General features: G+C 40.8%; 1 protein-coding gene across 1 annotated transcript; it reads right to left on the reverse strand.

Moving 5' to 3' along the window:
• Window positions 1-26,206: 26,206 nt before the first annotated feature.
• On the reverse strand, window positions 26,207-106,550 carry TBX20 (T-box transcription factor 20). The gene is made up of 8 exons (XM_087713073.1): window positions 106,182-106,550; window positions 100,400-100,640; window positions 95,993-96,157; window positions 91,882-91,990; window positions 90,647-90,805; window positions 74,845-74,921; window positions 33,239-33,351; window positions 26,207-29,118 (listed from the first exon to the last, which is right to left on the reverse strand). Exons 1-8 carry the CDS (start codon window positions 106,306-106,308, stop codon window positions 28,781-28,783), a joined length of 1,329 nt encoding a protein of 442 aa, XP_087569199.1. The 5' UTR covers window positions 106,309-106,550; the 3' UTR covers window positions 26,207-28,780.
• Between the last annotated feature and the right edge of the window lie 37,629 nt (window positions 106,551-144,179).

Consider the following 144,179-nt stretch of genomic DNA (forward strand, 5'->3'; position numbering starts at 1 on the left):
ATCAACAGCAAGACGGATTCTATAGAAATCTTCATGCCAAATTAGTACAGTGGGACTATAGGTCTTGTATACTACTGGGTGACTGGAATGGGGTTATAGACACTAAGAGAGATAAGAAGATTTCTCACCAAAACATCAAGATGCGAGCAAAGCTACCTAAATCCTTTTTTGATATGATGGATGACTTTGAACTGAGAGATATTTGGCGAGAAAGAAACACAGAGGAATATGATTTCACTTTCTTTTCTGATAGACATCAATCCCTTTCTAGGATTGATTTCATACTAATCACTAATGATTTACTTTCTAGGGTGAAGAAGGCAAAGATTGCGGCTAGGGTCCTTTCGGATCATAACACAGTTTGGATGGAATTGGGAAGGGTGGTACAGGCAAGAAGGTCCTGGAGATTGAATGAAAACTTATTTAGATATGAAAAGTATATCAATGATTGCAAAAAATTGTTAACCGAATACTTTGTTTTTAATATGAATAAGGGTACATCTATGGAATTCGTATGGGATGCAAGCAAAGTGTATATGAGAGGAGTACTGATAAATATAAATAAATCACATACACATAAACAAGGGATAAAACAAACAGAATTGGAAGAGGAAATTAAGAGGAAAGAGCTGGAGTTAACAATGAATCCAGGCGATACAAAGGTTAAGGAAGCAATCACCATATTAAAATCTCAATTTGACATGTTGATCTCTGACCAGGTAGACACTAGCTTGTTCTCCTGCGCACTGCTTAGAGAGTCCAAGCTGTGGGTTATTTCAGTCTGGTTGCCCTGGAACTGAGGAAAAGACTTTTCCTTGGCCATGCCTCCAGGTGTGCCTAATCCCCAGAAATTTTCCTCAGTTTGGCCCGTTTGGAAGCTGTTTTGGGAGCTCCAGCTGAAATAACTTTTTGCTTGGACTCTCTGCTAGTCTTTCTGACTTTTCAACTGAGTATCTTTTCTTCTTAGGCAATCCTTGCCTTTTCTCTCTTCTAATCTAACAAATTCCTTTTCTACTAGCCTCCAGGAGGCTGGGGGAAGGGCCTCCCTCTCCGTTCTCCTCAGGGCGGTCTTGGAGGCTTTGCTGCATCTTTAAAACGGCGCAGAGAAGCGGCAGAAGGCTCCAGGAACCAGCGTTCCCCTCGTGGTCCCTGTTTATTGTTTTCTAGCGAGTTTTTTCGTTTTTTCAACACCCTTGCTTGTAGGATCTGCCGCGGAGGTGCGCGCGTTCGCCTGACAGCTGGGGCGATCGCCGCATGGCCTCCTAGTTCCCCTCACAGCGCGGTGGCCATTTTAAAGGCATTTTTGCACCGTTTAGGCTTAGCTGCAGGCCACGCAGCCACGCTACTGCTGGAATCGCTGAGAGGCACTCGGACAGCCTAGGGGGGTGCCCACTGGCCATCTGCCTCTCCCTTGCCAACGATTTTTCTTCACGGATCTCCTGGAAGCGGCGCTGGGGCCCTGGTCTACTCAAAGGCCTCCGCCCCGGCCTAGGGAGGCCTACCTTAATCCGAGCCTACTTCTAGGCCTAGGCCTCCCTCTATCCCTGCTGGGCCTGCCAGTCCCTGGCTATGTCCCTATAAAAACCTCCAGATAAGGCAACTAACTGAATCTCTCTGCATTCTATCATATTGTCATTGCATGCGAACTGTTTACTAAATCCTCTCTTTTTGTCTTTATTGCAGAGCAGCCTACAGTCACTGCAACTCTTCCTTCGGCCTGTGCCTGCTTGCTTGCTTGCTTGCAATCTGGTCATCGATGAATCGGGACCTCTGTCCAGTAGACCGGGACCCTCCCAGGGCCTGGATCAGGTTCCTTCTTTATCTTTGGGTGGGGGGGCTAGTGGAGACAGGGCTCCCTCCCAGACCACTCCCCTCAGAAATACATCTGCTGCTGAGGCCAGGGATACTGCACGGCGTCAACAGGCTTTTGACAAGCAATTTGAAAGGCCCATCGCCAGGCGGCTAAGGAGACTCCCTCCAGGGATTCCTTGTTCTGCCACTTCCCAGAAGGGATTTAACAGCCCTTATGACGGGAGACATTGACTCTCAAAACCTGTCTCCGGGTTGGTCCTTTTCTGAACCTCCTTCCCCAGCTAATTCTTGGTTCCTCGAACAAGAGCCAGCCCAGGAAGCTGTTCCCCCAGAGGTCCCACCTTTCCAAGGGGAGGAGCCCAGGGATGCTGAGGGTGACTTGGACCAATTTCCCGAGCTGTCCCCTAGGATGCAGGCAATAGTGGAACGTGCCATAACGAAGGGCATAGCTAATGCCATGCGGGCACGGGATAGGCAGGTGGCCCCTTCTGTTCCCCTGACTCAGGGTGGTCCCCCACCCGCCAAGCAGGTACGTCACCCTTCTTTGGAGTCCTCCTTTGTTAACGAGGCCTCAGCCTTGGAGGCAATGGACTTTATAGAGCAGGGCCTGTCCGAAGATGAAGACCTATCCCTGGACGCTCCCTCTTTTTCCGGCCTGTTCAAGCCCAGCCTGTTCAAGTCGGTCCTTCGCAAGGTGAAGGCCACTACCATGGTAGGCATTAAGCCAAAGCCCACTCCACTGCAGACTGATTCAGCTCCAATAAACCTGAATGCAGTCATGTTTGACGCCCCAACTTCCCAGCAAGAGTTGGTTCCGGTTCCGGAGTTGTTCCTGGACCTTATCCAGAGTCAGTGGGTGCAGCCAGCCACTTTGTCCTCTCCTAGCGGGGTGGACAAGAAACTGTACACAATGGAGCCTGTCCTGGAAGATCTCTTGGCTCTCCCGGCCATAGATCCTCCCATTACGGCCCTTACTTCTAATGCCTCCCTGCCTGCGGAGCTGCCTGAAGGCCTCAAGGCGGAGGACAGGAAGGCCGAGAAAGTCTATCACAAGACTCACCTGGCGGCGGCCTAGGCCATTAGGGCCTCGTCTTCCGCTTCCTTTTTCAGTAGGGCTACTGTAATCTGGTCACGTGACATCCTAAACAAGATTCCTGCAGGGGACGCCCGGCTTCATCAGAATGTGACCAAGCTCATCGCGGCGTCGCAATACGCTGCTGCGCGGCCCTCATCGCCACTAAATTCGCCTCTAGGGCTCTAGCCGCGAATGTCACCTCCCACCGTCTGCTCTGGCTCCGACATTGGCAAGCGGACCAGAAGCACAAGTGGAAATTGGCTTCTGCCCCTTTCAAGGGGTCCAAATTATTTGGTGAGGTGTTGGACTCTTTCCTTGTTGAGTCGAAGGATAAGAGGAAAGTCCTTCCCTCTACGTCTAAAAAACAGGACCGCAAGTCCTCGCCCTATGCGAGGCGGCAGTCCTTTCGCTCCTCTGATCCATCCACATCTACCTCCTCCTACCCCTCTAACAGAGCAGCGGGGCAGCAGGGGGAGAGGGCTCAGGACAGGTCTTCCTTTCGAGACCGTGGTAGGCAGCAGTTTGGCTTCCACAAATTCAATCGCGGAGGCGCCTCCAACAGGCCCTTCTGGAAGTCCAAGTGACTCCCCGAGTTCATCACCAATCGGGGGTCGACTGCAGCTGTTCGCCTCCCACTGGGCCCAGACAGCTCACCATGCCTGGGTTTTGCAGGTAGTTCGGGAGGGTCTATCCCTAGAATTCCTGTTCCCCCCCTCCCAGAACTTCATCAGGTGCCCTACTCCTTCGTGTCCCATCAAGAGGGAGCAGATGAACCAGGAGTTTCTCCATCTCCTGGAGATCAATGCCATCGAGCAGGTGCCCCCGAACCAGGAAGGGAGCGGTTCCTACTCCATTCTCTTCCTGGTCCCAAAGAACTCAGGGGGGTGGAGGGCCATCTTGAACCTCAAGAACCTCAACAGGCATATTGCCTATCAGAGGTTCAAGATGCAGTCCCTTCAGTCCATCTTGGCGGGGATCCGCCAGGGAGACCTCCTCACCTCCATAGATCTGCGGGCGGCTTACTTACACATCCCCATTCACCCCCGACATCGGAAGTTCCTGCACTTCTTTTATGCAGGCCGCCACCTCCAGTACAGGGCCCTTCCATTCGGCCTGTCCTCAGCCCCCAGGACTTTCACCAAGGTTCTGGCGGTAGTGTCGGCCCATCTCTACCACAGGCCCATAAGGCTCCAATGCTACCTGGACGACATCATCATCCAGTCGTCGTCCAGGCGGCAGGCCTTGCGGAATCTCCGGATAACAATGAGGACTTTCAGGCATCACGGGTTCTCCCTGAATCTCAAAAAAAGTCACCTTACCCCCACCACCAAGATCAACCACTTGGGGGCGGTGATAGACACCATGTCCTGCAGGGTGTTCCTCTCCCAAGACAGGTTAGAGGCCCTCAGGTCCATGACCGTCTCAGTACGGCAAGCAAGGCAGGTTCCGATTGTCCTCCTCTCACAGCTGTTGGGGAAGATGATCTCCTGTCTGTCAATCGTCCCTTGGGCACGTCTCCACTTCAGAGCCCTGCAGTGGCTGCTCCTACCTCATCAGAGGGCCAACAGGAGCAACCCACCAAGACTGATTCCAGTACCTCAGTCGGTCAAGAGGTCCCTCCGGTGGTAGACATCTCCAGCTCTGACCAAGGGACACCTGTTCAAGGAGCCCGACCAACTGGTCATCACCACCGACGCCAGTCTCGGGGAGCACACATGGATCATCTTGTGGTCCAAGGCAGGTGGTCCCCGGCAGAGTCGCATTGCAGCATCAACCTTCTAGAGCTGCGAGCTGCGAGGTTGGCCCTCCACCATTTCCACCATCACATCAACCGCCAGGGCGGCACCAAGTCCAAAAGACTGATGGCAGAGGCGGAAGCCTTGAAGCCCCTGGGCGGAGCGGCACCTGGAATCGATCCGCTCCGACCACATCTCCAGCGTGGACAACACCCAGGTGGACTGGCTGAGCAGGACCACCATCGACTCCGCGGAATGGTGGCTGGATCCTGCTCTGTTTCAACAACTGTCCCGCAGGTTTGGTCTTCCGCTGGTAGACCTGTTTGCGACGAAAGCCAACACGCACCTTCCGCGCTTCTTCTCCCGCTTCCATTCTCCGGGAGCGGAAGGAACAGATGCTCTTCGCTCCGCCCGTCGGATCTCGGAGCTGGCAGCTCTGTCTATGTGCCAGGACTTACACGTCGTCCATTCCGACAGGGTCGTTTTGCGGCTTGATCCGACCTTTCTCACCAAGGTCAACTCCTGGTACCACAGGGCGCAGGAGGTTGTGTTGCCGAACTTTTCCCCGCATCCTTCCCATCCGAGCGAGCGCAAGTGGCACAAACTTGACATGCGACGGGCACTGAAAATCTACGTCCATCGCACCTCCGATTTCCGGAAGTCTGAGGCTCTATTTATATCCTTCCAGCCCGGATCGCTGGGAAAGAAGGTCTCTTCGTCCACGATTAGCAGATGGCTCAGAGCCTGTTATTGCATCTGCGTACAAACTATAGTCGAGAGCGGTGCCCCTTCGAATAACGGCTCACTCGACCGCAGTATGGCGACTTCTGCAGCTTGGGCTACACAAGCTCCGATCGAGGAGATCTGCAGGGCAGCCGCGTGGTCTACACCGTCTCCGTTTATTAGACACTATAAGCTAGACACGTTTGCTTTGGCTGAGGCGACCTTTGGCAGGCGGGTGCTGCAGGCAGTGACTTCTTCTGTCGTACCCCGTGACTCTGATTCTGCCCGCCCAGATGGACGTTAACTTGGGTATGTCCCACAGCTTGGACTCTCCAAGCAGTGTGCAGGAGAACGACCATTGATCTTACCTGAAGGGTCCTTCTCTGCACACTGCGGGAGAGTCCAACCCACCCTGGTCTGTCCGGGGTTACGGATCGTCGTGTCAACATGGTTCCATTCTACGGTCGTCTTCAGCTGCATCTCCACAGCCAAAGTGTCTCAAATTTCTGGGGATTAGGCACGCCTGGGGGCGTGGCCAAGGAAAAGTCTTTTCCTCAGTTTCAGGGCAACCAGACTGAAATAACCCACACCTTGGACTCTCCCGCAGTGTGCAGAGAAGGACCCTTCAGGTAAGACCAATGGTCATTCTCAACCTGTGGGTCGCGACCCCTTTGGGGGTCGAACGACCCTTTCACAGGGGTCGCCTAAGACCATCCATCTCCACTGGTGTCGCCCATGCTCAGGAGTGCGTCCTGAAGTGGCAGCTGCATGAAGAGCGCCGGGTGGCGAAGCAGCCTCCTCCCAGCTCCGGACGCAACCCAGACACCGCCCGCCGGTCTCCATGCCAGGGAAAGGCTGAGGTGCTGAAAGGGGAGAAAGACGGCTTCTTCTGGGTGGCGGATCAGCCTCGGCTGCAACAGATGTCTGAAGCGAGCACAGTCGGTGGTGCCACTTCAGACCAGCTGCCTGCACAGGGGTTTTAAGGCGCCCAGAGAGCAGGAGACTGGTGGGGCAGCAGGCCACCTGCTTCAGCCAGCGGGATGAGCTCTCGCCCAAGCAGGCACATGCCAGGATTCAAGCTCCCTTGGTCCTGGACGCTTCCTTTGCCGCCCCCGCCACCGGCCCTGTCCTGCAGGCTAAACTGAGCTCATAGGCTTTTTGGGCCCTGGGAAGGGTTGGCAGGAGAGCCTGGAGGGGAGGACAGGCCCCGCCCACCCATTCCTTCCATCCCGAGGAATTCCACTCGGAATGGAAGCACAGTTCGATGTAGCTTAAGCCTCCATTTAAAATCCCATTTAAAAGGAAACTTCTTAATCTGCGTTAAAGAAAGAAAGAAAGAAAGAAAGAAAGAAAGAAAGAAAGAAAGAAAGAAAGAGGAGGGAGGAATGGAGAGAAAGAAAGAAAGAAAGAAGAAAAGAGGGAAGAATAGAAAGAAAGGAAAGAAAGAAAGAAAGAAAAGGGAGGGGGAATGGAAACAAATAAAGAAGAAAAGGGGAGGAATGGAAAGAAAGAAATAGAAAGAAAGAAGAAAGAAAACGGTGGTGGGGGGAACGGAATGTAAAAAAAGTAAAATTAATAAAGTGAAATTCATGTAAACCATGAACTGCTGGAGGCAGGGAGGTCGTTTTATCCTGGAAAATCCCAGCCTGGCTGATCTTCTCCCTTGACTTACTTGACTTAAGTCTTTAGCGTCGGTACGGCATCGCCAATCCCTTCGCTGTAGAGTCGCATGCATCCCGAATCAACGGGATCCATGATTCTAGGCTGAGTACTACTTGAGCTCGCCGGGCCCAAGAGTCGACAGAGCCCCTTCTGTTGGAAAACGGTGGGCACCTCGAGAAGGCAGGGGTTGTCTTGATAATGAGAGGCTATATTTTGCGCGTCAATTATCCTTGCCCACCTTCTTCTCCCAAACCAAGATTGGCAGATTAATCACTATGCTTTAATTATGTTCAATTTGTAATAATGAAAATACATCCTGCATATCAGATATTTACATTACGATTCATAGCCGTAGCAAAATTACAGTTTTGAAGTAGCAACGAAAATAATTTTATGGTTGGGGGGTCACCACAACATGAGGAACTGTATTAAAGGGTCACAGCATTGGGAAGGTTGAGAACCACTGCTATAAATGTTTAACAGAAGTGGAAAGAATACCAAGCTCTAGAGCACACCATAAGAGATCAGCCAGATGTTAGATCCCTATCATCACCAATGGAGAAAGAAGCCAAACCAATGCAAACTGCATTGCACTGCCCAGCCCCAAACCCCAGCCCAAAGGATGTTATTTCATCCAAAGGATAAGAATTAGTTGACAAAATGATGTAAATAGCAGTCCACTGTATTGAGAGGGCACTAGATTTGGAAAGCTGTAGAGAATTACTATAAGGATGCATTAATAAATCATATTAGCAAAATAATAAAATATTACCATTCCTCTTTTTTAACAAAGAGTAGAAATGTGGCAAAAATCACATTTTATGGAACAGCCTTCTTCCAAAAATTCATTTTGGAAGGGAAAAATGTTTTGTTAAAAATCCTTCTTTGTTGTTCTTAAGATAGAGGTTGGTATCTATGATTCTTCATTGTCTCATTATTGTTGCCTTTTTGCCTTATCCTTGTTACATTTTATTGTATATTTTCATACTTTATATGTGTTGTGAATGTATATGTATAATATATACAGAATGTGTACAGAATGATATATAAAATACGTTTTTCCACTTGTACTATCAAATATAAAATATATGTATGTGTCTATGTATGTATGTAATTCAGTTACACTGAAAATATCTAGCCGCCTCTACAGATTTATTAAATGACTGAAAATCATTTCAGTTTAATTTGTTACGGAGTAGCTGAATATATGCGCTCTGCTAAGAAACTATGTGATTGGGCTTGATAAATCAACACAATTTGAAAATTAAACTGTAATTACAATTGGCCTCTCCTCTTCCCTTCTCTCCTCAGGCTTGCCCCACAGAAGCCTCTCCTGCCCTAGCCCCTTCTTTCCCTCTGGCTTGCCCCAGAGTCCTCCTATCTTATCCCCTTCTCTCCCTCAAGCTCCTCTCCAAACTCCCAGTCCACAGGCCAGATGAGTTACGTGCTGTCCACACCGAAGTGGCAATTGGAACAGAATGATTTTCAGGTTGGGAGGGTGAGTAAAATATCTAACTCCTTAGCATTAGAGCATGTTAATAATAATATAAGTAATACTAATGATCTGATGGCCATTTTGAAAAATCATTTCTAAGTAGCACCTAGAAGCCAAGAGGAACATACATGCCAAATTGCAAGTTTGCAAGCTTTACTGTTCTGGAGATTTCGTGATTGCAGCGTGAGTAGGTTTAACATTTTTTCACTAAATAAACTTATTAATAGAATAACTTTATATTCAGTTGCTGAAGAATTGGGAAATCTTTTTGTTTTTAATGTTTATTTATACATTTTTCTTTAATATATATAAGTATATAGCAAGCAGTGTATTGTCTGGGTCATTTTACATATACATAATTGTTCTGACCCCCCTCCTCCGTCCAGGAATGAAAGCCGAGACAAATGTCCTCAACCTCCACGACAAATGGACGATGGGGATCAGGGTGCTTCAAGATCGGCTCCTTCATAAAAGCCTGCTTCAGGGCCACGAACGCTCGCTGCTCCGTGAGACCTCTTTTGCATGAGGCGAATGAGGGGCGCGGTCAAAAAAACAAAGCTAGGAATGAAGGTCCAGTAGTAGTTGGCAAACCCGAGAAGTCTCTGCACATCCTTCATACGTCAAGGAGGTTGCCAACTACGCAACGCCTCCACCTTGTTCGGCTCCATCGCAATTCCTTCAGGGGAGATACAGTGGTAATCTGCCAAAACTGACACTTCTCCAGCTTTACGAACAAATGATGTTCTCGGAGTCGTTGCAAGACCAGACGCAAATGACGTTGATGATCCTTCCGGGACGTCGAGTAGATCAAGATGTCGTCCAGGTAAATGACGACAAACTGATCCAATAGATCCCGGAAGATATCGTTCATAAAATGTTGGAAGACTGCTGGTGCATTGGTCAATCCGAACGGCATGACCGTGTGCCAAAGGCCATCTTCCATTCGTCCCCTGCCCTGACTTGAACCAGGTTGTAGGCGCCACGCAAATCCAACTTCGTGAATACCGTTGCCTCCCAGAGCTGCTCCAACAACTCCGGAATCAGGGGCAGCGGGTACCGGTTACATACCATGATGGCGTTCAGGCACTGGTAATCGCAACAAAGTCTCAGATCCCCGGTCTTCTTTTTCACGAACAAAACTGGGGCATACAAGGGTGAGGACGAAGGCCGGATAAACCCCCGGGCAAGGTTCTTATCAAGGAAGTCCCACAACGCGGCCAACTCTGGCTCAGACATGGAGTACAGATGGCCCATAGGGTACCAGGTCGATGGGACAGTCATAAGGCCAATGCTGTGGCAGTTGATCCGCCTCCTGTTTGCTGAAGACATCCGTGAAGTCCGCTAAACCCGGCGGCACGTCCACCTTGGGCGATCTGGGTACCTGGGCCGCACAGACCTGACGGATGTGGTGGATGCATTGCAGGGATGGGAACGTGATCAGATTTTGCGACCAGTAGATCTGAGGGTCATGCGTCCGCAGCCAAGCCAAGCCCAAGACCATGGGGAAATGCAGGCCCGAAGCCACGTAACATTGGATGGCCGCCTCGTGTTCCCCAAGGATCAAACACAAAGGTTGTGTGGCGGCCTTGATAGGCCCAGACAAAAGCAACCGGCCGTCAATAGTCTCAACCGGCATCGGTGGGTCCACAGGACACAGAGGGACGTCGTATGCTATAGCAAACACCGCATCCATAAAGTTCGTGGTAGCCCCAGAATCAACCAAGGCATGGACCGGAATTCCCTGCGGACTACCCGACAAGAGGATGTGTGCTGCTAAAACCATATGCCGTGGCGGCTCGCCAACCTCTGTTTCGGACTGTGCCCGACCCACAGTTTCCTTTGGATCGGGCCCCGCCCGAGTCCTGACACGTGGCTCTGGAGCTGAGGGGTTGATCTCAGACCTTGCAGCCTCCCTACTCTCCTTAGGGCAAGCTGTGGCGAAGTGTCCAAGGGCCCCACAAGAAAAACACAACCCCCCTGCGTGCCATCTGGCCATCACCATCCGTGCCACTCGGGGTGTAGCGGCATCCAACTCCATGGGCTTCCCCCTGGCAACTGCAGTCTCCTGAGGCACTGGTCTCCTGAGATGCATGGCGAGGCCTTCATCTCTGCAGCTGGGCATCTATCCGGAGGCAGAAGTGGACCAACGCGTCGAACAGCAGTGGCCTGTCCACCCTCATCAGCTCATCCTGCAAGTCATCGGACAGGCCATCCTGAAAAGTGTCCATGAGGGCTGGGTCATTCCAAGCTGAATCCTGACTAAGCAGCCGGAATTCTCTGACATAATCCTGCAAGGAGCCATTGCCCTGCTGCAGTGCCCTGAGTAGTCTGGTGGCTGTTTCTTCCTTAATGAGATCCTCAAACATCAGCCGGAGATGATTACAAAAACCCTGGAAATCATTCAGTAGAGGGCTAGGCTGAGACAGCAACGGCGTAGCCCAATGGGCAGCTGTGCCTGAGAGCAAGCTGATGATAAATCCCACCTTCGTCCGGTCAGTGGGAAAGTCCTCCGCTCTCAAGCTGATAAACAGCTGGCATTGACCCAGGAATGCTGCAAATATACCTTGATTGCCATCAAACTTATCTGGTGTAGCCACTGGGCACTTCCTCTATGGCTGGGGGGGGGGGGGGGGGTTAGCAAGTCCCAGAAGCTGAGAGACTTGACCACTCAGCAAAGCAAGCTGTTGAGCCAACTGGGCATTCTCAGCACGGAGTTGCTCCATTGTAGCTGAATGGAGGTTTGTCTTGGGCAGAAGTCAATCTATTCTGACCCCCCTCCTCTGCCCAGGAACAAAAGCCGAGACAAAAGTAAATGAGAATTTTTTTTAATAAGTCCAGACTCGTTGGCTGAAAGCCAAATCAACAAAGAGATAAGCACTTTGGCAGCATGTCCTACAAATCTTGGCAGCAATGCAAACAAACTCTGGCAGCAATCCAGCCTGACAAGTTTGTTTCTCGTTAGTTTTAGTTTAGTTTTTTAGTTTAGTTTTTAGTTTTATTAAACATTTATAGGCCGCCCTTTTCCCTGAGGGGACTCAGGGCGGCTTACAATAATAGGGGAGGGGAGTGCAGGACAAAACACAAAAAGAAAATGTGAGTAAAAATAATTAGCGGTAAAAACACAACATTCATTAAACATTCGGGAGGGGCGAGAGTAAAGTCTTATCCCCAGGCCTGACGGGATAGCCAGATCTTGAGAGCTGTGCGGAAGGCCTGGACGGTGGTGAGGGTGCGGATCTCCACGGGGAGATTGTTCCATAGCGTCGGAGCTGCAACTGCAACCCTAACATTGACTTCTGCAAGAAGGGCGTGGCACAAGCAGTCTCTTTTATAATCTGGAGAGGAGCTTAATGAGCATCAGCTGAGCCTAATTACCTCCTGTAATTACATAGTTGTTCTTGACGCCAAGTAGCCCTTTGACGGCGTGCATCCCGGAACAACTCACAGGTGGTTTCTGGATCACTCTCTCTTGTCTCCTCCCCACTGATCCAAGGCTCAGGGGCCACCTGGTGGCCAACCAGTCTCTCTGTGCCCTGCTCAGAGTCGGAACCCTGTCCAGGGTCCTCCACATCCTCCAGGGCCGACTCATAAAGCCCCTCGCTGTCAGAGTCTGGTGGCAGCTCCAACGGCTCCTGCCGGACCACAACACATAATAATAGTAGTAATAGTATTCTTTACTTGTATGTAATAGTATTCTTCCAATTTCTAATTTCTACCTTTATATAACCATTGATAAAACAATTTTCAAGTTAAAAAATATTCTGTTGTCTTTGTTCTTAAACTTTAATGACAACCTATCCATTTCCGCACAGTCTAAAAATTTTAAACTATATACTCATCTGTAGGAGTTCCTCATTTTTCCAGTGTTGTGCAAATACAATTCTCGCTGTTGTCAAAACATGTAATATTAAATATACATTCCCTTTGTCATATTTTTCTGTCAATATACCTCACAAAAATATTTCCAGCTTTAAATCCATGTGTTGCTTTATCTTTTTTTCTTAATCATGTTTTTTGCCTTTGGACATGTCCACCACATATAAGTAATACTAGCCCAGTATTTGATTGCATTTCCAATATTTGGCGGACATGTTTTTAAACATTTTTGCTAGCCTTGCCGGCAAAGGAAAATTGGGATTTCTTGATGATGCTATCCGTTCAATCATGTCTTATTCTCAGCAATTCTGTGGACCAACTCTTTCTACATTTTCCAGTCTTGTACATCCTCTTTCAGTTCTTTTATATTGTAACTTTTGTCAGCTTCAATGGTGTGTAGCCACCATGTATTTTGGCAGTCTCGTTAACCATGGGTAATTTTTTAATCAGAGAACTTAGAGATAGTGAAAAACAATGGGTTTCTTAAAAAAGAAAAGTGATTGTGTGTGTGTGTGTGTGTGTGTATATATACAAAAGCATAAAATATGGATACTTTAAAAACCCTCAGATCTGTACTTCTAAAATCCCAAACATAGTTCTAGTGGAAACTGAAGCTATAAAGAATGGATTGGTAAAGTTCAGGAACCAGAAAGTAGGCAGACTACAATTTTAGGAAGCCTATAACTGAAAACCAAATCAAATATTTAGTTGAGAGTTGAACACACCGCTATGGTGTAAGTGATGAAAAGGAAAACATGGATTTTCAAAGTCTGGGAAGGAGAGGGTATGAAAATAGCAATTAAAAAGAAGGCTCTGAAAGCTCCCCCCCCCCCAACCTTTCCCCTCCCTCCCCCCCCCATATCCAACATTTTTCATTACTAATGTCTTGCCATTTTGAATTATTGTCTACGTAATGATCAACTTTATATTTGCTATGCACTACACTCATGACTATTTTGGCTGCAGCACAAAAAGCTGCTGTTGCAAACATATCTGCCTGCATGATGACTGTCCTCGTATTATTTCAAAGTGCTTGTCACATTGGCTGCTTATTTAGACAGTTTGGCATCTTTTGAACCAGACTTCTCTTTAAGACAGATTTAAGATTTATAGTCTGTGTTGCACTAAAGGTCAATTATAAACTGGGGAATAGAGCCAGGTTGGGGAAACGTGTCATATCTTTGAACGATTGCTAAGTTCCAGTCTTAGGTCAACAAGATTTGGTGTGACCATAATTTCCTTGCTTTTATTTGGTATGAAAATGGCATCATTCTGACTACTGTATGAATTATAACTACTTGCTGCCATCACTATCATTCCCTTGAAGCAATACTTGAGATTGGAATGTGCTCAGTATCAGTTGCTACTCCCCATTTCATTCTGAAACTCTCCTTCATATCTCTGATCTGTCAGCTAGGCTATTTTTGATATTTCAAAAGAATGGTGGACCTTTGTTCAAAAATAATTTGATGTTGATGTTGATGTTTATTCTATTTGTATGCCGCCCTACCCTGAGAGACTCAGGGCGGCTAACAACCAAAGGGGAAGGGGGGATACAAACAGGAAAACAAAAGACAGACAAATTAAAACACAGCAACAGTAGCAACAATTCAAATGGGGCTGGAAATTCATCAGCCCCAGGCCTGCCGGAACAACCAGGTCTTAATGGCTTTGCGGAAAGCCGGAAGGGTGGTGAGGGTCTGGATCTCAACGGGGAGATCGTTCCAGAGGGCCGGAGCAGCCACAGAGAAGGCCCTCCCCCAGGGAGTTGCCAGTCGACACTGGCTGGCCGATGGAATTCGGAGGAGGCCTAATCTGTGGGATCTGATCGGTCGTAGGGAGGTAATTGGCAGGAGGCGGTCTCTCAAGTACCCAGTTCCAATACCATGCAGAAAGGTCACAAGTCTGGAGATTATTCAGTTCAAAACTTTCATTCAAGCCTCTATTCAAATGATTTTTTCGGCACTACAGAAATTATCTGCCACACATGATAGAATTGAGAGGAAACTGGATTATCTGGTGTTTCTAGCAACAAAATACGAGGAAAAAAATGAGAATGTTGAACATTTGAATGTTCTTCAAATACAAACTAAGGATGTCAGAGATAAAGATTCTCAATTTGCTGATATTCGGGGCAACTGGTTTACCTCTGAGGGAGAAAAAGATGGGATGTCTGAAGGGGGAGCAGCCACACAGAAGATTTACTTCGAAAGACAGGGCGCAGGAGGAGTGAGAAGCATTAAAGAATTTATACTTTATGAAATACCATCTGCAAAACTTTTGATACCACCACTGAGAATTAAAGACAAGCTGATAAAGGAAATAAAAGGAGGACGGCAGCATTATATGAGAGGCACCATAAGCAAAACGGTGCAAAGATTTCTTCATATGGACTTGCTCATAAACATGTTTGGAGAATTGGACCCACGAATGGCAACAGATTTAAGGCGGTTCTGTTACTGGAGAGACACAGGCTGATAGATGGAAGAGTATAATTTAAAACTAGCTAAACCTAGTTAAATTCATTTGTAATAGATATAGTTGAATAATAATTGATAGTAATGTATATAATGTTGAGTTGCTATGATAAATAATAATTGGATATGAGAAGGGAAGGTTAGAAATATCTTTGGACTATATATAAAGGTTATTAATCACAATATTAATTATTATAAAAAAGTTATTAATCACAATATTAATTATTATAAAAAATAAAATAAAACTATATACAGTTAAATCTTAACTAATATGGGGAAAATGCTATGATATACGATATAATTAAATAAAGAAAGGAGAATGATAATAAATTATATACATGGAGGATGAAATTTTTGGTATTAAATATTATGGATGTTTAGCTAAAACAGGATATGAGGATTTGATGTTAATGGAGGATTTTATAAACAAGTAAATGAAATGCCAGCATGTGGTTATGGATTAAATCTTTGGTATAGTTAAGGATGAAGGACGTTTAAACAACTGTAGTCAACTAAAAGTGGAGGTATGATGATATTAATATGGTAAACATTTGAGTTAAGATATTTGAATTAATATGGAATATTAATTAATTAATTGAATTAATTTTGAATTAATGGAAGAGATGCACAAACACTTGTAACCAGCTGATATACTTTTTTATAACATATACTTGTGTTCTTTTTTTCTGTTTTGTTTTTTGTTCTTTTTTGTTCTGACTTTTTTCCCCCCACTGTTGTGGGTATGTGTTGTTTATGTAACAAAAAAAATAAAAAAAATTATAAAAAAAAAACAACTTTCATTTGGCTAAGCCAATCATTCTAAGCACTTGCCCACAGATGCTAACCCTCATTTTACAAATTAAAAATAGTGATGATGGTCATTTCTCTTGCTCATAGGGAATATTCAAAAAGGGGAAGAAGTAAAATTAGAGGAATCTACCAATAGCTTTCAGTAATTTGAGCCAATTTAAAACAGTAAGGAGAGCACCACCTCTGACCTTGTTAATGAAACAGAAAAGGAATCAGCAATAAAGGCAGCATACTTTATGCTAACATATTTTTGTGCTTTTCATGGACTGGATGATAACATTTTAATGCAACTATCGAAGTATAGCCACTGATGAAAGATAATGGGTATTTCCTAAGGCCTGTAGAAGCCTAGTTTTGTTACACTTACCTACATATTGGTGAGGTGATCGACCAGGCAATCCGGGGGTGCGCTTTTGAACCGGAGGGGGGCTGCGTAAACACCCCCCCCAGGGGCCCTGAACGAACTGAATCTTCCCACCTATGCTTGCCTGCAGCAGAGACAGTGCGGAAGATCAGCTGTAGAGCGGCTTCAGACCAGCTGTAGAGAGGCTCTCTGAACGGAATTGGGAGGACGGAGGGACGGAGCCCCTGGACATTCAGAGGGAGAAGTTCCCCCCTTGGAGGTGACTGAGCTGGCTGTCCGGGGGTGTGTTTTTTGAGTGGAGGGGTGTGTGTAAACGCTCCCCAGGCGCCGAATTTTTCCATCTTATGCTGGCTTGTAACAAAGACGGCGTTGAAGATCAGCGGTAGACCGGCTTTAGACTAGCTGCAGTGCGGCTTTTTGCATTCAGCAATGGCGGCAAACTCCTGACTGTTAATCTTCGGAGGGAAGAGAGAGGGATTGGGGGAGCGCTGTAAGGGGGACTGCTTTAGCGGCCCCTGGACATTTTGAATGCTCCAGAGACCTGCCCACACCTCAGGCCAGCTATGGAAAATGGCGGCGGCGCTTTGAATATGGCGCGTTTCTAAACTAATCTCCGGTGGCAGCGATGATCTTGGGACGGCGAGATTCCAGCTTCTGGCTTTGAGGAGGAGGACCCCCCCTCTGTGACTAGCTGCAGCTGTCGCGCTTTGGTCTCAGCAGACTGGAGATCCGTCCTGGGGGGGGCCCTGACCCGGCTATTACTGCCCTGACTGCTACAACTGTTACCGTGCTGTTGCTGGAGGGGGCTAGGGTCAGGGTGAGGGCGAGGGTTAAGGCTAGAGTTAGGGTTAGGTTAGGGTTAGGATTTGGGTTAGGTTTAGGTTTAGTGGTAGGGCCAGGGTTAGGATAGGGGTAGGGTTGGGGTTGCTAGCCTGATGGACTGCTGGCTCGCTGATGCCACCTTGTGAACACTGTGGCTTGGCTGCTGGGAGGGGTGTCCTTCTCCCTCTTCTTCCCCCCTTCCATTGGGGGCACAGCCTTTTTCAGCTGGATCCAGATTGCCGGGGGAGCTGTGCTTTGGCTGCTACAACCCCTGGCCGTTCGAGCATGACCAGCCTTTCGGTTTTCGCTGCTGTACCTGAGACTAACCACGGCCTTTCTGCCTCCTGGTCATCCCCGCCCTCGCTTTCGTTCTCCAGACCATCACCTTGGAGCGAGCTGGGTCTTTTGAATCCATCCCCGGCCTCGCTGAGACTCCCACTTGAGCAGTGGATGAAGAGAACGCGGGCAGGGAGCTTGCTCCGCACCTTCCTCCAACTGACATTAGCTTCCCTATCGCTCCAGACTTTTTGGACTCTGCCCTCTCTATGGGACTTCGCAGAGGAGAAGCCCAGGAATATTAGGACTCCCTCTTCCATTTAGCATAAGCTTATACGAACTTCTTGCACCGCTGCGCAATTTTTAACTTGTATGGGGAGTGCATGTGATATGGGTGTTATTGTATGATTGCATGAATGAGCCCACTTTTTATTAATCCATTATTGTTGTATTTTTGTGTTTTTAACTGCTACGTGGGGATTGCTTGGGTGTATGGACGTGTTGTATGTCTAAGTAGGCTGGGACCACAACCGGGTAGCCTCTGCACTGAGTGCACTGCAGAAGTGTCAGAGGGGCCTAGGATTAATCCCAGCCTATGATGTTTGATTCGAAGGGCCTGCCGAAGAATGCGGTTGCCAGACGGAACGATGGGGGGACCATGGACCCAGGAGTGGGCCGAAACATTACGGTCATAACAGGGAGGGGCAGATATGGTGGGAACTTTAGGGCTAGCCATTACCAGGGAAGGAGGGTTCGCTACGTCTCAGAGATCCCTCCTTCCGGCCCTACTAGTTCCACTCCAAGGCCAGATGGCATGGGTACTCAGGGCCCTGGTTCTCAGGCTGCTGTTGCTAAATGACAGGTCTGTGGTTCACAAGGCGCCCCTCATCCGGGACCTAATTTTAGACGAGGGGGCAGACCTGGCATGTATTACTGAAACCTGGCTGGGCCCGGAGGGAGGTGTCCCCCTCACTGAGATGTGCCCAGAGGGTTTTCAGGTGCTTCATCAGGCGCGACCCCAGAGAAAGGGGTGGGGGAGTGGCCATTGTTATCCGAGGGTCTCTAGTTCCTCGCAGGATCCCTGCTCTGGAGCTTGTCGGATGTGAGTCCTTACTGGTGAAGTTGGACCTTGAGGGTCAAGTGGGCTTAACGTACCTGCCTCCCAACAGCATTGCAACAGCCCTCCCCTCGCTCCTCGAGTCAGTAGCCGAGCTGGCAGTTGAGTTCCCCAGGCTTATGGTGCTGGGGATTTCAATTTGCCTTCTCTCGGTGAACACTCTGATGGAGTGCAGGAGTTCATGGCTTCCATGACAGCCATGGGCTTGACCCAAGTAATTTGGGGCTCGACTCACTCAGCGGGTCACACGCTCGACCTCGTATTTCTCTCGGAGCAGTGGAGTTGTGATCGTGGTTTGAGGGGAATTGAGATCTTGCCCCTATCATGGTCAGACCACTTCCTGCTGAGGCTTGACTTTCGGAGACCAATCCCCCACTGTAGGAAGGAGGAACCGATTAGGTGGTTCCACCCCAGGCGCCTTATGGACCCTCCGGGCTTTCAGATGGCGCTGGTGTTATACCTGATACTCTCGTCCACAGTCTGGTGAGGCCTTGGTTGCTGCTTGGAACTCAGCGGCGTCGGAGGGTCTCAACCGGATTGCGCCTTTCCGAGGTAGCGGATCCAGGAGGGCTCCTTGGTTTACTGAGGAACTCTGGGAGATAAAATGCCAAAAGAGACGCCTAGAGCGCCACTGGAGGGCCAGTAAGTCCGAGTCAGACCGAGCACTGTTGAAAACCTGCATCAGAGCCTACCTCCTGGCAATTCGGACAACAAAAAACACATACTTTGCCGCTCTGATTGCTTCCGCTGAGTCGTGCCCAGCCGCCTTGTTCAGAATAACCCGCTCCCTCTTGAAAGGGAGGGATGCGGGCAACCCTTTACAAGGTAGAGCTGAGGAATTTGTCCAATTTCTCGTGGATAAAAGGCTTCGGGCAGACCTGGACTCCAATTGCTCAGAGCCAGCCGAGGTACTGGGGGAGGGTCTTGAGCAGAATTTATGGATTGACTTTCAACTTGTCACACCTGAGGAAGTGGACAAGGCCATGGGAGCTGTGAACGCCTCCACTTGCGTGCTGGACCCATGCCCCTCTTGGCTGGTTGCTAACAGCAGAGAGGTGACACAGGGCTGGATCCAGACGATAGTCACCGCCTCTCTTCGGGAGGGGACCTTCCCGCCCCTCTTAAAGGCAGTGGTGGTGAGACCCCTCCTGAAGAAGCCGTCCTTGGATCCAGCCATTCTAAGTAACTACTGTCCAGTCTCCAACCTCCCCTTTGTTGGGAAGGTTGTTGAGAAAGTGGTGGCCTCTCAGCTCCGGTGGTCCTTGGATGAAACCGATTATCTAGACCCCTTCCAGTCTGGATTCAGGCCTGGCTACAACACGGAAACTGCTTTGGTCGCACTGATCGATGATCTCTGGAGAGCCAGGGACAGGGGTTACGCCTCTGTCCTAGTGCTCCTTGACCTCTCAGCGGCCTTTGATACCATCGACCATGGTATCCTTCTGCGGCGGTTGCGGGAGGTGGGAGTGGGAGGCACCGTCCTTTGGTGGTTCTCCTCCTACCTCGGACAGGTCGCAGTCGGTGTTGGTTGGAGGGCAGAGATCGAACCCTAGGCCCCTTAAGTGTGGGGTGCCGCAGGGTTCGGTCCTATCCCCCCTCCTGTTTAACATCTACATGAAGCCACTGGGTGAGATTATTCGGCGACACGGGATAAAATACCACCAATATGTGGACAATACACAGTTGTATCTGCCCGCCCTGTGCCAACTCAGTGAAGCAGTTGACGTGATGTGTCAGTGCCTGGAGGCTGTTTGGGTCTGGACGGGTGTGAACAAGCTTGCGCTCAATCCCGACAAGACCGAGTGGCTTGTGTTTTTCCCTCCCAATAATTGGCCTTGTATTCCAACTCTCAGGCTGGGGGGTGAAATTATACACCCCTCAGACAGGGTTCGCAATTTGGGAATCCTCCTGGATCCCCCCTGGTCACAGCTGACTTTAGAGCATCATTTGTCAGCTGTGACCAGGGGGACATTTGCCCAGGTTCGCCTGGTGCACCAATTGCATCCCTACCTGAACTGGGAGGCACTCAGAACAGTCACTCACGCCCTTGTGACCTCAAGACTGGACTACTGTAATGCGCTCTACATGGGGCAGCCCTTGAAGAGCATTCGGAGACTGCAGCTTGTCCAGAATGCAGCCGCGCGAGCGATTGTGGGTGCACCTCGGTACACCCACGTCACACCTATCCTCCACGAGCTGCACTGGCTGCCTATTGGACTCCAGATGCGCTTCAAGGTGCTAGTCATTACTTTTAAAGCCCTACATGGTATCGGACCCGGGTACTTGAGAGACCACCTTTTGCCAATTACCTCCTCACAACCGATTAGATCCCACAGATTAGGCCTCCTCCGGATTTCATCAACTAGCCAGCGTCAACCCCCCCCCGGGGGAGGGCCTTCTCTGTGGCTGCTCCGGCCCTCTGGAACGATCTCCCCGTGGAGATCCGGACCCTCGCCACCCTTCAGGCTTTCCGCAAAGCCGTTAAAACCTGGCTGTTCCGGCAGGCCTGGGGCTGATGAGTTCCCAGCCCCACTCGAATTGTTGCGGCTGTTGATGAGTTTTTAATCTGTTTGTATTTGTCTGTCTTTTTGTTTTTTGTATTTCCCCTTTCCCCTATTTAGTTTGTTAGCTGCCCTGAGTCCCCTCGGGGAATAGGGCAGCATACAAGTTCAATAAAACTAAACTAAACTAATATTTCCTTAGGTTCATCACTATATAGACATAGAATTCTGAATTAGCAAAACTTATGATTCAAGATAGTCACTATGCCTTTGCATTTTATTGAATGTCCTTTCATTTTAATGAAGTTGCTTATATTAAGTGGTTGAAGTCTATACCCTCAAACGTAGCTATACAATTTCAGTGGAATAGTAATGCCACCTTGTGGCTAATTTTAATAAAAGCTGCTGATTAAAGAGCAACAATAAAATAATTTTGTTTTCATCTTTAAAGGCTAAATAAAATGTGTGACTGAGAGCCCATTACATTTAAGAGCTAAACGAGAGAGAGAAAGCAGTATTTTTGCTTGCCAGTATTTTTGAACAGTTACATAGATAGGCACACACGCACACATGCATATACACACACACTACTTTAAAACCTTTAAATTCCCCACATATTGCCACATATTGACAATATCAGTTTTCATAGTTGTGGGTTTATATACAAAACATTTTTCTTACTTGTCTCCACCAAAATAAATTAACCAATTTTTTTTAAATCAAATATTTCTTAACTTTTGTATGTACATTAACAAATCATATCTTGTTTTATGTTTTTCAAATAAATGTCTTTTATTTATTGAGGAAAACATTTACCCCATTTTTATTCCATGTTATGCATTTAAAATCCGTGTTTATGCTGTGAATTTAGCAAAGTCTATAGTTGTAATACCCAATGTAGTAGTCTCTTCCTGATCACTGCACTTATTGCATGTAGATTACCATGCATCCTCTAATGCCTCCTTAAATCTTTCAAAAAAGTTCTTTGCCTTTTGGATTCTGTTAAGTCAGAACCTCTGTTATTCAAAAGTTAAAATCTCTCCTTCCATCAGTTAAACAAGAACCTCACTGATCATGACTTCTGACTTCCTGCCAGCTTCTCGATTGACTTTGCTTTGGGAAGTCAGCAGGGAACATTGGAATTCTGCACATCTTAATGTTGGTGAAGTTCACAATATTGCTGAAAGGAGTGTTAATGAAATTGTGTAATTTACTGAATGATTTTACCCATTGACCTTTCTTGAATTCTCTATTTAAATAGCTTTAAAAGAAAATTATAAATGTCAGTGAATCATGATACTAGCTCATGAAACAAATCTTTCTTTCTTATTCCATTGAGGTTTTTTTCCCCATCCCGTAGAATGTGGGCACTATGTGTAGTGAACCCTCTAATCATTTTTAATTACAACTCCCCCACCAAAAACAATATACCATAGACATCAACTGTCCATGGGTATACAGAAGGTGTGAATATTCAGGAATATGAAGAACTAGTTGGTTGGATGCCCATGATTCGCTAGGGAACTGGAACAGGAGTAGGTAGCATTCTTCGCCATCACGCTCCATTATCCTGTAGCTGTAAAAGGCAACAGCAGATACGGTCTTCTTGAGAGGAACCTTGGTGTTTGGGTCGCACTGAGGTATATTGATGTAATAGCCATCTTCTCCATGGCAGAACATCAGAGGGTATTGGAGAGTGTCACGTGTCTCACTGATTCATAACAACCTGTTGTCTCTGCTGTGGAGAACGATGTCTCTCTTCTCAAAATCCTGGCCGACAATGAGAACAACCACTTCTGTAGTTGTGTGGGCATTGAAACGACCTCAGTGCTCTCCAGAAGGCTTCACCACTTGGAAGTCCTTGTGGCCCTTAGGAACAGAATCAACAACAGCCTTAAGTTCCAAAATATATTTGTTCTGTTCATGCAGCAACTTCTGCAGTTGGCTAACCAGTTGTGGATTAACACCTGGGTAGATTCCACAATGGATGTCCTTATCATCATCATCACCAACAAAATATATCTGGAGAAATGAAGGCTGCTGCTGAGACCCCTTCATGATACTCCCTATTCGGTAGTAGACCTGCCCCTGCACTTTGAATGTTGGCATAAAATTTCCTTCCTCCACCTCTGTGGTTCCAAAAGATGACATTTGGAAGCATCAGTCATACTTCCGGACAGCAGAAGAAAATGCTTTGCCATTGGATGCTGGTAGGTGAGAAGGCTGTGTGTAAGCATTCAGAGTAGGGCTGAAGAGGAGGGAGGTGGACTTTACCACTACTGCAGCACATCCCGGGATTCTCATCCTGCCACTTAGGAACATGGCACCAGGCAGAGGATAACCAGGGTCTGAGATTTAACAACCTTGTCCCTGGAATAATCAATCTGAGGTTCATATTTAAAACCAGACAAATACTGACTGGGGGCTGAGTTTGATGATACTTGTGTGCAGCTTCCCTTACTTGTGTTTTCCTAATCGCATCTGTAAATCTTTTTCTGCATTTTTTGCCTCTTTTCCCTTTAACTGTGTTACAGTAGAAGGAACAGATTCGTCTGAACTGAGGAGGAAAATAAGGAAAAAATTCTGCCTCTGCATACTAGCATCTGCCTAGTATTTATCTGCCTAGTGTCGTGTCAGTGGGTGAGAGAGTTGAGGGGTGTTTGGAAACTCAAACAGTATTTGCTGTGAGCAAGGAGGAGAGAGGAAGGAGCCTGGGTGTGGCTTAGCTCAACTGTTCTGTAGTAAAGTTGCTTCCTGCTGTGAAAGTAAAATTGAAACTGAATCTCCTCTCCTCTGCTTGTGTTTTGCATTTGGAACAGATTTCTTTTCAGGTTGAGAGTAGAACTCCTTAGCATCAGAGCGTGTTAATAATAATATAGGAAATACTAATGCTCTGATGGTCATTTCGAAAAATCCTTTCTTAGTGAGCACCTAGAAGGCAAAAGGAATATACATGGCAAATTTCACGTTTGTAGGCTTTACGGTTCTGGAGATTTTGTGATAATGCGTGAATGGTATTTCGCTTTTATAGATAGATAGATAGATGATAGATAGATAGATAGATAGATAGATAGATAGATAGATAGATAGATAGATAGATAGATAGATAGATAGATAGATGATAGATAGATAGATAGATAGATAGATAGATAGATAGATAGATAGATAGATAGATAGATAGATAGATAGATATAAGCTCACTAGCAAAACAACCAAGTCAAGAACTGAATTTTTAGTAGCCTGCAGGGCCTCAGTTTGTAAAGTTTCTGGAAATGCTTTTGAAGGTTTGGAGGGAAATTAAATATGTATTTAAATCTGTTTGGATTCAACTATTTTTTCTTAACTTACAACAAAATACAAAAGTTATAGCTTCTAGGAAAGTATTGCAAAAAAGTGACAGGAGAGACACAAGTCTTATATCTTGCAAATGATTTAAACCCCAAACATGAAGTACAAAGTTTAAATAAAAAATACATGTTATATTTTAAAATCCCAATATTTTAATGAAAGAAAATGAACATCCACACATTTGCACATGTACAATTTTATGATATATAATTATTTTATGCTGTTTATAAATTGTTTTTAGGTGTTTACAAACCACTTTAGTAATTCCAGTAACAGATAGTGTTGACATATTTTGACAGAAATAAATATATTGCACTTAAAAATAAATGTTTTTGTTGGGTGTTGCTTTCTAATTTATGGCTATTACCTTCAATATACATATGGACACATTTTATATGGTGAATATGCTCACACAATTAATTAAAACAATTTAACACAGCAATAAAGAGACTGATTGTATATTCTGCTAAGAGAAACCATCTCCAGTTTCCATACACAAAGTCTTTCCTCATATTTCTGGTGCTATAATAAGAAACTAGATGCTAATTTAAAATATGTCAGAGATAAAATACAGCAATGTGTATTTTGTGCCTAAATTCCTTTAAAAGAAGTTATGAATAAACACATTTATTGATTTAAGTCATTGCTTAGTATAAAAAAGCCAAACTCTGACAATTTTAACCAAACCTGAAAATAATTTTATTACTATTAAAATACATATATTCCCCATTAGGACATGGGAAAATATCAAAATTATATTTCCTGCTACAAATGAATAACAAAAACCAAAAAATCTGATTTCACTATAAAAGCAAACTGCAATTTAAGCAATTTTTTAAAAAACCTATTAATCTTAATTCAACATTTTCAGTGTCTATACAGATCCTGGTTCAGCGATGGATTCTAACTGGGATTTGGGAAAATATTCAGCTCACACAGTATGAGGAAAACACATAGATCATTATGAAACAAAAAGGCAGTTCATCTCTATATTCCAAAACTGCAAAATTGCCTAAAATGAATTTGAACAATATTTAATTTTTATCTAGTCTAAAATTAGCATAAATTAAGTACAATACCATTTCCACAGATTTCCAAACACCATAAACACAGTAGCAAAACCATTTAATCCACCACCTTTTACAGCAGCCAGAGAGCAATAATGGAATAGTTGGACAAAATTTTTGTAAGAATGGAGTCAATCTATGAGATGCTGATCTTAATCAGTCAAAACTCAAACCTTTTTAAAATTAATTATTCTTCCAAAGATAAGGAGGAAAGCATTTACAAAATTATGAGTAGTGTAATTGGAATTGAAACTTATTCCAAAGCCAGTAACTCTGCATGGACAAGATGGCTAAAAGTCATAAGATGCATATTACATCACTGAAGAGATGAGAAAAATTTTGGACTTGTTATTTTGAAGGAGTTTAATTAAATAGGGAGAAGTTAAATCTAACATAAATTTCACTTTTTGTCACCAGACAATTGTGCTGGCATGAATCAGTGTTTTGTATGTGAATTTCAGAGGCATTATCTTTGCACTCTCAAAATGGAGCTTGAAGCATGCATGGGTGGCCCATTTTTCCTATAAAACATGTAATAGGAGTCAGGAATTCCATTCCTATCAGTTTGAGTTCCCACCAATACTCTGTTTTTTGGGCTACAAGATTGGAAAGGGAAAAAAATGGAACATCAACGTCTGATGGGAAGAAAGCTTTCATTTAAGAGACTGTTGGCCTTTGATACTCTTCAATTTAAAACATTAGAATTCTGATGTAAAGAAATATAAAGGAAACCTACCAATTATCTCAACTTTGTGCTTTCTATAAAACCATTGTTTAGAAATATCTAGCAGTGTGAAAGAGACCTACTATTCTATTAAATTGGCAATAATGGGTCTAATTGGGGATTATCTTTTGTGAGCTTTAATCTTTGTTTTTCTAATTGGTAGGGCTCTTTCATTCTTACCTTAATACTCTGCATTTTAAACAAATCCAGAATTGCAGTTGGATGCTAACAATCTTTTTTCAGAATATAGTATCAAAATTAGCAGGTGACTTCTCACTTAAAATTAGAGCTGGCCTCAAAGGGTGCTTCAAAATTTCTATCTAAATTTGTGGGCAAGGAAATTGGGTGGACAATTTCTTTACAAGAAGGAGAAATGTTTGAACCACTTTCTAAGATGTAGATTTGTCACATCTCAAACTTGTTGGGTTGGATAGCTGACACTAAAAGAGAACAAACATGTCATCTGATTTTGGCTGCCACTTCTATGAGATGAGTTTATACTTTATCTGTTGAGAGGCATGGTGGTAAGTCTGACTTCCAGCCAAAGATCAAAGAAATGAAACAATAATGTAAAAGAATGTTCCTCCCAAAATGAAGGGAAAACTTCTTTCAGAGTACTTGAAGTTTGGGGCTATTTGTTATGACTTGATTCCAGATAATAGGCAATGACATCAGGTACAGGCTATTTTGCACCAGAAATAATAGCCCTCATTTATAATAACCCTCAGGAGCACTACTGTTGCAAAAGCCCAATGGAAGAAATTCTTCCGGATAGCTTCCTTTATGCTTTAATTAAAGACTGAGAAGTGAGGAAGACTGCAGACCGTCAAAAAGATGATACAGTATGAAGTCAATATATTCCTACATTTTCCATTTGTTTATAACTAATATAAATTCACAAGTTGCTTATATCTAATTGATTGATTGTTCCCTGGCTTTCCATCAATGAAGGGACACCATGTTTGCAGAGACTGGGCTATGGATGTCTGCTTTTTATCCCCTTTTTACTAATCTCTGTGCCATTATTTTCCTCGCCAGATATTTATAGACATGAATGTCTTCATTTACACTTCCCACATCATCTCTTGTTTGATATTGAATTTCCTCTTTTTTCCCTTGTTCTATTTTAGTCTGATACTACAATAATCAAAGCAAAAGGAACAAGATTTTCTTTTGTTCATATATTCCTCTGTAGGTCAATGGAAACTTTGCTAATTGTTCATTTTACAAAAAAATATATATTCTTACATTGCAACTTTAAGATGTTACAAAATAAGCAAAGGAAAACTTTGCAAGGATTGTAAAGCAAGGAGAACAGAAATCAAAAGGGATGAAAGTTGAATGGAATATGACTAAGATTCAGAACGGCTCATTCCTTTATCAGGCCATTATTGGATCAATTGTAAGATTATTTTTTTTAAAAAAGTAGAGAACGTAACAGCTCAGCAAAAAACTGCTGATCAGGTAAGTGACTAGATGCTAGATGAGGAGGGAACATGCCAGGCACTGCACCCAATTGAAGTTGGGTGTGCTACTGGAATGGAATGAAGCATTGAAGACCATCCTTCTGAAGAGCTTAAGTCAAATCAGAAAACAGCAGTTTGAATCAAAGCTGGAAAAAGTTTGGTGCAGAGTATATTTGTAATGGGTTGAGAGTGAAAATACTATATATTCTGCACTCAGAAAGCAATGATTGCCCATACTGGTGATAACAAGTGCAGATCTGCTCTAAGTAACTACAAGAACTACCCATGAGAGTTTCTGTGTATTTTTATTTTTGAAAAAAACTTTGGGGAGTTCATTGAACCAAATGAGTGCAGTATGGGTAAAAAAAAAATCAGAACTGTAAGATTAATCTGGTGTACACCAGTTAAAATATTCAGTTAAAGTCTTACTTTTGGGTTCCCCTGTCCCATTTTACAATTTCTTTGCATTGCTATAATTTTCTGATTAAAAATTTAACTATGTAATGTTTCAATTTGCTAGATAAGTGAAAAGATTCATAATAAGATACAAAGTTATTTTATGTTCACATTTTATTTAAGAGATTTAAATCTTGTTCCATTCAAATTGCTTCATTTCAAGATTTCCCAATAAATGTTTCTCAGCTAAGTATTTTATGTACATATGTATGTACAGTATTTATGTTGATGCGCTTCAGCAATGCTGAATTTAAACTAAAATAATATTTAACTTTATGATTTTTGTTTTAGCTTTATCACTGAATTATATTTAGTGTCTGGAGTACTGATCGTACATAATCCACTGGAAAAAAATTATGTACAAATCTTTCAATTCTAAAAAGAATAATGCTTGCATGAATGCATGCTCTACTTTCACAAAAGTGTGTGCTGACTTGCACAACTTTAATTCACTGCACTCAATGAAACTGAAAGAAAAGATATTTCAGTGGTTTGTGGCTTCCATCTAATTAGGGATTGATATTTTAAGGAATTAAAAGGAAGGGAGGATAATGTTGAATAAAATTTCCTTCTGTTTTTTTCTAGAGAGAACTGCAATGGCTAAATATGTTCATTCACTCCCAATGAAATCACTACACCAATATTGCCTCTTTTGCCTTTGTTGAGAAGGAAATCTAGAAACAGCATTGCTATATACTATTGCATGAACATAGTGTTTTATCTAGTGGTTATGATGACCTTCACATAATCTGTCAATTGGAAACCTTACTACATTCAAAACCCATTTGGCAACATTACGTTTAGATTTCCCAGCCACTCTGATTAGCACATTTTTCATGTAACTTTGATTCCTTCATCATCTCATGCAAGCTAGTTTTCCTCTTCAATTCTTATAATGTTTCTTCTCAGTTCTTTACAATATGTTCCTCATTCTTTCTGTGCCTAACCTTGCCTTTCCTTGGCTGTGGGTCAATCATACAAAAGGTGTCATCACTGTAGAAGAATGGCGTAGTCCCTGAATTGCTGCATAAGGCCCTTGCTGAAAATAATGATGATATCTGGGCATATGGAAAGATGGGAATGTGGGGCCACTTCCTTGCATTGAGCTAGCAATGGCAGAAGGTGTCAAAGGCATTCCCAGGTGGCTAAATGGTGGTAGTGATCCTTGAATTGGATGAGGAATTGGAGTGGCTATTGAGGCACTGCTGGAACCAAAAGTAGTCAAGGTCTGTGGATGTTGAAATCCAGGAAAATTTGAAGAGGATGAGACCCAGGAATTGAGGGATAAATTATCAGATGTAAAAGCTGATGCTGTAAACAAGGAGAATCAATATAAATCTTTAGGAAATTTGAAGAAGTTGTGTGATGTTTATAACACAGCTACAATAGCATTCTAAGTAAGCTTTGTGAGCAAAAGAAAAACATTGCAAGATGCCAGCATACAGAGCTGTTCCTGAAGTAGTCATTGCATATCAGGAAGATCACAAAAGGTAACTATAATATAATAGCATAATCAGTAACCTCAGGAGATTAATCCACAGGTCTATTTTTAACTATACAGAATCAAAGCCAATGCAACTAATCTATATAACGCTCATTTGAACAGGTACCAAAGAATCTGTTTAATATTACCAATAGCCACATTTAAAAGTGTTTGGAAGTATAAATTATCTGATTTTGGGGGGGAGGGTATCATTTGAGAATTCTAGGTACTATTGTGTCCTTGTGCACCCTTATATAACAGCACCCAAAGATTTATCTGCAACACATACATCCCAGTAGAGTATGTGTAGAAAATGGAAAATATGATGCTGCTATGTTAGAAGAGGCTCTAAACATGAATGATGCATACATATATGGCATTTTAGAACCCATATTGCCCCCAGCAATTCTAGAGATATATAGTCATTTTTCCCAGAATGCTTCCAGGCATAACTGAAAATAAGATTTGACTATGCTGGGGAATCAGGATTATATTTAGGAAAGCATATGGAAATCCAAAAAAAGCAAATAGACTTGTGAATAAGTTCAGACAAAGAGATCTGTTTCCTCTGTAGCTAGAAATCAAATATATTTTTACAGATCTCTGTCCTTTTCTGCAACCTTCAATAAAGCTAGCACATATTTTGGCTTTCTAATAACTATTTTGGGCTTGCTTACCAGGCAAATACATTTACTAACAATATAATGGATTAACCAAAAACAAATTAAGAGGAGGGTGGGAGAGAGAAAGGAAGGAAGGATAGGTTAAAAAGACAACATTTACAATACATTGTTAAATATACTCAACATTATGATAGGCAGTTAAAGTTTAGCAAGGGAAAAATAATCTATTTTTTTCTATAAAAAATAAGCTATTCTACAAACTACTTCAGAAAAGTCAAGCACCTCAAACATTGCTGCTGATTCAGACAGAGAAAAATGGGCAGAAATTTATTTAGTCATCCATGGAGAGAGATTATTAAATAGCTACAAGCTTCTCTGCAAAATCAGAACAGATTCTCCTAGAATAAGGAATCTTTTTGAATCTACCATTGATCTGCAGGTGGTAGAATGCCATAGATATAGTATTACAAAGCATAGAATGCCATAGGCAAAATATTACAAAGATTCTGCAGTATTGTAAGTACAATCAGATGGGGAAATATTGCAGCAACTTATACTCCAATTCCTCATATCCAAGAAGATTAAAGTTAGACCATACCTTTTGGACTAAATTGTAAATTATAAATATTAAAAATGGTAATCCGTGTTCCTTGGTTGGGACAAGACATTGGGACATTTGGGACATTTGGAACAGCTTCCTCTAAAATTCATATTTAAGAATCTTAAATATATAAAAATCAATGCCTAACCTTAATTGAACCTTTCTGAGGCACTCTACTTTTGAGCATTTGTCTCAAACAGGTTAATAGCTGCTGGAAAATATTTAGATCCTCTTAACTGTACAAAGTTAGTTAAACAATATATTCCTTGCAGTTTGGAGGAAGCATAAGATGAAAAGGGAAATATTTATTTAAATATTTAAAACACATCATCTATTGATATTTGAAACACAGTGTTGATGTGTTTCAAATAGCTGCATCTATCTATGAACCAAACTTGTGTGTTTGTTTGTTTTTTTACCTTTGTGCAAACATAAGTGTGAATATCAGGGGTGGGCTTCAAAAATTTCAGCAACGGGTTCTCTGCCTGGTTGTTAGGTGAGCGTGGCCATGGTGGGAATGGCGTAGTCTGTCTCCTGCACCATGTCAGGGGGCGGTTCGCCTTCCCCAGGCTTCAGAGCTTTTCCTTGAGCCTCTGGGAGGGCAAAAACTGCTTCCTTCAGGTTCTGGAGGCCCTCTGGAGTCCAGAAATGGGCCCGTTTCTGATCTTCCAGAACTTCCGGGAGGTCTGTTTTTCCTCCTCCTCGAGCTTCTGCATGGGCCCTGCACTTATCTCACATCCAAAATGGGCCATGTGGAGACTCTTGGGAGGGGTGGGGTGGGAGGGGAGGGGTCAGCCAGAGGTGGGATTTGGAGGTTCTGTGAACCAGCCATAATGTTAGCTACTGGTTCTCCCAAACCCGGGCGAACCCATAGCAGCCCACCCCTGGTCAATATCCATTTTATTAAAGTTAAGGTGCAGTAATAAAGGCTTACAAAAGACCTTCATCATCTTCATCTTCTAAATCAGTGGTTCTCAACCTGCGGGTCGCGACCCCTTTGGGGGTCAAACAACCCTTTCACAGGGGTCGCCTAAGACCATTGGAAAAGACATATTTTCGATGGTCTTAGGAACTGAGACACCTGCATGCCAGTGTCTGGAGCCAGGGGAGTGGTGACGGCGGGTGCTGCCTTGCAAAAGGGTGGGCTACCTGACAGGAGTGGCAGCGCAAGGACAACCGGGGCCCAGCCAATTATGACACAAGAGGCACCGATGGGCAGCTCAGATAGCTGCGCTTGACAAGGGGAGGGGAGGGGGAGAATTGAGCACCGGCAAGCCAGCACCCTGAGAGGTGGACAGGCTGAGTTCAGTCTCCCAGCAGCGAGGGGAAGGGATGCCAGGAAGAAGGAGCTGAGAACTGAGGCGGGAAGGATGGTGACAATGTCCCTTCCACCTCCTCGGAGACTTGGAAGTTCACATGGGTGCTCTGCAGCAATTGGCTCCAGACGTTTGGGTTTTCCCTTTTCTGTAAAAACTTCTGTCCATTCACAAGGAGACCAGCCTTAGTTTCCTTCCGCGATATCTATGAATGAATGAGTGGTTGGAAAACTTGGGAGCAAGAGGATTCCAGGAGTTTAGGGGCGGAGGGGAAAAAAGGTAGCCATCACAAAACATCTTCAGCAGTCGCTTTGGAAAAAAATAAAGTACTACATCTTTTTAAGTTTTAAGTTTTAAGCTTCCATGCTTAGAATAGAATGGAATGGAATAGGAAAATGGAATGGAATGGAATGAGAATGGGAATAGGAAAATGGAAATGGAATGAGAATAGGAATAGAATAGGAATAAATAGAATAGAATAGAATAGAATAGAATGAAGTAGGAATAGAATGAAATTGAAATGTTTATTGGTGAAGTGTGATAAGACACACAAGGAATTTGTCTCCAGTGCACCAAATCACAGTGTACATATAAACAGCAAGTCATAGGTCATAGGTCATAATAATAGTTACAATCATTAGTTATAAACAACAATTGATAAATCATAAAGAACCAGTAGAACAAGATGAAAAATAGGAGGGGATATCCAACCTAGTACTGTATTTCTCTTTGACCCATTTTTTTTTACTGTCTTCTCTGTTTTATTTTTATTTTGTTACCAACTGAAATGTTTCATGGACTTTTTGTAACAAGGTTAGAAGTTTTGTGTGTGTGTGTGTGTGTGTTTGTGTGTGTATAATTTTCATTAGCAAACCATTTCACAATATATAATAAAATATTCTTTTTGTGATTAATCACTATACTTTAATTATGTTCAATTTGTAATAATGAAAATACATCCTGCATATCAGATATTTACATTATGATTCATAACAGTAGCAAAATTATAGTTTGGAAGAAGCAACGAAAATAATTTTATGTTTGGGGGTCCCCACAACATGAGGAACTGTATTAAAGGGTTGGGAAGGTTGAAAACCACTATTCTAAATTGTGTCATCTGCCTGTATGAGAATTGCTATGCATTATTTGATAGCTTATAGGTGTAATGTTTGACTGTCTAAATAGTAGACTATTGAATTGCTATAGAAATTAAATAGTGGTAGAACATGAATGTAAATAAATGACTACGTTACATTACATTCAAAGAGATGCAACATTGCTGAGTGGAGGTGGAGATGTGCGTCTCTTTTCCAAATGCAGCTTCTTCACATTCTGAATTAGCCTATCTGAGGCTGAGTCCCATAGACTGCCCTTCTTTGAAGAGTACTTCAGGCTTACTTCCTCTTACCTCGGTTTTGTGTTGTTTGGTTATCATCTCCCAGAATTTCATCTTCTCCTCCATAGGTTCTGATGGGGGATCGAGCATAGGAATGCTTTTGTATAAGACTCTCTACACTTTCTCTGTAAAAAACAAAATAGCATGCTATACACCAACTGAAAATTTACCTTTGAACTTAACCAGTTACTGCTCAAATAGTCATGTTATTGGAATCCAACTGTGTACTGCATATATGTAATTAACATGACAAAATTAAAGAACATTATTCTATATTCCTATTAAGGGCACTTTTAAAATATCTTTCTGAATTTACTATTTTGTCATTTCACCAAGCTATACTAAATTTTTCATAATGACTATTCTTCTTATCTAGGAAAACAATGCATGAAGTTTTTACATGTGATCAGTATCTCAAAGCAAAGACCATATTTTGCTGAAGTTGTCTGTGCCTGCTAGTCAAAGGTTTTTTTTCCATTATTTTTTAAAATATTAGTCATTGTGGTTGCAAAACAAAAATATGTGCAATGTGGAACAAACACCAGTCTTTTGGTTGGAACTAACAGTCTGTGGGGGAGGCACGGTGCTGACTTGGAAGGATCAACATATAACTAGCTTCCAAGGAATCTTTTCCATTCATGTTCTTCTAATGCCCAGCCATTACAATTTAATAGCTGCAGTAATGGCCATGAAACATAGTTTTGAACCTGAAATTTAAATATTTTTTTAAAAAGTTTTTTATTTTTTTATTTTTCTACATACACATCATTGTGTGAACAGTGTGGAACCAGAGTTACATTTTAGTACAAATAAAAAGGATGTTGGTACTTACCTGATACGCCTCTTCTAATAGAGTGGACATAGCATCAATGCATGGGTTGACATTGTCCGCTTTCTGATTGGACTGAGTCTGATTAAAGATAGTTAAAACACGCCCCTTTTTGCTAGCCTTACCCAGCTTTTCAGTGAAGAAGAACTTAGACAGACTCAACATGTCCTTGAACAAACAGTTTAGTAAACAATAATTGATCAGTCAAGAAACATTAGCAAACAGTATTTTACAACAATTCCCTGAATGCAGAACCCTGCATGCAATCAAGAAATTTACAGGTCAAAACTGGCTCATGTTGTGAACTGTATGTCCTGGCTATGCAACTGCAGATCCACCTGCCGATGGTGGAGACAGACACCTTCCTACCTAGGGTCATGGGCTGGAACGATACAAACAATATTTCCGACCTCCTAAAGTCAGAATTGTGATTGATGTAGACCTTAAGGGCCTGTCGCATATCCAGCTTGTGCAACTGTCTCTCCAAGGGATGATTAGGTGAGGGGTAGAAGTTGGGCAAAATGACCTCCTGCACCCTGTGGAACCAGGAGGAAACTTTGGGTGTAAAGGAAAGGTCTACCCGTAGCACCACTCTGTTGGTGTGGAAAGTACAAAGATCCTCCATCACTGACAGAGCCTGCAGTTCCGAGATCCTCCTGGCAGAGGTGATGGCCACCAGGAAGGCCACCTTCCACATAAGTAACTGTAGTTCCACAGAGCATAAGGGTTCAAGGAGGGCTCCCATTAGAGCCAATAAAACTTTAGAAAAATCCCACGTGGGGTAGCAGTGAACCACCAGAGGTCTCAAGTTGACCGCCCCTTTTAGGAACCTCCTCACAGTCAGGTGGTAGGATAAAGGTTGCCCCCCAAGTCAGAATTGTGGCCAGAGCTGCTACCTGCTGTCTCAGCGTATTGGGTGATAACCCTTTCTCCAGCCCATCTTGGAGAAATTCCAATACCTGGGGTACAGCAGCCATTGTAGGGTGGATGGTCTTGGTGTCATACCATTTGCAGAAATTATGCCATGTATATGCGGACCATGGAAGGCCTCCTGGAGGCCTGTTTCATGCCTATGACACTGGAGGAAAAATTATCCGCCCTCAGAGAGTCCAGCTCAGGCGCCATGTGGACACCTGGAGCCACCGAGGGTCCGGATGCTCCAGTGACCCTGGCTGTGGGCACCCTTGGTCTGAGGGATCCTCCAGGGTCTGGCCACCAACAAGCTCTGTAGGTCAGTGAACCATGGCTGTTGTGACCTATGAGGGGCCACCAGGATCACCTCTGATTTTTTTGGTGATCACCTTGTGCAACACCTGAGGAACCAGAGGCAGTGGGGGAAATGCATAAAGAAGTCTGGGGGGCCATTGACACCGGAGAGCGTCCATCCCTTCCAACCTCTGCATCCGAAATCTCACATAGAAGTGGGGGAGCTGTGTGTTGTCTGGGGTGGCAAACAGGTCCACAACTGGTGAGCCAAAGCAAACCGAGATCTGTTGAAATAGATGAGGGTGGAGGCACCATTCTGCATGGTTCACCCTTGCTTGGCTAAGCCAGTTGGCCCGAACATTCACCACCCCCGAAATGTATTCCACTGTCAACAAAGCAAGTGCCTCTCCACACAGAGACCCAGTTCCTCGGTTTCCTTCCTGAGAATCTTGGACTTTGTGCCACCTTGATGGTTCACTTGGGCTTTGGTGGCCACATTGTCTGTCAAGACTAACACATGCTGGCCAACAATGGTGCCAAGAAGTCTCTGGAGGGTCAAGTGGATGGTTCTGAGTTCCAACCAGTTTATGTTGTGAGTCCTGTCCACCTGGTCCCATTGTCCCTGGGCCATCTGCACCTGCAGATGAGCCCCCCAGTCGTAAAGGCTGGCGTGGATGGTGACCGTCACCCTGTGAACAACCCTGAAGTGGCAGCCTCTGGAGATGGCTGTCGGCCTCCACCAATGGAGAGAGCAGAGGACGTCCGCAGGAACAGTGACCTTCAACAGTAACATACTCCTGCGTGCCTTCTGAAAGGGTAAGAGAAACCACTGTAGGTCCCTAGTGTGTAGGCGTGCCCAAGGCATGATGTTGATAGCCGACACTAGTTTCCCCAGCAAGCGGGACAAGGTGGCCAGGGAGATTCTTGCTGACTCAATATCTCCCTAACCAGTTGTTTAATACTTGCTTGCCTATCTTGTGACAGGAAAACCTGCCCTGAGACGGAATCAATCCACACCCCTAGGTGTAAGATCCAGGTGGTGGGTTCGAGATGACTTTTATCTCTGTTTATAGAGAACCTTTGAACCTACAAGGTGCATATTGTTATGTCAAGGTCCTGCCTTGCTCCAGATAGTGACCTGGATTGTAGCAATATATCATCAAGGTAGCATTTGACAAGCACGGGCAAGGTCCTTAGATGTGCTGCCAATTCTGCCAGCACCATGGTGAACACCCGGGGGGTGGGGGTGGGAAGAAAGGCCGAATGGCAGAGACTTGTACCGATAGTGCTGTTATGCCCCCATAACAGAACCTCAGAAATTTGCAGTGTTCACGCAGAATAGGGATGTGTAGATAAGCCTCCGTTAACTTGATGGACGTAAGAAGATCACCTTCCTGCACCCCTGCCAGAATAGAATGTAGTGAATGCATTTTAAATCTGCGATATTTTAAGTGGCGGTTGAGCCATTTTAGGTCTAGAATTGTTTTTCAACCAACCCAAGGTTTTGGTAATAACGAAAAGAATAGCATAAAACCCAGATGTAATTGGTCATCCGGAACCAGTTGGACAGCCCTTATGTCCAGGAGGTGTTTATTGCCGAATTCATTAGGGTCTGTCTGTCCAGATTGCAGGACACTGGGCGATGAATAAAGAAACTCAGGGGTATGGGGAGGAATTCCAGAGCTAAGCCTGACCTAATGGTACACCGTATCCACTCGTCGGAGGTAATCTCGTCCCACTGATCTGCAAAAAATGCTAAATGCCCCCCGATGGGAATGGGATTCTGGCAGGACCTAAGATTTGCAGAATCCATGACCTCCACCACCCCCAAAAGGGCTTCTTGGCCTGGTTTCCCTGCTGGTATCTATAGGACTGCTGTCGCTGCCTCTGGTGATACCCCACTTGGGCCCTGAAACCTGAGGAACCATAATCGTGGCCTTGAAAGGAGGTACCGTAGTCTGGGGCCTGAAAGGGCTGCCTCCTGGTGTAAGGTGTTGAACGGGTGCCCCCTTTTCAGGAGACTGAGGGCAAAACCTTTCATTTATCCTTATTTTCAATCAGCAGTGGCTCTAGAGCATCCCCAAACAAGGACCCTCCTTTGTAAGGTGAAGAGGCCAGATGCCACTTATGCCTCATGTCCACCTGCCACTGATGGAGCCATAGCAGATGACATGAAGCCACAGCAGAAGCCATGGCACAAGAAGAGAAATGTGCGGTGTTGAGCGTGGCATCGGCCGTAAACTGCACCGCAGCCACGATCTTGTTCAGATCTTGATGGGCTCTCAAATCCATGGCCAGAATTCGCTGCTGCAGCTGTTGGAGCTAGAAGAGGCACGGACATGAGAGGAAAGATGCTGACATGGAAACACGTACCACCTGATGACCTTGTTTCATTGTAAAGTCAGCTCTCCTGTCCTCCAGTTTGAGGACATCCTCCTGTGACCCTGGCATGGTGGTTGCCATGTAGAGGGCCGCCACTGGGGTGTCAACAGTTGGCATCTGGAGTAACTGTCCCAAGTCATTGGCCACATTGTAGAATTTTTTTGTCAGCCGACAAAGGCATAAGGCCTGATGTTGGTGACGCCCACTGCCTTTGCACAACATCGAAGAATGGCTTTGGAGTAGGAACTGTGTCCATCTCAACAGTTTGTTCCATGAAGAAGGAATCCCAGAGGCAGGATTCGCCGCAGGTGCTGCTATTTGCACCCCAAAATTGGCCGAAACTTTGGCCTTGGTCAGAAGGGTCTTGAAATGGTTTGGCTGGAACAGACCTAAGAAAGCTGCCTTCTCTGGAAGATCTCCTCGTCCCCAGAGAATTCAGCATCATGGTCTCTCCATCCTCTGACACCAGAGACTGACTACACTGAGAGCAAGGTGGGCATTGGAACTACACTTGGCTGGACCATGGGAACCACCCGAGGGACTACTCCTAACCCTTGCTGAATCCCTGCTGTGATGCCCTGGCTAATGGCTGATGCTATAATGTCCTGAATACTGGGCAGGGCTAGAGGGGTCAGCTGTGTGTCCAAGCAAAGCCCCACAGCTGTAGGGGTGAATGTAGCTTCAGCAGGCCTGGTACTCTCAGTCCCTCTCTGTTCATTTGCCAGAATCTGCCCTGGGAGATCAGAGTCTGACCTCCATAGGCCTGTAGTGTTAATAGGAAAGTGTGAGCTAAAAGACCCAGGGTCCTGGCCCAGTCCAATAGGAGACAGCAGGAATGATCTACTGCTAGCATGGGATGCTTAGTCTCCTTTGGAGGATGATGAGCAAGACCTGCGAGATGCAGTAGTAGAGCCCTGCCCATTGGTTGCCTTGCCCTGCTTTTTTTCTGATTTGGAAGCCAATTTTGAGGCCTTTTTTTATTTGGAGTGGCCAGCTGATTTATCTGACATCTGGTGCCCCCTGGACTCTGCCCCAGCTTGGGGTGTGGATGGTTCCACTATCATAAGAAGACCTGGGGCAACTGGCACCGCTTTTGGACTAAGTATCCCCTCACGGTTAATAGGGGCCTTAGTAGGTAATGAAGAGGAAGCCTCAGCCATCTTGTAGTCACTTGCAGAAACCAAAATGGTGCTTCGTGCCTTTTCTAACAGCCTGCTAACTGACAAAAAGTCTTTCTTTGTGCTTCGGAACTGCCTCGATGGCCAGGGAATGCAGACTAGATCCCAATGCTGCCACTCACCTGCTGCTGTCAATCTGCCCAGGCAATTAAGCTCCAGAGCTGCTCGCTTCTCACACCACCTCCTAAATGCCGTCAACAAGAGCCCAGACCATGAGGGATCAAAGGGCTGGCTTCAGAGACTGCGCGGCTGCTGGTAAAAGCCGTGCTTCGCAAGGACTGGCATTAGAGACTGTATGGCTGCTCATAAAAGTCACACTTTGCAAGCGGCACAGAGGGGCACTTTGCGGAGCCTTCTGCTTCTCCCTGTGGCCCCAGAAGCAAACTGGAGACTGTGAAGTGCTATGAGTGCACTGTAGCTGCAATCACCTCAGCCGCAGCATTTCTGAGACCCAACGAGACTCTGAGGTAACAGGGCAGCCTCTGTGGCTTGCAGGGTGCAAATTTAGCTGGCCTGGAGAGAAGTGGGGATCTGTTCTAGCCTTTTTGGGAGGCTCAGACAAAGAGCACTAAGCTCTTTCCCACTTATCAGATGTCAATGGGCAGCAAAGAGGTTAGAGGTTAGAGGTTTATTCAACTTTATGCCGCCCTATTCACGAGGGACTCAGGGCGGCTAACAAACCTGGAGGGAGGGGACATCATACAAAAGGGAAAGAACAAAGACAAACAACAATACAAAAACAGTTTTAAAAGGTCTCAACTAGCACTCCAATTCGAGGGGGGATGGAACTCAGCAGCCCCAGGCCTGCTGGAACAGCCAGATCTTAACGGCAATACGGAAAGCCTGAAGGGTAGTGAGGGTCCGAATCTCCATGGGGAGATCATTCCAGAGGGCCGGAGCAGCCACAGAGAAGGCCCTCCTCCGGGTGGTTGACAGCCGGCATTGGCCGGCCGATGGAATTCGGAGGAGGCCTAGTCTGTGGGATCTAATAGGTCTTTGGGAGGTAATTGGCAGAAGGCGGTCTCTTAAGTACCCAGGTCCAATACCATGTAGGGCTTTATAAGTGACGATTAACACCTTGAAGCGTATCTGGAGACCAATAGGTAGCCAGTGCAGCTCGCGGAGGATAGGTGTAACGTGGGTGTACCGAGGTGCAGCCACAATTGCTCGCACGGCTGCATTCTGGACAAGCTGAAGTCTCCGAACACTCCTCAAGGGCTGCACCATGTAGAGCGCATTGCAGTAGTCCAGTCTTGAGGTCACAAGGGCGTGAGTGACTGTTGTGAGAGCCTTCCGGTTCAGGTAGGGACGCAATTGGTGCACCAGGCGAACCTGGGCAAATGTCCCCCTGGTCACAGCCGACAAATGGTGGTCTAAAGTCAGCTGTGGGTCCAGGAGGACTCCCAAATTGCAAACCCTGTCTGAGGGACGTATAATTTCACCCCCCAGCCTGAGAGTTGGAATACATGGCCAATTCTTGGGAGGGAAAAACACAAGCCACTCAGTCTTGTCAGGATTGAGAGCAAGTTTGTTTACCCCCATCCAGACCCTGACAGCCTCCAGGCACTGACACATCATGTCAACCGCTTCACTGAGTTAGCACAGGGCGGACAGATACAACTGAGAATCATCCACGTACTGATGATATTTTATCCCATGCCGTCAGATGATCTCACCCAGCAGCTTCATGTAGATGTTAAACAGGAGGGGGGACAGGACTGAACCCTGTGGCACCCCATACTTAAGGGGCCCAGGGGACAACCTCTGCCCTCCAACTAACACCGACTGTGACCTGTCCGAGAGGTAGGAGGAGAACCACTGAAAAACGGTGCCTCCCACTCCCACCTCTCGCAACCATTGCAGAAGGATACCATGGTTGATGGTATCGAAGGCCGCTGAGAGGTCAAGGAGCACTAGGACGGGGGGATGGCCCCCATCTCTGGCTCTCCAGAGATCATCGGTCAGAGCGACCAAAGCAGTTTCCGTGCTGCAGCTAGGCCTGAATCCAGACTGAAAGGAGTCTAGATAATCGGTTTCATCCAAGGACCGCTGGAGCTGGGAGGCCACCACTTTCTCAACAACCTTCCCAACAAAGGGGAGGTTGGAGACTGGACGATAGTTATTTAAAATGGCTGGATCCAAAGACGGCCTTTTCAGGAGGGGTCTCACCACTGCCGCCTTTAGGGGGGGAAGAACCCCTCCTGGAGGGAGGCGGTAACTATCGCCTGGATTTAGCCCCACGTCATCTCCTTGCTGTTTGCGACCAGCCAGGAGGGGCACGGGTCCAGTATACACGTGGAGGCACTCACTGCTCCAATGGCCTTGTCCACTTCCTCAGGAGTAACAGTCTGAAAGTCAATCCAAAGATGCCGTTCAAGACCTTCCCCCGGTACCTCGGCTGGCTCTGCGCAATTGGAGTCCAGGTTTGTCCAAAGCCGAGCAACTTTATCCACGAGAAATTGGGCAAACTCCTCAGTCCTGCCTTGTAAAGGGTTGCCCGTATCCCTCCCTTTCAGGAGGGAGCGAGTTATCCTAAACAAGGCGGCTGGGCGCGACTCAGCAGATGCAATCAGAGCGGCAATGTATGTATTTTTTGAAGCCCGAATTGCCAGAAGGTAGGCTCTGATGCAGGATTTTAACAGTGCTCGGTCTGACTCGGACTTACTGGACCTCCAGCGGCGCTCTAGGCGTCTCTTTTGGTGCTTCATCTCCCGGAGTTCCTCAGTGAACCAAGGAGCCCTCCTGGATCCGCTGCTTCGGATAGGCCGTAAAGGCACAATCCAGTTGAGGGCCTCTGCCGCCGCCGAGTTCCAAGCAGCGACCAAGGCCTCAGCCGGATTGTGGATGAGAGTATCAGGTATAACACCAAGCGCCGTCTGAAAGCCCAAAGGGTCCATAAGGCGTCTGGGGTGGAACCACCTAATCGGTTCCTCCTCCCTACAGTGGGGGATTGGTCTCCGAAAGTCAAGCCTCAGTAGGCAGTGGTCCGACCATGACAGGGGCAAGATCTCAATTCCCCTCAAACCAAGATCACAACTCCACTGCTCCAAGAGAAATACGAGGTCGAGCGTGTGACCCGCTGAGTGAGTCGAGCCCCAAATTACTTGAGTCAAGCCCATGGCTGTCATGGAAGCCATGAACTCCTGCGCTCCATCAGAGTGCTCGCCCAGCGAAGGCAGGTTGAAATCTCCCAGCACCATAAGTTTGGGAAACTCAACCGCTAGCTCGGCTACTGACTCGAGGAGTGAGGGGAGGGTTGTTGCAATGCTGTTGGGAGTCAGGTACGTTAACAACAAGCCCACTTGACCCCCAAAGTCCAACTTCACCAATAAGGACTCACACCTGACAAGCTCCGGAGCAGGGGTCCTACAAGGAACCAGAGACCCTCAGATAACAATGGCCACTCCCCCACCCCTTTCTCTGGGGTCGTGGCTGATGAAGCACCTGAAAACCCTCTGGGCACATCTCAGTGAGGGCGACTCCTCCTTCTGGGCCCAGCCAGGTTTCAGTAATACATGCCAGGTCTGCCCCCTCATCTAAAATTAAGTCCCAGACGAGGGGCGCCACAGACCTGGCATTTAGCAACAGCAGCCTGAGACCAGGGCCCTGATTACTCATGCCATCTGGCCTTGGAGTGGGACTAATAGGGCCGGAAGGGGGGATCTCTGTAACGTAGCGAACCCTCCTTCCCCGGTAATGGCCAGCCAGCCCTAAAGTCCCTGCCATATCTGCCCCTCCCAGTTAGGACCGTAATGCTCCAGCCCACTCCCATGCCCATGGGCCCCCCACCCTCCCCCATAGCCGCCATGTTCCCCAGCAGGCCCTTTGAGTCATACATACTAAGGACGGGATTCAACCTGAGCCCCCCTAACACTTCTGCAAAGCACTCAGTGTAGGAGGTACCCAGTTACAGTCCCAGCCTTCGCAGCCATACACAGTCAGACAATCAGGCAATCCCCACAACAATTTAAAAACACAAATACAACAATATGAAGATAAAAGTGGGTACATTCATTCAACCACACTCATACCATACACTCATCATACATTAAAATTCGCGGAGCACTGCACTAGTGCGATATAAAAACAATGATGTGAAGATGGAGGGCGAGCTGCTCCACTCTGCTCCCCTCCTCTATGCCCCAGAAAGACATCCAAGGCCACAGGTCCAAAAGTCAATGATGTACAGGATGGCTGCAAATGAAGGGGGCGAGGAATAGGCGTCCGATATTAACAAGCAGCAGCTTTCCAGTCTTACACCCTCCAAATCCAAAAGAAGATTAGTGGACCACGTGCAGGAAAGTAGTTCTTCTCCCTCTGCTAAGGTTATACAAGGTCCAAAGTCTGGGGGGGCAAAGTCTGGGGGGGCAACGTCTGGGACTGGCCCGAGCCGCTCAGGAAGGCGGGATAAAGGGCGCCGATTTCCACAAAGCCAAGTCCTCACCCCTACGGCTGCCATCATCTATCGCTCCTAGCCCTGATCCAACCCCAGCCCTAGTCCTAACTCTAACCCTTAAGCCTAACCTAACACTAGCCCAACCTAACCTCACCCAATCTTAACCCTACACCAATCCTAATCCTAATCCTAACCCGGGCATAGCCTAGCTTTAACCCCAACCCTAACTCTACCACCAAACCTAGCCCCAATCCCAACTCTGACCTCTATCAGCCCTGCCCAGAGGCCGAATGCACCCACAGATGGCGCTGCCCCAATACCTATACCTAAACTATACCTAAACTATAAATCTAATTAAACTATCTATATCTATCTATGTCTAAACCTAAACCTATACCTATCTCTACCTAAGTCTACCTAACTATGTGCGGTGGTGGCAGGCAGCAGACGGTCAAGGGGAGTACAGGTGTTATGGGCCAGAGTAGATGATCACAGGCCAAGGTGGAGGAGAGTCAGTGCTGGGTAGGGAGATGGTAAGGCTCGCCGACAGCTGGGGGGGGCAAAGGAGTAATATCAGAAGAAGGCTGCAATGGTAAGAGGCCAGCACGATGGAAGAAAAAGGGGGGGACCAGGCCTCTCTTCTCCCCAGACTCAGAAATGAATGATGTTAATGCTGCTATCAGCAGCACGGTGCCGCCATCTTCTTCTCTGCTCCGAGCAGCGCAACCAGACAGCTGAGCAACCAATTCTGGTAGATGGAGCTTCTTTCTTTTTTAACCCAGGACCGCAGGAGCCCACAAAGGGCGAAGAGGAGAGACAATGAAAGGGCGAGCAGAGTAGCGGAAGGGGGGGCGCCAGGATGACTATGGTGGCGGCAAACACAGCCAGCAGCCGAATCCGCTGATCCCGAATATCTCCGCCAAATCCCCCACCGTTCTAGATGGTACTAGCGAATAAATCCCCTGGCTCACTGCTCACCACCCAGATGAAATCGGTCAAAAAGGGAGGGCAGACACCAGAGATTGGCAAAAACGCTGCGTTCAGCAGCGTGGTGCCACCATCTTCTCCACGCCACGCAAACAGTTCCAGCTCTAGGCCACTACAGTTCCGCAGCTGGGAAAACGACCGGAGGCGGCTGTTATTCAAATGCCAATCCTCACACACACTGTGGATTTCAGCCCTTCCAGGACCTTTTGTTTGAAGTTGTAATAGACTCCGGAGGCTCTCCTAGATCTTCCTTCTCCTCACCGGCTTCTATAGAGCGAGAAGCCAGGCAGCCATCCGGGTCCCGCACATGTGCAGCCCTGTCAAAGCCTCCACCAGGCGAGCAATGGGCCAGGTCCTTCAGCTCCAGCCCGCCTGACAGCCACGGGAATATTTGGCTTACTTCCAATCACTCCAGGCCGCAGAAGAAAGTCAAGAAAGTGGAAATTGATCTCCAATTCAGTCTAGTAATATTAACTAAACCAGGAGCTAACGATGACACTGTCCTCTTTTTGAAGTGGACTGAGTTGAAAAGCTGGGTAAGGCTAGCAACAAAGGGCATGTCTTAACCATCTTTAATCAGACTTAGTCCAATCAGAAGGCTGACAATGTCAACCCATGCATGGATGCTATCTCCACCTCTATTGAGTACAATACTCTTCATATTCAACACAATTAACAATCTTATAGAGTTTTAGTACTAATACACATATTTTGTTGACTTATAATTTTTCCTTAATTATTCAATATTTCAATATATTGATTTTTTTTCCAATCTCCATATTCTTGATATCACTCCTTTTACTACAGATAGAATACCAATAATCATATTTGTTATGTTTAACAAATTTATATAATTCTAATAGTAATACACTGATTTATACTGAATTATAATATTCCATTGTTCTCCTTTCTAATTTTTAATTATTGTATTTTTCGGAGTATAAGATGCACCGGAGCATAAGACGCACCGGAGCATAAAACGCACCAAGGTTTTGAAGAGGTATTTTTTTAAAAGTACGTAGGTAGATAGAGGGAGAGAGAGGGAGAGAGAGAGAATACAGTAGGTAGGTAGGGAGAGAGAGAAGTAGGTAGGTAGGTAGGTAGGTAGGTAGGTAGGTAAAGTGATAGAGAGAGAGAAATACAGTAGGTAGGTTGGGAGAGAGAGAGAGTAGGTAAGTAGATAGAGTGATAGAGAGAGAAATACAGTAGGGAGGGAGAGAGAGTAGGTAGGTAGGTAGGTAGAGAGAGAGAGAGAGAGAGAAATACAGTAGGTAGGGAGAGAGAGAGTAGGTAGGTAGAGAGAGAAAGAGTAGGTAGGTAGGTAGGTAGGTAGGTAGGTAGGTAGGTAGGTAGGTAGATAGATAGATAGATAGATAGATAGATAGATAGATAGATAGATAGATAGATAGATAGATAGATAGATAGATAGATAGATAGAAAAATACAGTAGGTAGGTAGGGAGAGAGAGAAGTAGGTAGGTAGGTAAAGGGATAGAGAGAGAGAAATACAGTAGGGAGGTAGGGAGGTAGAGGGATAGAAAGAGAGAGAAATACAGTAGGTAGGTAGGAAGAGAGAGTAGGTAGGTAGAGGGATAGAGAGAGAAAGAAATACAGGAGGGAGGGAGGGAGGGAGAGTAGGTAGGTAGGTAGGTAGGTAGAGGGAAAGAGAGAGAAATACAGTAGGTAGGTAGGGAGAGAGAGTAGGTAGGTAGGTAGATAGGTAGGTAGGTAGAGAAATACAGTAGGTAAAAATACAGGTAAAGAGAGTAGGTAGGTAAATAGATAGAGGATATATATATAGAGAAAACTACAGTAGGTAGGTAGGGAGAGAGAGAGAGAGTAGGTAGGTAGGTAAAGGGAGAGAGAGAAAAATACAGTAAATAGATAGGGAGGGAGAGTAGGTAGGGAGAGAGAGAGAAATACAGTAGGTAGGTAGGGAGAGAGTGAGTAGGTAGGTAGATAGATAGAGGATATATATATAGAGAAAACTACAGTAGGTAGGGAGAGAGAGAGTGAGTAGGTAGGTAGGTAGATAGGTAGAGGGAGAGAGAGAGAGGGAGAGAAAAATACAGTAAATAGATAGGGAGGGAGAGTAGGTAGAGAGAGAGAGAGAAATACAGTAGGTAGGTAGGGAGAGAGAGTAGGTAAGTAGGTAGAGAGAGGGAGGGAGAGAGAGAGAAATACAGTAGGTAGGGAGAGAGGGTAGATAGGTAGGTAGTGGGTAGAGGGATATATAGAGAGAGATACAGTAGATAGGTAAGGAGAGAGAGAGTAGGTAGGTAGGTAGGTAGGTAGGTAGGTAGGTAGGTAGGTAGGTAGGTAGGTAGGTGGATAGAGAGAGAGAGAGAGAGAGAGAGAGAGAAATACAGTAGGTAGGTAGGGAGAGAGAGAGAGTAGATAGGTAGGTAGGTAGATGTTTCCAGGTGAATTTATCCATGTGCTGGAGAAGGAAATCGCTGACAACCTGCAGGACCTAAGACTTCTTTCTGCTGGCACAGCACTTGATCAATGTAATTCTCATCAACCACTCTAACTAAAGAGCTTTCCGAAAGGGGAAAAAAAGTTTTTGCACTCTGCAAACCTCCCCAAAACGGCCCATTTTTCGTGAAAACAGCCCTTTTTTTTTTCAAATAAAAGGCATGAATAGCTTGCGGGGGGGGGGGCTTGCAGAGTGCTCCTGGGGAGGTGGAAGGGCAAAAATGAGCAAAAACCAGCATTTTTTTTTGCAAAAAAGGGCCCATTTTTGTCAAAAAAATTGTATGCATAGCTTTATGGAGGCTTATAGAGTGCTGCTGGGGGCTGGTGAAGCAACAAATAGCCCATTTTGTGCTCATTTCTGCCCTCCCCAGCCCCCAGGAGCTCTCTGAAAGTCTCCATAAGGGTATGGAGGGCCATTTTTGTGAAGGGGGTGGGGATTCGGGAGGCAAAAAAATTCTGTATTTGATGTATAAGATGCACTCAGATTTTCAGCCTCTTTTTGGAGGAAAAAAAGTATGTCATATAATCTGAAAAATACGGTATGCCATTGTTATAGTTTTAAAAATGTCCCCTTTCTAATCCCATTTTAAAACAACTAAAATAATGTTCATCTTAGTTATATTTGACAAGTTATATAATTCTAATAATAGTAATAATACACCTGTTTTGCTGAATTATAATCTTTCATTATTATCTTATTCAATATGTCCTTTTCATACCAATCAACTTCTACATATTATTATTCCTTTTACTATAAATAAAATGTTGATAGTCATGAAGTTTAAATCTAACTACTGCCACAAACTCACTAATCAGCCATTGTCAATTCTTCTTTGTCTCTGTCTCTATATGTCTCTCTCATTCTTTTTACCTCATTCTCTCTAATACAGGATTATAATGAAGACATACAGAACCCTCTGATTTATTATATGAAACTCTCTGAATACCTAACAGTTCTAGTACAACTATAAAATATTATAATTGCTTTATTTCTCTGCTTTTTCTGCTTTGTTAAGATGAAATCATCAATTATACTGTTGGTTCATGAATTTTACATTATATGATTTTATATTGAGTATTCACTCATCAAAAAGCTTTTCTTTTTAAAATGATTATTTAAAGAAAGTCTTTATTAAAACACGCTGATGCTTTATTTAAACTAAATTTGTATATCAGTGATTGCATGATCTCTTTGTATGTCATATGCTAAATAAAAATAAAGAAATATAATAGCTCAGAAAATAGCATCATATGAATCAATAACTTGATGTTACGCCTTAAGTTTACATCAACATGTGATACTAAATCTTCCTGAAAAAGTACTGTATTTGTGCTATATAAAACCAGACAGCTATTAGTTGAGAGCAAGAAATACAATATAAAGATTTACACCATCAAAAGTTCACATCTAAACTTTCATCAGGGAATGGCAGCAAAATGTTAGTTACGTGTTGTGGCCCAGCAGGATCCGGTTGAGCTGCTGATGGACTCGGATAGCAAGGAACCATATGAGTCTGCCATGGAAGATGTGGAGCACCCTGGGCAGGATTCAGACTCGGAGCAGGAACCAGAGAGCCTGGTTAGCCACCAGAAGGTGCCTGAGGCATGGAGCAGTGGAGAGGATCTGAGGCAGTTTGTCCCTGATGCTAGAGTCCGTCGAGCTGAGAAACGGAAGCAGCAACTCTGTAGGCAGTCCCATAGATGATAATTACACACAGGTGGTTGTGCCTGGGCCCCTCCCAAGAGGGTTTATAAGGAAGGGCATTGGGAGGGGACATTTGCAGGAAACAACCATTCAAACTCTTATTGAAGAAATCTGTATTCTAGTCATGTCTTGTGGAATTATCTGAGTTGCTTTCTTGGAGCTTCAGGGTTGCTGCCAACCGATTATCTTGATCATGAGTTTGTCTGGGCCTTCAGCCAAAGGATTGGTTATCACATTCATTAAATAGTGGAAAACAGCCAAACCTGTGGTCTGGTTTATTCACGGGCCGGGTATGTGTGTGTGTGTGTGTGTGTCAGAACAGTTACCTAAGGTATTATTAGCATCAACTTTCTGTGGGGAGGAATAGTAAAGGGATTTTACTGTTTAATTAATCTATATATATAAAAGCGAAAACCACTCACGCCAGATCATGAAATCTCCAGAACCATAAAGCCTACAAACTTGAAATGTGGCACGTATGTTCCTCTTGGCTTTTAGGTGCTCGCTTAGAAAGGATTTTTCAAAATGCCCATCAGATCATTACTAGTGGTTATATTATTATTAAGACACTCTGATGCTAAGGATTTCTTCTCCCTCCTCCCCATCTGAAAATATATCTGTTCAAACTGCCACTTGGGCTGTAATGGCTCCTCTCCTAACTTGAGAAAGTAAAGACTCTTGAAATGGTTTATTTCAAAAGGAACCTTTAATCAGTCAGGATGGAAACCATTAGAGGCAAAACAGCATCTGAAACCCTTTAGGCAATGCAAGTGGGATTAAACTGATAATGACTCCTCCCCTTTGTTCGAATGCAGATTCTGACCATTACACAAGTGTGAAGATGTTTCCTTAACTCTTCTGCCCTGAGAGTCAATAAAACACACGTTCCCAGGGCTATCTCTAGTTAAACATTAAAATAAGTTATCCCAAATGGCTATCATAAACATCTCTCCAGAGATGCTGAGACCTTCAGTTTTCTGGTGACAGGAAACCAGTTGTAAAGTTGTAAAACTCAGCTAGTGATTTAACTCCAAGGCCCCCCTCCCAATTGAATGGCAGTATCACTTTTAGGGATCTGACATGCTGCCGTTCTTTAGAAAAAGGAGAGATCCACCTGTGAAAAAAATAGGAAAAGAAATTGCATCATAGTATTTTAACAAGGTTTGTCAGGATATTGAAAGTGAAATTTTTTTCAATAGGGCAGGGGCCCTAATGTGATGTTTCTCTACCCATTCATTTGGGATGAAGGTAAATGTTTCCAAGCAACTAAGTATTGGGTTTTCCCCCTGTGGGTCCTAGACTCCAGGATTTCCTTAATTTCAAAATGTTGTTCGCCTTCTATCATGATAGGAACAGGAGGTCTATGTACAGGTGGTCTGAGTTGTGAGATTACTTCTCGTTTGAGTAAACTAATGTGAAACACTGGATGAACTTTCCTGAGTGTCTTTGGCAGGAGTAATTCTACTGTTACTAGGTTGATAACTCTGGTGATCGAGAAAGATCCGATGAAATTTGCCCCTAATTTCTTTGATGGTTGCAATGACTTCAGGAATTTTGTCGATAAGTATACTCTATCTCCAACATGGAAAGGTTTGGGATCTACTCGTTTTTTGTCAGCTTGAGTTTTAAAAGCCTCTCTAGCTTCCTGTAATGCTAATCTAACCACTGACCATGTGTTTCGTAAGTTGTCTATCCATTCTTTTAGTGAGGGAATAGTGGGTTCTTTTGTGGGTAGTTCATGCATGGGGTTGAAATCCTGGCCTGTTGCTACTCTAAAAGGGGTGAACCCAGTGCTTGAGTGCACAGCATTATTGAAGGCCACTTCTGCAAAACATAAAAGATCAACCCAGTTATCCTGTTGAAAATTAATAAAACATCTTAGGTATTGTTCTAGAACTATGTTCCGATTTTCAGTTTGACCATTGTTGCACGGATGGTGACTGAAGCTCAGTCCTTGGGTGGTGCCCAGTAAGTTTAAGAATGCCCCCTAAAATTTTGAGGTGAATTGGACCTCTCTGTCAGAGATGATTCTCTGTGGGGCTCCATGAAGGCGATAAATGTGTATCAGGAATAACTTGGCTAGACTTTTGGCAGTTGGGATCGTTTGGCAGGGTATAAAATGTGTCTGTTTTTTGAACAAGTCTGTTACAAATGACAGTATAGCAATAGTAATAGCAGTTAGACTTATATACCACTTCATAGGGCTTTCAGCTCTCTCTAAGCGGTTTACAGACTCAGCATATCGCCCCCAACAACAATCCGGATCCTCATTTTACCCACCTCGGAAGGATGGAAGGCTGAGTCAACCCTGAGCCGGTGAGATTTGAACAGCTGAACTGCAGAACTGCAGTCAGCTGAAGTAGCCTGCAGTGCTGCATTTAACCACTGCGCCACCTCGGCTCTATTCCCTGCGCTTTCTGGTAGCTCAACAATAAAATCCATAGCAATCTCCTTTCAGGGCGCTGAAGGCTCAGCTACCTTCTGTAACAGTCCTGGCATTTTGCCTTGGCATTTTTTAGCTGCTGCACAAATTGGACAGCTGGCTACATAGCTCTCTATGTCCTGTTTTAGTGATGGCCACCAAAATTGCCTTTTAATTAGATGTAAAGTTTTTACAAAAAAGTGTCCTGCTAGTTTGGAGTCGTGGCTCCTTTCCATTAAGTACAGTCTTTGGCTGGCTGGAACATACAACTTCCCTCCCACCCAAGCTCGTTTATCTTTCATCAGGCAGCTGTCTTTGTGGCTCAAAAACCATTCATCGGTGGTTAAGCTTGTTTAAAAGTTTGGGTGGTGTCATTGTCCTCCAAAGTGTCTCGTTTTCCCTGGAATCTGGTGGTTACTTTAGCGGCTAGTTGATTGTCTTGTATCATGGGTTTGATTACATTTGGCTTCATACTATTATATTGTGGTTTCCTGGATAGTGCATCTGCCAGAAAAACTCCCCCCCCCAGAGGTATCTGAGCGTAAATTCAAACCGTTTAAAGTACTGAACCCATTGTACTTGTTTTGGAGAGAGTTTCCTTGGGGTCTTTAGGGCTTCTAAATTTTTATGATCCGTCCAGACTTCAAAAGGGATCTTACTCCCCTCTAGGAAATGTCTCCAGGTTAAAAGAGCCCATCGAACTGCATAAGTCTCTTTCTCCCAAATTGCCCACCTTTGCTCAGATTCATTCAATTTTTTGGATTTTTTAGCGCATGGTTGTAATTGGTCTTCCTCATTTTTCTGAAGCAGGAGCGCTCCTATCGCCACATCGCTAGCATCTGCTTGTATGATGAAGGGCTTCTCTGTGTCCAGGTGCTTTAGGATTGGTTCTGCTGAAAACAGCTATTTAAGTTTTTCAAATGCCACTTGGCATTCCATTGTCCAGTTCAAAGGCTACTTCGGTTTCGGATTACCCTCCCCCTTCGTTTTTAAGAGCTTGGTGATGGAAAGAGCAATTTGGGCAAAAGCGGGGATAAACTGCCAGTAAAAGTTGGGGAATCCCAGGAAGCTTTGCAACTGTTTGCATGTTCTGGGTGGTTCCCAGTCAAGTACCAATTGCACTTTCGAAGGATCCATTTCTATGCCCTGGTGTGAAATGCGGTATCCTAAGTAATCAATTTTTTCTTGGTGGAATTCGCATTTGGAAAATTTAGCATTAAGTTTTGCAGAGCTAAGTTTGTTCAGAACCGCCCGGACTAGTTTTACATGTTCTGCCTTGGTCTCAGAATATAATAAAATGTCATAAATATAGACTATGCAACCCTTATATAAATGCTCATGCAACACTTCATTTATTAATTGCATAAATACTGCAGGGGCCCCTTGTAGCCCAAATGGTAGCACTTTAAATTGATAGCATCCAAGAGGGGTGTTAAATGCCGTTTTTCATTCATCTCCCTCCTTAATTCTGATACGGTAGTAAGCCTCCCTTAAATCCAGCTTTCAAAAAATTCTGCCTTTAGCTAAGTGTGCTAGCAAATCCTTCATGAGTGGGAGGAGATATATATTTTTCATACTGATCGAATTCAAATTTCAAAAATCAACGCATAGGTGTTTAGAGCCATCTTTTTTCTCTCTAAACAACACTGTGGCTGCAACTTTTGGCCAGGCTGGTTCAATGAAACCCCTTGCTAGGTTTTTTTCAATGAATGCCCTCAGTTCTTCCAGCTCCCTTGGAGACATACTATACATCTTGGGTTTTGGGAATTTGGCTCCAGGTAGGATTTCTATCGCACAGTCAATGGAGCAGTGGGGGGTGGGGGAAAGCTCATCAGATGCTTTTTCGCTAAAACCTCAGCCAAGTCCTTATATTCTTTGGGTATGCCCTGGGTTGGCATAGTGTAAGCAGGCATTGCTGTTTCTAGGTGCTCTGCCCCCTCAGTTTCTTTGTCTGGATTCTCAGCGAAAGTCACGTGCATCTGGACTCTTATGGTGCCTTGCTTCCAATTAATTTTGGGATTCCATTTTTTCAGCCATGCAAGACCCAGAACTAGTGACCATTCCATGCCAGGAGCCACTATAAATGTAAGCATTTCCTCATGGCTTCCAATGCCTATCGGTAGAGGCTCAGTGGCAAATGAAGCTGGCTCCCCCACTGCTATTGACCCATCTAGTTGGCAAAAAGCTATGGGGCTTTTCAGTTTCCTTACATTAATCCTCAACTTTCTTATCAGGGTTGGGCTGATCAAACAACGGGTGCACCCTGAGTCCACTAAAGCTGAGATTTTCATCCCCCTCTCCCAGTTGGGGACAAACAGTCTTAGGGGCGAAGTAAGTGGTTTAATTGGTTTGCTTACCAGTGGTTCATCCTCTGGTTCACTTCCAGATAGTATGGTTCCTCCTGCTGTGAAGCCGGGGTTTCCTCCTCAAATAAGGGAGGGGGTGGAAATTCTACGGTGTCCCTGCTCCTCAGGGCCATCTCCTTTCCCCACTGGCCAGGTTTCATAGGTTTTCCCCCCAATGGGCGGTCTGGTTTCTTAGCCAGTGCCTGAGAATGGCATTCTGCAATTCGGTGCCCCTCGTTTCCACACTTAAAACAGGCTAAGGATTTCGGAGAAGGTGTCATTTGCGGTTTAAATGGTTCTTGTTTCCATTGGGGTGGGGATTTGTCCTGCTTGGTACTGATTCCTGGCCATGTCAATCTCAGCCTTTTCAGCCATGAGATACCACTCATGTAGGTGGTTTGGGGCACCTCGGGCCACACAAGCATTGTAGAGGTCATCACTTAGCCCATCCTTGAACCAGCTTACCAGGATATCGTCTGGCCAGTTCACATGATATGCCAGGTCTCGGAATTCTTCGGTATCCTCTGCCACTGGCCGGCGTCCCTGCTTCACAACTTGAATGCAGTCACGGGTTTTGCTGTCTGCGAGGGGGTCCTCAAATCATCATCGCAGGCCCGTCATGAAACGGTCAAAGTCCCGCAGTTCTGGTGCATCGGCATTATGTAAAGTCACCATCCATCGGGAGGCTGCTCCTTCCAGGGCTAGAGTGACCAATCGCACTCGAGCTCCTTGTATTCGAAAATCACACCCATATTCTTGCATGTAGGTGAGTACATGTGCCATAAAGAATCCCATTTTTTTAGGGTTCCCATCAAATTTTACCGTCAGGGAAGGAGTTTTCCTTTCTAACTGCAGGTTCCAGGGTTGATTAGGAGTGGCCCCCAACCCATGCATCAATTGGGGGGGGGAGAGTTTTCTGGGTTACTAGCTGTTGCTGCTGTGCCGTCAGCTTGATCAGCAGGGACCAGAGGGGGGGGGGTAGTTCCCTGGCATCATCCCCATTTGCTGCCCTTCTTTTTTTTTCTGGCCATAAAAAGTTTTATTTTCCATTTTCATAGCATATAATCACATGTATACTATTACATAGTCAATATCAAGTTGTATTATTAAGTACTTACATCAATTCATCTTACCATCAACTGCCAAGGAAGGAAAAAAAAAGAAAGAAAAAACCCAGTTATTGGCTCTTCTGCTCTCCATACACCATATTTATACCTTATATGACACTTTCTTCCCCTTCTCTCCTCCCCCTTTCTACATTCTTTCTTCCTTCCATCATTTTCTACTCTACTTCCCTTCCTTTCTCCTTTTACTCTCTCCCCTTACCACTCCTCCTTATACACCTCATCTTCCCCCTTCACCCACTCTCCTATCCCTCTCTTCCTATCTTTTTTCTCTCCTCTACTTCCCACTCTTACTCTAATTCACTTGGTGTATTTCAGCTTCTGAGCAAAATCCCTTTTGTGTTCATGGTATTTATAATTCCATTTCAATATACATAAAAAAGAAAAAATAACAGTATACATGTACAACCATCCAACATCCCTCCTCCAACTTAGTAAACTCCACTCCCTCCCACCCTCCCCCCACCCTTCCCCCACCCTGACTTCCCAGAACCAATACAAGGTATAAACCTTTAACAAAAACAGTTTAAGATATACTTAAGAGAAAACGTAGAAAGTTAATAACATCTTTGAATTGAGCTTAGCTCCTCCTTGCTAGGCTAACTATAAACAATTTGTATCATTTCTGATCTTACTCATAAACTATCTGAAATTTCCTAGACCCAAATTTATTTTGAATATAGTCAATCCATTTTTCCCAGTCTCGTTTATATCTCTCATTTGAATTATCCTTGAGATATGCAAATATTTTAGCCATCTCTGCTAAGTTTGTGATTTTCAATGTCCATTCCTAGATAGTAAACAAATCTTCCTTCTTCCAGTATTGCGCCATCAACAATCTAGCTGCAGTTATCAAATGCAAAGTCAAGTTAATCTCTACTGCTGTACAATCAGTAATTATACATAACAAAGAATAGGTGGGGTTTTTTTTAGAACATTTTACATAATCTATCATATTTTTATCCAGAATACCTTAACCTTTTTATAAATCTACCATGTCATTTAATTAATATTGATGTTTTTTTTCCAAATCCGCAGTAAGGCATTCCACAGAGCATGACCTTTAAAATTCTCATCCATCTCTTTATTATACAGCAAACAAGCAGCCATATACCAAATCATACCCTTCAATACTGAGCACTCCATTTCCTGCTAAATTAATCCAATCGCTTAACATTCCGTATTAGAGATTTAGTTACCATCATTAGCCCCCTGAAACTTTTTAATAGCCATCTGAACATCTTGGAATTTAACCTTTGGCCTAGCTCCTCCCACTGTTTCTGATGTAACACCTGTATGCTCCTGAACGGTGGCTTGTGTACGTTGCTTTCTTAATTCCTGTTCCATTCGTCTGGTAACGACGCGGTCTTGTCTTTGTTCTTTAGCCTCTTGTACCTCTGAAAGAACAAGTTGATCCTCCCTTGTTAAAACTTGAGTGGTTTGCTTTCCATCATATCCTTCTTGTTCTCTTTGTCTAGATCTAGAGGAAGAGGGTTGTCCACCCTTCAGTACGTTGGTGTAGAAATCTTGTGCCTTCCACACTGTATTGAGGCGATGTCTTTTTCCAAGGTAGCTAAATGCGATGCCAGTTGGTGCGTTCCATCTAAACTGTATCTGGCGATTTTTGAGCTCTTCCATTAGAAAGGCATAGTCTTTCCTAGATCTCAGCATTTTAGGTGGTATCTCCTTCAAGACAGTCACCTCCCGACCCCCGATTTGAAGTTTATTTTTGTAGGATTCCTGTAATATTGTATTTCTCACATCTCTAGTGGCGAAGTAGACCACTATATCTCTTGGTAATTGTTTTTGTTTTGCCAGCGAGGAATTAACGCGATAAACCTTTTCGATTTGCCAGTCAAGATTCCCTCCTGACCTTCCTGCCATCAGGTCGAAGGCTTCAGAGAGCGTCTGTTTCAGGTTCTCTTGTGTATTTTCAGGGAGGCCCCTTATCCTTAAAGCAAATTCCATTTGCTTATATTGTAGCATTATGATTTCATTTTCTGCATTGCTAACCTTTTGCTGGACCGCCTCCATTTTCATTGCCAAGTTCATATTAGAGTCACTAAGATCTTCTAATTTTTCTTCAAGGGCCTGTGCATAACCAACTAGTGAATTCAGAGCCGTCAAAAAGTCCCCTCTAATCATTTGGTTACATGTCTTAAGTTCTTCAGACATCTGTTTGTTAGAAGCAGCTATCCCTTCCTTAAGTTTTCTTTCCATCGTAACAGCATTATTTTTTAACGCATCGATTAATTCCTTCTGCAGAATTTCCCTTATCAGGGGGTCCCCTGCAGATGTAGAAGGGAGTGATGATTGTATTTTAGCAGAAGGCGCTGGTGAATTTCCAGCACTTTTCGATGCGGGGGGGGGGAGGAGGAGGGGGGAATTTTTGCCTAGAAGCCATCTCAAACTTAATCTTCTTTAGACAGTTAAAAAGTCCAGGCAGTCCAATTATACAGCAATTGCTATTTGTTTTGATAATAAATTGCTTCTTGGTAATAGATCACTTTTAGGCTTCGCAAAAGCTCTATCCGAGACACGCCCCTCCTACACAGCTCGGCGCCATCTTTATAGAACTTTCAACAAGTAATCAGCAGAAGGAATTCTTTGCAATGGAGCTAAGGATTTATACATACAATTAAGATGCTCACAAGTATTGGTTCAGCTCGGCTTGAAGTTCATAATAAATCATTGTGCTGAGGATGAGCGAAAACCTTCATTCTGCAATAAAAGGCAGAATAAATCCTGGCACGGAGCTGCCATGCTACAGCCAGTGCTTTCCCCCTTTCCTCCCAGCGTTTAGACTGAAAGAGCTAGTTGGAGAGCTTCCGATGCATAGCTTCTCATCACTCTCTTCTAAGCCCAAAGGGAGGATAAATAAACTGCCAAACAGCTTGATAGATTGCTGTTTAGACAGATTAATGACGCCAAGATTCCAGAGCTGTTAAAGATAACAACCCTCTGTCAGGCCCCGCCGACCGGAAGTCCTGCCCTGCCCACTGGAAGTCCTGTTTGCTGCCCTTCCAATGCTTCTCGATTGCCAGTCTTGCTCCACCCGGATGTTGATATTTTCCAAAATTTCCATCACCAACTGGGTTACATGCCTCTTCAGAGGATCCTCTCTCAGCGGGGCTTCATTTATCTCCTCCTGGTCAGAGGGGGCTTCTAACTCCAATTTCCCACCCTGGTTTTCGGCTCCCTCGGGTAAGAGTGACTCCCCTGGTCCTCTCTTCCCAGCGATCTTTTGTCCCGATTCCAATTGACCAACAGGGCTTTTTGGGGTCCTCCAAGCTCACCTCATTCTCTCTGCCATGGTACAAGGAACAGGTCTCTGGTTGTGGAGGGGTTTCCATCTCCCTCCAGCAGTCAGTTCCTCCTTGTTCACTGTTATGTTCAGACATGGTTTGCTGGGTTCCCTCGGTAGAGTAAAATGTTGTCTGTCCTGGTTGATCACTTTGCAGAGAGATGCTGCTTTATGTAATGGCTCCTCTCCTAACTTGAGAAAGTAAAGACTCTTGAAATGGATTATTTCAAAAGTAACCTTTAATCAGTCATGATGGAAACCATTAGAGGCAAAGCAGCATCTGAAACCCTTTAGGCAATGCAAATGGGATTAAGCTGATAATGACCCCTCCCCTTTGTCCGAATGCAGATTCTAACCAATACACAAGTGTGAAGATATTTCCTTAACTCTTCTGCCTTGAGAGTCAAATAAAACACACATTCCCATGGCTATCTCTAGTTAGACATTAAAGTAAGTTATCCCAAATGGCTATCATAAACATTCTTCCAGAGATGCTGGGGCCTTCAGACTTCCAGTAAGAGGAAACCACTTGTAAAGTTGTAAAACTCAGTTGTTACAGATATGCTAGTGATTTTACTCCGAGGCTCTGCTCCTCCCAATTGAATGGCAGTATTACTTTTAGGGATCTGACATGGGCATGGCCAGCACCTTACTCATCTAGTCTGCTGTCTGGGAGATTGAAGAGGAGCCTGAGGCAGAGAAGGAGATAAGATGGGAGAGGTTTCTGTGGGGCAAGCTTGAGGGAGAGAAGAGGATAGGATAGGATAGGATAGGATAGGCTTCTGTGGGGCAAGCCTGAGGGAGAGAAGGGGAGAGAACAGGCTTCTGCAGGGCAAGCCTGAGGGAGAGAAGGGGATAGGATAGGGCAGTTTTCTGTGAGGCAAGGCTGAGGGAGAGAAGGCGATAGGATAAGGGAGGATTCTGTGGAGCAAGCCTGAGGGAGAGAAGGGGATAGGAGAGATTTCTGTGCAGCAAGGCTGAGTGAGAGAAGGAAGATAGGATAGGAGATGTTTCTGTGGGGCAAGGCTGAGGGAAAGAAGGGGATAGGATAGGAGAGGTGTCCGTGCAACAAGGCTGAGGGAGAGGAGGAAATAGGATAGGGGAGGCTTCTGTTGGGCAAGCCTGAGGGAGAGAAGGGGAGAGGAGAGGCCGATCATAACTATTCATTAACTTTCAAGCTATAAGTCAATTTATCAAGCCCAATCACATAGTTGCATAGCATATTCAGCTACCGTGTTTCGCTGAAAATATGACATCTCTTGAAAATAAGGCCAAGCCACAATTTTCGGGTGGGCAAAAATATAAGCCTTCCCCCCAAAATAAGCCCCCTGGACAACCCCCTCCGGCCAGGCAGAGCGCCGCTCACTGACTTCTGCATGGCTGGAGAGGGGGGTTGCGCGAGCAGCTTTTCCACTCCCCGCTTGCGCGCCTCCCAGCCTCACAATGCCTAATTCTCCTTGCAGAGCCAGGGCACCTCCGCTGCTGCCCGTTGCCACAATCCCAGCACGGCTTTTTCTGTGGTTTCCAAACCACGGAGGTAGGATGCCAAGTATTCCAGCAGTGGCTGCTCTGGGAGTATGCTCTATGGTTGTATGTTCTGCTGGCAGCTGGCCCACAACCATAGAGCATACTCCCAGAGTGGCCACTTCTGGAAGACTCAGCATCCTACCGCTGTGGTTTGGAAGCCACAGAAAAAGCCATGCTAGGGCAGTGATGCTGGCAGTGGGTGGCACCAGAGCTGCCCTGGCTCTGCAGTGAGAGTTGGCCAAGGGCATCATGAGGCTGGGAGGCGCGTGAGCAGGGAGCGGAAAATCCACTCGCGCAACCCTCCTCTCCAGCCATGCAGAGCCCCATTCACTATCTTAGGGGCAATCCGAAGGCACCAAGCCACGGGAGCTGGGGGCGGGGAACAGGCACTCCCGTGGCTTGGTGATACCCCTAAGTCAGTGAATGGTGCTGTGCCCAGCTGGAAAGGGGTTTTTCCAGGTGGCATCTCTTGAGCATGGTCACTTCATGGCTGCTGTGTGGCATTGTTGCGACAGTGCAAAACAGCCATTCAACCCTGAGGCTGTGCCCAGCTCTTCGGGAGTCCTCTCACAAGAAAGCAGCCGACTGGCAACCCCAAAATAATAAACCCTCCCCTGATAATAAGGCCAAAGCCATATTTTGTGGGCCAAAAGAAAATAAGACCCTGTCTTATTTTTGGAAAAACATGGTAGTTAATTTATAAACACATTTCTAGGATCAACTGACTCCAAAATAAATATTGGTGGCCTACAGTGGGACAGATCTACATCTAAAAAGACCATGCTGACTTAGAGGAACAACAAAAACAAAAACCATCTTTCCCATGCTATGTCTAATCTAAAAGGCCCAGCAATTATCCTGGCGCAGCACCTGGGAGGAACACCACATTTTTAAGACTCATTTATGGGCTTCCGGTTTGAGTTTGCTTGCTGACGGGAGCGGATTTTTTCGGTTCTCAAATCTTGGACACGTTAATTGCCAGATGAGCCATCCATCAGCTATCTGACAGTTTGTTTACCTTTTTCTTCGGGCTAAGAAGATAATGGTGAGCTTTCTACCAGGCATCATGCCAACTTACTTTCACAGATTATATCTGGGAGGGGGGGGGGAGGCCAGCCAACGGCAGAATTGCCTCTGTGCCAGGAATTTCTGCTGCATTTGCAGTACAAAGCAACACTCAAATCCTCAGAACAAAACTTGATTTATTGATCCCAAGGCGAGCAGAACCCGTACATGTGGACTTTCAATTGCTTGTATCAATTTTTAGCTTCAGTTTTTGTTTTTACAAGAACTCCTTCTGATATCTTGATTTCTAAAGAGATACTCAAAATGGCGCCGAGCAGCTTCGTAACACTGTTTGAGTTTTGAATTTCTACAGAGTTTAAAACCTCAAAGGGAAGGAGTGATTTAATACTAAAATTATCAGTTACAGCTGCACAATTGACTAACACAGATTTATTAATTGGTTGAAGAAGATTAAGACTTGGAATGGCTTTCAAGCAAATCCCCCCCCCCCCTGGCTTCAGAAGCTCGTTTGTCCCTGACACGAAGCCACAGCCTGCACCTCCTCCCTCCACAGGCGAGATACTGACTAAAGAATTTTTTCAGAAGAAGCTGGCCGAGGCTTTTGAAAACTTTGCAGCTACGTTGGAATTAAAAATTAAGGAGGAGATAGTGGTTGCGTATAAAGATCTGTCTGATTAACTTGAGACTCAGATTCAGAAGATGAGGGATGACATGCTGGGGATTGTTAATTTGTTAACAGAATATCTCTCGGAAATTGAAGACAGATTAGAAGATCTTAATGATGCCAAGACTAATATGGTATCGAAAATAGACGTGGTGCAACAAAAAGTTGGAAATGCTGAAAAAGAAATCATTATGCTACAGTATAGTCAAATGGAGCTTGCTTTAAGAATAAGAGGTTTGCATGAAAACAGTCAGGAGAACCTGAAACAGATTCTTTCAGAAGCCTTTGATAATCTGTTGGGAAGGCCAGGGGGAAATTATGATTGGCAAATTGATAAGGTTTACCGTTCTAACTCTTGGCTGGCAAAACAGAAGCAGCTTCCAAGGGACATTGTGATTTATTTTACTACAAGGGATATGAGGAATATGATCTTGCAAGAGTCCTACAAAACTAAGCTTCAAATTGGGGGTCAGGAGGTGATTGTTCTGAAAGAGATACCACCTCAAATGCTAAGATCCAGGAAAGACTATGTTCTGAAAGAGATACCACCTCAAATGCTAAGATCCAGGAAAGACTATGTTTTTTTAGTTGAAGAGCTTAAAAATCATCAGCTACAGTTCAGATGGGAGGCACCAGTTGGACTATCATTCATCTTTGAGGGGCAAAGATACCATCTTAGATCAGTAGGGGAAGCTCAAGACTTTTACCATAATATCTTGAAGGCCGGACATCCTGCCCCACCTGGGCCTAGAGAAAGAGAACAAGAAGGACAAGATAGACAGAAAACTACACAACTATCAACAAGGATGGATCATCTCTCTCCCTCAGAAGTACAAGGCGCCAAGGAACAAAGTCAATACCGTGTGATTACCAGACGAATGGGTCAACAACTAAAAATACAACAATCAACTAATTACCAATGATTTGTTTTCTAGGGTGAAGAAGATAAAGATATGTGCCAGAGCTTTATCAGTTCATAATCCAGTTTGGAGTTGGGAGGGGTGACGCAATCAAGAAGGGGTTGGGAGACTGAATGAAAATTTATTCAGACATGTGAAATATATTAATGAATGTAAAAATTGTTAGCAGAATACTTTGTTTTTAATATGAATAAGGGTACATCTATGGACTGAATGTACAGCTGTGGAGATTGACTTGACTTTGCACTTAATGACTGTAGTTGGGTTGTCGGTGGTGCAATGCTGGAGGAGGGAGGACTTGCCTATAACCCAAGAGGGGACACTGGAGGTCACAGATTTAGCCGAGATGGCTAAAATACCTACATATCATAAGCACCAATTAAACGAGAGAAATAAATGAGACTAGGTAAAATGGATTGATTATATACAAAATAAATATGGATAAACGAGATGGGGAAAAATGGATTGATTATATTTAAAATAAATACAGGACTAAGAAATTCCAGATAGCTTATGATTAACACCAGGACTGATATAAACTGTTTAAAGTTAGTTTAGCAAGGAGGAGCTAAGCTTGAAGTTGTCAATTTTTCTATTCTTTTTTTCCCCCCAATATATTTTAGACTGTTTTTGTTAAAGATTTATACCATGTATGGGTTCTGGGAAGTCGGGGGAGGGAAGGTTGGAGGGGTTGGGGGGGAGGGTAGGAGGGATGGAGGTCTGATGAGGGGTGTTAAATTCTAAGGTAATATGATTGCATATGTATACTGTTTTTCCTTATGTTTTCTTTAAAACTACGATTTGTTAAGTATATTGTTATGGAAGTACAAAAACTATCAACATAGATTGGAGTTGGCTCAGAAGCAGAAATACACCAATGAGAGGAAGAATGGGAAACAGGGGAGATGGGAAGAGAGGGAGAGGAGAGGGTAAGGCGGGAAGATGAGGAGGATAAGGAGGAGTGGAATGTAGAAAGATGGGATAGGAGAGAGGGTAAGGGGGGGAGGATGAGGAGGGTGATAAGGAGGAGTGGAATGTGGAGAGAGGAGAAGGAGAAGGGGAGGGAAAGAGCAGGAAAGGATGAGGGAGGGAAGATAGGAAGTAGGAGAGAGGTAGAGGAAAGAGGTGTATGGAGAGCAGAAGAGCTAACAATGGGCTTTGTCTTTCTTCCTTTTGGGGGGGGGGATGATTTATTACTATATGATACTGGCTATGTATAGTATACATGTGATTGTATGTTATGAAAATGGAAATAAAAATATGTTTAAATAAAATAAAAGACTCATTTATGGCAGGCAGAGTTAGAACAGTTCAAATCTCCACATAGATGATGTTCTAGAGTGCTGCAGTAGAGAAGGCATATTTCCAAGACCTTAGTAGGTGACCTGTTTAATTGATGAGATCCACCATATAGCAATTTCGTCAGATTATATAAAATGGACAAAAACCAATGGAAGTGGACAATTACAGATACAACTAGACTATATGCCCTCTAGGGCTTTATAAGTGATAAGCAGAACTTTGAATTTGTTCCTGGAAACCTCATGATGATCACAGCAGCTTATAAAACGGGGCTATACATATATATCAGTGGTGGGATTCAAAAATTTTTGCTACCAGTTCTGTGAGTGTGGCTTGGTGGGCATGGCATGGCTTGGTGCGGCGTGGCTTGGTAGGTATGGCAGGGGAAGGATACTGTAAAATCTCTATTCCCTCCCTACTCCAGGAGAAAGTTACTGCAAAATCCCCATTTCTTCCCTATCAGCTGGAACTCGGGAGGCAGAAAATAGATGAGGGTGGGGCCAGTCAGATGTCGTATTTACCTGTTTTCTGAACTTCTCAAAATTTTTGCTATTGCTTCTCCAGAACTGGTCAGAACCTGATGAGTACCACCTCTGATATATATAAATATGCTCATAATTACATGCGTCACAGTTGTGGTATTTGGTATCCTTGTTTTATTGGACTTAGATAACTGCAAATTGAATTGGACCTGAAAGTATTGTATTTAATTTAAGTATTGCCTTAAATATCTCTCATAATTTGCGACAACCTAAAATCTTCTGAATGTGTGACAGTGTACAAAGTAAAATGATTGTATTGGAATATTGTTTGTCTGAACACAATATAGCTGACCATTTTACTAAAGCACAGGGTGATGTAAAACACAAGAAATGTTGTGATGACTATGGATTGCAAATGTGAAGTTGTGTGTAAATACATTGACAACCCAAGAGGGGAGAATGTTAGGGATGTAACCCTAGTCTTGGCTTGGCAATGTATGTGTATAAGCATAAGCCATGATTGTAACAAATGTATCTGTTACTTTAAATGTTAGAGAGATGTAATTGGATGCTAGTGCTTTAAGCAGCCATAAAAGGAGGAAAGAACTATTACGGTTTCTCCTGATGCTCCTGATTCTCCTGATTGTAAATAGACTGTTTATATACTACAAGACTGCTTATAGTCGATTTTGAAGACTATCTATTCTATTTTTGTTATGCAAGTAAAGCTATTCTTTATTTTACCTTCGGTGGCTGTGAGTGATTATTCAGCTACTAATCTGTTACTAATCTTCTGCTGCAGAACTCTAGTCTCCTAACGGGGATAGATTTAACATTTATTTAAAACCAGATTATGTTCATATAAACCTCAGCAGCAATAACAAACATTTCAACTTCAAGCACTAAAATATAAAATATGCAGCCCAGGTCTTCAACAATTTTATAAAAAGACAAGTCAAAGGAAAATAAATGCCATGGAAAATAAATTAATTTTGAATTCATTCAAGAATTTCTTCCTTCAAGGATTGGCTTCAATAATCAGTGCCTCGAAGAAACTAAGTTTGCAGGAAAGGCTTTCACCCCTTTATAATCTGCATCTGGATGTCTTTAGTAATTCAAAATAATAAACATAAATTATAAATACCTTAAAAATAAATATAATTCTAAATAACCAAAACTAACACTTATCTGGTTTTTGAGGACAGTAACAAAGCTACCAGAGAAGCAGGGGTGGGTTTCAGCTGGTATGCACTGGTACAGGTGTACTGGTTGGTAAAATTTAGCATGCCTTCCCATACCTGATCGTCTGGAGGTACCAGAATGCTTCCTCCCCTGGCCTGCCCCCCCTGCTCACTTTCCCTGCCCCCCACTCGCCGGTCACTTGCTTGCCCCATCCGTCCACGCCATGCTTGTCCCACATACCCATTTCCTTGGCTTACCCAGCCAAGGCTCCGAGGCTTCAGGTGGCCAGGGAGATGGGGGGGGGGGAATGCTGCCCATCTGCCTGCCCCTCCAAAAGCAACCAGGTGGGCCCTGGGACAGTCAGCAGCCCACACGCCACTGCCATGTGACTGCTCTGGGCATGCAGCCAGGAAGGATCGCTGGAGAATGCCAACTGCAGCCAGGAGTGTCCCCAGGTCGGTGCGGTGATGGGGAGATTGCACGGGGCTGGACTGGAGGTGGCAGGAAGCAGGGGTAGAGGCTACACCCCTGTACCGGTGAAAAAAAGATTGTCCCTCTGTCCCAGAACTGCACCGCGAGATAAGGGAAGCAGGTCTTGGGAGAGACCTTCCCTTCCCCTTTACAGAGCCTGTGTGGGGAGAGTGAGGAGGCAGCCTGCTTTGAACATGGGTGGGAAGGTGGCAGTGCCTCCTTTGCTTATTTGGGCAGGCAGAGAAAGAAAGGAGGTATGCGATAGCCAAGGGCGAAGGAGCTATCCTTAGCCCTTGGTGGCAGGAATGCTTTATCACATGCCCTCTTTCTCCGCCTGCCTGAATGAGCGAAGGAGGAGCCAGCCCCAAACAGCCTGCTCACCCTCATTCAAACTAGCCCACCTCCCTCTTGTCTCCCGGCACAATCCCGGGAAGTCTGGCATCACGGCGCTGGCAAGATGCACTCAATGATGGCTGCTGCACTAGATTCAGCAAAAGCAGCTTCAGCAGCAATGGGACATGTTTGGGGAAGTGAGAGCCGGAACTGACTGCCCAAAATTGTGCTTCAACCACCGCTGTGAAAATGTCTGTTTTGCCAGCTGGGAGACTGACAAAGAAGCCTCCATTTCCCTGTCACCACTGAATATTCGGTGCCCGCCCCCTACGGATTGACACTGCAGGAGGGAAGGAAAGAAGCTGGTGTTGGAAAGAAACTTCCCTCCTGCTCCAGAGAGCCCATGACGGGAGACAAGAGAGAGGCAGGAAGGTTTGAATGCGGGTAAGTGGGCAGTTTGGGGCTGGGTTATTTTTCTAAAGGGTTAGGGGGTACAAGGATCTTGTAACTTGACAGCTTTAAGACTTGTGTGCTTCAAAGGCCAGAGTTCCTGAGCCAACATTTTGGTTGCTAAGCAAAAGAATTGTTAAGTGAGTTTCACCACATTTTACAAGTTGGCCTGCCCACCCGGTCACATGACTGCCAAGCCATTCCCACCCGGTCACATGACCACCGAACCACTCTCACAAAACAGGCCACACCTATAGAATTAGTTCTAAAAAGTTTTGAAACCACTAGATAGCAGCAAAGACAGAAAACTAGCTAAAAACTTTTCAATCCTAGGTCAAATCGCTATGGATTCTAGACTTCCTGTAATGTTAAACTCCCATGAATTTAAATGTTCCTTGACTTCAGGTAAGTACAGTATAATGTAAATAAACTGCTTAAGGTGACTTTTCATTCACCAGATAAAACAGGCTCTAATGGGCAAAAGTATTTCTGAAACTATTAATACCTGAGAGTCAAGGAAATAAATCCAACAGAATAATGATAATTATTATTATTTATTTGTCAGTGCACAACATAAGGTATGTACAGTGAGATTGGTTAAGCTCCTTAATGAGTCTTCTCTTAAGGCTGGGAGGAAAACGGAACTTATTATGACAAGTTTTAAGAAGCAGGAAGAAGAAGCAACTCATTATTTAGTGAATTGATCTGTTTATGAACAAAACTATTTTAGCTAAGATAACCTGAGCTGATGCACAATGATCTATTTGTACCATCCTAGATAATCCAGTTAATCAATGCTATTTAAACCTGGAGTTCAGCAGATATCTCTATTGCTCATGCCCATTGATAACTCAGTATGGCACAAAAATAGTGTATTCTGTATTATGTTCAGCATAAAAAAAGAAGTACAATATATCAATACAATGATACCCCTCCTCTGTTCCTAATTAAAGCACAAAATTGTTTTGTTCTTGCAATATTGCTAATATTTTATGTGCAGTCTTTGTAGAAAAAATGTGAGTAAAGAATGGAGGGAGAATCTTATTGAAGTAATTTATTTGCAGGGACTAGAACTGAACACAAAGGCAATGGCAGTTGCTACTCAGAGGATACTATAATTGAATTATTGCCTTTTTAAGTGATTAAAGACAGTGGCTATATTGGAATTATCTCCAGAAGATCTTATTGTAGAAAGAAAAAGAGAAAAACTGCATTGGTTACATCATGGGTATGAATTATTGTTTGTATTGTGTCTAGTAAAGGAAACAAGTAAAAGAAATAAGCAGTTTTAGAAAATGAATTGTTAAATATACATTGGCCAAGAATTTACAGTTCATCAATTTTAGCAGTTTACATTCCTTACTTCAGATACATTGGCTGCTTTCATGCAACGTTCTCAACATAGTTATTACATTTTCCACCAACCAAGCAACTGAATTTGATTCATATCTTCTTTTGACCCATGAAGCACTAAACAAAAGTTAATACTAACCAAGGATATTGACAACTGCTGCTGCTAAGACTTTGCATCACCTAGTTAGACATGACATGTGAACTATATACAGATATCATAGAATCATATCAAGTATTTTATCAACAATTTATAGCCCACCTCCTTGAGTAAGATGGTCTGAGCAATGAATAAACTTTGTGACAGTAGGATAAAATCATGAATATACATGCAAAATGAATGAATATATATTATACACTTGTAGAACTATAAACACTGTTTTAAATATAGTATTTAAATAATATATTTAAATATAGTACCTTGGTGCACAACTTTAAAATCAATTATTTACAAATGGGAACCAATTCCCTCCAATCTCTACAGTTTCTTGCAAATATTTAATGATGAAATCATCACTGATCTGCTATCAGTTTTCATGAAACAAGGTTTCTTTGTTTATATAGGACTTAAAATTACACAATCCTCCTGTAACAGACACTACTACAATGGTATCTTTTATAAATAAATACAGAAAAATATAAATTACAATCATGTAAATATATTTGCGGTTATAATTCTATGCCCTAAAATATGTCATTGGCACATTCTTCAAAAGGGATGCATTATTGAGTCATTCTCATTGTTAATGATTATACAATACTACTTCAATCTCAGAAAATCGTTAATCTGCAGAATGAAGATACAATGTGTACCAAAATTCTGATTTCATTCCCTGCCAGGTGTTCATATGATTCCTTGGCTGGATTTGGCTTGGAAGAAGAAACCCAGCTTTTGATATGAGTTTCGGGGCTAGACTAGAAAAGGGTGGGCAGTTTATAAAGCTTCTCTGAGCTTTCCAGGTATCATTGCAGCAAAAAATTAATTCGAACTTAGTTTTATAGTCACAGATATGGAGAATCAGAAATTAACATCTTTATTTCAGATTAGCAATAATAAAGTGATAAAAGATAAGACTTGGGGAAAAAAATTTATTCTGAAAATCATGAATTGGTGAATCAAACTGTTCGATTCCTAGCCTAATGGACCTCTTTAATTCATTTCTGATTGTCAGTATAAGATAGATAAACATAGAAAATTATTATATTGAATAAATATCTCAAAGCTGCTTTTCAAAAGGCACCTGGACTTTCTTAGTTTTTTCCTTGAAAACATTTTGCTTCTCATCTTCAGTTCTGACTTCAAAGATGCTTTTGAAAAGCAACTTGGGGACAAACATGGCCTGGATGCTTGAGAATTTCCATAAACATACTGACCAAATGTTTTTCTACCTGCTATATGTATTTTCATACTAATTTGAATATTTTGAACATAATTCTCCAACTTGAAAAACTATTTCAACTATGAGGGTGCTGAGCTACAAATATTCTCTTTTATGTTTCAACTATGTCTTTGTAGTTTAAATATCTGTAAGCCTTTCAATTTAGTAAACTGTATTTATCTGAAAGATGTGTTAAAGGCATATCAATTTAATCCAATTTTTAATGTAAAAGAGGATAAATAATTTGAATTCCTATCCCTATACAGGAGTAAAACAGGGCCATTCTATAATATCATTTATTATTTATCATTTATTTGACTATGAAACTTTGGTGCAAATCATGGTTTAAATGAAACAATAAAGAGGGGAAGGCTGTTGTTTCAAGCTAAAGAAATTTGGTTGAATTTGTATTGTGAATAATATGATGTTTATTTACTATCAAATCCATTGAAAACAGAATTCTGAAAATATTAATTATTAGAATTTGATGAGATAGCAATATTAAAATATATTTTCCTCAATCTGGATTTATGATTTATAACTTCCCCTTCAAAATCAGCAGGTCTTTGATGCACGAATATTCACCTTTAGATATTCCAATAGTAAAGAATTACACAAGACTACTTCAGACAAGTTGATTCTGGTTTGTTTGGTTTGGTATAAAAATATAGCTTAATGGGAGGAAATTAGTTCTAACTCGAAAAGGCAAAATAACTATCATAAAAAGGGTATTACTTTTCTGTTCTGACCCCCCCCCCTTTCACTCGTTCACAAATGACAGTCAGACAGAACTTCAAAGGAAATATCTTTATCAGTCCTGGCTCAAGCTGGCTGCAAGCCCAAAAATAAATGTAGATAAAGTCTCTGGCAAAAGGGTACACAGCAAAAGCACAAACAAAAAGCTCTTACAGCAAAACCAGGTTTACAGAAAGAAAGCAAATCACTTATCCAAGTGCCTCTTTGAATCAGGATTACAGAAAGCGAATCACTTATCCAAGTGCCTCTCACGAACAACAAACTACGACCGATGAACGACGAACCACGAATGTTGATTTCTGCAACTAAGGCATGGCACCATCTGTCTTTTATCTGCAGAAGATGACCCTAACGAGCAACAGCTGCTCATTATTCCTGCATCCCGACGCAACCCACAGCAAGCTGCTGCTGAGTCCCAACACTTTTCTATGCATTATCATGTTGAATAGTTGAAAAACAATATTCAGATGGCAAAGAAAAATGGAAAAATTTCTACTTCAGAAAGTTTATTTATTCCCATATGTTGACAGGATATAGAGGATACCAAATGTGAAGTTTTTCCATGAAGCACATCTGTCACAATGTTTAATTTAATTAAATAAATAAGAAATATACAAGTCATGGACACAAATAAAGAATTATAAGGTTAATAATTAATTTGAATATAATATGTTTAGTGAGAATGGAATATACAATATTACAGAAGTTATAAAAATAGAAGTAATAAATAATGTTTCTTGCCCTTTGATTCTCTTTTCTTTGTTTATTGTTATTATTTACTATTGTGAGTTTTTATTTTGGATCAAATTCATAAATTAAATAATTTCTTTAAATAAAATTTGCAGTCATTATCATAAATCCTAAGTATTCTTTAAGCATTTTCATGAAGTAATTTTGCTGAAAACCCAGTGAGACAAGCACCACCTGAACTAGCAAAATGCTACCTAGCACTAAACTGTGTTTTATCTAACCTTCCAGATTTTTAAAAAAATCTATATTGTGTATTGTGAGCAGATCCCTCTGGTACCTATCCTATGGGATCTTATCTTAATCTGTTAAATATACAGTATTCAGTAATAAAGAGGAAGGTTTCTGGGGATATTGAAGAGCACTTTCTTTTTTTAATCATTATTTGAAGTAGTCCATAATTAAGCCCTGATATTGACAATATGGCTCAAAAATTCCAAAGTGGAGTTACTTTAAATTAAGATATTAATGAGACTGTAAATTTGAAATGAAACAGTTGAAATTGTTAAAGTCATGTATTTATAAAACCATATTCAATTAAGCTGGAAAAGTGCAATGTCTGTCATCATGTCATAAAAAGATGTGTTTTTCTCTCAAATTTGTTGTAAGGAAGCCCAGCCCATATTGCTGCAGATGGAAGCTGTTTTCAATCAGTTACAAGGAGCAATCCAATTACTGGATGGTTTAGTGCAGTAACTGACTCCAGCCTAATTTAATTTATTTGGGTCTCTAAAGATCATTTGATCTGATTTGCTTCCCTCCCTAAAGACTAGTTAGGGAGGGGACAAGCAGACTTAAATATCTGGAAATTAAATACAAAATTTTGTCCCACATTCACACTATTTAGCTCAACCCAAAGTCTCAATGTCCATGATGAATAAGAGTGGTTTTGCATAACAAAGTAAGCAAGGTAATGTCTCCCAAAAATGGTAATATAAAAGTGTGTTTACCTTAGAAAACCTATTTATAAAATGAGGTTTTTTTTCATTACAAAGGCAACTTAAACATCTACTTTTCAAGGTGGAAAGTCAATCTGCTAGCAATCCTTACCAAATCATATAAATGAAATTGATAATATTGCTTGTTTTCAAAAATAGCATTTGAGACCATATTAACTCTGCAAGTTGTCCTCAAGGTCCATCATTCAAGGAATGTATTGAAGTTGTAATCCATTGCTTTTAATATATGCATAGAAAAGACCTCTACTTTAGCTGAAATTTAAAATTAAATAAGATAAACTCCACTCATCACAGGGAGATTGAAGTATTAAATAATAAATACCTGGATGTTTTGAAGCCAATAGCATTTTTATTTATAGCTTTAGCTTATAGAAACCATTTGATACTTTCAGTGAAAATTTAACTTTATAAGGTTTCTTCCTTTTACTTATCTACTGTACATGTATTAATGGCAAGCAATATTTTAAATTCTTGGACTGTAAATAAAATTTAAAAACTATGTTAATTTATTTCAAAGTAGTTACTGGGAATTTATTCTACATTTATTCTACATACAGTCTACATTTAAAGGAAATCTTACGCTACTGCTGCCTCTAAAATTATATACTCATTGAAGATTTTGGAAAAAATAGCAGAGGCTTCTAAGCTAGTAATTTATCTTCATTAGAAGCTGAAGGAGGTAGATGAAATCAGTTCTATTTGTGTAATTACTGAAATAAAGTTCTTATCTCCAACTATGCCGGCATGACTTCCTCTGGGAGGGAAAGAATAAATTTCATTCCTACTTCCAGAGACAGTAGTAAGGGATGTCCTGTTTAAGGTCTTGGAAAAAATATTTAAAAAACCATTATGTGAAAATTCCAATCTGGCTATCAACGATGGAGGCAATGACATATCCAAATACTATAGATCTTAGCAAAATGGTAGGTTATGCAGAACTCTTAGATGAAAAAGGAGAACTAAAGTCAGTACAAGATCTGAAAATACAAGGAATAAATATGGAATGGTGGCCCTATTTACAAATTAAAAGAAGATTAAAAAAAGATCGGGAATAATATGGAATACACGAGAAACAAATCAAATTAGATAAAATATTATTAGGAATGGGAGGAAAAATGATTACTAGATTGTATAATTTTCTTTTAAGATATAAAATGGAGGAAGAGATGGTAAAGGAGACAATGATTAGCTGGGGAAGAAGTTTTGGCCATAATATAGAATTAGAAAAATGGGATATATTATGGGAAAGAAATTATAAATTTACAACGGCAGTAGCTTACAAAGAAAGCCTCTATAAAATGTTTTATAGATGACATTTGCCTCCAGCGAGATTTGCCAAAATATGCCCAAATTTATCCCCCAAATGTTAGAGATGTAGCCACAAGTCTGGAACTTTTTACCATATGGGATGGATGTGCCCCTTCACAAGGAAATACTGATGCAAAATTCAAAAATGGTTGGAAGAAATTACAGAGCGAAAAATAGCACTGAAACCAGAAGCATTCTTATTAGGACTAGACCAAAAAATGGATAAACACTCTCAATACATAATCATACACATACTCACTGCAGCCAGGATTGCTTTCGCACAAAACTGGGGGGGGGGGTCAATACATCCACAGATGAAATAATAATTAGCAAAGTACTCAAATATGCAGAGATGGACAAAATGACAATAGAAGTAAAAGAAAGAGAAGAATTGGATTTTTATAAAATATGGAATAAAATTTATAAATGGCTAGAAAACAGAAGCCAAAACAGAAAATAGAGAATGCAAATATATGGTGATATAAATAATAAATATTATTATAAGTGTTAGCCCTACTGTTGCTATATTATAGGACAAGGTTAAAGCAATAGGAAGGAAATGCAGAATGGAGAATTATAAAAGCTAAACAGGAAAGCTGATACAGAAGGCTGTATAATTACTTTATATTGTTATCTATGTTTTGTGTTTTGTTTGTTTTTGTGGTGTTTTTCTTTCCGTTTTTAAAGATTAAAACATTCAATAAAAAAAGAAATAAAGATCTTGGCTGTTCTATTTCTATAAAGCAGTAACAAGTATTTGAAAGAATCTGAAACTACTATCTGATGATCCAAAAATATGGTTAATAAAAAGATTATATTTTAAATATATTATAGATTTTAAAGAATGCTCATATACAGTTCTGTGATATCTTTGGATGCAACTGAGAACATTACCTTATAAAATTTGGGTTTGTCATGTTTTAGTCTAAAATCTATACAATAAAAACCACTGTTTCTTAGCTAATTCTGGAATCAATTAAGACATCAAGAATTATGAACTTTTTATAAATGGGCATACTGCAGAAAGATTCAACACTTTTTAAAAAGTTTATCTAAACACATATTCAAAGCTGCTGCATGAATTCACCTCTGTTATTCTTAAAGAAAACTACTGTATTGTCTTCAAGACAGCTTCTGGAAGTACAGTAGCTTAATATTTTGGGATATGTGCTATGCATATAAAGCATCTTCTTCCAATGCCTCTAATGTTACCCAAAAAAGCTTTTACATGAGTACAATACATGTGTGGAAGAATGGAAGCCTCTTCCAGCTCTTGAAGTGACTAGAAGATATAAAATACCAAACTGACCTGTTGACTTCCTACTTCAGGAAAACTGTTTTCTCAATGACATCAAACACTTGAATCAAAACAGGGGTGGGTTGCTGCCAGTTCTAACCTCTTCTATAGAAGAGGTTCCACAAATCTACAGTGCCATTTAGAACTGGTTCCAGCTCCCTCCCCCTACCCGTCCGCACATCATCAAGATGAAGAGCAAGAGGAGGAATTCTGGGAGTTGAAGTCCACAAGTCTTAAAGCTATCAAGTTTGAACATCCCTGGGTTTTTTTTTTCTAAAGGGTTAGGGGTGCAAGGATCTTGTAACTTGACAGCTTTAAGACTTGTGTGTTTCAAATACCAGAGTTCCTGAGCCAACATGACTGGAGGAGGAATTCTGGGAGTTGAAGTCCACAAGTCTTAAAGCTATCAAGTTTGAACACCCCTGGGGTTTTTTTTCTAAAAGGTTAGGGGTGCAAGGGTCTTGTAACTTCACAGCTTTAAGACTTGTGTGCTTCAAATACCAGAGTTCTGAGCCAACATTTTGGTTACTAAGCAAGAGCGTTATTAAGTGGGTTTCACCACATTTTACGAGTTGGCCATGCCCACCCAGTCACATGGCCAGCAAGCCACTCCCACCCGGTCACATGACTGGCAAGCCACTCCTACCCGGTCACATGGCTGGCAAGCCACTATCACAAAGCAGGCGAAACCTACAGAAGAGGTTCTAAAAAATTTTGAAACCCACCACTGAATCAAAGCCAAGTACTTTCTTACATAGTATCACAAATTGGCAATCATGTCACTTAAAATATATTGATTAGCTTGCCCTCACTTGTCCTTTATTCATACATACAGATAAACAGATTACATAAAAATAGCTAAGATGCATCAGTGAACACATTCTTATTGCTTAACCATGGAGAATCCATTTACAGAGAACACTTTGCTGCTCAGCTACTTAGAAGTAACTTTCTATCACAACTTATTGAGCGTATTCATGATGTGTCACTTCTTTGAAAATGTTTCCTGGGAAAACTTGGAAGATTTATAGCGAAGGCCAGAAATGATAGATGGGGACAATTTAGAATTCCCTATAGAATCTATCCATATATACAATAGATCCTCATTACCTCTCAATATCTGTGAGTCTGGAAGAATCCCTGAATCCTTTAGCAAATGGGTTGCTGTCAATTTTCAGCTTGGTTATCTAAAAACAGAAAGAGATGAGAAAATCTTACAGCATATAGCAATGTTACTTAAACAAATCCATCTGTGGTTGAATTGTAGCATTTTTCATCACAGAAACTGATTAGCAAATTATGTCTTGATGCTAGAATTGTAAGGAAACTTGCTCATTTTATTCACCATGTTGTAGCTAGAATAGTTGTATAGAATAGAGATACAGTTTAGTCTTATTTAATCTTGCAAAGAGTTAACCCCTTGAAACAATAAAGATTATTCATCCTGATTAAAGCAATCTATATTTCAGTGAGTCTATTTCTAAATCATTCAGGAAGACACTACAAACTGCTTGGTTCTTTAAGCCTTTGGAAAATAGCAGGCTGTTGCCAAGAATATTGATTAGAAGTTGATTATTTTCTGCTGGAGTTCTTTTGATTTTATTGTTTTTTTAGGAATCAGAATTGAATTGTTTTGTAGTTTTGTTCTGTTTTACTTGTTTTTATCAGTTTTTATTATTGTTAATCTCTTGGAATCTTATGGAATGGGGTAATGTATAGTATATGCAATAAATGCAATTTTTAAAGCACATTTTGAAACAAGTATTAAAGATGCATTCCAAATATGGAAATGTGGTTGTGCATAGTTGACAATTAACTGAAATATGTGCTCTGGATTTTCCATGAGTTCAACTCCACTCTGCTATTATTAAAACTCAGTACAATACACACTGTGCTATCTTCGCACGTGTTTGAAAGATTTTCCTTTAAATTATTTTAAAGAATTACTAGCATTATGAAAAGTATTTTAATGAAATGTTACATGTGCTTAAACTATCCAAATTTCTTTTACTCAAACCAAACATAAAAAACAGCCTTTGTTTAGGAAAAACATTCAAGCTATTTTACAGAAACCATAAAGTTTCATAAATTTAGCCCTCCCCAAATTTTAGCAAGGCATTGTGAAAAGGTTTAGCATATTTTTGCTCCATTTATAAATCAGTGTAATATAACTGAAACTCAGAACAGTTATTCTTTGGATCCAGCCATTCTAAGTAACTACCGTCCAGTCTCCAACCTCCCCTTTGTTGGGAAGGTTGTTGAGAAAGTGGTGGCCTCTCAGCTCCGGCGGTCCTTGGATGAAACCGATTATCTAGACTCCTTTCAGTCTGGATTCAGGCCTGGCTACAGCATGGAAACTGCTTTGGTCGCACTGATCGATGATCTCTGGAGAGCCAGGGACAGGGGTCATGCCTCCGTCCTAGTGCTCTTTGACCTCTCAGCGGCCTTCGATACCATCGACCATGGTATCCTTCTGTGACAGTTGCGAGAGGTGGGGGTGGGAGGCACCGTTCTTCAGTGGTTCTCCTCCTACCTCTTGGACAGGTCGCAGTCGGTGTTGGTTGGAGGGCAGAGGTCGACCCCTAGGCCCCTTAAGTATGGGGTGCCTCAGGGTTCGGTCCTGTCCCCCCTCCTGTTTAACATCTACATGAAGCCACTGGGTGAGATCATTCAGCGGCATGGGATAAAATACCACCAATATGCGGACGATACCCAGTTGTATCTGTCCACCCTGTGCCAACTCAATGAAGCGGTTGATGTGATGTGTCAGTGCCTGGAGGCTGTCAGGGTCTGGATGGGTGTAAACAAGCTTGCACTCAATCCTGACAAGACCGAGTGGCTTGTGTTTTTCCCTCCCAATAATTGGCCTTGTATTCCAACTCTCAGGCTGGGGGGTGAAATTATAAGCCCCTCAGACAGGGTTTGCAATTTGGGAGTCCTCCTGGATCCACAGCTGACTTTAGAACACCATTTGTCGGCTGTGACCAGGGGGACATTTGCCCAGGTTTGCCTGGTGCACCAATTGCGTCCCTACCTGAACCGGGAGGCACTCAGAACAGTCACTCACGCCCTTGTGACCTCAAGACTGGACTACTGTAATACGCTCTACATGGGGCAACCCTTGAAGAGCATTCAGAGACTTCAGCTTGTCCAGAATGCAGCCGCACGAGCGATTGTGGGTGCACCCCGGTACACCCACGTCACACCTATCCTCCGCGAGCTGCACTGGCTGCCTATTGGACTCCGGACGTGCTTCAAGGTGCTAGTCGTTATTTTAAAGCCCTACATGGTATCGGACCTGGGTACTTGAGAGACCGCCTCCTGCCAATTACCTCCCTATGACCAATTAGATCCCACAGATTAGGCCTCCTCCGGATTCCATCTGCTAGCCAATGTCGACTGTCGACCACCCGGAGGAGGGCCTTCTCTGTGGCTGCTCCGGCCCTCTGGAACAATCTCCCCATGGAGATTCGGACCCTCACCACCCTTCTGGCTTTCCGCAAAGCCGTTAAGACCTGACTTAATCCGTTTTCTGAATTTTGTTTTTTGTCTTGTTTTGTTTTCTTTGTATTGTCCCCATTCCCTTTTGGTTTGTTAGCCGCCCTCTGGGAATAGGGCGGCATACAAGTTTAATAAACTGAAACTGAACTGAAACTGATTCAATGCTAAAATGCACCAGAAAACAGATCAGGTTAATTGATCCAACCAACTATACTCTTCCATGTAGAGAATGTCTACAAAGTGGTGAATTGAAACATTAAACAAAAACAGAATTGAATTACCGGTACCTGGAATATAATGTACTTTAAGACCACTATAGTAAAGGTAAAGGTTCCCCTCACACATATGTGCTAGTCGTTCCTGACTCTGGGTGGTGGTGGTGCTCATCTCTATTTCAAAGCCGAAACACTGTCTGAAGACTTCTCCATGGTCATGTGGCCAGCATGACTAAACACTGAAGGTGCATGGAACCCTTTTACCTTCCCACTAAACTGGTCCCTATTTTTTTCTACTTGCATTTTTACATACTTTCAAACTGCTAGGTTGGCAGAAGCTGGGACAAGTAATGGGACCTCCCCCTGTTACACGGAGCTAGGGATTTGCACTGCCAAACTGCCGACCTTTCGGATCGACAAGCTCAGCATCTTAGCCAATGAGCCACTGTGTCCCTTCAAGACCACTATACGGAGAAGTAATTTCTCAGCTCCTTGGGGATAAAGAGGTAATTTTCCAAACATAGTATCTGGCCATATAAATGCACATAATTTCCCATGTTGTGTGTTCAAAAAACCACACAGAGGTGGGAATAATATAAAAAATGGTGTTGCATTATCATTATCAGTATTTAATTAATTATTAGTTATTCATTATTTGACAATTGCTTTATAAATAAAGACTTTTCTATAAAAGAGATGATAAATAAGCTATTGCTGAATAGAATTTCCTGTTCACTTACTAGGGAAAATTAACAGTTTATCTTATAGTAAAATTCAATTTGCATTTAGAAAAGGAAGCAGTTTGGTTAATGCTGTTAGATAAAAGATCACTGGCAGGAATAGTCAACACCCCAGAAGACAAGCTCAGAATTTAAAAAGATCTTGACAAACTTGAACAATGGGACCTATCCAACAAATGAATTTTAATGTGGAGAAAAGCAAAGTTTTACATTTAGGCAGGGAAAAAATCAAAGATATAAGTACAGATTAGACGAGACCTGGCTCAAAAACAGTAGCTGTAGGTGGGACCTTGGAGTCCTAGTGAATGATCACTTAAATATGAGCCACTAGTGTGCAGCAGCAGCCAAACAAGCTAATGCAATCCTGGGTTGTATACACAGAGACATAGAATTAAAATCACATGAAGTACTAGTACCACTTTATAAAACCCTTGTAAGACCACACCTGGTATACTGCAACCAATTTTGGTTACCATACTACAAAACAGATGTTGAGACTTTGGAAAAATTTCAGAGAAGAGAAACTAAGAGGATCAAAGGCCTGGAGACTAAAACATACGAAGAATGGCTGCAAGCTAGTCTAAAGAAAAGAAGAACTAGGGGTCATATGATAGCAGTATTCCAGTATTTGAAGGGCTGCTACAAAGAAGAGGGGATCAAGTTATTGACCAAAGCACCAGAGAGAGAGCAGGACCAGAAACAATGGTTGGAAATTAATCAAAGAGAGAAGCAAGCTATAATTAGGGAGAAACTTCCTAATGAAGAACTATGAGGACAGTTAACCAGTGGAAGAGCTTGCCTGAAGAAATCGTGGGCACTCCATCACTGGATGTTTTTAAGAAGGGGGCTGGACTAGAAGACCTCCAAGGTCTCTTCCAGATCATTCTAGTCTATAATATACAGACATTTTTTATGAAGCCACACTTAAAAGGGAAAGGGAAAAAAAATCAGTTCCTATATAAATGAAGATAGCATTTCCAGGAACGTTTGTCAAAATGAAAGTTGACCTACAATTCAACTCTCTTACTGTATAGTGGCTTGACTGTTTAAACAAATGTCTGACCTTTAAATCTTAAATGTGAGATAGTTTGTTGAAAGTGTAATGTATTTAGCTCTTATCTAATAACCTGAATAAATGTAATCATCCTCTTTAAAACCAGCACTGAAAGAAATGGTTAAAAAAAATAAGAGAGGTTCCATCTTCATTAGTCATAGATACTATGACAGAATCAATCTCCAATATTTTCCCAATTTCCATTGGGAAATTCAACAGTATTTATGTTATGTGCTTCAGAATAAAAATAACACTTCTAAAAACTGCTATGTCGATGTACAAGCCTAGTGTTCTACAGAACCTGTACATGCAACAGCAGTGGCTGACTAGACTTTAAAAATAAATAAATAAATACTAAATAAATAAATAAATAAATAAATAAAGTGTGTGTGTGTGTATGTGTGTGTGTGTATGTGTGTGTGTATGTATGTATGTGTATATATATATGTATGTATGTATGTATGTATGTATATATATACACACATACATACATATTTATATATATATAAAACCTAATCCACCAAGATAATCCAGATGTAGAAACCGTATTAATTTACGCTGCCCAGAATGACCATATAAATTTGAGTAAACAGACAGACTTCAGAACTGAATTAGACTCCAAAATGCTATAGTAGCAGATGTTCAGGACTACCTTTCTTATTCTCCCACTTTTCAGGCATATTAATATTATAATTCCCAGAATTTCAAGCCATAGCGTGAGCAGTAGACTTCTGGGATTTAAACTCCCATCACTTGTAAACGACAGCAGTTTGTAAAAAAAGTTCCATTGTAAACCTTCATTAGGAAAGGACAGCGTACATCAGGAAAGAACTTTTCCCCCCAGTATTTAATTCATTAACGTTGTGGGTTTCCTAGGAGGAAGAATAAATGGATTTTAGTGTTTCTTTTTGTTGTGGTATTAAAAAGATATGTTTAACTTTGGATAGCTGAACTGGAGGCAAAAGCATTATATTTGCTTTGCCTCAAATATGAAAACTTAATCTGAACATAGCTAGAAACTTGAACTTAAATACTTACATAATGGTGTAGCCTTGTGACATAAGAAAGAGCATAAAGTGCATATTTACTCACTTTATTGCTCACTTGTTACTCATAGTAACAACTATGGTTTCAAGCAGAGCCTGCTCCAAGTTAAATATGGGGCAACTTACTCCTGAGTATATATGCATAATGAAGCCCTATTTGTATATTGACTAGGAGGTGAGTCTAGACTTTGCTGAATTACAGTGCCTCTCATTCTTGCATTTTCCAGGCTACTGAGATTTTGAGTGGAGTGACATTTGAAGAAACATGATTTTCCATCTGCCCTGAGTTACACTAAAAGTTTCCTATTATTTAGGCAGTACCTTTATTTAAAATCTGTGAATTTTCTATAACACTTGTAAGAAGAAACAATAAATCAAGCATCAACTTAGAAAATGCACCTTTAATTTCTAATATTTATACTTAGGCTACAAAACCCAACAAATTGAAATAATATATCTGCATCATGGAAACCTGGATGAAACTCAGTTCAATAACAAATACTTCAATCCCAAACTGCTAAAACAAGAAAAATTCAAAGAAAAATTAATGCCATGGAAAAGAAAATAATTTTGAAGGTCTTCCTAAAAACCATAAATGACAACAAGGATTGATCTTGAAAGACACAACTTGCAGGAAAGTTTCCCTCCCTATTGTAGTTCACATTGTGAAACAAATTCAAAAAAGCAGAAATTATATAAGTACTTAATAAAAAAGAGATCAAATTGTGAATAAACAGAATAAAAGTCAATGATATTTTAAGAATAACGGGTGGAAATAGAAATGAATTCTAATTTAGGATTATGTCTGCCTTTGGATTTCATAGGACTCTTGAAACTTGGATAGGACAATGTTCCTGGTCACTAGCAGGATTACCAGATGTGGTGCATGGGTTTTATTTCCAAGAACAGATATTGTCAGTCTTCCAATAAATCAAAGAAGAAACATGACCAGATGAGCCAATTCTATTGTATTGGTCAGGATACTTTAACAGAATCTTGCAAGTCTAAAAGTCTACCTGGCCCATTGGAGGGGAGGGGCCTGTTTGTTTTATACCATTAGGCAACTGTGGATTCCCTCCCTGTTCAATTGTTTCCTATTGCTTGCCAGGTAGCATCTTCTTTCCTCTTCATTCAGTATCTGTTCTTGGAAACAAAACTAGTGCTATAAACTAGTATGTTACTTTACTGTATGCTAACTTCTTTATATTATTTAAATGATAATATATTTAAATATACTTAAAATACAATGTGGAAGGAGAGGATATAATTGCCCAAGGACAAATAATAGTCAGGTTGCTATCCCTACCTTAGAGATCAGAGATGCTCAGTTAAACCTTTAGGTTTAATCATTAAGATTTGGTTTTTAATCCCACGAGCATCCTTATGCTCTTCTTTGAACAAGTTTATCTAAATCTTTTTAAAAAAAATATGAATTCTATAACTAATATCAATGTGAGTTCTGGCCAATGGAGAAAAGAGAGAGACTACTTCTTTTAATGACTTGGAAACAGACTCTCTATTGATATAGTAGACATTACATATGCATTTGTAATAGCCATGTCTAATTACTATCTCATATTAGTTTGTGGGATCAACTACAGTTTCAGGAACATGATGTAGTGAAATCAATGGCTAAAAGGAAGAAGGCCTGGGGTTGGGTGGGGAGTTAAAATATATTGCAGTTTGGATGCTATAAGTGGAAGGAACCATAGGAGGTCAAACATTGAACTCTCTATCTAGCTTTCTAAGGAGAAAGCAGGCAGTCTTGCAAGTTTCTTGTGTACAGTTAAGTCAACAATAAAGAAACCTCTTCAACTGAGCTACCGTATTTTTTGGAGTATAAGATGCACCTTTTTCCCTCAAAAAAGAGGCAGAAAATCTGGGTGCTTCTTATACACTGAATACAGCATTTTTGCCTCCTGAAACCCCGCCCCTTCACCAAAATGGCCATGCATAGCCTTTAGGAGCCTTGCAGAGTTCTCCTGGGGGTTGGGGAGGGCAGAAATGAGTAGAAAATGGGCCAGTTTTTTTGCTCACTTTTGCCCCCCTCCCAGCCCCTAGGAGCACTCTATAAGCCTCCTAAAGCCCATTCATGGCATTTTTTGAAGAAAAAAAAAACAGGCCCATTTTCACGAAAAAGGGCCATTTTTGGGAGGTCTGCAGAGTGCAAATTTTTTTTATTTTAATCTGCCTTTTCAAAACCTTGGTGTGTCTTATACTCTGTGCATCTTATAGTCCAAAAATATGGTATTTTGATTGTTTGCATCTTACAATATTCACAAACAGTATTCCCAAATCTTGTATCTCCATCCTATATTTGGGCATCTGATTTCTTTTTGCTAAGAATTTAGGCATTTCAGTCTGGAAAATTTGATAGATATTCCTTTTGAGATATTAATGAAAATATTAATGATTTCCAGATCTAGAATATAGAACGGCTCCAGAACAGCTGCCCACTTCCTCTAAAGTCTCACTAATGCTATGTATGTGAATGAATAAGCCAAGCTTTAGTCTGGAGTAATACAGGGTACCATTTCCTCCTTCATCTATATTGTGTATGCTGCCTCTCTTTGTAATAAAAAACCTCAGACTTGTCTATATTAACAAGGTCCTGGAAAAGTCTGCCTCTTTTAGCTATAAGCAGTGGTCTTCTGATTCTCTAAAAACACCTCCACAAATGACTAGGATGCATGTACACCTTCAGTATCCAAGAAAGTCAGGCATGCTCCTTCAGTATCCAAGAAAGAAAAACCCCAACTCTGCTTGAATCACAAATAGTGCATCCATGTCTGGGTGTTTCAAAACAGGTTCAGCTGCAAACAGTCACTTCAACTTCTAGAAAGCTGATTGACATTCCATAGTCCAGTTCAGATGCTTACCAGGCCTAGGTTTAGCCTCTCCTTTTGATTTCAGGAGATTCATTGGCAGTGCAAATGAGGGGATAAATTGATGGTAGAAATTAGCAAACCCCCAAAAACTTTGTAGTTGCTTGCAGGTGCGAGGAGCTGTCCACTCAGTAACAGCTCAGACTTTCCCTGGGTCCATCTCAAAGCCTTCATGGGAAATATGATAACCCAAATAATCAATTATCTCCTGATGAAATTCACACTTAGACAATTTAGCATAAAGTTCAGCGGCTGGAAGTTTTTTGAGGACCGAGCGCATCAAAGTCACATATTCTTCACATGTTTCCTTGTAGATAAGGATGTCGTCAAGGTAAGCCAATACCCGGGTGTACAAGTGTTCATGCAACACTTCATTTATTAATTGCATGAAGACCGCTGGCGCCCCCTGAAGTCCAAATGGGAGTACTCTAAACTGGAAATATCCCAAAGGCAGTTTACCACTCATCTTCCCGCTTTATTCTGACTCTGTAGTAGGCTTCTCTTAAGTCTAACTTCATGAAAATTTTCCCTTTATGCAAATGGGCTAACATGTCCTTCATGAGGGGTAGATGGTACATGTTTTCCACTCAAATGGCATTCAGGTTCTTATAGTTGACACATAGCTGAAAGGAGCCATCTTTTTTCTCTCTGAATAAGATGGGTGCGGCCACCCGTGGTCTGGTGGGTTGTATGAACCCCCTTTTTAAATTTTTGTCAATGAAATTTTGTAATTCCTCCATCTCACATGGGGTTATTGAGTAAATCTGAGGGTTAGGGAGTTTTTCCCCTGGGAGGATCTCACTGCTGCAATCAGTGGAACAGTGAGGAGGTAATTTTTCAGAAGCCCTTTTGCTGAAAACCTCTCTGAGATCCCCATATTCTTTGGGGATTTTTTCCTCTCCCACAATTTTCTCATGCATGACAACTGCTAAGTCTGTTGCAGCTATGGCTAGGTGGGAAGTCTTTCTCTTCCCCTCTGTTCGTTTAGCTGAATGGATGCGTAATCACCCTTTCCACCAGTTCACGTGAGGGTTCCATTTCCACAGCCAAGGTAATCCCAGTACGAGGAGCCATTCCATCCCTGGTGCCACGATGAAACTCAGGATTTCTTGGTGGTCCCCAATCCACATCTCCACTGGTTCAGTTACAAAATGGGCCGCCCGCCCAGCAATTGTCCCATCCACTGGCAAAAGACAATGGTTTCATAGTTCTCAGTCTTAGACCCATTTTCTCTACCATCTCCAGGTTGATTACACATCAGGTGCATCCAGAGTCTAAAAGGGCCAGCATCTTCCCCTGGGCTCCAGTTGAGGGTACTTTTAATTCTATTGGGATGGTCATGGGACCCAATCAGGGACTTACCAAATGGTCATCATCTGAGTCAGTTTCATTTTCTCCCACAGAAAAGGAGGGTTCCTTCTTCTCCTGGTCTGGTGGAAGGACATCGGCATCTCCCAGGCCTTCCAGGGCAGTTTCACAGCATCTCCCTAGCTGCCAGCCAGGTTCCTTCCCACCAGCTGGGGTCAGTTTTGGCCATGTCTAGTGTAGCAGTTGGGCTCCTGATGCTCCTCCTTTCCTGCTCTTGGTGCCTCCACAGACCACCCCTGCATATGCACAGGCAGTTCATGAAACTCCTGTGTGTACTCAGCCACAGGCTTCCCCTCCTGGATTAAGGATTTCCTCCTGCTCCTTGTCTTTTGATTTAGGAGAGGATCATCAAAGCATTTCCTCAGGGCTGTCATAAATCCCTTGTAATCCCTCAGCAGGAGGGAATCATCATTATGCAAAGCTACCATCCAGGCAGCCTCTTTGCTTTCCAAAGCCATAGTAACACTTCTCACTTTGGCAACTTCTGATGGGAAATCCTCACCATACTTTTGCATGTAATCCCAAACTTGGACTTAAAAAAACCCCAGTTCTTTGGGATCTCCTCTGTATTTCCCTCCAAGAGGAGGAACATTTGTAATTCATTGCCTTGGGCAGTTTACCTCCCTTCTTGGGGGAGTTTGAACTGGGGCCCCTCCCCATTGCCCAGCTCCGGTAGCCATTCCCAGGGATGTTTCAGAGCTAGCCAGGTCTTCATCTCCCCCCTCTGCCTGGTCGGCTAATCCACTCTCCCTTGCAGTAAGACTCACATGGAAGCATCATTGTTCCCAAGCCTCCTGAAGAAGGTGTAAAGCATGGGTGATCATGAAATCCTCTCCTTCAGCTGCCCGCCAGTCATCCTCTTGTTTTCGGCTGGTTGTGACCCTTGCCATCATCTTCTCCTGTTCGCTGCAGGGGTTAGACATTTGGGTGCTCCCCCCATGGAAGCTTTTAACTCTGGGATGGGTGCAAGCTGAGATCTTGCTTAATGTCAGGCATGCCTCCTTCAGTATCCAAGAAAGAAAAACCTCAATTCCATTTGAATAGAGATAAAGTACTTTTACTAGATATGAACTGAAAGCAGTGAAAAGAAAAGCAAGATATGAGCCAAAAAGGTGTGAACAATACATATCAAATGATTACCCAGCCCCCACTCCAATTGCCCCAGCCCAGTGTCCAAGCACCAACTCCCTAAGGTTTCATGTGGGGTGCATCTTCAAAAGGCCTCATCAGGTTGGTATGCAAGGCAGTTGACCTTGACCAAGACCAAACATCAGCCATTAGCATGCATAGAAGATGGTGAGAACAAAACTCCTTTCTACATACTCCTCCAGTACCATATAATTCCCTTCCCAAATACTATGCCCCACCCTCCCCGATTCTATGGCAGCCGATAGCAAACAAGCAAAGCAGAGGCTGACACCCAGGATCAGAGAAGATTATTCTGACATAGCTTACGATGTATGTCAAAAACTATTTGGGGAGTTTTCAAATTAGGAGGGAGAAGGAGAAAAACATCCTTGATTCCAAATCTGCCTTTGGAGTGTTTCAGTTAAATTAGCTCAAAAGAAGGCATTCACTATATCCATTGATAAAACCCTTCCTGGGCCATTCTAGAAAATTGCTTGAAATATTAAAGAAGACAAAAAGAATTCTAAATATGTTTATCAAAATGAAGAATTCAGCAATTCTATAATCTCCAGTCTAGCGAAGGTCCATAGATTTTAATTTTATGAGGAATTCATTAAATTATTATACCTCAGGCCACCTCCCTTTCAGTTTCACCATAATCTCTATGGCATTAATAGGCTAGATCAGGATGTCAAATTTAATTTCATTGAGGGCCACATCAGAGTTTTGTTTGACCTTTGGGGGGAGAGTGGTCAGGATGGGCATGGCCAACTTGACCTCGTGTCAGGGTGCAATAGCAATAGCAATAGCAGTAGACTTATATACCGCTTCATAGGCCTTTCAGGCCTCTCTAAGCGGTTTACAGAGAGTCAGCATATTGCCCCCAACAATCTGGGTCCTCATTTTACCCACCTCGGAAGGATGGAAGGCTGAGTCAACCCTGAGCCGGTGAGATTTGAACCGGTGACCTGCTGATCTAGCAGTAGCCTGCAGTGCTGCATTTAACCACTGCGCCACCTTGGCTCTTAGTGCCTGTGGTGACCCAAGGACTCTGCCAGCGAAAATAGAGTATGGCCCTCCTGAGCTCTGTTTTCACTGGCCAAGGTCTACAGGAGGCTGTTGCAGCAGAAAATGGAGCTCGGGAGGGCCACATGTAGCATTCCCAAGCTCCATTTTTACACTATGGGCTGGTCCTTTGCTGTTTCTTGGGTTGCCCCATGGGCCAGTTCTAAGCACCCCATGGGCCGCATCCAGGATGCAGGCCTTGAGTTTGACACCCCTGGGCTAGATGGATAGCATTTGTGCTGGTTTAGAAACAACCACAGTCAATGCAAATATATAGTATAAGGTAGTTTTGAAAGCTGGATTGATTTTTCTTGCTGCAATGTAGCTTTTTGAAGCCAGAGTAGAACTGATGATTTCTTTCCAGTGCCCTAATTTGGTTGAGTTTCTGGGTGGTGTATTTTTTCATTGGACTCAAGAAACTCAAATCAGCCTCCTTCTCTCTGTAGAAAAACACAATTCAACTATTGCAGCTTCATAGTAAACTATGCAAATCTAGCAGATGGATAGATTAGATTGAACACATGGAAGAAACATTTCAATATTCTTATTCTCAATGACTACCGATCAGTTTCATTATTCTATTTAGAGAGGAAGAGATAAAACAACTGCAGTGTGGAATCAACCTCAGAGATGGTGAGTTACATCAAATAAACTTGTGGTTTATTTGATGGGTGCCTGGAGAATCTCCAAAACAGCAATAGGAATAACACTTAGACTTATATACTGTTTCACAGTGCTTTACATCCCTCTTTAAATGGTTTACAGAGTCAGCATATTACCCACAACAATCTGGGTCCCCATTTTATTGACCTCAGAAGGATGGAAGGCTGTCAACCTTGAGCTGGTGAGACTCGAACTGCCAAACTGCTGGCAGACAGCCTGGAGTAGTGCATTCTAACCACTGCGTCACTGTGCACATAATTCTACCATTTGTTCCTTAGGCTGGTCTTCTGAGGAGCATAATGATGAATGTGGACTGGTAGTTATCCTTAGATACTGTTAACTGTTATTTGAAACAAAATAAACTATATGTTACATGCATTTCAACATTGTGTTCTGTAGTATCCATCAACAAATGGGCAATGTCCAAATGTGTAAGGACTGTAACTTTTCAATTTTCCTACCAGCTACTTAAGAGTCCTGAAGGTTCAGACCCAAAATCTCATTGAGGAAATGTGCTTCTCTGAGGAACTGATATATTTAAAAAATTCAGATTTCAGATAACAATTAGAGGCACATTCTTCAATCTAGTATCTAAAAAAAATAGTTGTAACTAATGTATAGCAACTTATGAGACAAGGTAAGTGTTAATAAGAATTGCATTATAACAAAATTAAGACGACTACAAATTTCCATCTCTCTGTTAATACATGTTAAAAAAATTTTTAGCAGACTTTATCTACAGTAGCGTGTTCCTAAAGGAGTTACTAATCTGATATGTCTCATTTATTTTATTTAATGAATGGCAACTGCAGAGGTCATGCAATCACTGTTATAATAATGTAGTTTAAATAAAGCATCAAAGCAAATATATATCAACATATTATATATGTGTGCTCATATGTATATACAATATGTGGAAAATAAAGTATAGCATGCATATACTTTGTATTAAAGCAAGATAAAATCATCATAAAATATGGACCCACAGAATTGCAATGGGATACATATTTTAATTTGATATCTAAGGAAGCTAATCATCTAACTGCTTCTGGTGTGGCTGGGGTGAGATCATCTCATCTGCCTTGAAATTTCCTGAGGAGATATTCTCGAGCTATATATTTTATCATTTGTTCCAGTGCATCACAGTCACATTGCAGACTCTTGACCATTCCCCATTTAAAGAGCTTTGCCCTAGTTCTGGCATAGCCTGTCTTGATTCTATTCAGGTGGCTCCACATTTTCCAGGGCAACTGCATTCCTGGAAGTGGTTTTATTGGATATGTATGATCTGTTTGATTGTGGTTATTAAAAGTAATCCATCTCAACTGCTATTCACCATCTAGATTGTAAGACTGTGATGTTATTCAAAATCAGTTTCCTAAATTTAAACCTGGTGAGAGATGGCCTAATATTTTATGTATTGGAAGATATCTAAGAGTCAATGGGATGTTTATCTTATTCTGCTCTCGAACGGTCTCTTGTTTGTCATCTGAAATCAGGAGGGGGCAATGTTAGAAAGACCATGCAGCCATGAGAGTGGTGCAGATTTAATGGCTCCAGACATCATTCTCATTGTGTCATTAAAATGAACATCAATCTTGTTGTATGATAACTTCTTCCCCACACAGTTGCACAATATTCAGCAATACAGCATACTAATGATTGCACCATTATACATAATGTTTTGGCTTGTACTCCCTCAGTTTGTTTCTGCAATTTTCCTAATCAAGTTGTTCCTAGTTTTCAGTTTTTGTCCAATTAATTGAGCAATCAGATATGTCTCCTGACTGAAAGAGAATAATTTAAAAGGAATCCAGGAATATTACAGCAGACATCTTTGAAAGTGAATAATTATGGCATATAATTAGATGTGACTTTTCCAGTCAACTCGATATCATACTGGTTTTTATAAACCAGTTCAGGCAGAAATAGTGTGGTTAGCATGAGCATAAGTGTGTGCATGCATACTTCAGACCAAAAATGTTAGGAACTCTGAGGACTGAAACATATAACCTTCTGAGGATGAGCTTACATTATGTTTCTCAACTGGCTTTGTTATGATCAATGTTTAGTTAATTACAATAGCAGACTGAAGAAGGATCTCAATTTTAATTCTGAAGAAAAAACACCTGCATACCCAAATTTGATACATGTTCCAAATTTGTATAAGATCTATCTCAGTTGTCTAGGCAAAGATCTGTGCCCAAATATTACTGAAAATATAGAGGAGAGCGGGTTTTTTTAAATATAAGAAATTGATATGTATTCTGATTGAAAAGTAGCATATTCTGAGATAAGGCCTTGCCAATAATTTTTTAAAAAAAACATTAATACTGTCAGTTCTGACCCTGCACTGGCCAAGTATTTTTATGTGTTGTTTTTGTCAGGTATAACATGAAGGACCAATAAGAGAAGGAATTAAGCTAGAAGAACTCTTAAATTAGGCTGTAGGCCTTTTTAAAAATTAAAGGCCTACAGCCTTTTTAAGATGTTCTGCTGATATGTAATTAAAGGAAAATAGATCATTTTGTTCTTTCTAGCTCACTCTGAGAATGTTTGTATCATTCAGCCCCAATGTTTACAAACCATTGACAATAGTGTAAAATGACCAGACGTCCTGCTTTTGGTGGGACAGTCACGATTTTTCAAAATTTGTCCCGTGTTCCGCGGCGTGTTCAAAAACTCGCAATTTTTCAAAAGAAAGAAAAGACGCCGAATCATCAATTTTAAAAAGGACGCCCTTAAAAAAAAAGTTTTTATTTCTCTGAAGTGTCGTTCCCGATGTGGCCTTTAGAGGGCAGTGGTTTCCCTCCCTCCACTCGGCTCGCTCGAAGCACCTGATGAGGGGCGAGGCTCCCTACCCTGCTGCATGTGCGTATGCCGACGCGTGATGTTTTTGAGACAGCGAGGAGGAGGCTCGGTCCCGGGCTAAGCGGCTCAGCCATCAGAAGTTTTGTTTTGCCCGCTTCTCTTGGGCGCCGCTCTCCCTGCAACCATGCAGTGCAAGCCGCCATCAGCAACCTGATCCGGGTGAGCCAAGGGGAAGCAGGCGGAATCCAGTTGGGAGAGGCTGGCGATGGGGGTGGCTTTTGAAAGGGTTGGGAGGCGTTGGGGGAAGGCAATCGTGGGAAGGCTTTTTTTTATAGCTCAGGTGCTCCAAGCCCCCCCCCATCAATGGTGCCCCACTTTACCCATCTTAAAATCTGGTCACTTTACAATAGTTAGTGAATTGGGTGAAAATACTCACCAGTTGGTTTTGGTAGGCAGTGACAGCTGTAAACACTGTCTCTGGGAATATAAATGTCCTGAATTCTTCAGATTTCAAATTAAGCAAGGAGGCTGTGTGATCCTTCTTTTTGATGATATGCACTCTAGGTTGATATTTGTGCATTGAATTCAAAATTATCTAGAGAGAATAAAAGGAGAGAAAACACAATAAGAATAATTTTCAGTCAGCAAATTGTATTGTCTTATCCATAAAAACTGTTATACGTAAAGAGGACAAAAAAGATATGCCAGATTCTTGGCTAGTATCAGAAGAAACAATAAATCATTTTGGTCCTGGTCTTAGTTCTAGTCTCACTTCTAATGTACACCAATTGCCACAAATTAATTCCACTTTATGAGATTTAGTAAGAGGAAGGATGCTAAAGGTTTTAAAATGAAGGCAGATAAAAGCCAACATCATTTTCTTCCTTAGTTTTTGTCACTCAATCAGATTCCCAGGAGGGTTTTGGAAATCTCAAAGGTACTGGTGCCAGATAACTTCAAAACAAAGGGTAATATTATTTATACTTAAATTCACATTTAAATAAATAACAAGGCAATTTACATTTCTTCACATTCAGTCTTTATATAGCCAGACATACAGTATTTATCCTAAATTTAAATATTTGATATTTTACATCAGGGATGCAAAAGGTTTTTGGCTATGTGACATATGGCATGCTGAGAAACTTGCTCTAATATATGGCAGAATTGAAGACAACTATGGTGTAGTTTCATTAAACTGATATTATATTATTATGTAATATTATGATGTAACAATATCCCTAGACATCTAATACTTTCCTGCTTTGGTCACCCAAAAGAGTGGACTAAATGCAGGTTACATTATCAGGTTTTGCATAATTGCAGATTCCAACATTTAGACTTGTTTTATTGCTCTTCAAAACACATCAGACAAAAAGAAGGTAGGGAAAATTTTTCAGGACAGAAATTCTTAAATAATTAACAGTTAGCTGTTACAGATGACTAAAAATGGGTTTTCAGAACAGAAGAATAAATGCTAAAATATCATCTGTGATAAAGATATTGTTACATGCCCCATCTCCTCCTCTCCATGAAATTTCACAGTTTTTAAAGTTTACTTAATAATCATAGAAACAACTATTGTTGTTTTTTTGGCATTTTCAACAGGTACAGGAGAAAGAACCTGAGGGTGGAGTATTGTTTTCCCTTCTCACAGGACCAAGTACTCACATGACCATGCTGATCCAGCTCATTGTTTGTGAGTTTCACTTTTTCAAAGGATATCATCTGCTTCAGCAATTGTTCCCCAGTAAATGGAGAATCTGGATGCACATATAGCCTGGAAAGTCAAACAACAAAGTTCATCAAGGCCCAGCAAGCAGAAAGAGAGACAGAGAGAGACAGGCAGGCAGACAGATAATAGATAGATAGATAGATAGATAGATAGATAGATAGATAGATAGATAGATAGATAGATAGATAGACAGACAGACAGACAGACAGACAGACAGACAGACAGACAGACAGACAGACAGACAGACGCTTTCCATAAAACATGAGCACTTAAACTAGTAGGCATCATTCTCAAAACTTTAATTCAGTTTGGCGAACTATTTTTAGACACTTCTCTTAAACCCACATAAAAGGAGAAAAAATAGCCAAAGAACAGATATAAATCTAAATGATACTTAGTTTTAGATGAAAAACTTGTTAGAAGTAGAGAAAAAGATTCAGTCATAAAATTTTGCAAGATATTTCCACCAAACAATTTTTTATTATTATTAGAAACTTAGTTTTCTGAAAAATAATTATTTGGGTTTTTCCATTCTGAATATTATTTTTTCTTATTCTTTTCCATGGCGACACATCTTCCCTAGTCCTTTAACAATATCAAGTGACGGTTTGTCTAAACTGGATAGGAAATACTAGTTTCATACTTGGAATTGCAGCAGGAGGGGGGTGAATGGAGATTCAAAAAGATAAATCTTAAATAACAGTATGCTGATATTATAGTTTAGAAAGTGGAGAAGTTACCTGTGTTTGATGAAATCAAAGATATTTCCCTCCAACATATTTCCAATCAGGATTACAACCATCTCTCAGTATTAAAGCACATTCTTTTTATGCTCAAGATGCCAAAGATGACTTCAGGAAACTCAGTAAAACTCCAGGAAAGATTTCCATTATAAATCTGGAAATCTAGCAATCTACATAAATCTACCACTAAACTCTAGCAATCAGTTATCTGACTGTGTTATGATCCTACTTTATTTTCCACATTAATTTGATTATTAAGACATAGATTTTCCGGCCTTTCATACAGTATATCAATCTCATAAAATGATAGTAGGATAAGTTCATATTAAATAATCCAAGAAGACTTCTTTTACCAACAATCTGAGCAGTGATTGATATACCAGATTCACAATGGACTTTTGGCACTTTGCATTTAAAAATATTGATTAAAAGCCTACATAAAGTAAAACATCTACAGTAAAACATCAATGCATTTTATTCATAAAAATATTATGAAGCCAAATACCACTGTTTTTTATGATCCTGATTTAAAAATGGCTTTTCTGGCATAAAGCATTTTTTTCAGTCAGAAGAAATAATATAAATTGCAATAGGGTTCATGAAGTAAAAGAATATAATATTTCATACTTGCATAGTTTTGATCTCTTAAGGTATATTTGCTCTGGAAAAATTCTATATCCATATCCCTATATGAATAAGGACACAGCATGACTTATTTACAAGCACATTGTTGATGAAACCAAACTGCAGAACAGCAACCTCCAGTGGATTCCACTGAAATCAACAGGAAATTCTAAATAAATATGACCAACATAAAGCAGACCCACCAAATACTTCATCTATTGGTCTCATCACAAATAAATGTTTCTATTTAAGGCTATTATTCTCTGGGCCTTTAGAAAGGCTCAGACATATTTTTATCTCTTCGAGAATGCTTAATGTTTCTGTATATGAAGTGTGGTCTCTGCTATCTTTTTGTCCAAGTAGACTACACTGTTTCTCTGTCCCTGAAGCTATTCTAATCAGAGCTTGAAATAACAACACATAGGTCAAATAAGCATTTTCCATTTGAGGTGCAGTGGCCTTCTCCAGATGCCTTCCAATTATGAACTATAGTCACCCTTGGAAAAATAGGTTGAAGAAGCATGAGTGAAGCATTGGAAAAAGGCAAAACTTAGCCTATAACATTTATTTTTGCTCCAGTCCATATAGGTTTTTATGAAGATCAAATTGGGCTTAACCATGATTGTGGTCTTGCATTTATTGGAAGAAAAGCTAGATATAAATGGCAGGGTGGGTGTTGAGCTAGCAAGAACCATAGGCAATACAGGTAGTTCTCTTACAATCATTCATTTAATGACCATTCAAGTTACAACAGCACTGAAAAAAGTGACCTATGACCACTCTTTACATTTATGACTCTTGCAGCATTCCCACGGTCATGTTATCAAATTCTAGCTCTTGGTAACCACCATGTATTTACAAAATTGCAGCATCTCAAGGTCCTGGAACTATCATTTGCAACATTCTTAGGGAGCTTCTGACAAGCAAAGTCAATGGGGGGAGCTAGATTTGCTTAACAACCGCATGATTCACTTAACTTCAGTTATTCACATAATAACCATGGCAAAAAAGTTGTAAAATGAGGCACAACTTACTTAAAAATTGACTTGCTTAGCAATGGAAATTTTGGACTCAATTGTTGTAAGTCAGGACTACCTGTATAGTCAGTACATAAACAAGAAGTAGAGTAAGGTATAGTGACTGTTCTCCTCCCCACCCACTCCCATTGACTAGTAATTGTTTGTTAGAACAATTACACAATTTGTACAGCACTTTTATCATGGATTGAAAAGAGCAAAGGATTGTTTTCTTCATTCAAGGAAAAAGTAAACACTCTGAACTTACATTCACGCTATAACACAAAAACTCAGAAAAGATAGAAGAGATATCAGCAAGCTAGAACTCATGATACCTCTTTCAGACTTTTGGTTGGGTTAGTAGAGCTATTTAAACAATGACTCACAATAGATGTGTTTTCCCTGAAGGAATTTTAACCTCCTGCCTGCACAGCATACTGTACCTACAAAGTTGTTTCACATGTTGACAGCAGGAAAAGAAGGATTTAATTGTCATCTGTGATGAAGCATTATGAATGAGAATGCTTTCAAATGATGCTGGATAATCCTTATCCATTACAAAGTTTGCAATTGTAGTTCTGAAAGTTATTTCTGTGTAGATGTTGCAGAGAATGCTCAAGGGTATGAATGTCACCAAAGCGTACCTACATTGGTGACTTTTTCTTTCTTTCTGAGTGCCCATTATAGAAGAAATGAATATATAAGTCCTCCCGACATCAACCAATGAATTTAATTTCACCAACTTGAAAACCACAATCACTACTGTTTCAAAAAAACATTTGGAAGTAAGAGCTTTAGAACCAAAGTTTCAGAACACAGATGATGATCATGAACAGGCAAATTCAAAACTGCCAAGTCTTAATACTAGAGTCTAACTTATTCTTTCAATTTACGCCATTGAGATTTTTAGTTTAATCTGCAATAAGCTCAAATTTGAAAACGGACAAACACATCACACTAAAAATGATCAAGGCTAATGCAATCAGAGGATAATCCAAAAGCATTATGTCAAAGATTTTTTTCTCCCAAAGCATACATATGAGAAAAAAAACTTTCTGAAATGGTTACGATGGAACCTATAATAAATGCAACTTCTAAGACTGGAAGTTAACAGTTTCTTAAGATTTCAATATTTGTGAAATACATTTTGTTCCTTGCAATTTTCTTCACAATGGAACCTGCCTTGTTCAATAAAGGTTATTCTATAATAAATGGATATAAACTGATATACCTCTCAGTTGTGCTTATCAGTTGAGTCTAAAAAATAACAGAAAAGGATAAATAAAATGTGTGATCTGAAAGATATCTAAAAAAAGAACAGCATTATTTTTCTTCCTGAAAAATAAGTCACTTATTTTAATACAACAAAAATATTAAGAAAAGGACCGAATAGTTTAAAAAAAAGTTACATGACTTTGCATATTAGACATAGGCCTTTTGTTACTAATTAATTTATGCCTAGAAATTGTAAGCATTTAAATGAAGAGTACAGAAAATATATACTGCTTCTGAGTCAGTAGAAAGAAAGTTTGTATCCATAAGCACTCTTTTTTTGCTTATTCAGCTCCTGATGTAATTTTTTTGAAACCAACTAAATATTAACAGAATTGTGTATGTGTGCACAAGTGGCTGCTTGCAAGTACATTATTTTCAGGTGAACTAACCTTGCAGGCAGAGGGGGGTCTGCTTTGCCAGCAACCAGCCAGGAAGATCTATGGTAGGCATATCTGTATCTCTTATTGTCCACTGGAACTATATCCATGAGCACAATGAACTTGGCTTCTGGATCCACACCAGAAAAGGAAACCCTAATGGTTGGAAACATTCTTCTGAAACAGAAAGAAGGAAATGAGAAAAACAATTTGTAAAGAGAATAATCCCTCACAACTGATTTAAGAAAAAAAATGGCATTGCAGCATGAGAAGGAAAAAGGGAGAGGGAGGGAGAGAGGGAGAGGGAGGGAGGGAGGGAGGGAAGGAGAGAGAGAGAATGTAATCTTTGTGCACTGGGGATTTTTAAAATAAGCCATTTCACCTTATTCATTATAAGGACAACGGGCTCAGACTGTGTTATAATTAACACATAAGTCTGCCTTTCTCCCTTCTAGCCCTACCTGGCATACTAATTTCACAAAAGGAAGGGAGGCAGGTAAGTATCTCAGAAGGCAATGGAGATTCTCAAGAATTACACCCATTTTCTAAAGAGGAATAATATACTGTAGTAATCAACTGAATAGAGACTGTGGAAACACAACATTGAAACATTTTTAAAATGCCTATTGCAAGTTTGTTGACTCTCCTCCACTTCTTGAAAAATTTCCTTTTATTTCTGAAGATAATTAGTTACTGGCACCAGAGAGGCAGCTTATGGGCATAGAAGCTAACACTGCCATCAGATGCATTTTCCTACACATCTAATTTTTCAATATAGAAATATTTGTAACTCTTGACCTTGGATAAATTGCAGAAGTATTAGCCATTTAAGCTTCTATAATATCTGAAGCAAATAATTATTTTCTGTGTACTGCACATATATGAGAAATAATCTGGTGCCAGTAACTCATTATCTTCAGAAATAAAAGGAAAATTTTCAAGAGGTGGAGGAGAGTCAACAAACTTGCAATAGGCATTTTAAAAATGTTTCAGTGTTGAAGAAAATTATACATTTAATATGCCTGAACAGCTGAATTCAAACAGGAAAGTGGAAGCAAAATAAGTTTTTATTGATCTGATTAACTGGTTTTGATTTATATTTTGCTAATTTTCCAATAATTACAGAGGGGAAGCTCCTTCTCGGTGTGTATTTTGGTCTGCTATTTTTTAAAATATTCCAGCATTTGCTGAATGTTTTGAATTGCTGAAAAAGTGCCATATTCCAACTTTAGAGATGCAAATTTTGAAAAAAATTGTCTGAATTTCATACATCTATTGTGCAACAATTCAGTTACCAATTACCAGTTACTGGTAATTATCAGCTCCTGCCACCTAACAGTTTTAAAACATGCACATAACATAAAATGCCAATAGATTAATAAGTACCATTTTAGTGGGAAGGTAACAGCATTCTGTACAGCCAGGCTAGCCACGTGATCATGGAAAATGTCTTCAGACAACACGGGCTGCCTTGATCAAGAAATGGAGATGAGCACCATGCCCTAGAGTTGGACATGACTGGACAAGGAATCCTTTATCTTTACCTAACTACCTATGTCTGCAATGGTTTCATTTTATTTACGTCCAACTTGATGTCACTAAATATACTTCTCTATTCCACACACTGCATCACTCAGGGCATTGATGAAGTAGAATCCAAACTATTAAAGCTTATGTCATAACAATCATCCAATTATGTTAATGATTCAATATACCCCATTTCTTTATCTTCCTTTTCATTAATTTTTAGGCTTCCTTGAGTTCTTACATCTATTATGAATTATGCCTTTATACTGGCAGTGCCAACTACAACTCTTGCAGTCCAAAAGAAAAATGTCTGCCAAACATTTCTGTGAAGAAGATTGATAATTAGTATCTAAAAATTGGTGCATTTTTCTCAAACAACTTGCGACCAAGGTTACGTTTGAATATAATATTTTACAAGAAAAGTTCAAATGTCTCCCAGGTTTTTTTTAAACAAGTAAATATTTTCCATCTGCATCTAATTTATACCTTCAATTTGGTGTGGCTTAATAACCAGTATAAATGTTTTTTAAAACAGTTTTCAATAGTTTTTCCCTACCAGTATTAAACATCAGGAAACTGTCTTATAAAAGGATCATTGTGAGAATAAAATGACAAGGAAATAATTAATTATTATTAAATTATTATTCTAAACCCATGGAGTTCCCATAATGGAGTATTAATAAGATCAGGTAAAATACTTCAATAGCCTTTCTTTGGTCAGTATCATTGATTTGCAAGGATGACTGCACCGTAAATCAGCATGAAAATAACAGAGCCAAGATTCAAAATATTCTCCCATACCACCCTCTAATTTAGACAGGGTTGTTTGATTGGTTTTTCTCGAAGGTCACTATACTGTAATAGTTTTTACCATCATATTTAAGACCATGAGTAGTATTTAATTACTCAGCAGGGTTACAGAGTAAGCTGAGGCAGACAATCCAGTGAGAAATAAACAAATACTTTAAACTGCCCAGCAAATTTATTTTAGCTTCGGATGGGACTCCTATATGAAGCAGATGCTAACAGCAAAAATAAGAAAATAATCTAACAAAATGAACATTTGATCATTCCCTTTATAATTTATACATTTTGGCCTAAACAATGTCATAACTCTTCCATGTATGTGCAGATTGGAGTGTAGGTGGGGGGAATAACAAAAATAATGGCATAGTAGAAATAATGTTGAGAGTCTCTGGTATGCACCAATATTTAATGAACATTTTGGATATGATTCTGTGCAGTGTAGAAAAGCTTCTAGACTCTGATGAATTAATTTTTCCAAAGGGTAATACTGGCTTTACTTTCCTAGTTGTAAATACAGTGTGTATTGAATTCCTATCATTCACAGATAACATATTTATTTAATCTATAAGCAACAGGTTGTTACTATCAACTCACCAGTTGGGGCTAAGTGAACTGGTTTATATATCTAAGGTCTGGGATGGCTGTTTTGATCTTCAAAATTGTCTCAATTCTCTTTGTTGTTTTGATTGCAAGAAACTAAAAATAGTTACTTTTCTGGAAATTGCTTCTGGTAGAATTCTCTTTATATCACCTTCCTCATTTTACAAGGGTTCAATCTAATTCATAAATTAGATTTGTTCCATTAAAATTATGGCTTGTTTTACAAAGATTTCCACTTTAATCCAATGGTGGGTTTCTATTATTTTTACTACTGGCTTACTTGTGGATGTGTGCATACATATGCAAAAGCATCTGGGTGGGTGGGTGGAGTCTCCCGCTGCTGCTACAACAGGTTCGCCCGATCTGGGCTAAACCGGCAGCAACCCACCTCTGCATTAGTCACTCTAATGCTTTCACTGAAACATACTTTTCTAGTTCAAATGTCTTATTTTTATTTTACCCCAAATAAAAATTCATCTGAAGATTTCTAATACATATTAATGTGGTATATCTCCTCAAATTGAAACATAGTAATGGAAGACAATATCTGATGGATTACATCATACATTAATGAGAGATAGTAACTTTTCAGAGTCTGCTGTGGGTTATAAGGGCAAATGTCCAATGTATATTTATCGCTGTGAGTTTGACATCAACTATTAGTGCTTGTGTGAAACAGCCATCACAGATCAAAAACAGACCCCAAAAAACCCCCACCATGTTATCTGACACTTCATATGCAACACTTTTCTGTGGTGGTAATTATCCATTCGGCTGTGTGTCACTCAGTTCTGTGGTATATTAAAGCACTGACACAGTGAACAAGTCAGCACTACTTTAGTCTGACAAGATTTCTAGCACAGACTGGATGTTTAAATAATGAGAAGGATACATCGCTGGCTTCCCTTCCAGGCTTGTTCATAGACAATTTACCCCTTTTAAACTAACTCAGCAAATGTTTTCTTTCATAAAGTCAAGTCAATCCACTTTTCATTAAAACTCCACTCAAAGCTGACTTCCTGTAGCCATGTGCCTGGTGGTGCTTTCCATGGTACATATCTGCGTATGCTGCCCCTGGGAACTAAATAATAATGCTTTTTTTAAAATGTATTTTTTCCTATATTTTTACTGCTTCAAATCCATGCAGCATACAGACAAAGGTTATTATAAAAACATTTGAACTGCTCAATACTATCAGATGCCTAATTATGAACAGCATTGCTCTTCAACAACAACAATGCTAGGAGCAAGGGAGAGAATCATAGCTCTGGGGCAGCACTAAGGTGTCAGGGCAAATAGAGAATTGAACTGCACAATGTTTATTGTATATTAGCCTGACCTAGCTGAAACTATACTAAAACTATAAATTCCAGAAATCCCAACAATTGTCACTTTTGCTGGATAATTCTAGAAAATTTTCGCACATCTGAAAGTAGCAGCTGTGGGTAAGATTCCAAACCCTGCCAAGCAATATTCCAGTCTTACCTTCCTGATTTTGTGATTATCATCTCAGTCCCTAGTTCATGGAATTTGTCCCAAAGCTCTTTGGTTTCCAAATTGCAGGAGATCTTAGCCATCTCCTCACTAGGGATAACTGAGGTGGTGGGGATTAGTGGTTCTGTGCAGAGAGAGGAAGGGCTGCTATTGCTGCTGAAATCCCCTTGGGTGTCCACGTTTGGCAAATCACTCAGAGGCTGAGGACAAGATGATTTCTCCACGAATTTCTCTGAAAAGAGGACAAAAAGAAAAGCAAGACACTGGTAAGAAGATCCACCATGGTTTTGTGTGTGGGATGGCTGCAAGTAGCTGATATATTAACTTTCTCCAGGAAATGAAACAAAAGGTCCCGGACTGATTAATTTTATGCAATCAATTTGCTCCAATGTCTGATAATCCCAGCAGCTTTTGTGAACTTGGTTTTTAATAAAAATTGTTAGTCAGAAAAGCCAGACTCCTGATATTTTTTCCCTAGCACAGCTTTCTTCTTACATTGGGAATCAACAGGTGGGAAAGGGGTAGGAAAGGGAGAAAAAGAAAAAAAGATGTCATCTAATGGGGTTCTGCTTCTGTTTTTCAATCTTGTTGATTCTGCAAGTTTTTAATTTAAAAAAATGAGCCTATTCTCCAAATATATTTGCATTTATAATCAGTTATAAATAATTCTGCCCATTTCTCCAGAACAGACCAATTTACATTATTCCCCTGAGTGACAAAGCGTCAATGCCAGTGAATAGAAGAATTCGTGATGATCTCTATCCCCACCCTCCCGTTGAAAAGTTCAAAAGCAAAATCTAGCAGAAAATCCAGGAACTAACTGTTTAGTTAGAAGCGTTCATGGGTGTATGCAATCACTAGTTGATTTTTATCCTTGCATAGAGAAAGCTAGACTATCAGAGCAGCTACTATATCCAGTTTACTTATAGAGGTACCTGCTAGTTAAACAGAGGAGCATTTACTTGGGTCAGCATTCAGTAACAAAATTCTAGAGCGATTTGAGCATCTCACAAAAAATTGGGAGGTCAGAATCATTCCAACAGGGAGGGTGGCTGTTATACGTCTTTAATTTCAATTCTTTATTGAATTGCCCAGAAGAATTTTCGATCACCCATAGCTAATTGCATTGTGCAGCCACTTCTTTTGTGGGAAACAACTGATAAGTGAAAATAAGTCATCACTGATCCATAATTTAGCTGGTGCTAAATAATATTGTGGGAATTCCCAGAACCTTGGTCAGAAGTCTCATTCATTTAATTGGGGGTTATCTTTAAGAAACCTATTGGATATATGTTACAAATCTGGTTTATTCAGCAGATGGTTTTACAGGACAGAGACAGCCCTTTCACCAGGCCCAACTTTAACAACCTTTAGATTTCAGAGGTATATTTATTCATTTTAAACACATTTTCTAGAGATCAGTGAACACAATGACATTTAATTCCAATGTCTGATGCAGACTGCAGTGTTAAATATGTGGCCACTTCCCTCCAAATGTGGCTGCTTGTAGAAGAGGCTTACTCACTGATAATTTAACCATATTTGATTCACTTTATTCCAGTTTTCTGGAAACACTGCTCAATTATAAATGAATCAAGGCAGGTAAGTTTATACAACCCGCTAGCTGCTGACTTCACACAAATCTGCTTGCAAGATTGTTAGAAGAAAAGGAGAATGGAAAACCTTGCCCAGTACTTTGAGTTGTTAAAGAAAAATCTAGAATTAATATAGATGAGCCTTGTACAAAATAATTGCAGACACACAACCTTTCCGTCAAAATGAACTCTTGAAACCTTTATTTTACTCTGATCTGACTTTCCCTTCATTAGGAAGAGGAGGCTGCATAAAATAGTGGTTAAAGTGGAGGATCAAGTCTAAAAAAAACCAGATTCAGATCCTGGTTTCTACCACAAACTGACCTAGAAGTGTTTAGCTCAATCTTTCAGAATTGTCAAGATAAAAAGGAAACAGAGACAACCTTGAGCTCCCTGAACAGCAGGCAATTAAAAGACAAAAATAGAAAATAGAAAAGGAATTAGGGAGATGGTTTACTAGGTGTGGTGGTGGAGTGGGGAGAGCCAAAAAACACAGTCAATTCAACAATTGTCAAGATACAAGGCAGTCCACCTAAGTCAAAGCTCCCAGAAACCATCTAGTCGTCAGGTGAATGCCACTTTAAAACTAGAAATCTCTCCCAATCTCTCCAAGGACGTTGCAGGAGAAGGGAGGGGGAGTGGCTCCTGGACTAATGGGATCCACCTCGCCTAAACACATTAGATGAGATGTGTTGGTTTCTAAATCTTGGGAATCAGAGAAACAAATGAATGAAATGTGCATTTTCTCATGAGTGATTTACAACTTCAGCTGGTTGCAATGGTTGGGTGACGCTAGAAATCACAAAGCTTTCAGCACTCTACAAATTTAGCTGAAGTGACTTTTTCCTGAGTAGATGCATACCAGACAGCAGCTTGGAAATATCTACTGCCTGCAAAATATTAGGCCCGCTATAAAGGGCTTCTAGAGAATTGGCACATCGATTAAGCAGACAATGACTAACGAAGACCGACTGATTTTTCTGGGATCCCTAAGACTGAAGACAATCCCAATCGCTTCGGACTTTTTCGATGTTTACTCTCCAGGACCGGGCTCTTGAGGAATAAATCGCTCACAATAATTCCAGCTGTTTGAAATTCACTTTATTGGCCAAGTCCACGTAAAAGCTGAATTCGCCTACTTTTGATCACCTGAAATTGGCGGGTCTGAATCAATCCAGTATGAAATTATATTCCTTTCATACTGTTATTTACCAAGAACAAAAAATAATTCTCATGTCCAAGAAATTAATGGTAATAAAGGAATTGATTTTTTGGAACTCTGCCGGACTAACCTGTCTGAAAATAATTGTTCACTTAACACTTAAGCCCCGGTCCCACTTCTAACCCGGACAACAATAGAACCTTCCTGATCTAAAGCCTATACCTCGGCCTTAATTACAAATCTTTTTTGATTTAGACCGCAGTGGAATCTGAAAAGCAGAAGTTACACTAGAAAACTTCCACACGGAATTCAAGCAATTGTAAATTTAAATAAAATCTAGCAGCATTAGGTCAGTATCTGCAGGGATCTGCCGCCTAGAAGATATTCAGCAGACTTTCTGATAATAGAAGGAATTGGATCAGACCACTGAACCACTTAGCTCAGATCTAAAGGACAGAAATCCCTTGTTGCCCTTTAGAGAAATGTGGCTAATAACTTACTTCATGCCCATCAAATAAATGTGGCAAAGCCTGGAAGGTCTATTTGGCTTAACAGAATAGAAGAAGCTTGGATGGATCCAAGTGAGCGTCCCATTGATGTAAATGGTGTGTGTGTGTGTGTGTGTGTGTGTGTGTGTGTGTGTGTGTGTGTGTGTGTGTGTGTGTGTGTTTTGGCTGTTTCCAGATTTGGAAATAGGGAAAACACAACAATGTGGAACCTAATACTTTCAATGAGCAGAAGCTTGCAGCTAAAAACAAAAGGACTTCGTACATAGAGATCAACAGGGACCGGATACAGTCCGTCACATCGACTTCGACAATACTTGCGCTTAACAAATAAAGCAGAATATCCCCCATCTCTCTCCCAGCTCATTTCCCAGTCGTCCTGTATGAAGTCTAATAGTAGATCTTAAAGCACCTCTGTATAATTTGGCTCTAATGAGTATTTGCGAGTCGACTCTGAAATTTCTTTGATTTTTCTTTTGAAAATTGAAATGAAAGGAAGAAACTCACATTTTGAGGATCCTAGCGGGGGTGGGTGGGGGGGGAAGACAGATATGCGACCGCCCTCTTTTATAGTTAAAAACAACAATATTCTGTCTGTCCTATGCTTATTAGAGCTCAAACCTAAAAAAAAAACTTTCCCAAAACTTCCTCTCCAAGAAGATAAGGAAGCTAGTTTAGGGATGTTTTTAATTCTCTAAAGTTAATTAAAAAGGAATGTTTTTTTCACATAGATGTTTCATTTATATGGTCACTTTTTTACATAAGACATAAATCCGAATGTCCATCAAGAGCTTACACCAGCCCAATGTCTGATTTTTTTTAACATAGACCAAATGGCCAGGTGGACTGGACATTAACATTTGAACTACTATAAGTCAATGTATTTACCATACGCTAAATAAATAAAACATAAGACTTGAGTTTTTTCTATTTCTCTTTGAAAAATTTGTGTAATTTTTCTAAAATGCACTATTTTCTCTAGTAGTTAGGAAGGCGGCTAACGAAGCAGAAAAGAGAAGCGTTTGGTGTTTTTTGGTTTTTTTTGCTCAACAATGTTTGTGAACAACTCTAAAGAAAGTATTGACGCTGCTATGTCAGCAAACTTTCAAAACAGAAAATTATGGAAAAATGTTTAAAGGAAATAACTGGAGGAAATTTTGCTTTTCTTTAGGAAATCCATGGGGCGGGGATCTATTAAAGTTTATGAAAAGTACAGCCAACTCATTCAGCTTTCCAGTCATTTTTTAAACGTTCGTTTCCTTAAGTTTGTACACCATTTCAAGACTGACAGCAATTTCTCTTAAAAATCATGGAAACATTTCCAAATGGAAATCTTAAGGATTTGGCAATTAAGTGGCAAATTTAAAGCTCAAATCGAGAATTATTAAGTAAAAAAATCCCCTTGAATTCAGACAGCATTGTTTGCAATCAGTCCAATTATCTTAGAACCACTGCCTGAACTTTAGTAAATACAGTGATTAGTTCTATGTAATTGCGTTCCTCTATCACCAATATAGAACACAAAGAGTTCCAGCAATGATCTGGAAATCGGTTCTACTTGAAACTAAGGATACGTGTTGTCACTGCACTGATTGTGGGCAGATCTTGTTTATTCAAATTATGGTCTGATCCTGTGCCTCATATTTGGGGGAAAAAAGACCCACTAATTTAAATGGGACTTTCAGTGTCGTTCTCACCAGTATTCCAGATAAGTATAGGTGCCGTTATATCCGTTTATGGCGGAAATGTCCCCCTTACTGTAGCCTTGTACATTTCTATCGAATACCCAATAATTATATACTAGGAGGCTGTGTGGATCCTTGCACTTTAAAAAGCAGACAAATCCCAGTGGAGCAGAACTTTGGTTAATTTTATAAAGCAGGAGTTTCAAATAAGGTGGACAAAGAAAGCTGTTTTTTCGCCCCATTTTCTTTGGTTGCCGAAGCATGGTGATTTTGTGGGCTTGGGAGTCCCTCGCATAGGTAATTAAAGCTTATTTTCCCATCAGTTAGACTCTTAGGAAGGGTACCCGCAAGGCCTTCTCCGTTTTGGAATTAGGCTGGGTTTTGAAAGGTAAAAGCTTTATTTCGAATTAATAAGCTCAAGCAAACATCGTCACCTTTAAATGCTTCCTTTCAATATGAAATATGAATAGTACAATTTAAAACCCAGGGCAGGTGAATTCAATAAATTCACACTGCAGGGCAGTTTTCCTCATATACAGATTTCCTGTATCTCTTGGATGTTACTTAAGTAAAGATTGTGCTAGGATCAATAGATATCGTTAAAATTCTGCTTGTTGGGAGGGGGATCTGAAATTTTAAATTGTGTGTACTGCTTCGGTTTCATCCCCTATCATTCTCAATCATTAGGTCAAATAAGAGCGAATTCAAGATCGTCTTTAAGAGTCACAGGTTTGCTACCTATGCAAACAACCCCTCTAAATCCCACAGAAATCCCCCGCACATTACTTTCTCCCGAACGCCGGACAATCCCGAAACTGAACTTACCCAGAGGCTTGAGAGTGTTCTCGGGACTTTCTTTCTCTTTGGGGTTTCCGCTTGACATGAGCGCTGCGATGGAGAAGGCATTCGCACGGGAGGAGAGCTGGGGTTTGGGTGACGCGGTGTACTCCATGACTCCGAGACCGCTGTGCCTAAAATCGCAAAACCTAGCCACGCTCGCCTCTGAGTGCTCCTTCTTTTTCCTGCACCGGCCCTGGCGTCAGCCCAGGCAAAAGGGAGGAGAACCAAGCCGACCCGCGGAAAAGGCAGCACTGGAAAGGACAAACCTCGAGAGCCGAGCAGGTTATGCGGTGCTCAATTTTTCCCTGAACCCGGAGCATGGGTTCGAGTTGGCGGCAATGAGCACTAGAGACAACTCTGTGGAGCAGCCCCTAGATTCTCCGCCTTAATTTGTTGGTCGCCTAGATCCCATCGACTGTCAACCAATCAGCGTCTGGCTACGTCAGGACTCCCTAATCCCAACAGCGTGGAGGAAAAGGGGAGGGGAGGGGAAGGACATCAGCTCGGCTCTGGTTACAACGAAACCGCATCGTAGAGCAAAATGTTTTGGACCCGAATCAGCCCAGTCGGGCAATTGAGCTGGTTTTTCGCTTTGCAGGAAATCAACTACAATTGACACCCCCCACCCACGCTTGAGACTGCCATCTATTTCCCACCATCATTTATCACTTGGGAATTGCTGCGAAATAAGCCCCCTTTGGATCGGTCAAACCGACTAAGCAACCATCTTCTTCATGCAAGCGCATCTGGGCCCGGGGTTTGCAGTCAGTAATGCTTGCAATGCTACAATATTCTAAACCAGAGATTACGTAGGCAAGATTTAAAATACATCTTCTTCCCACGGAAATCAACACTGCTCCAATCCCGCCTAAGAAGTTTCCTTTCTACCTTGTCCTACCCTTTGCATCAAACACACATGCTACTCGTCGTTTATGGAACTAACTAGTGCACATATTAGGCCAACAGAACAACTATGAATAGGTTGTAAAAGCTAGCTATGGAGGGGAATGGCCTCAGTCTTATAGATGTCCTAGTTAGTGTTCCTTAGTTAGCTACGGTTAAGTTAGCTGCAGCTCCTATAAATATAACCTGTCCTAACTCCTATCCAAATCGAAATGAAAACTTTTCCTGAAGTATGTTTAGAACTTTGCTTCAAATGAAAAAAAAAATTGGGTTCAATTGTCTCATGTAGAAGGTTCTTTTTGGGGGGAGGAAGCATTATATGATGTCATGAACCTGCATGAGTCAGTAAATACTCGGTCTTTCTGATGGATCCCCATCACCAGCTGCTTGGCCATTATATCCCGCATGCTCAGAAGTAATATTTAAGGTACAATAACTATAGTTTTCACTTATTAAGGAAAAAAAATGCTACGAGTGATTGTTAGAAGGCTTCTTCAACATCTTTTTATTTTTAATAACCTCATTAAACAAAATAAAGCTTTTTGGATGATTAACACATATATTCTGGAAAGGAACTTCAGAAAATAAAATGTGATTTTTCTGCTGCGCTACCAGGAAGTTTATGGATCTTCATTTTATAGAAGGTTCTTATTCCTAAATCAATTTCTTGAAGATATTTTTTTGCGATTTCTAAGATAGTTAAACGTGTTATATCTAGTATAATTTAAAAAAAATTAAGTCATATTGGTATCATTCTAACTTTCAAAGTTGTAGATAATTTCAGTCCTAGATTCCAAATTGTTTAAATTGCAACCCTTTGGACACTTATTGGAATTAGCAACCTAATTCAGCAACTTGCTTTCAAGAAGAGAAAAGAAAAATGCTCTTTAAATTGTAACGAAATCGTGTGTATGCGATTTGGAAAGAATTCAGAATACCCTGAATCTCCAATGAACACACCACTATTTTTACCATGTTTACGATATGTTACAAAGGGCTAAATATCTTACAAACGCAGAAAATGCGCCGAATAAAGGACAGTTGAATTAATCGCGAGTTAGAGTCCAGCCAATGGATTCCTCTTCCATAAATTTCGCTGGGATTGGTGCTCTGCCTGTTTTAGAATTACGGCGTTGCTTGAAAGTACAAGGGTTACCGAGTTAATTTATCTGCTTGGGTTTTCTCTATGCTAACTTTGAGTCTATTAGCAACTGACTCGAATGCTTCTCTATTTTGCAGCGGAAGAAATAAAAGTGCTCTCTTTTCTTCAACCGCTCTTTCCATGCGCCACCTTTAACGAATAACAGCGCTCCTTCCTTTCCTGAATTGCGCGTCTCGGAATGTACAGTTTCTGGCAAACGTAGAATACATGCTTTTCCCCGAAAATCGATGAGCTGCAGCTCTCCGAGTTTCTCTTTGTTAAAGGGGTCCACGCAACTTCATGCTTTCAGTTCAAAGGATTTAAAACTGCTTGCATCTGCCCTCCCCTCTTCGTATTTCCATTCTGATCCAAAGGTGGTTTTTAATTGGACTTTGTTTTTCTTTCCTTGAAAACGTTTTGCTTCTCACCCAAGAAACTTCTTCAGTTCGCCTTTTTAGATAAAGAGAGAGACATTTTCAAGGAAAAACCCAAGAATGTCTAGTTGCCTTTTGAAAAGTATCTTTGGGACAACCATGACCTGGCTGATTGGGAAATGGCTATGGAGGTTCTCAGTTTGACGTTTCAAGCAATAATTATCTAGTTTTGCGCTAAATTACTAAGTAATTGAGCATTAAAGGATTATGAAGACTACCAGCACTTTTAATGGGACTTCAGCCACAAGCTGTGCTCGAAATCTTTCCGTTAACAGGTCTCTAGCCCTTGGAAGATAGAAAAGGAGATGAGGACTGAAATGGGCGGGTTTTTCCTTTCTCTTTGGAGGAATTTCCAGCAAAGGAAATTCAAGAAACAACCAAGCTCAGTGGCCAGGTTTTGCACACAAGAGAGCCAATTCCAGGCCGAATTCTAAGTCAAAAACCGTGGGTCTCAAATCTTTGCTGTTTTGACTTCCATAAGAATCACTCCCTCAAACTGGTACTTCCAGTGTGCCCAATTTCAAGTAGTTTGGTTGAAAGATCTAGCAAGAAAATTTAGAGACACTGGGAGCCATGCTCTGTCATCAGTAAGAAAAACCACCCTTGTAAACTATAAAATTTTTGGCTTCCATCAATAGCCTGAATGGTTCTATTTCAGTTAAAGCAGTTTTTATAGTAATATTCATTTAAATATGAATGGTGTGTTTTATGACAGTCATGAACTGTGTTCACACATCAATGTAACCAATTATTTCCTTTAACCCTGAATTGTTTACTAAACATTTGACTAGGTTGAGATCATACTAGGTTTAGATAAGCCCTAAAACTATGGCTGAATGAAATACTGGCTGCCTTTAATCAGGACACTTAATCAAAACCTGCTGAACCACATTACAGAGGTGTGACCCCACCACTAATGGGTTATTTTTGTTTGACTAGTGTTAGGGCTAAAATCTTGCAAATCTCACACACTGAAATGAGTTGGCCATATTTTTGATAGTACAAGGCAGCTGCCTTATGTACAATGAAAGGCACATCTGCTAGCAAGAGGCAGTACTCACTTGTCAGAATAATGCCAGCCTTACTGGCTTTAATAAATAGATCATCAAAAATTGTATTCTTGAATGAAGCAGAATCTTCAGAACTCCCCTTTTAGGTATTACTGACTTTCCTTACATAGACAGACAGATCTCTGGAAAAGGAAAACAATGATAAGGCCACCCTTGCCCCCTAAGGAAGAATTGCAGGCAGCTAGTCTCTTTCATTTCATCCGGAATCTGTTGAAGAGCTCAAGATGGCAGAAACTGAATATGTTTAGCAAATTGTACTTGTCCATGCCTTCAACTCAGCTAGTTGAAGGTGTCAGTTCATCTGGGTGGAAAGTGTTCTCTAGGATACTTGATATTTCCAGTTTGGTGGGTGAGAATCACATTTCCAGTGCAGTTTAGTTCTGATCAATATTGTGAAAGTCTGTAAACACCAAACTATTGTGTCCCAAATGCAGATGTTTCTGGACTTGCATTTAATCCAATTACATGGGCAGAAATAGCTGGAAATGCTACCTTTGCTATTCTAAAAACATTACACTTTTGGCAGGATCAACCAATGCCACTGAGTAGTGGGTTTCTAACAGGTATGCAAAAGATACCTTTCTTTCTCAAGTTTAGAATCTTCCCCTTGTGTTTGAACTACATGGGGATTCTCAGGATCCCGTGGTAGCAGCAACTGGTCATATTGCAACTACCAACTAAACATCCAACATTTTGGATATCAGTTTGGGTATAACTTAAAATGGTTTGCCTCTGCTGAACTTTCTACCTTCCCATCCATTGTCTTTGCATCTGGCTCTATACATTCTGCAGAATTCTTAATTGCTTTGACCTTATACATTTTCATTAATATTTTATATATCTGCAATCTTCAAGGCATTGTTTGATTTCTTATAATGTACTGTACAAAAAATTCTCATTTTACATAGGATGTTATGAGAACCCATAACAGTCCCAATGGAAACATAAAAGATCAGACTGAATAAACCAGATAAAAATGCCAGATGCCCATTTTTTAAAAAAAAACATGGATAGCAAGGAAGAGATACGAAGTGAAGCAAAATTTGGGGGCAATAATGATCCTCCTTTTCCTTAAATGTTTTTCCTGTTTTACTATTCTGAACTTCACAGAATCTGATTATTTGGTTAATTGACTGGATACTTCTCCCACTTTTTAATTATTGTTAACCATCTAGTTTGCTTCCTCTTAGTCAACCATAACTGTTTTGTGTCTAATGATGTTCCTTACCACAGAATGAAAGCAAAGAAACAGAATTAAGAGGAATCTGCTGAATGTGTCTGAGATTCTATTATCTTGTCAAGATGTTAAATTTTGGGATTTGAGAAATTTTTAAAAAGGTTAGAGAGATTTTTTTAAAGGTCATAACCACATCCTCCTTTTCTGGAACTCAAGCAAATGCATGAATCAACAATCAATCTTTATTATGGTTATAGACCAGTAAAAAAAATACATGAAAAATATCTTCTATTTTTCTCTCCTTCCATACTAGACAGAAAATCTAGGTGCAGAAGTCCGCTTCATCTAAGCTCTACTAGATATAGCTGGACAAGTTCCATCAAGCCCAGTATTTGGCAATATTGATCAGGGATAATCAAAAATGAGATTTCTGTGTCTTTTAAGTGAGATTTTTTCCCCAAATGATCCATTCAAAGTAGATTTATGCTGACACCTTTCAGGGAGAAAAAAATGTGGGTAGGATCTGACTGAAATTTCCTCCTATGTGTTAATTCCTGGATAACCATCTTCAGGACAAGGGCAGAGCTCAGTCTCACAAGACTTTTTCTACAGCACCTTTTCAAGCAGGATGCAAAGAGGGACAGCCCTCTTTGAAGACTAACCTCCACAGCCCCTTAGCTGCAAATGTAACTGGCAGGTCACAAAGGAAAATCTGCCTCACAAGGAAGAGCATTGGCATATGATCAGCATTATGTTTCACTAGGCAGCAGCTTCCATATCCTCAAGTGTTCTCAGGGATGCCCACTTTTAGGGATGGTAAAAGTTGTTGGCTGATATAGCTGATTGCATTAGCAGAAGAAAACAAGGCTGTCCTTGAAATATTTTTCTTTCCACCATTTGGAAATAAGTTGTCTCTTTTAGGGTTTCCTAGCACTCTATCCTCCAATTCTGTTATCTGTCCCATCTCAGCACCCTGGGGAAACAAGGATGCCTGTCTGCTAGGCTCTCTTCCTCCTTTTCGTCTTGCTCCTGTCCTAAGCTTGTACTGTAAAAAGAAAGAGAAGAGAAACAGTATGCATATCTGCATACACCATCAGTTGCAAACAAATGTTTTATTTCATATCAAGATTTCAGTGAAAGACAACAGTGTAAATGCAGGACTTTCATTTTGGGCATTTTCTTTGTTTTTTTTTAAATTTTGCTAATAGTTAAAAGATTAATAAAATTATTATAAATGGAAATGAACATATTGCTTAACCATTAAATTAGTAATGCAAAAAAGAAAAGAAGGATTGCTATGCTTAATATTCAAAAGATCTTGAGATCTAATTTGAAGATGACAATCATTGTGGAAGAGACTAAAGTCTCTTGCTGGAGGAAGGCATGGCCAGCTGTCTGACATCCAGAAAAGGAGGTGGAAGTATATGTCAGGTCCACTTATTTTACTGCCTGCAGATCTCTAATTTAGGGCAAAGATCTGGATGTCAAACTATCAAAAGGTATGCATGTTGAAATATATATTTGCTCATTCCCTGGAGGGAGACCTGTAATCTTTCCAATTGCAATGCGGCAGTAACTTTCCAGCAAAGCCTTCATTGCTTTCAATGGGATTTTTCAGAAGCATCTCTCTTGTCTGATATATTCTCTGGAATCTCCAAGAGATTTGGACTCCCTGGTTCTTTAAGATTGCCATGGATCCAGATTCACTTTCAACCTGTTTCAAATTTCATTTCCCCTTGCATCAAAAAGAGAAGCATTGCTAAACCCATTAAATATGTTATGTAAATGTAAATCCTAGGATGGGAGAAGGAAAAGGCTTGATTAAGATTTGAAGGCTGGCAATTAGATTGTGGCACAATTATGTGCTAAAAGCTTCTGCACAGAGTAATGTGGAATACACTTTGCTAATTCTTCGGGACTGGTCAGCCAGAAAGGCCAGCCTAGGAAGATGAAGGTGAACGGTCCATGGGTTTCCCCCCCAAATTCACTTGCCTAGCTTGTTTTTGAAGGGGAAAAAGTGTGGGGAGGTAGCTTTTTGCATGTTTTGCTTCCCCTGGTTTGAAATCCTACATTGTTTGTATTTGTCTACTACCACCCCACTTGTGTTGGGATAAGGAATGGGTAGGGTAGGGTTGCATAGGACCATTTTTTAAATTTACTACTCATAAGAAAGAGTTCAGGATAATTCCTTCCTGAATATCTTGCTTCCCCCACTTTCAATTTCTCAAGTTACTATTTTGATTCTCCTCCCTCCCCTTGCTGGAGTGGAATTAAATTCAAATCACCTAATGGATTTCTCTCTCTTATTCTTTGGGATAGGATGGGAGATGGGGAGGGGAATGGAGAGGGAGGTTGTCTTCATTTTCCAATGGCTGAATTTGTGTGTGTTGTGTGTGTTAGTGTGTGAATTTATATATGTGCATTTTGTACCACTAATTTATACCTGGTTTTGGAGGAGTTAACAGCTGCCTTCTGAATTGATTTTTGGGTGGCTACGCCGCCCTGCTTGGCTCCTGAGTGGCTTTCTTCATATTTACTTATTGAGTTCTGCACTGCAGCCTATGAAGAAGACACTGTCCTGCAAGTTGTATTAGGGAAGCCATCTTTTAAATGAGGGGCTATTTGAGAAATCCTGAACAAAACATTATGTAGCTTGACAGCAATATATAATTACAGATTGCCAAGAACTCTAAAAGTTTTGATTCATCTTGGCCTCCATCATTTCATGTGAAGCTTGTGGCATGGATCCCTCTTGAAATAATTAGGTCTTTTTTGAGTTTGGAATTAATGCTGGCATTGGCCAATGCTTAATATATATTAATCCACATGAAACTTTCGGATCTTAAAGCAGGTGGTTCAGGATCTGATATCTGAGCAGTCAATAGCACGATTGGCTTCTCTATCCTTGCTGATGCAATTGCCACCATCTCAGGAAGAGAACAACTGTCATTGCATGTGCATTTGGAGAACATTTTGTCATTTATTTTTTACTATGTTTTATGCTACTAATTCAAAGATAATGTAAATTGAGCCTGATTCTCTACATATTCTCAAATCATTCCCCATCAAACTGATTGCTTTTCAGCAATCTAATTTGAAGAGCACATTTTCCATTTAGATGGCCTGTATGTTTTTAAGGAAGGTGCAACCAATGCTACACTTATTTGGAAGCAAAATACATTGGCATTTGCCTTTGTCAAATTGAACTGTCAACCCATCTAGCCTAAGTTGGGAATTGATAAAATTTACAACCAGTGTTTCTGAAAGTCATTAGATTGTGAAAAGCAAGATTATAAATGGAAAATGATAATTTGTAGCAACTTCTTATTATATTGGAGGCAGATCGTTCACTAACATGGATAGCAATTGCTTGTTCCTCCCACATTTAATGTTTACAGGTCTGAAGGAGGGAGAAAAGTCTCAGATAATTTTTTTAAGACACACGGACTAACAACACTATTTCAAAGGGCGTCCATATCCTAAATCTATCCCAAGATGACAACAGTTTTTAAAGCAACCGGGCCTGCGTCTAGCAAAGACGTGATCGCCGAAACCTTTATTCTCACGGAAAGCAATTTTCGTTTCTCGATCGGAAATCAGGCGACAAGCCTTTTTTTTTTTTTTAACGCTCGCAATTCCAAGGATTTGGATATGGAAAATGGAGCTTTGTGCCCTTTGATTTATGTTTAAATCTGAAACAGCTAATTCATTCGTAGGGGAAACGTACTGGGGGTGGGTGGGTATCGGTTTCTCTCCTCTTTTCATTCTTCCAAATAAAATCCTTTGGGCATAGCCCCAAAATGCCGCCCCTTCCCACAAATTCTAATTCATGTCCTTAGGATCGCAACCTCAGTTCCAACCGGAAGCCCTTGATTTTCACTGTATTGAGAGGGGAACACTTCATTTGGTCGCGCAGCCGCAGGAGCCTCCGGAGTTCTTGTCTGGCTTGTTGACATGGACAGCCGCGATGTCGGTTTGGGGGGGGGGGTATTTTCTCCCTCCTCCCACCTTCTTCCTTTCCATTGACTGCGTTGTTTAATCATTATTATCAGGAGGGCTTGGAGGATGGCGCCAGAGGAGCTTTGCCCCCATTAGGAAGTCCGAACTCAGGACCCAAAACAGGCAGACAGTTTTCTCAGTGTGTTCCCTTGTAGCCTCCGAAAGTAATCGCTGCTCAACCCGTGTAGTCAGTTGGATTGCCATAAAGCTAAGTCTTCTATTTCTGGACTGCATAAATGGAAAGTACCGAACGGCAAATAAATGGCAGAAAAGGAACTTTTCTGGAGCTTTCCTGCTATCTAGTGATTGTCCGAGTTTTTGCAACCAGCTACTATAGGGCAGGGTTTTATATGAGACCTGAGCAGTCCATAAGCTAGATACGGTATCCTTAAAATCTCCAGAGATTCAATTCTAGAAACTTCTATGTGGAGAAAAATGCTAATTGAATTTAAAATCTGGTAAATTTATCAATGTGTTTAAAGAGATTCCTCGCAGATAGAGAACATGATTTTTTTAAAAAAAAATCTTGATCCAGTCTACAATCATTGATATTTCCCACTTTTCTACTAATCACAATTGACCATGTTTTAGTTTACAAGAGCAATCAATACTGGCTACCTGATTTATCTTGTTTGAGCTGCTAATTTTTACTAAAATCATCTAGCTGAGCACAGCAAACTTAGTCATGATCATTCTCTGCATATGTGGAATTGGATTATACTTCCATTTTTTCCAGCTAGTGGCTATACTGATGTGTGTGATTGTAAATAGAATCCAATTGAGAAAGGTGGTTTGTACATGATTTTAACCAGGACATTCTCTGCTTGAAGATAAGGATTCAATCTAGAGCATTTGTTTTCTGAGTGTATCCTCCGATACTGAGTTATGGTCATCAGTCATTGTAATACATATCCTTAATTTTGCAGTAATTTTACTTTAAGTATGCAGGTCTACTACATTGAATAAGATATTGACATTTACATTCATTGAGTATAATGAAGGTAAAAATTCATAGAAAATGCACATTTATTATTTTAGCATACAATATAAAATATTTTTATTATTTAATAAACTAAAACGAACAAGTTTTAAAATTGTAGAAACATAGATGAGCAAGAGAGAAGACATTTCAGATCTTACAGCCTCCACTCCCATAATGTTATAGGGTAAACATTTTTAATTAATCTATTTTGCAATTAAGACAATCGATTAAAAATTCAGTCAATTAACTATCTGGCTTTTCAAAAAATAATTTATTGAGTGAGTTACATATGGAAAAATCTTGAGTAAAGGCAAAGCTCCCATAAGACAATTTCTTCTCTGCGATAGTTCGCTTAAGAATTTGATGAAACAGCTATAATGTCTGAAGTGGAATGAAACCAATAGTTTTATCCCAGATTTGGGCACATGACCAGTTCTTTACTATTCCTTCAAGTATGCAAATAAATTTATTTTGAAATTAAGTCAAAGCTCCACATGTATCAAGAAATGTCTGTCTGTGTGGTTTTAAAGTGCGTAACCACATCCATCCCACCACAGTAAAATTTATCAACCTTAACAAGAATCATAGACAAGGACAACCTTGCATTTCTGTAAAACTTGGGCTACGGTAAATAATATAGTAATTGCTCATAATTAAAATAGACTAATGGAACCAACAGGAATATTCAGGTTTTTAGTTTTGTAGTTGCATCCTTTGACAGCATTTCACAAGTTACTATTATTATCTGCAATGGGAACTGATTCCTCACAGTTAATATTTGCAAGATAAACCTTTCCAAAATTAGGATATTTTTATCCCAAGGGCCCCCAAAATAGACAGAACATCAGTTGTGAGCAACTTAACCAGAGGTGGGTTTCTGCCGGTTTGCCCTGGATCAGGCAAACCAGTAGGGGCAGCGACAGGAGGTTCTGCCCACCTGCCCAGACGCTTCTGCGCATGCGCAGAAATGCTGTGCATATGCATGAGCGCGCATGAGCAAACTGGTAGTAAAATAAATTGAAACCCACAACAGAACTTAGCACTAGAAAGTTGTAAGATAAAGAACGGGGGAAATGAGGTGCTAGGCCAGGGGTCTGCAACCTTAAACACTCAAACAGCCATTTGGACCAGTTTCCCACAGAAAAGAAAACACTGAGAGCCACAAAACCTGAGTGGGTGTGGCCAACTCAATGTCACTCCCTCCCATGCAGTCACATGACTCCCCTAGCAATGGCTACCCAGCTGGCCATTAGGGCAGATAATCCTTTATTAAAAGGTACTCGGAACCACAAAAGCCTTTTGATACCCCCCCTCTCTCTTTCTGTATCTCTCTCAACCCTTCTCTCCCTCTCTATCTCCCTCTCCACTCTATCTGTTTCTCTCCCCCTCTCTCTGTATCTCTCCCCCTTTCTCCCCACTCTCTCTCTATCTCTTTCTGTGTCTGTCTCCATCTCTCTTCCTCCCCCTTCTATCACTCTCCGCTTTGTATCTCTCTCTGTGTCTCTCTCTGTCTCTCTCTCCCCGTCTCCTCCCTCTCACCCTTTCTCTCTGTGTCTCTCCCCCTTCTATCATAGACACACACAGACACACACACACACACACACACACACACACATATTTCTCTCTCTCTCTATGTCTTTCTCTGCCCCAGCTGTGGTTGTGAGAGGAGGGGGAGAGGAGGGTTGTCCAAAGGGAAGCCTCCACCATAGGTAAGGTGACCAGATTTTCAGATTGGTAAAGAGGGACACCTTTGACCGGGTGGCGGGGGGGGGGGGGTTGATTAAAAATTTTATACGGAGCAACAAAAATTTTCATATAACGCAAAAATAGTATTGTACTTTTTTGTATTTCAACATAACTACAATTTACAAATATAAATTGTAACTGTTGCCAAACATCAAAATTTTGATCACGTGACCATGAGGATGCAGCAACGGTCGCTAAGTGTGAAAATGGTCGCTAAGTGTGAAATGATCATCAGTCACTTTTTTCAATGCCATTGTAACTTTGGTCACTATACCACCTTTCTTGCCACAGTTCTTAAGTGAATAATTGCAGCTGATAAGTTAGTAACATAAGTGAATCTGGTTTCCCCATTTGACTTTGTCAAAAGGCAGTTAAAATGACCCCAGGACACTGAAACCATCATAAATACGAATCTGTTGCCAAACATCAAAATTTTGATCGCGTGACCATGAGGATGCTGCAATGGTCGCTAAGTGTGAAAATGGTCGCTAAGTGTGAAAAATGGTTATCAGACACTTTTTTCAATGCCATTGTAACTTTGGTCACTATACCACCTTTCTTGCCACAGTTTTTAAGTGAATAACTGCAGCTGATAAGTTAGTACCATAAGTGAATCTGGTTTCCCCATTTGACTTTGTCAAAAGGTGATTATATGACCCCAGGACACCGAAACCATCATAAATATGAATCTGTTGCCAAACATCAAAATTTTGATCGCGTGACCATGAGGATGCTGCAACGGTCGCTAAATGTGAAAATGGTCGCTAAGTGTGAAAAATGGTCATCAGTCACTTTTTTCAATGCCATTGTAACTTTGGTCACTATACCACCTTTCTTGCCACAGTTCTTAAGTGAATAACTGCAGCTGGTATTTTGTATTTTGGATAGAATCTTTTTTTAAATAGTCTAAGACAATTTAAAAAAAGAATCCACACAGAATAAATTGAAGTAAAACATTTCAAACTATTCCACACAGAATAAATTGAAGTAAAATTATTTTTAAAAATTCTATGCACAATATATTTCAAAGTATTGTGCATAGAATTTTTAAAAATGGTTTCACTTCAATTTATTTTGGATAGAAATCTTTTTTTAAATAGTCTAAGACAATTTAAAAAATAATCCACACAGAATAAAACTATTTAAAAAAATTCTATGCACAATAAATAAAATATTATTTTAAAATACATTAAAAAATAAAAGGAAAAAACCCAGCTCACTTACCAGCAGGCACAAGTGAGCACTCCAAGTCAATCCAGAATGATATAGATGTTAATACAAAGAATGTGAGCAAATTAAAATAGTGAAATTAGTCAGGGAAATATTTTTCAAAGAAACTTTGCCACCATTTTTCCAACACGAGCCAACCTCCAACCTCCATGCCCCTCCCCTCCAGAAAATCCAGAAAGTAACAGTCGCTTTCCTCTCTAGCCAAGTATTTCCTGCAGCTCTATGGTAATGGGTCATTTTTTCTTATAAAATGAGGTAAAAGGGGTGCGGGGGGGGTCCGTTTTGTTGCTTTAACATTTTAATATCTTCAATGAAAGTACTGAGACAGAGAGAGAGGTTAGACAGGGTGTCTTTTGTCTTGCCCCGGTTAGGATTTCTTAAGCAAATCCACTGGGCTTTCAACATGAAGCCAGAAAATTGGGACTTTTTAAAAACGCCCCGGGACAAATTGTTATAAATCTTGACTGTCCCGCTGAAATCGGGATGTCTGGTCACCTTAACCATAGCTCATGCTTGTTCCTCAGCCAGCCCTGATCAGCCCCGGCCACTTCTTCACTCCCCACTGTTGCCCTTACCTTCTCAGGCCAGGCAAGGTGTGACTGGGAGGGGAGAGTAAGGGGCGGGGTCAGCCAGTGGTGAGATCACTTGACAGGGAGCCACAGCAGAGGGCCCAAAGAGCCCCATGTGGCTCCGGAGCCACAGATTGCAGACACTGCCAGACAAACAGGATTTGATAGTAAATTTCAGTGATAAGTGATTGTTTCTTGCACAAACTCCATTTCCACTTAATTTATTTCACTCAAAAATCCAAACTAAATTAGATGAATGATAAATGTAATCACAGCAATTTTCTTGGGTTTAATATCACATTTAGAAATATTTCATTCAGAATGCAGGCTTCACACCTGAATTTACTCTGTCAACTTAGTTTTGGGAGGTGACAATTTTATGTATGCTTGTTTTTCTCATACTTTTCTTCCTGTTTTATTAATTTATTTAATATATGGCTGCCATTCCTATCAATGTTATGATTCATATTTTGCTTACTATATATATACCATACCATCTCATCACAATATTGATATTACAGTTTTAAGCAAGTTATATTATTATGGGTCTGAAATAAAATTCAATAGAATTGACAATGTCTAGACCAACTTTTTTCCCATAGGTTCCTCCCGGTCATTAAGTAAACATGTCAATATTGAGAGTTCTGGGAACCAAAATCTACAAATGTGAAAGACTGTTATTTATTATAGCAAAACAACGTTTTTTTGATACTTTAAAAGAAAAACCTTTTTTTCTTCACCACTGTAGATTATTCATCAGAGTAATCTTTTTTTTTGAATTTTTATTTTATACACATAAGCACATCAACAGAACACATAAACACATTAACAAAAATAACCACATAACTTAAAAACAACATAGGAACAATAAGTTCCATCGTATATCATATAGCAATTCCGAATCTGTTTCTTTGCAGTTAGTGTTTTCCCTTCTATACATTTCTATCTTGCGTTCATAATCTCGTTATTCATTATCCATTTTTATATACATTTCTTTATTTATTTATACTTAGCTACTTATGATCAAGTATTATTTACCTATATTGTACTTTATATTTTTACTGTCATTTATTCTCTTACCCACAGTTATAGGTATACATTCACATAGTTATTCTTTTTCTTTGCCATTCTTATATTATTATTATTCCATTTAAAAGGTTATAAGGTATAATTTGGAATGTATTGTTTACCATCCTTCACACCTGCTATGACACCACCTTATCTTCTCTTTCTTTTCTTTTCTCCCTCCCTTCCTTCTCTACTTCCTTCCTTCCTCCTCTCCTTCCCCTTCTCCCTTCCCTTCCTTCTCCCCTACTCCTCTCCTCTTTCTTCTCCTTCCTACCCTCTCTCCTTCTCTTTCTCTCCCTTCCACCCACCTCTCCTTACTTCTTTCTTCTTCCCCTACCTCTCCTCCAGATTTCTTCTTCCTCCCCTACTATCTCTCCTTCTCTCTCTCTTTCTTCCACCCTCCACTTCTTTCCTTTCCTTCGTCCCTCCATTTCCTACTTCCTTCCTCCCCTCCTTTCCTTCCTTCTTCCCTTCCTTTCCTTTTTTATTGTTATAGGTGTCTCTTTCAAATCCAGTTTATGTTTTCTTGAGGGTATTATTTCCACAAGTCCATTTTTTTTCATATCATTTCCTTTTTTCTCTATCATTCTACCGTCTATATGCCAGCTATCATCCTGATTTGATTTCACCAATCATGACCCCCTTGTTTTACTTATAATTATTATTTTTGAGAGTTGTTCTATTCTTTCATTGCTTTTTATTTATTTGCTCCATCCATCTATACCAATTAACCCATATCTGGTCTACTTTCAATTTCTTAGGAATATTAAGCATCTGGGCTCTATTTTTTTAGTGCGTTCAGTCCATTCAAGTTTATCGACATAATTGTTATTTCTTGATCCATCTTTAGTTGAGATTGTTTCTTTTACTTCTAGTTTGTATCTGACTTTTCCCTCTCGCGCCTTCCTTCTCTGCTCTCTCTCTTTCTTTCCTCTGTTCTTCTCTCCTGCTTCTTCCGCTGTCTTCTAATATTTCTTTCTCTTGACCTCTGCATTCTAGTTCCTCTTTGCTTCCTTGTTCTCCTTCCCTATTGCAGTGTTCTTCATAGAATTTGTGTGCTTCTTCTAAATTCTCTATCTTATATCTTTTTCCTTGCCAAGATACCAGAACCCCTTCTGGTAGCAACCATCTGTACATTATTCTATTTTTATTTAACTCGTTTGTTAAAAATTGGTATTGCCTACGTTGTTCCCGAATTCTCCGTGGGATCTGTTTAAGAGTGGTCAGCTCTTTTCCCTGTAGTATAATTGTCTCTTCTCTAGTTTTTTTGTACACTTCATCTCTGGCAGTTTTCTTAGCGAATCTTACATGCACTTCTCTTGGGAGTCTATTTCTTCTTGCGTAGTTAGTATTCACCCTGTAAGCCTCATCAATATTCCCTCTCACTTCCTGTTCTTTTTTTTGCAGAAATTCAGTGAAGGTATTAATCATTTTTTCTTTCAGGTCTTCCTCCTTCTCTTCCGGTCTGTTTTGAAATCTTAGGTAGAATGCCGCTTTTTCGTTTTCAAGTCGGATTATTGATAATTCTAATTCCTTATTTAGTTGTCTATATTCTATTTCCATCTTTCCCATCTTCTGATCTGAATGTTGTATTTTTTCTTCCATACATTGAATTTTCTGTTCATTAATTGCTAAGGCATTCTGTATCTTTTCGACTTTATCATCTACATTCTTGATAGTTCCTTTCAATTCTCCCATTTCATTTTTTAATTCTTTATGATTCTTCCTTGACTCTTCTTGGCTTTTTTGCCAAAGTCTCCTGTATCAATTGGAACATCGATTGCATGTTCTGCATCATTGGTGCTGGTCCCACTGATTCTGCCATCTTTTCAGCTTTCTCCAACCCCCACGCACTCTTGATTGACCTTTGGTTTGAGGAGGGGGGTGTTGCTGAACTCACATTGGGTATGGTCTTTTCCCCTAATTTTACTGAGGTTGCCATTTTTAACGCCCTATTTGTCCTTGCCCACAAATGGCTATAACTTTAACCTTGTTTATACTTTATCACTAATATCAATAATATAAATAATTGTATAATCCAATATTCAGCAACAATTCAACTATTAACCTTCCTTGATATCACCTTTCAATACTTAAACATTCCTATGTAGTATTCTATTTAATTAATTTGATTAATATGTATTATAAATTTATATATCACACTCTTATGTTATATCAATAAATGTATCTCAATTTTATCGGTTATACAAGTATTCACTTCTGATAATTAGTCTATGTTCTCTTACGACAAGCTTCACCATTCAAATTTACAGTCCACTAGGTGTCACTCTCTCCTTAATATCACTGTTAATATCCACGAAGCAAAAGTCTATTACCAGACAGATCTCTGTTCCAAGCTCTTAGTCAGATAAATATCAAATACTTAAAAGTTCAACACAGCAGCAGAAGGACTGGTGAGCAGGAAGAAAAGGGAACTCTGTTTACCAACCCACCTATTAAGCAGTCACTTCTTTGAACCTTCCAACTCTTTTCGGCAACCTTTTTTTTCTGAAGTCCATGTCAGGTTTTCGTTCTTACTGTGGCTGATCTTTAGGCTCTTCCGGCTGTCCCTCCCTGTCCGTTCTAACACAGCGTCTCTTCTCCGCTCCTTCTCGGCAAAATTGTGCTGTAAAAATAGCCTCTCTCCCGGCTATTTCTTCTTCCAGCACACCCTCTCTGCCAGTTTTGCGTTGCTCTCCTCTCTGGATTGTCAGCAATAATAACAAGCATCCGATTTCAACTGCTTCTATCTCTGTTCTTCCTTTTATGCGGCAGCCATTGCTAAGGTCCTAACCAAAAGGTAGGCTATTTCTTCGCCCATTTAGGGGGTTTCTCCTATCCGCAGGGGATTTGCCTTATAACCCCAGCGTCTACAGAGTATCCCCTTTGATCTGCTGATCTCTTCGAGATCAGCAGTGCTCCAAAAAAGAGCCCAAACGAAGAGGTTAGAGTTAGGGGTTAGGAGAGTTCCCTTACCCCACTCTAAGCACAATGACGTCACCACCGGAACGGTCCTTCATCAGAGTAATCTTATATGGACCAGAGTCTATGCCAAGGAATTCTAGTGTAAAATCTCAAAACATCAAGAAGGTATCAAACTGGGAAATATTATTTTACATTCATGAAGTGGTAAATTTGGTGAATAAGTATATTTTTTATACCAGAGGTAGGGGTATCCTTGCAATCCAGATATGATAGTTTTATCAAAGATAGCAAGTACTTCAGAGACAGTGACGTGCAGTCAGGGGAGGCAAGGGAGGCAGGGCCTCACCACTGTCATCATGAAAAGAAAAAAAATAAAAGGAAAAAGGCTGAGGTAGTTGCTGCCAGAGTCACAGTGGATGACTCTGCTTAGTGCTTAACTGTTTAAAAAAGCCTCTAAAAAAAGTGCCCTCTACAGGAGGCGGCGAGAGAACCACGTGCCTCATTTAGTCTATCTTTATGATCACTTGAGCAGAGTTAAGCAAGGGTTAAAAGCCAAAAAATTCCTTATGTAGAGAGGCACGTGGTTCTCTCACCTCCTCCTGTAGAGGGCACTTATTTAGAGGCTTTTATTAAACAGTTAAGCAGAGCCATCCATTGGAGACTCTGGCAGCAGCTAACCCAGCCTGACCAGCAGATCTTGCCTTTTTCTTTTTACATTTTTACATTTTCATCATGGCAGACAAGAGCAGAGTTGAAATCCTCTATGACATAGCTGCAAAAGGTATGTGGGTCAGAGGGAGGGGGGAGGAATTCAAAACTAATGTAATTTGTAAGTAATTGTATTATTGTAAGTAATTTGTGTATGTGTGTGTGTGTGTGTTTTACCCACCTCTGCTGGCGCTTTATTTTTTATGTGGGACATAGCGGCCGGCAGGGCTTTTGGACATAGCAGCAGGGCTTTTGGACATAGCAGCAGGCCAGGGCTTTTGGACATAGCGGCAGGGCGGCTTTTGCCTCTAGTGCTGGTGCGGCAGGGTGGCTTTGGTTCCATCCAGCATTGATTCTTTGAACCTATGGTGGGCCTCTTGAAAGCTCTTGAAAGCTCTGCTGCGGGCCAAAGAAAGCGCTTTAATCAGTAGGGTGCTGGGGAGAGGACTGCCTCACCAGCCATAAACTTCACCGCACATCACTGTTCAGAGATGATTCTCCCTCATTCTCTTTAGAATAAAGAAAGGAAGGGAGCACATTCAGAGTCATAAGATTCAGTTATTGTATCCCTATAATAAAAGTATTCATAATTTTGAGATTGAGCCCAACCCACCACAACTTAATCACGTGGTTTTTGTAATTGTATATATGTGTAACAAAGAATGCATATGCAGATACAAGATACACACACATGTATGTGTATACACACATACACAGGGACGTGCAGTCACTAGAGGCAAGGGAGGCGGGGCCTCACCAGTCTCCTCAGGGAAAAGAAAGGATTTTAAATAATTTTCTTAAAATAATTAAAGCCAGGGTAGTTGCTACCAGATTTCAAGTCACAGTGGCTTGGTGTCTGCTCTCAGTATTAACTAGGAGGAGGCCAGAGAACTAGGACAGAGAACATATTTTTCGCCTTTTAAGAGTTAAGCAAGGGTTAACAAGCAAAGAATTCCTTATGCAAATGAGGCACGTATTCTCTCGCCTCCTGTAGAGGGCATTTTTAGAGGCTTTTTAGAGTTCTCTGGGAGCAACTAGCTCAGTCTGACAGAGCTCTGGCTTTTCAAGAGGGGAGGGCAGAGCAGGGCAGGGAGAAGCAGAGTTGAAATCGTCTCTGAAACAGCTGGAAAAGGTGCGTGTGGGGAGGAATTCAAAAAGTTTGATCGGAAGGCAGCAGGGGAAGGGGGCGTATGGCAAAGGAGCTGCTTTCAAGCCTTTGGAAAATATATCCAATCCAACTTCTGTGTTTGTGTTTGAGAGTGAGTGAATGAGAGAGGGATCAAAGTTCTCTGTGTGCGTGTGTCTGTTTGAGAGAGGGGGGAGGGAGGGAGAGAGGGAGGAAGGAGGGGGAGGGAGAAGAAAAAGAATGGGAAAACTTATTTTGCAAGGGGGAAAAATGCTGTCGCTTTAAATCGGAACTGAGCCTGCCTGGCTGTGGAATTCTGGGAGTTGAAGTCCACAAGTCTAAAAAGTGCCTCACCAGGGCTAAAGCTGACCGCACGTCACTGCACATACATATACATACATACATACACTTATATACATGCATATAAGTTTCATACATATGTATACATACATACAAGATCCACATAATTCCTATGGTTTATATGGCATACAGCCTCTCTTTATAGTGGGATTGATGCTACATATTGTCTAATTTTTTTTAATCAGTGATCATTTGCTTTGATGCTTGTTGGGATCTTGGGTGTCTATGGAAGATGGGGAAAATGACAATACTGGGAAAATGACACAAATGAGAAGGCAACTGATATAAATTAAATATTTTGCATAATGACAATACGACACATATCATTGCGGTTTTTATTGTATAACTATAATCAGACTGCTAAGTACTATATATTCTCTGAAGTTTTTGTGGAAAGTCTAGGGGAAAAAGTTCCATTAATAGTCTACCATTTATAGACAGTAACATTGGTGCTGATCAGAACAATAGATACCAATAAGTTCCTTATTGAAATTCTTCTTCGGTTATATTACATCCAAAGCATCTCCATAAATCTCCATATATATTTATATCACTCAATTACTCTTGGTCTCTCATTCTACTTTAATTCACTCCATATATAACTACTAATATCCACAACTGCCTCTGCTTTGAACTGCTGATACTGCCAGAAAACACCATTGTCTTCCAAACCACATTAGAATTGAGATAAGGCATCCTTATCATCACTTGTAAGCCTGGATCCCAGACAGCTACAAAATCAGTGATCATTTAGGCAGTTTTCTTTTCAGCAGCAAATTTGCTAGGAATGTCATTCCTTGCTGAGGATTATATAGCGGGTTCTTTTTCTAATTAATCAAGCAACATGAATGGATAATGGAACTGATTATTTACTTTTTCCATTGAAAACCCATTATTAGGATACATATTCCTGATGCCATTGTAAAGGATAAACTCTGATTGTGCTTATATTTCTTCATTATTTATATTTCCATTTGATATATTATCCACTGGAACATTTTCAGTTGGCCTACATATTGAAATTACAGATGGGTATGATACTCATATAATAAACTGTTCATGGATAGCAATTTTAATAGGCTCAGAATATTTTTGGCTGTATCAGTTCAAATTTTTAAATTACTTATTTTATGCCTATATACAAAGAAAACTACGATTTTTCCAGATTAATTGTAATTTAAAGCAGTAAAACACTTTTCATGTATCTCATTTTTTTAAATGGATTGGATCACAAATCCCACAGTTCTCAGAAGACTGATTTAATGTTATTTAAGAATTTATTTTTGCCATAAGAATCACCACAAATAGCTATTGCTTAGCAGGGAAGTAATTGTCAGCTGCTTGTTGACTGAATGGAATATGATACTGGGTGAGCAATGTGACCTGTGTTGGTGGACCTATGGCACACGTGCCACAGTGGATATGCAGAACCCTCTCTGTGAACACATAAGCCGTCACCCAGCTCAGCTCCACTGCGCATGTGCATGTGCCTCCTGCTGGCCAACTGTTTTTCTCTGCTATGCACGTGCAGGGTGCATGTGTGTGGGTCATGTGCGCATGCACAGAGGAGTTGGTGCATGAAAGGGTTGCATGTACATGAACAGGGATCATGTGCACTTGCGCAGGGGGCAAGGGTAGCACAGGGATCAGTGCACATGCGTGGGGCACATGCGTGGCACACATGTGCATGCACAGGGTGGGGGTTCACGCATTATGGGTGTGCACATGCTTTTGGCATGCGATGACAAAAAAGTTAGCCAACACTGCCCTAGACTGTCAACTGCTATTTTCCCCCCTGTTAAAAGTCTAGTATGCCCAATGTATAATAAATATACATTAGATAGTACCAAAAATAACAGTAATGAGGCTAAATATGATGCTGAAGTTCAGCAGGACATCTGGGATAATTTCACTCCATGTGATAAAATCATGCTTTCTTTAAACTGGATGCTCTGAAAAAATCTTCAGAAATTTATGATATGGATCATATATTTTCTTTCAAGTCTGCCAAGATGATAGTTTTATTTGAGTGTATTAGCTGTCCATCTTAAATAACTTCATAAATTATATCTCAGTTTTGGGCAGATGTATGGATTGTATATTCAATGAGTAGAATTGTCCAATGAGTAAAATTGCCAAGGTGATTAAGCTGCCCAACCCCAGTAATTAATAAATCTATGTCTCATTTTTGTGCAATTACATGGAATCTGAATCCAGACAATGCATTTAAAGATGCCACGTATGTCTAGGAATACTGGGTTGCTTGCATGTGTCGCTGAAAGCAATGGCCTCTTAAATAATCCACGCAATATCTGTACCTCTCCAGCTATGCTAAAGCCAAGCCTTTAGTCTGAATAATTTAGCCACAATTTGTAAAGTCTGATCTCTACTTTACAAATTATAAATAGAATTTTTGAAGTGTAGAGAAATGTATTATTTATTCCTAGTGTCATGTGAATCTTGATCTCTTTTTCTCTTTCAAAAAAGAAATTTAATAATTTTTTAAACTCAGATTGAAGTTATTTGATCTGGTGCAACTTTCATCTTTAATAATTTATATATTGCTTTTGTCCATTAATACATAAAGGGTTACATAGTGAAGATATGATATAGAAAAATGCTTATTCTCTTCCATTCTGTCCTTAAGCAAGGATGAGGAAGTGAATAAAACAAATTTTATGTGAAACAAAACTTTAATTAAATTGTTTAACAAGCATTACCTGTTCTCAGCCTCTCTTGGTCTTATGGGAGAAAGCAGTCTCTACCATATAAGATCTGACAGGCATGTGCTCATTGAGGAAGTGTGGGGGGGAAGCTTTCAGTTCATATGACTAATTAAACAGACTTCATGCTGGGTTGCTCTTTTTTGATGCTGATTCTTGTGCTAATTGTCAGTTGTGTTCCTCTGGGAAGCAAGGTTGAGTTCCAATCTTGTAGCACCTTGTTCCCTATTAGTTTCCTTAACCTTAAACTGATGTGAATTGACAAGGAACAGACTGGAAGAGTAAGAGGGAGGAAAGGAGAGGTGTTCAATTCACTTAGCAAGTGTATTTGAAAGATTAAAAATAGCAGTATAATTAAAGCACTTGTTAAAGTATTACATCTAGATAAAATAGCCAAACTATATAGCCCAGGGGCAATTAAAAAAATCATTTTACATATAACAGATGGATGTCGATTAATGTACATGTAAAACTGTCCCCAAGTGCCAGTTTAACTATGGAATACTCTTGAATTGCTAATAATAAAACCAGCTTCTAAATAAAAATAATAAAAATGTATCATAATGCATCAACCAAAAGCCCATCTAGAGGACATGAGGGCAACATTTCTTTCCTACCCAATTCCCTAGCAAATTCAGAATTATATATATTATAGTCCCTCTTTTGTATAAATTGTGTCCATGCTTCTAATCCATCTTGTATGAAATATATATTATATATAAGCTTGTGTGTATATGTAAGGTATATATGTACACATTCATATGCAGACAATGGACCACAGACACACAGAATACACCTTTTTTCTTATATTATGCTCAGATTATTTTAAGAAGTGCTTTATTGTCTTTTGTTTTAAAATAGATGAAAATAAAAGTGATGGAAAAGAAACAACTATTTTTCTTATCACAAAACAGGAAAAACAATTGGATTATGATTTTAAAAATATCAAAAGAAAAAATTTGTTTATTGCTATGAGACACTTCCTAATTTAATATGAAAGTACAATATGAAAACTATATATGATATTTATATATCATATAAATATATGAGGAAGAATCTTCCTGGATCACACAACAGGTGTGTGCATATTAACCTTCCAGATAAAAAGCCCTTAGCTAAAAAGATATCATCAATCAGACTCAACTTCTAATGATTATGTGAAAAAGCTTGTTATTTTTCAATCTCTAGTAATGTGGCTAATCCAAGGACAATGCTGTAATTTATTTTATCTTGTTCATCTATTTACATTGATGAAAACCCATCTATTGCATCCATTTCCCCACTTCTTTTCAATCCTGTGAAACATGGTCACTTTTTCTAGTGCATCTATTTGTATCAGATATCCAACTTTGAGAATTTATGGTACTAATATTCCCTTAAGTTTTGATTATTAAATGCTATCAGCCTTCATTTTGTCTAAGATTGAATGGTTGGTTTTTTGGGTGGTGGTGGTGAACTATGGCATAACTTTCCCCCAGATCCATAATTTAGAAATATTCTTCCCCCTTTCTTTTTGTCCCACATTTACAGCTCATGTACTGTATTTCTGCTAGAAAAACTGCTTTAAATATTTTGATTTTTCTTCTCCTTGATCCTTCACACACTTTTAAAACTTTATAGTTGCTTTCTCCTCTAGGATTAATCTAGTCCAGATAGCCTATATTTTCCATTTTCTTATTTTCATTTTAAAAAGTCTTCAAATAACAAAGCAAAATCTGATGTTTTCTTGTTTTCTCCATTACTGAACTTGATATTAGCTATTAGGGCTGTGCAACATTTGGAAATAGCTAAGAAAAGTTGCTTTGAAGCACACAGGGGATGAACATAGTAACCATTCACTGCTCAGAATCATTTTGAATGGGCAGGTAACAAAATGTTTAATAATAGAAATATTATTTCTATAATATACTTTAAATTATATGTCTTTAAATAAGCTGCATCTTTTCCTCAAAATCTGCAGCTTTAAATATTTCAGTGAGAGTTTCATCTATGCCTGGTGCTTTCCTGTTTGACAAATAACCTATTCCTATACCCTTTACTTTCTAATGGAATTGGTTTCTGAATACCTTGTTTTTCTGGAAATGCTTCTGTCATTCTATAATCTTATTTGAAAAGTTTTCAATATTTTTCTATCTTTGTTTAATCTAATTTGCCTCTATTAGTTCTCTTCCACAGTTTTCTTGAATATTGCTATCTTAAGTGAATTAACCTATTATTTGTCTGACCTTCATAAAAATATCTCTAATTTCCTGTTATTTTTCTTTATTGATATTGATATTTTTTATAGTTCCTCAGATTCATTTTACATTAGTTAAGCAAATTTTATTCTTTATATTGCTTTTATTTTGTATGTGCTCCAAATCAAATCTTTTTGGTACAATTTTGAATTGACATTCACTGATTATCCAGTAATTCTAATAAATAATATGTTTATTGAGTTGTTCTCACATATATGAGCAATATCCTATGGCACTTGATTCCTTTGTTTTATGCTCTAAGTAGTAAATCAACAGATTTAAAATGGCCCATATAATACTGTATGTTATTCCTAAAATATCCAGTTTTATACATTTCATTTTACATTTCATTTCAAGTTTTGCTGCCCACATACCAGATTTCTAGTTATTTGTGTCTTTGTTAAACAAGGAGTTGATTTTTCAAGTCTTCACAAAATATATGACCAGAGTTCTTTGAAACTTTGGACTGACCAATTCATTATTTCTAGATCTCCTTGTGACTGTTTAGTATTTTTCCAAAGTACCTCTCAAACTAGTGTCTCATCATTTGTCAAACTTCTATAAAAGTTTCAAGATTTAGGGTTTCTTTTGTGTTTGCTTTTGATGTGCTGTCTCATAAGTAATTGGGTTTCCTCATGCCTACAGACTCCCATATGCTCTTATCCCTGTTTTGGATTTTCTGGGTTTCACTTTTTTTACTTCATAGGCAAAGACCACCCTACCTGGAGCTCATGGCCTTGACAGCATTATTTCCAGGATCACAGAAGTTACTGAGCCTTCCCATTGTGTCAAGGTAATAATCCCCTGGAGAGGACAAGGATTTTGGTGAGGTGTAAAGGCATCTGCTTTTTCTAGAGTAGCTCTTTCATGCAAATATATTCAGTGATAAATGGGATTTGAACTTATTAGTAATCTTAGCTTGCACAATGAACATGTTTTGAGTAAAACTCAACTTTGATTGTGCTCATGGAATAGTTGCCAAAGTGTGTTAAGACTGATTGGAACCATCTGAATGAAGATGATAGAATAGAATTGATGAATACATGCAAGGATATAGTTAGTGAAGGTATATGTTTAATTTTATCAATGAAAACTCTCAAATATAAAGAGAAAGCATAAATTGCTGTTATTTAGATTGCTGTGGAAAATAAAAATCCCTAGGTTGGTGATCGTTGCATGTTACTTTCCAATATATCGTAATGAAATAAATAGGTGTAAGCTTGGAAGGAAATTGCACAACATTCTGAGTGAGAATGATATCCAAATGGAGAACGTTATTCAGTTAAGTGAAATGAAATGGGTGGAAACAAAATGAGAAATAACATTAAAAAATGACTGCCATTTGGAAAGATAAGAATGTGTGAAATTGATTAGTATCTGCTGTTTCTTTTGAGCAAACGGTTTATGTATAAATATAACATACACATGAGAAAGGAATGAAAATAAATGTAAAAACATGGTTAGTTACAATCCTTATGGTGAAGGTGAGAGAATTAGTGAAGGATACTTGGCTAATAAGAGATCTCAAATGTGGAACTGACTATAACAAGGTATAACTTGGGGGGGGGGAAATGGACATAAAAAAATAAGTGAAAGAAAATAGAGAATGAAAACAGGAAGAGAAAATATTAGCTTTAAAAGCATTGAAGTTAAATTAATCGCCCAGCAGAATAACGGGAAAGTGGACATAAAGAAAATGGATGTGGCTAAGAAGGCGGGGCTTAGCAGTGAGAAGACGGAGTTTCAGGCTATTCCTGAAATTCCCCTATTCCGAAGGATTTTTGGACGGGTCATGGACCCTAGCTGTCCCAGAGACGACAGTGAAAGGTGAGGGGAGACCCAGTAACCTCAGAGACGTTCGCAAAGTCTCTGGGGGGGGCTTGGTATTAACCCCTCCTGCCAATTCCTTTTTGGATTAGCTGTATGCTAACTGAAACTGCAGGTTGCCCCTAAGAATGGTAGAAGTGATGAGGCTTCTGGGGAGTGGCCTGTCGCCGGTCGGCAGCTTAACAGAGCTGCCCCCAGAATTCAGGTTCGTTATCTACTCAATATCAAGAAGATAACTTTTTTCAGACAAGAAAAAAGCAGTGAGGAATCTCAGCTGGTAAGAATCTTCTTTGAAGTTCACAGTTTGTTTTTTTGTGAGCTGTGGACGGAGGGGGAGGATCAACCCAAAGCTGAGTCATTCAACTCCGACCTGAACTTCGCAGCTGTTATTCACAGCACAAGACAGGACCCCCTCCCCCTTAGGACAATCTTTAGAAAAGAGACTATTAAAAATCAATACGAGCAAAGACCAACTTGTGAACTTTAAAACCTTTCTCTATCTGAAATACCAGCTTCAATATTATAAAAACCTCCTTTGTTTAATTGTCTTCAAAATGGCGTTTACAGCTTCTGCATTTGTTATCTCCGGCTTCCTGCTACAGAATCAAAGAAACAATTTCTTATAATTTAATTAGAGCTACTCCCTTAAAGCTTTCAAGACTCTTTGTTGTTGATAAAGAGACATTCCAAACATTCCAAACGGACTTTCTCTTTTGAAATCCTCCGTAAAACCCCTTGGAAAAAAAAAAAAAAGAAGGAAAAAAAAGGGGGGGGGGAGGAATTTCTTTTTCTCCACATAGCACAGTGGATTAGTAATTTAGAATAAATAATTAAAACCAAAATATAATGGCATCCAAATTAACCTCTGTCAAATTACCTCCGAAAACGTCTCCCATACCTGGTACAAAGTTGCAGCCCCCACCATCTATGCCCCCTAGTGGAGATGTACTAACAAAAGAATTTTTTCTGGAAATGTTCAAAGAATCCAGAGAACAGAACTTAGAAATGTTTAAAGAATTCAGAGAACAGAATCTAGAAATGCTTAAAGATTTCAAAGTTGAAATAAGGAATGAGATGGAAGTTCTATATGACAAATTCGATACCAGGGTCACTAAAATGAATGATAATATGATGGGAATTGTAAATGTGATAACAGAATATATTTCTGGAATGGAAGATAATTTAGAAACTCTCAATGAAGCTAAAACTAACCTGATATCCAAAACTGAAGTGGTGGAACAAAAAATTGATAATGCTGAAAAACAAATTATTATGATACAGTATAAGCAGATGGAGCTTGCATTAAGAGTGAGAGGGCTGCGTGAAGAAAAGCAGGAGAACTTAAAGCAAATGTTTTCTGAAGCTTTTGACCGTCTGGTGGGAAAACCGGGATCCAATTTTGATTGGCAGATTGACAGGATTTTTCGTGTTAACTCATGGGCGGCAAAACAAAGGCAACTTCCCCGAGACGTGGTAATATACTTTGTTACAAGAGAATCTAGAAATATAATACTACAAGAGTCTTACAATACTAAGCTTCAAATTGGTGGACAGGACCTGATTGTTTTGAAAGAAATACCACCTCAGATGCTAAGAGCCAGAAGAGATTATGCTTTTCTGGTGGAAGAGCTCAGAAAGCGTCAGATACAGTACAGATGGGATGCCCCATTCGGTATTATAGTTACAATGGACAAACAAAGATATCGTCTCAGCTCTGTATGGAAAGCTCGTGATTTCTATCATAGGATTCTGAAGATGGGATACCCTGAACCTTCGGGATATGGTGAAAAACCACGAGACGAACAAGATAAACAGCAAACCACACAACCATCAGATAAAATGTATCATCTCCCTCTTCCGGAAGGGCAAGGAGTCAAGGAAAAAAGATCCAACCGTAAGACCACCAGACAAACGGATAAACAAGCTACTATGCAACAATCTCAACAATCGTTGGCCATTGATCAAGGAGCTACTGCAACAAGCTCAGAAGCTGTGGGAGGAGCCAAACCAAAGGTGAGACAGGCCTTGCGGGAGGCTCTAAAAAAGCTTCAGGCAACCAAAAATGACAACTAAGATTTTGACATGGAATGTTAACGGACTGAACTCTCCACAGAAAAGAAAGAAAATATTTCATTATCTCAAACAGTTTAAGAATGACATAATTTGCTTGCAAGAAACTCATATCAAATCAACCGATCAAAAATATTTGTTTAACCCCAAACTGGGCCAACATTTTGCGACCTCAGCCATGGAAAAGAAAAATGGCATAGTAGTATATTTAAGAAAAGACATTAAAGCTGAGCTAATTGAAGCAGATCCCTTTGGAAGATATATTGCATTAGATTTAATCTTAGAAGGGAAAAAGACGTTACTTTTGGGAATTTATGCTCCTAATCAACAACAAGATGGATTTTATAGAAATCTTCACGCTAAATTAATACAGTGGGACTTTGAGTCTTGTATATTGTTGGGTGACTGGAATGGCGTGATCGACACCAAAAGAGATAAGAAGACAGCTCGCCCGAACACCAAATTTCGAGCTAAGTTACCCAAACCCCTTTTTGACATGCTGGACGATTTTGAATTGCGAGACGCTTGGCGCGAGAGGCATGCAGAAGAATATGACTTTACCTTTTTTTCCAATAGACATCAATCTCTTTCAAGGATTGATTTTATACTAATTACAAATGATTTACTTTGTAGGGTGAAGAAGACAAAGATTATGGCGAGAGTTCTTTCAGACCATAATCCAGTCTGGATGGAATTGGGAAGGGTAGCCCAGGCAAGAAGGTCCTGGAGGTTGAATGAAAATTTATTTAGATATGAAAAGTATGTTAATGATTGTAAAAAATTGCTATCGGAATATTTTGTTCTCAATATGAACAAGGGTACATCTTTGGAATATGTATGGGATGCAAGCAAAGCGTATATGAGAGGAGTATTAATGAATATAAACAAAATACATAGACACAAACAAGGGCAAAAACGAAAAGAATTGGAAGAGGAAATTAAAGGGAAAGAGTCAGAATTAACATTGAATCCAGGAGATACAAAGATTAGGGAAACAATTGCTATATTAAAATCTCAGTTTGATATGCTGATCTCTGACCAGGTAGCTACTAGTTTATTATATGCTAAACATAATACTTTCTGCAATGCAAATAAACCCGGTAGGTGGTTGGCTTATCAGATTAGAAAAAAAAGGAAAGCTCGAAATGTATCCAAATTGTGTTACAGAGGGAAGGAAGTGTTTCAACAGGAAGAGATTCAAAAGGTATTTCGGGAATTTTTTACAGAGTTGTATAAAGGGGATAAAATTAAGGACGGAGATATAGACAAATACCTAGATAAAGAGAAAATCCCCCTAGTTAGAAAAGAACATAGGCATAAGCTGAATCAACCTATAACCTCTGGGGAAATTTTGCAGGCAATTAAACAATTAAAGTTAGGGAAAGCACCAGGCACAGATGGTTTAACAGCTGTTTATTATAAAAATCTACAGTTAGAAATGGTAGAACCCCTCAGAGAACTATTCAATAAAATTCAATCGGGAGGGAAAGTGCCTCCTTCGTGGAAGACTGCGTTCATATCGTTGATACCCAAAGAAGACCAAGACCTTACCCAACCAAAAAATTACAGACCTATTTCATTACTCAATGTAGATTATAAAATTTTTACTAAAATATTAGCAAATAGGCTAATGGGGGTAATTCAACAACTGATACATACCGATCAAACTGGTTTTATACAGGGCAGACAGATGAAGGACAACGTTAGATTAATTATCAACGCTTTAGAATACCTGGGAAAGAATAATCAAATCCCGGCCGCATTCATATTTTTGGATGCGGAGAAAGCCTTTGATCGAGTTAATTGGCAATTCCTGCTGAAGACATTGCAAAAAATGCAGATAGGAGATGGCTTTTTACGGTCAATTGGTGCAATATATCAGCAGCAAACAGCCCAGATCATTGTCAATGGAAGTTTGACAGACTCCTTTCAAATTGAAAAAGGTACAAGACAGGGCTGTCCTCTGTCCCCATTATTGTTTATTATAACTTTGGAAATACTGTTGAATAAGATACGGGGCCTAGGCGGTCTAAAAGGGATTAAAATTAGACAGCAAGAATATAGAGTCCGTGCATTTGCGGATGATCTGGTTATAATATTGGAACAACCGCAGGAAACTAGTAGGGTATTATTGAATACGATCAATCAATATGGTCAAGTCTCGGGATTTAAAATAAATCTAGGAAAAACCAAAATAATAGCTATAAATATGATTATCAAACAGAAGGAAGAACTGGGGGCGATGCTAAGATGTGAGGTAGTTAAAAAAGTTAAATATCTTGGAGTTAATATTTTAATCTCAAATGGGAAATTATACAAGTATAATTATGAATCACTTTGGCATAGTACACAGTTGGAGTTGAAAAGGTGGGAAAAACTGCATTTGTCCTTGCTGGGTAGAATAGCGGCAGTAAAAATGAACATTTTACCAAAATTTTTATTTCTTTTTCAAATGTTACCAATACTTAAAAGAGATGCGAATCTTTTAGAATGGCAGAAGGGTATCAACAAATTTGTGTGGGCAGGAAAGAAGCCGAGGGTAAAGATGAAAATAATGCAAGATGCACGTGAAAGAGGAGGATTGAAATTACCTAACTTAAAATTATACTATGACGCAGTGGCATTATCTGCAATTAGTGATTGGATTCATCTAACTAATGACAGAATTTTGAATATCGAGGGATATGACTTGTTATATGGTTGGCATGCTTACTTGTTATTTAACAAAAAAACGGATAAGAAATTTAAAAATCACATCTTAAGAAATGCTTTATTGCGGGTTTGGAAAAAATATCAACATAAATTAAATGATAAAGTGCCCATGTGGGCAATTCCTAGACATGCAATTGAAAATATGAATGTAGAACAAAACACGATAGAACCACCTATAGACAACTTCTTATCTCAGAAAGAGGGGTGATGGAACTAAAATCTTTAGAGGTACTTAAAGAAGAGAAGGTAGTTCAAACGTGGTTTCAGTATGGTCAACTACAGGCTAGGTGGAAAACAGATCAAAAAATTGGCTTTGTAAAAGTTGAGGATAATTTGTTTAAACAAATAAGAGATCAAAGCTCAATGCATATAAAGAGGATATATAATGTATTAGTACAGATGGATTCTGAAACGGAACTGATTAAGGATTGTATGATAAAATGGGCTCAGAATATCGAGGAACCAATAATGCTTGAAACATGGGAAAGAATCTGGGTAAGAAATGTGAAATTTTCACAAGCACAAAACTTGAGAGAAAATTTTTATAAGATGTTTTATAGATGGCACCTAGATCCTAAAAAGCTTGCCTCTATGTATCCAAATGTTCAATCTAAATGTTGGAGATGTGGTTCTTGTGATGCTACATATTTTCATATATGGTGGACATGTCGTAATGTCAAGGCATTTTGGATAAAAATATGGTGGATCCTGCAAAACATCTTTAAAAGAAGGATAAAATTTACCCCCCAGTTGTTTTTACTGGGTATATGTATTGATTTTACAGCAGCAGAGACTAATTTGGTTCTGTATTTAATAACGGCAGCAAGACTCTTGGTGGCGCAGTATTGGAAGAAGAAAGATTTACCTACAATTCAAGAATGGACTTTGAAAGTTATGAACTTAGCCGAAATGGCCAAAATCTCAGCATATCTCAAAGAACATTCAAACGAGAGATATAAACGAGACTGGAAAAAATGGATTGATTACATAAAAAGTAAATATGGGACTAAGAAACTCCAGATAGCTTATGCTTAGTATCAGTAATAATTTAAATTGTTTAAAATTTGGGTAACAGTAAGAAGCTGAGTTCAATGTAGAGATATTTTAGACTGTGATTGTTCAAAAGTTATACCACGTATGGTCTTTGGGAAGTCGGGGGGAGGGAAGGGAGGTGGGGATTTAGGGGGAGGGGGGAAATACAATATGTGTTAAATTCCATGATTGTATTTGTATACTGTGGCTTTTCAATGTTAGTGCGAAAATAGAACAAACCGAATATACTGGAAGGTAATAGATACCGAAGGAAAGAGTCGAGTGAAAGAAGAAGGAGGGTGGAGAGGGTGAGAGAGAGGAGGAGGAGAAGGGAGGGAGGGAATGGAGAGGGAGTGATAGGGTTAAGGTTAGAAAGAAGGGGAGGGGAAGTAGGCGTAGAGGGGTGTGTGAGAAGGAAGAATGAAAGTTGGAGGGGGTTGAAAGAGGGTGTATGGTGGGCCAAGGTGGTATACTGGGTTTGTATTGTAGAGGGCATTTTCTATATGCCCTGATTAAACACAGTGAATATGTGATTGTATAGAATGAAAACATAATAAAAATATATATATTAAAAAAAAGAATGGTAGAAGTGATGTCATCTGGTAAGCTGATTTTATTATTCAAAGAGAGACGGTCCGCACTAAAAATTTAAGCTAATCGAAACCAAAGAATAGAAGAACTTAGCGGCGAATTGGTCTTTTTTTTTTTAATGGATTTATGGCCGGTGGTTACTTTATTTCTTAAACGCTTCAAGGAATTCTTCGACATTCCCCCCCTTGACTCTTTCTAAGTGGGTTGTAAAGCTAACCTTCTACTAATTAGCCCTTCACGATCTGACACTTTTATTGCTTGGCTGTGTTTAAGATCAGATAAGAACGCACAGCTTCCAGCGTGTTTTTACTTGCAATTCTAACTACGACACAACATGGCGTCGAAATATATTTCTAAGGGCTCACTCCAGATTCTTCTTTCTGCATTTCGAAAGCTGTTTGATTCATTTCAAAAATTTGAAAAAAAATTGGATTACTTGACTTTAAAATATGAAGGAAAAGGTGAGAACATTGAATGTTTGAATGTTCCTGAAATACAAGTGGAAAATGTGAGAAATGACGTCTGGTCTATCTCAGAGGAAGAAAGGAATGCCATGCTGGAAAGGGGGGGAGCTATAAAGAAGATTCATTTTAAGAGACAGAGCGCAGGAGAAATGAAAACTCCACCCTTGAGAATTAAAGTCAATTTGAAAAGCTTTACAAGCCTGGGACAACATTATTATCTCATCAGTGACATTTTGAGCAAAAAGGTGCGAAGATATCCCTGTTTGGACTTGCTTATAAAAACATTTGGTAAATGTATTCAACGAATGGCAATAAGATTGAGAAGATTTTGCTATTGGAGAGACATAGGCTGACAGATGGAAGAATACAACTTAAAATTAGCTAAATCTGATTACTCTTATTTGTAATAGATATAGCTGAATAATAATTGATATTGATAGTAATGTATATATCATGTGGAGTTGATATGATAAATAATAATTGGATATGAGAAAGGAAGGTTGGAAATACTTTTGGGCTACACATAAATAATAACCTTTATATTACAATATTGTGATAATCACAATAATTATCACTACTAAAAAATAAAATAAAATATATACAGTTAAATATTAATTAATATGGGGAAAATGTTATGATATATGATACAACTACAAAGAAGGGAGAATGATAATAAATTATATTGCATGGAGGATGGAATTCTTGGTATTAAATATTATGGATATTCAGTTAAAATAGGATATGAGGATTTGATGTCAATAGAGGATTTTACAAACAAGTAAATGAAATGTCAGCATGTACTTATGAATTAACTTTTTGGCATAGTTAAGGTTGAAAGACGTTTAAATAATTGTAGTTAACTAGAAGTGGAGGTATAATGATGTCAATATGGTAAACATTTGAGTTAAGATATTTGAATTAATATGAATTAATGGAAGAGATGCACCAAAACGTATTGTAACCAGCTGATATACTTTTTTTTAATATATATATAATATAAACCTGTGTTTTTTTTCGTTTTTTCTTTTTTGTTTTTTTTTCCTCCCTGCCTTGTCTTTTGTTCTTTTTGTCTCCTTTGTTTTTGTCTTTTTTGTTTTTGTTTTTGTTTTTTGATTTTTTCTTTTCCCACTGGTGTGGGCATGTATTGTTTAAGATTTTTACTATTATCAATATTTTCAAATAATAATTACAGTCAAATGAAAATGGATATATGACAATGGTGATATGTATGAATATCTGAGTTAAAATACTTGAGTTAATATGAGTTATGTTTGTTGACTGTGGAGGAGATGTACCAAAGTTTATTTGTGACTGACTGATACATTTTCTATAACATGTAAAGAAAGATATTGTACTTGTTTTAAATTGAAATAATAATAATAATAATAAAAAGAATTTAAAAAAAGAAAAAAAGAAAAGAAAATGGATGTGGAATATGCTTGAAACAGTGAAAAAATTGTTAGAAGATACCACAGAACTATGTTGAATCAGCTAATGAAAGCCTGAACGAGGATATTTGCTGCATAGGGGAAAAGGCTGTGTAGAGAAAAATACATATAAATATATAATATCAGAGTCATTTTTGTCTAGTGGTTAAGGCATCTGGCTAGAAACCAAGGGACTGTGACTCTAATACTGTCTTAAATATGAAAGCCAGCTGGAGTACTTTGGATCAGTCACTCAGTCTCAGGCCATTTCAGGCTCTGGTAATAATAGAGTCAATACCTGTTGCAACCAATAGATCAACACTCAGTTAATCTGGGAAAAATGGACCCTGTACTTTTGGAATAATGCTTAGATTACTTTCCTGTACAAAAGAAAAGTAACAAAAGTGTATGCAAGTATTTGCTAAATGTGGAGAGCAATTCAGCAGAATTCTGATTAAAAGCATATATTATGTGATGATGAGCTACAATTGGCAAATAAGACCCATCCCTGATCTATTGCCAGGTATTTAGAGAGCCAGGAGTTCTACAAAGATGTCTGGCTGCCAAGTGCCATGGGTAACACATGGAAAAAGTGTGTGGTTTACAAACTGATTCACATCATCCTCTGTAAAATCCTCTATCACCTAATAAACAACATGCTCGGCGACAGATCCTTTCAGATCATGATGGGGGACAATGTTAGCAAATTAAGAAGACTCCACAATGGCCTTCCACAAGGTTCTGTACTGGCACTCACTCTGTTCAATCTTTATATTTCAGATATGTCAGCTACAAGGGGTCATTAATTTGGATGTGCAGATTACCTGGCCCTAACACCACAAGATAAAAACTTGGAAGATTTGGACTGCCTCCTCTCTGAGGCCTGGAAGTCCCTGGGTAAATTCTTTGGTGACTGGAGACACAGTGGCAGCAAAACGGTGACTACCTGTTTCCATCTCAATAACAAACTCGCCAATACCACCCGCGAAGGCCTACCTGAATAACAACCTAATTCCTTATGATGCCCACCCCAAATACCTCAGAGTAACTTTGGATCAGATTCTCCTATAAGAAACATCTAGAGAACATGTCTGCTAAAATTAATACCAAGAACAACTTACTTCAGAAACTAAAAAGAAAAGGTCTATTCCACAGCTGAATACTGCACTCCTGTTTGGCTTAATAGCTGCCATACTAGCAAGATGGATGCTAGATTAATGATACAATTAGGTTCATAAGTGGTTGGAGAAAATCTACTTCTAGTTGCTAGCTCCCCATCTTGAGCCACATTGCATCACCAACCCTATGAAGGCAGGAAGCCTTAGTGAGGAGTACAACAAAAATATGAGAAACCACTTTTTCCTGTGCACGATGATCTTCCTCATGTATCAATTGGTAGGCTTAAATCCAGGAAACCGTCTCTGGCACTTGCTCAACAGCTGCCTAACAACTTTGACATCACCACACAGTAGAAAGCCAAATGGGCTGCTGAACACCCAGATACAAGCAGTTACATAGATGACCCTACATAAAATGTATCAGGTTTTGATCTTCCTCACCTCCTTTCGGCCTTGAAGTGTATGCAACGCCACGGTTTTCACAAAGGAAGGCCATGTGACCTTCCTTCGCAAAAGCTGCAGCCTCACATAATGCAGGCAGCTGCTACCGCCACCCCCCACCCCCCTTTTGCTCACAAAGCATATGTGACACCGCGGCTTTCATGAAGGGCGCATAACCTTCCTTCGCAAAAGCTGTAGCCTCGTGTAACACAGGCTGTTGCCGCCGCCCACCCCCCTTTCGGCCACAAAGCGTATGCAAGGCTGTGGCTTTCATGAAGGAAGGTCACGGACTCGTGTAACACAAGATGCTGCCACCACCACCAGGCTGGTGTACCCTAGCTCCCGCCGCCACTGCCCACTCCCCTTTCGGCCACACGGTGTATGCCAGCCCATGGCTTTTGCGAAGGAAGGCTTTCCTTTGCAAAGCCCCCGGGCTCGCATACTGTAGTCTCCCGTTGCCGCCCCCGCCCCAGCGCTTAGTTGCTTACCTTAGTTGCTTATCCTCAGGAAGCAGCAATCTGCTGGAAGGTGAAGCGAAATGAAGAAATCCAGGACCCGATCAGCAAGCGACAACGTGACAGCCAAACAGGTAAAGACTCTTTTCAGAAGACTCTTTTGAAAAAAGACCCTTTTGAAAAGCGATGTGGACTATTGCACCACACTTTTGAATGGGCTGTTAGAGGTGGGCAGGGTGAGTCCAGCCAATCAGTGAGGGTGGGCAGGGCTAGCATAGTGCAGACTGGTGTGGGGAGCAAGCGACGAGCAGTCTTCAGACGGGTGGGGGTGAGCGAGCGAGGGGATGGGCCAGTTCCACTGGTGGAACTGGTTCTAAATGGTACGGAATATTTGTGGAACCTCTTCTATAGAACCAGTTAGAACTGGCAGGAACCTACCCCTGGGATAAGCCATTGATTTTATGATATTTTATGCTAACTGCTACGCAAATATTGTTATATTTAAATAAATACTGGTGATTTTTAAGTGAAAAGCATAAGCTTTTTGGTGCTGTTTGGATGGGGATTGTGAATTTTCTTGCATGCTTACAATGACTTTGAAAACAGATTAACTGATGCATACCCAGTGGCATACGTGTTGCAATTACTAAGGCCAATGCTAGTGTTTTGTTAATATTTTTATTGTTTGTGGCCCTGAAAAGGCCCACTTAGGTAACCAAACATAGGTGCTAATATGAAATTGGCCAGCCCTTATTGCTTATCACTAGACGGCATCGCTTTGGCATAGACTGTATAAGCCTTTGCACATGATCTTTGGTGACAATGTGGTGCCAAGCTGCAATAATGGATTCAATCAGCTCCTGCTTGGTCTTCGGATGCTTCTTGCTTATTTTGTAACCAATCTTGCCCACAAGTTCTCAATTGGGTTCAAATCCAGACTCTGAGCTGGCCAATCCTGGGGTTAAACACCATGCTTCTTCATCCACTGCTGGATGAATTTGGCTCGATGACAAGGAGCGTTGTCATCCTGGAAGTAAAAGTCCTTCCCTACAAGTTGCTGAGCTGAAGGAAGCATGGTCTTTTCCAGGATTTCAACATACTGCTTGGATTTCAGCCATTTGTCTGAAACGGCATAGTTTCCTGCCTAGGCAGGGGGTTGGACTAGAAGACCTCCATGGTCCCTTCCAACTCTGCTATTGTATTCTATTGTTGGGGATGTTTTGACCTCAGTTTCTGAACTAAATAAGGCTTAGTCTCACTTGAGCAAATTATCCTTTTCAAGTTTGATTCAATGATCCTAAGTAAGATTTCAAAGAACACACAGAGAAAAAAACCAATCATGATTTTTGATCATGTATGTATATGATAGGAAAGGGAAATTTTAAGTATTACAATAAAATGGATTCTTCATAAAATTGAACTATTCCTCTTTGATAGACTGATCTCAT

The sequence above is a fragment of the Thamnophis sirtalis genome, unplaced genomic scaffold (genome assembly GCF_051295495.1).
Source record: "Thamnophis sirtalis isolate CommonGarterSnake01/CBP01778 unplaced genomic scaffold, rThaSir2_p1.2 scaffold_4, whole genome shotgun sequence".
Lineage (NCBI taxonomy): Eukaryota > Metazoa > Chordata > Lepidosauria > Squamata > Natricidae > Thamnophis > Thamnophis sirtalis.

Bases quoted from the DNA above. Each gene is read 5' to 3' on its own strand.
- TBX20 (XM_087713073.1), bottom strand. From the start codon at position 106,308: ATGGAGTACACCGCGTCACCCAAACCCCAGCTCTCCTCCCGTGCGAAT. The intron at 91,991-95,992 runs GTTAGTTCACCT...TTGACTTTCCAG, and splicing joins GACCCCCCTCTGCCTGCAAG to GCTATATGTGCATCCAGATT. The intron at 90,806-91,881 runs GTGAGTACTTGG...TATTCTCTCTAG, and splicing joins AGCTGGATCAGCATGGTCAT to ATAATTTTGAATTCAATGCA.